The 112,973-nt window shown below is 40.0% G+C and overlaps 1 protein-coding gene, 1 non-coding gene and 1 pseudogene across 3 annotated transcripts; 1 reads left to right on the forward strand and 2 right to left on the reverse strand.

The window, feature by feature from the left end:
- Positions 1-3,672: 3,672 nt before the first annotated feature.
- LOC115896178 lies at positions 3,673-3,734 on the reverse strand. The gene has a single exon (XR_004056117.1). It is a non-coding gene; the product is annotated as a U7 small nuclear RNA (small nuclear RNA).
- Positions 3,735-31,142: 27,408 nt separating this feature from the next.
- METAP1 (methionyl aminopeptidase 1) lies at positions 31,143-105,743 on the forward strand. 2 transcript variants are annotated; one of them, XM_010365529.2, is made up of 11 exons: positions 31,143-31,384; positions 65,824-65,875; positions 71,481-71,593; positions 72,644-72,704; positions 76,591-76,682; positions 78,283-78,366; positions 80,460-80,598; positions 83,034-83,165; positions 86,572-86,715; positions 101,571-101,636; positions 104,107-105,743. In XM_010365529.2, exons 1-11 carry the CDS (start codon positions 31,271-31,273, stop codon positions 104,268-104,270), a joined length of 1,161 nt encoding a protein of 386 aa, XP_010363831.1. In that variant the 5' UTR covers positions 31,143-31,270; the 3' UTR covers positions 104,271-105,743. The 2 variants fall into 2 exon arrangements, with proteins under 2 accessions (XP_010363831.1, XP_030770611.1); XM_030914751.1 differs by lacking the exon at positions 86,572-86,715.
- Positions 57,839-58,662, reverse strand: LOC104664095 (annotated as a pseudogene).
- Positions 105,744-112,973: the final 7,230 nt, after the last annotated feature.

Genomic DNA, 112,973 nt, shown 5'->3' on the forward strand with positions numbered 1-112,973 from the left:
AGTGGCAGAGACAGCATATGTATTTGTGCATTACTTGAAGATCTTTCCACCAGATGAAACTGGGAAAGGACAATGTGCTAAATAGTATCCAAGCCCAGAAGGGAATCTCAATTTGAAGTTAGGTGAATTCCAAACATGAACAGGGATGTCTGGCAAACTGGTAGTGTGGGCCCAATAGGAATCACTTTTATAAGGAAAAATTTCCCTCTTGGGAGAAATCACGTTGAAGAAAAGCTGAGTCAGAAACAATAAACTTGAGTTTGTAAGAGAGCCTTCGTAGGAGGAAAGTAGTGCTCTGGAGGCAGGCTGGTGGCTCTCATTCAGTTTCTTATCATATACAAGTCCCCTGAGTGGGTGTCTGGGACCTAGAGAAAGAGTGGTCTGTAAGTAAAAATTGAAAGTGCTGTTTCACTGAAGGTTGTAAAACACTGATGCCACTGGTTTGAATTCCTCCTGCAGAATTGAATCCTGGAGGAAGAGAAGCATCCTTCCTTCAGTGCCTTTTTGGTGGTGCTTGGTGAGAGATAGTGGTGAAGGCATTGCCTAAAGAGAGAGGCACTAACAGGCAGAGGAGTGGTTGAGACCAGTAAGAACTGCCCTGCCTGGTGGAGCAGAGGCAGAAGCTGATGTCCAGGCTCTGCAGCATCTGTAGGGAATTTGGTGCCTACAGTGCTCATCAAATGATCCAGAGGCCTCCCTGAACACTGCAAAACCCAGAAGAAATTACCATGTCAACAGAGCAGAACCAGATCCTCTGGGGAAGCACAGTGCCGGTGGAAGAACTATAGCTCCAGTAAGCAAATGTGGTGCCTGGTGGGTGGTTGCTGAATCAGTGTGTGTTTGTTAGCATATGTGAGACACCCACTGAAGATGCCTAAAATCACCTCTAGAAACTGACATTTTAAAAGGAGACTGAAGTCCTGCATTATGCAGGTGCTGTGAGCCTGTGACTACTGGGTTATTCCACTGAATGTGACTTATTTGTATCTACAAGCTAGTGGAAGCTGGGTGCTATAGTTTAGATATTTGTCCCCCCAAACCTCATGTTGAAATTTGATCCCCAATGTTGGAGATGGAGCCTAATGGAAAATATCTGGGTCATGGAGGTGGATGCTTTACGAATGGATTAACCTCCTCACTGTGGAGGTGGTAAGTGAGTTCTCACTCTCTTAGTTCCCATGAAAGCTGGTTGTTAAAGAGAGCCTTGCTGGGCGCAGTGGCTTATGCCTGTAATCCCAGCACTTTGGGAGGCCAAGGTGGGCAGATCACCTGAGGTCAGGAGTTCAAGACCAGCCTGGCCAATATGGTGAAACCCCCATCTCTACTAAAAGTACAAAAATTAGCCAGTTGTGGTGATGCATGCCTATAATCCCAGCTACTTGGGAGGCTGAGGCAGGAGAATCACTTGAACCCAGGAGGTGAGGATTTCAGTGAGCTGAGATCATGCCACTGCACTCCAGGCTGGGCGACAGAGAGAGACTCCATCTAAAAAAAAAAAGAGCCTGGCACTTCCTCTCTCTGTCTCTATTCCTCTCTCACTGTGTCTCCACACATACCAGCTTCCCTTTGCCTTCTGCCATGAGTGAAAGCAGCCTGAGGCCCTCACTAGATGCCCAGTTTTGAATGTTCCAGCCAGCAGAGTTGTGTGCTAAATAAACCTCTTTTCTTTATAAAATACTCAGTCTCAAGTATTCCTTTATAGCAACACTAAACAGGCCAGGCGCAGTGGCTCATGCCTATAATCCCAGCACTTTAGGAGGCAGGGGTGAGCCCATGTGTTCAACACCAGCCTGGGCAACATAGTGAGACCCTGCCTCTACAAAAAAATTTTAAAAATTAGCTGGGTATGGTGATATGTGCCTGTAGTCCTACCTACTCAGAAGGCTGAGGCCAGAGGATCACTTGAGTCCAGGAATTCAAGGTTACAGTGAGCTATGATCATACCACTGCATTCCAGCCTGGACAACAAAGTGAGATCCTATCTCAAAAAAAGATAAAATAAAATAAAATAAAATATAACAACACTAAACAGACTAAGACATTGAGCAAATGGATCTACAAAATAATCTAGAGATTAGAAGTTGTCATCAGAAATGTTGGGAATATTTAGGGGGCCGCTGGGCAACTTACATTATAATAACTTAGGTACAAATAGAAAGTGGAATTTCATTCTGTAGTCACAGGTTACAGTGTTGTATAAGTTCTTATTTAAGACTAAATAACCCAGATTGTGAGAATGTACCAATTTACACTTTGGTCATTTTCTCATAGAAGTCGTAGGACCAAACAATGTCTTCATGAGTTGGGGTGGGATTTTATTCCCAAAGAAGAAGGATATATTTATACTATCCTGAGAGTAATATTTGCCTTATGCATCATACTTTTTTTTTTTTTTGTTTTGTTTTGTTTTTTTTTGTTTTTTTTTTTGAGGCGGAGTCTCGCTCTGTCGCCCGGACTGGAGTGCAGTGGCCGGATCTCAGCTCACTGCAAGCTCCGCCTCTCGGGTTTACGCCATTCTCCTGCCTCAGCCTCCCGAGTAGCTGGGACTACAGGAGCCCGCCACCTCGCCCGGCTAGTTTTTGTATTTTTAGTAGAGACGGGGTTTCACTGTGTTAGCCAGGATGGTCTCGATCTCCTGACCTTGTGATCCGCCCGTCTCGGCCTCCCAAAGTGCTGGGATTACAGGCTTGAGCCACCGCGCCCGGCCATGCATCATACTTTTAACAGCAATACTGAACAAGCTAAGCCTTAAGATAGCTGTCTGCTTACAGTCCCTTAGAAAGGATTTTCCCTATAGTCTTCTTCTAGAATATCACTTCTGTGTGTAGTTCTTTTCTTGTACAAGACGACCCTGTCACCTTAACCACAATTGATGTGAATGAGAGCAGTTATCTAATCCAAGGAAAAGCAACCCATCATTCAGTCAAAAACCTATGATTTGTCTGATCATGAAGACTGTTCAACGGAGATAATTGTAGCTAACTAGACTGAAGAATATCACCTTTCTTTGAAAGGAGTTCAACTGTTAGCAAAGGCAAAAACTGAAAGAAAAAGAGAAATGTAATTAGTAGAGCCTACAAGCAGGAGAAGCCAAGAAGGAGAAGCTAATACAACAGAGGCCATTATGTTGAGAAAAAGAAGAGGGTACACGTATTGGTGACTTATTGGAAGGACAATCAGACTCAGAATAATTGTCTCCATTATAGTGGAGCATACAATGGAGCCATTAGAAGCTACCCAGTTACCAGAACAGCTGGACATCAAGAAGGAATTTTCAATTCTCAAATCATGTTCTGTCCCCTTGAGTCCTGCAGGATAGCTTCAGCATGTCTTAATTCCTGTAACCTACTAAACTCTAGCTACTCTCACATGGCTGCAATGAATTTTACCAGTTTTTAAAAAATCAGTACTGATTTAAATAAGTAGGAAAGCATATTAGTAGGCATTAGTAACAAAGTGAAACAAGACTGACAGAAATCAAAATTTAAGAAAAATAAACTAATAAATATCATTTTTTCCTTTTCTTTCTTTCTTTATTGTGAAGATGAGGTTTTGCTTTACTGCCCAGATGGTCTCAAATTCCTGGGCTCAAGCTATCCTTCTGCCTTGGCCTCCCAAAGTGCTGGGATTACGGGTGTGAGCCACCATGCTCAGCCTTCTTTTTTTACTTCTTTTTTCCCCCCGGTGAAAACTGGAAAAGCTGCTAGACAAATTCTAAAAGAGATGTAACACTGGTAAATATTCTTACTCTGTGGGTTCTGAGCATGAAATTCCAATCTTGGCTTCCAAGTATCTAAGGCAAAAAGAAAAAAAAAATGAGAACAAAAATATTTTAAAATATTTAACTTTTATCTTCATTTATTTTTCCCTTTCCTTCCTCTCATGTTAGCCAGATCTGTGCTTTCTTCTTCAAGGGGAAGTCTGTTGTAAGGATGGATGTTGAACTTGCCTGGAAAACTGTCTGGTTTTATTTCAAAAGGCTAAGCCTCAGTAAAGGAGAGAAATAGCGGGAAAAGATAAAATGACTTGCAGAAAGCTGAAGTAAAGAACTTTGCTCAGTTGATAAAACAATATCCCACACACTCGATAATACCAGAGGAATTTGCATTTTGGACATGAGGACCCTGATCCAGATTTGTGGTAGTATTGCTAGGGAGAGAGCAAGAGACCCCAAAGTATGAAATTCTCAGCCCTGGCAAAAAATACCCACGCTGCAAACCTGGTGTGGAAGCAGCTAAGTGCTACTGGACCTGAAGGGATGATGCAGAAAGAGCATGGACAGGTCTATGAAGAGATGACCAATGACTAGTGGGCCTTTCTGTTACCTCCTTGATGCCCTGGTACTGCATAAGATTCCAGAACCATGAACAGCCATGGGGAGACTGGCATCAAGCTTAAAGAATGAACAAAGTTAAATTTCTACATGCTGGGTAGAATTGTGGGTGGGGGAGTATTACTCAGAATCAGAAAGTATCTTGATGTACAAAATTTTTTGCACATCTATACCTGAGAACTGATATTCCCCCCTCCCCACTATACCTGAGTTATCAGAAAAGACAAGAATCAAGCTCACTTCTGAGTTTCAATGGATCACAGTGGTTGTAAGGACAGTTAGGCTCTTTCTAATCACAAAACAAAACGACATGCTCAGGGAATCTTAGGTAATGGGACGTTAAAGTAAAGAAGACAAATTTCTGTCTTACAGCCAGTCCTTTCACCCGTGTTGGAATGAATCTGGAAAGTCGTTTGGGATATTACCAGTTCTTGCCATTGTGTTCTCATGCTGCTGTAGATTCCTGTTGCAGTCCTATGCCATTCTGGTGACTCAGCTAATCTCTGTAGCTGCTATTCCTGCTACTGAGCAATGAACTGACTTCTCTCCATTGTCTTTCTTAGCTTTTGCCATTCATGGTTTCTGACTACTCTTGGCTTTTATTGTCTCATGGCTTCTGATCATTGCCTTTTCTCTGGGTGAGAAAAGGTTGGCTTTGTTCTTTTCTTTTTTTGAATTCTACCCCCATGATAAACTGCTGACTTACTCTGTGTGTTGTACACTCAGCTTTGTAAGAGAGAATATTGATCTATTCATTCAGTCACGGCCACCTCTGTTGGGCAAGGCTATCACTCCTGAATCATTTGCTTATGCCTGGTCCAAGCTGCAGCCAGGGATAGGAGTTCTCAAGCTTTTCTTTCTTTTTTTTAAATTCTTTTTCTTTTTCTTTTTTTTTTTTTTGAGCTGGCTTCCTCTCTTGCCCAGGCTAGAGTGCAGTGGTACGATCTCAGCTCACCGCAACCTCTGCCTCCTGGGTTCAAGTGATTCTCCTGCCTCAGCCTCCCAAGTAGATGGGTTACGGGCTTGTGCCACCGAGCCAGGCTTATTTTTATATTTTTAGTAGAGATGGGGTTTCACCATGTTGGCCAGGCTGGTCTTGAACTCCTGACCTCAAGTGATCCGCCTGCCTCTGCCTCCCAAAGTGCTGGGATTGCAGGTGTGAGCCACCACGCCTGGCCAGTTCTCAAGCTTTTCTGAGCTTACCTCACAAGGAGTTTTAATTGTGGCAGACCCTGTGAGAAAAAGAATAAAAGCGAACACTTACGTATTGCTAACCGTGGGCCAGACATTGTTCTAAATGCTGTATAGTCTGTTCACCCTTCCAAATAATATACCCATTTTACAGATAAGGAAGCTAAGATGGTTAAAGTTGACAATATTTCAAAGATCACATAGCCAGTAAGCAGCAGAGCTAGGATTCTAGCCAGGCAGTCTAGCTTTTTTAGAAGCAGTGCTCTCTGCTTGTATTCTGTGAAATATCTTTATGTTAGGATCTGTTCCTTTATTTTCTGAACTGAGACCGATAATCCAGCTTTTCAATTAAGCCAAGAATATTCTTACTAAACCGTTGATTGCATTTCAATCTTTGAGTATCACTAACAGTATTAGTAAGGAAGATTCTTTCAACAATCCCAGAAATTCATCAAATGCTTGCTTCCTAAGTGAAAAAGAAAAAAGAAATGTTATTAGGGTAAATATTTTCTTTTAATGTTATTCAGCATTCCAAACTATCAGGAGCATAACATAATTCTGTTCAGGGACCTGTACTGTTGTTTATTTTCAAAGAGGACAGAAGCCTTAAAAGAGCAGCTTCATTAATATCAGATTTTTCAGAGTCCTCCAAAAATGTTTTATGGCATGTCCTATTCAGCTTTTCTAAATTATAGACTCAAGTATTTATAGACAATAGCATTGCTTTAAGTAAGATGAAATGATGTTAGGAATTGAAAGCCTATCCTGTTCATCTTTGTAAAAAATATCAGAATAGTGGGAGCTTAAAAAATTAAGACAATTGAACTCACGGAGACAGACAGTAGAATGATGGCTACCAGAGGCTGGGAAAGATAGTTGAAGAGAGAGTGGTTAACAGGTACAAAAATGTAGTTAGAATGAATTAGCACAACAGGATGACTACAGTACAACAATAATCGTACATTTTAACATAACTAAAATAATATAATTGGATTGTTTGTAGCACAAAGAAAGGATAAATGCTTGATGTGATAGACACTCCATTTACCCTGATGTGATTACTACGCAATATATGTCTGTAGAAAAAATCTCATGTGCCCCATAAATATATACACCTAGTACGTACCCACAAATTTATTTAAAAAATTAAAAAATATCAGAATGCATGTAATAAACAGTAATGAATATAAAATTACTTGAGAATCCCTAAAGACACATTACTTGTATTCTTGTAGTAAAGACTATTATTGGGAAAAAACTTGCCTAACTGCAGCAAGTGTTTTGAGAAGAAATATGATTTAACAGTAAGATATGGAAGGAGACTGAAATGCATTATTCAATTGCATTATTCATTTTGATGCTGATAAGACTGAGATAAAGCAAAGTGGATGGTTTATGCAATCCCAGGTTGCATATTGCCACTTTTTGAATTACCAAGAGACATTTAATTAAATAGCATCACACAGTCATGGTGGTCATTCTCACAACAGCAGCTGGACTCACAGCTGGGTGTAGTGGCATTCTTACAAAGGCATTTTGACCTTGGTAGCATGTCTGACCTCTCCTTTGAGACTTCTCTGCTAGCCACTGTGGATCTCACCTCTTGCACTGCTTTCAGACATGCCCAGAATAGAGCTGAAATGGAGTCCTGCCATAAATCAAAATCTGTGAATGGATACTATAAAATTCCTAATTTATATGCTATGTGGTGTGTGTTCCTTTGAGAGACATGAAGATATGTAAATAGAGTAACCAGAAAGGACTGATGTAAAAGTACTATTTTGATAAGAAAAGAAGCAACAGAAATCAGTAAACTCACTTCATGTGAGTGTACCACTAAGCAGTGTGGAATGGCAGCTGGAGAGGGGCTTGTAAGAAGCTGATAAATGTCTGTCAAACAGAGGCTTTTCTTTCATTTGCAAGCTGGTTTGGTGTGATGTAGTTGTCTTTCCTGCTGCCTACTTGGAAGACATGACAAATTATATTGTGTAATTTGAGCCCAAACTGCAAGGTAGGAAAGAATTCCTCTTTCTGGGCCTCTTTCTGCTGAAAGGGTTATTATGAACTCAAGCAGAATAGAAAAGGTTATTTCCTAACACATGTTCCTGGAGAATCAAGTTTTTAGATCCTACTAGCCTGTATGATGTATTACTTTTGCAGTTCAAATGAGAAATAAAGTTTTGCAATGAGGCTTTGGTGTTAATGTACATATCCAATATTCCACAATTTATGGATATTTGTCTTAAGTTTAATTAGTCATTTTCCACTTATTTTAAATTTGTCACAAGCACTCAAGACAAATCAGAATGGTGCTTATTTTATACCACAGCTCTAGACTCACTTTGTAAAAAATTACTTTTAGTTCAACTTGCCTCTATAATCAATCTTAGAACAGTTTTGTAATACATTGTATAATACGTCAGCAGAAATCAATTTGAGCAACCCTTCAGCATCTCCTGCTAACCTCAAAGGAATAGCAGATGACACCACTTGCCATTTTAATTTGTTAAATGGTATTGAGGGAAACCAGATATGCAACACATATTTCCAATTAAACTTTGTAATGCTTGGTTGATATTTATCTGAGGCATTGTATTTTAGATGGTAGAATGGTAGTACAAAATTTTAGTCAACTAATTTTGAGGCTGAATTGTAGAACGAAACATGTTGTTTTCTGTGAAAAGTAGAAAGGATAGTACCTGAAGTGTGTTAGGCTTGTGAGTCCAGAACTCTTTCTCACGCTACTTTTTAGAAATGCTGATGTAGAATTCTCCATTGTTATATCTGAACTGAAATCTAGACCTTGTAATAAATTAAAAAGAAATAGAAAATTTTGGACAAATGATGTGGGCATTACATTATTGTAAATAGCATATTATACGAGTTTAAAAATAATGTTCCTTCTTTTAATAGCTTTTCCCCTTCTTTTAAAATTATTTTTAATTAACACATAATTGTATGTACTTATGATGTTCAGTGTGATATTTCAATTCATGTAGACAATGTGTAATGATCAAATCAATCCCTTAATTTATATAAAAAAATTTTTTTTGAGAAAGAGCCACACTCTGACACCCAGGGTGGAGTGCAGGGATGCGATCACAGCTCATTTTAGCCTCAACTTTCTAGGCTCAACCAATCCTCCTACCTCAGCCTCATGTAGCTGGAACCACAGGTGTGTGCCACCACACCCAGCTAATGTTTGTATTTTTTGTAGAGACAGGAGTCTCACCACATTGCCTAGGCTGGTCATGACTCCTAACCTCAAGCGACCCTCCCACCAACACCTCCCAAAGTGCTAGGATTACAGATGTGAGCCACTGCACCTGGCCTCAACCCCTTAATTTTAAGAAAGTACATATTCATTAATTGATACTAGAAAATTTGGAAAAGTATAAAGAAAAAAACTGTCGTTGTCCAACTAAAGATAGGTATTATCTATATTTAGGCATGGTTCCTCTATATTTTTTTTTTTTTCTTGAGATAGAGTCTTGCTGTGTTGCCCAAGTGGCAGTGCAGTGGCACAATCTTGGCTCACTGCAACCTCCACCTCCTGTGTTCAAGTGATTCTCCTGTCTCAGCCTCCCAAGTAACTGGGATTATAGGTGTGCGCCGCCACGCCTGGCTAATTTTGTATTTTTAGTAGAGATGGGGTTTTGCCATGTTGGCCAGGCTGGTCTCAAACTCCTGACTTCAAGTGATGCCCCTACCTCGGTCTCCCAAAGTACTGGGATTACAGGAGTGAGCCACCATGCCTGGCCATTTCCTCTATACTTATTCTTTTGTTTTGGGTTGTGTGTTTCATTTATTTTATTATATTATTATTATTGTTTTAGAACTGGAATTTCACCGTGTTACCTAGGCTGCACTCTAGCTCCTGGGATCAAGTGATATTCCTGCTTCAGCTGCCTGAGTATCTGGAATTACATGTGCATGTTCCACTGTGCCTGGCTCTGGTTGTGTTTATTTTTAGAAAATTTTTTAATTCTTGCCTTTTCAGTTAACAATATATAATAGCATTTCTCTATGAATGCTAATATATACCTTTACAAAGAAATTTATAGTACAGTTTTACATTACATGCAGTTTCCATAATTTATTTATCTAGTCTCAGATCTTTTTAGGTTGACCTAAGTTTTCACTTTCATAAAGTATGCTATTATATCTTTATGTATGGAAAGTACTCTTAATTTTGAATTTTAGATTTTATATTTAGGTTTTTTTCTCAGAAAGGAAATGAAATTTAAAGATTCATTCAAAAAATGTGTTATCATCAGAAATCTATGACAATGCTTTGGTTTGTGGCAGGCTTACCAGGATTGAATAGCATCATGGATGCATATATATGACTTCCTATTAAACATGGTAAAATGACCATATACATTTATTTTCTCCTCTACTCAAAATTTCATTAAAGAGGCAGCAAAATATATGTACAGACCCATAAGATCAAAGAAAATGAGAGTGAAAATAGGAGATCTGGAGCACAGAAAGCTGTGACTTCAGGAGCTGAGTAGGAGAATAAAAGGAAAATAGATAAACTCTTCTGAGTCTCCTAGCCTCAAACACAGACAGTCAGACATATGACTTTTTGGCATGAAATAGGAGAGTTTTTTTTTCTTTTTTGAATTACAATATTAGGAGAAAGGACAACCAAATAACAATATTCTGGGCTCCCAGTACAATTTCCAGCTTTTTGTCCAAAATATTCAAACAAAAAGTTGGAGAAAACAAAGGATAGAAATAGAAAAGAGCTTAGAAACCATATGGCACATGAAGAAGTAATAGAATATATGTGTAATTAAAATTTATTTTTAAAATTTCAGTATAAATTGATAATTGTATATATTTGTGGGGTACAAAATGATGTTACAATTTATAAATATGATGTGGAAAAATTAAACCAAGTTAATTAACATATTTATCACTTCAAAAACTTATTATCTTTTGTGGTGAGAACATTTGAAATTTGCTCTGTTAGCAATTTTGAAATATACAATACACAATTATTAACTATGCTCACCACCCTGTGCAATAGATTTTTTAAAAACCACCTTATTCCTCTTGTCTAACTGAGACTTGTAGCCCTTTGACCATCATCTCCCCATGTCCCCCACCCTCCAGCATCTCATTACCATTCTACTCTCTACTTCTATGAATTTCATCGTTTTAGATTTCATATCTAAGTAAGAACAAACAGTAATTTGTCTTTCTCTGGCAGACTTATTTTACTTAGCATAATGCCCTCTAATTCCATCTAAGTGGTTGAAAATAACTGAAAGCTGAATGGTATTCCACTGTGTGTATGTGCCACATTTTCTTTATTCATTCATCTGTTGGTAGACACTTAGATTGATTCCATAATATTACTGCTGTGAATAACACTGCAATGGTCATGGAAGTACGGATATTTCTTTGACACATTGATTTCAAAATTTTTGAGTCAACACCCAGAATTAGGATTACTGGATCATATCGAATTCTATTTTTAATTTTTGAGAAACCTCTACACAGTTTTCCATAATGGCTGCATTAATTTACACTCCCACCAACAATTGTACAGGGCTGCCTTTTTTCCACATCCTTGCCAACATTTATCTTTTGTCTTTTTGAGACTAGCCATTCTGACAGACGTGAGGTGATTTGTAGTTTTAATGTGCATTTCTCTAATGATTAGTGAAGTAGAACATTTTTTCACCTATCTACTGGCCATTTGTACATCTTCTTTTTTTGAGAAATGTCTATTCAAGGTCCTTGTCCCCACCAACCTTTTTTTGAGACAGGATCTTTCTCCTAGGCTGGAGTGCAGTGGCACCATCATAGTTCATTGTAGCATCAAACTCCTGGATTCAAGCAATTCTCCCTCATCCTCCAGAGTAGCTAGGACTACAGGTACGAACCACTGTGCCTGACCTTTTTGCCTATTTTTAAATTGAATTTTTTTGTTTTCTTACTATTGAGTGGTTTGAGTTCCTTATATATTTTGAATACTACCTCCTTTTGGATGTAGCGCTTTGGCTTACAAATGTTTTCTTCCAATCTGTAGGTTGAGTCTTCACACTATTCATTGTTTCTTTTTTTTTTTTTTTTTTTTTTTTTTTTTTTTTGAGACGGAGTCTCGCTCTGTCGCCCAGGCTGGAGTGCAGTGGCCGGATCTCAGCTCACTGCAAGCTCCGCCTCCCGGGTTTACGCCATTCTCCTGCCTCAGCCTCCCGAGTAACTGGGACTACAGGCGCCTGCCACCTCGCCCGGCTAGTTTTTTGTATTTTTTTTTAGTAGAGACGGGGTGTCACCGTGTTCGCCAGGATGGTCTCGATCTCCTGACCTCGTGATCCGCCCGTCTCGGCCTCCCAAAGTGCTGGGATTACAGGCTTGAGCCACCGCGCCCGGCCACTATTCATTGTTTCTTTTGCTGTGCAGAAGTTTTTTAGTTTGATGATATCACATTTGTCTACTTTTGTTTTTATTTCATGTGCTTTGGGAACCAACTCAAAAAAAAAAAAAAATCATGTCCGGAAAAATGTTATAAAGTTTCTCTTCTATGTTTTCTTTCAGTAGTTTTACAGTTTCTGACCTTTAACCCACTTTGGGTTGATTTTGTACACAGCGTGAGGTAAGGGTCCATTTTCATTCTTCTGCACACAGATATCCAGTTTTCTCAGCACAATTTCTTGAAGAGACTATCCTTTTTCCATTGTGCATTTTTGGCAGTTTTGTTGAAAATCAATTGACTGTACGTGTGTGAGTTCATTTCTGGGATCTCTGTCCTGGTCCATTGATTAATGCATCTATTTTTTTTATTCCCAATACTACGCTGCTTGGGTTATAATTGTTGTATAGTATATTTTGAAGTCAGGTTACTGTGGTGCCTCCAGCTTTGTTCTTTTTACTCATCATTGCCTTGGCTATTCTGTTTGTTTGTTTTTTAATGGTTCCATATGAATTTTAGGATTATATTTTCTAAAATGACATTGGAATTTTGATAAAGATTGCATTACATCTGTAGATTGATTTGACAAGTATGGACATTTTAACAGTATTAATTCTTCTAATCCATGAACATGGGTATTTTTCCATTTATTTGTACCTTTTAAATTTCTTTCCTCAACTTTTTTTTTCATGAAAATCAAACTATCTTGTGCACCCAAAGACACTATCAACAAAGTAAAAGGCAACTCACAGTATGGGAGAAAACATTTATGAGTCATAGAGCTGATAAGGGATTAATATCCAGAAAATATAGTAAATTCCTAAAACTCAACAATAACAACAACAACAAAAACAACATGTTTAATGCCACTTGACTATTTAAAAATGGTTAAAGTAGTAAATTTTATAATTTTACCATAATAAAAAATTGGAAAAAAACTTATAGGATATCCAAGGTTTCAACTATATTCTCAACACTTATACTACTGTATCTGCTGACTCCCTTTCCCAGCCCAAGTGTGTGTAAAAAAAAAAAAAAAAAAACAGGATGAAAACACTAAAGAATGCTGCAACTTCTTAAATGAGTTAACATATTTAAAGTCTCTCATACATAGTAAGCGTTCATAAAATGTTAGTTATTATTCTATAGATACTAATTTTTTAGGAACAGGTAGAGGCATTTTTTCAAATTCATTAATTTTTTTTTTTTTTTGAGATGGAGTCTCGCTTTGTCACCCAGGCTGGAGTGCAGTGGTGGCATCTTGGCTCACTACAACCTCCGCCTCCCAGGTTCATGCAATTTTTGTGCCTCAGCCTCCCAAGTAGCTGGGATTACAGTCATGCGCCACCATGCTTGGCTAATTTTGTATTTTTAGTAGAGACAGGGTTTCGCCATGTTGCCCAGGCAGGTCTCTAACTCCTGACCTCAAGTGATCCACCCTCCTTGGCCTCCCCAAGTGCTGGGATTACAGGTATGAGCCACCGTGCCAGGCCATTTTTTCAAATTTAAAAATAAGCTGCAATCTCATTATAGAAAAGTATATTATAATCCAAGAGAAAGTGTAACAAATACGATAGAGCAATCTTCTATTTTTTACACACTTTGACAAAAAGGTTTTCAGTAAACAATGTTTCCTGTGGAGAATAGAGAACATGAAAATCAGCCTCCAGCCATTAGCAGCTGCTCTGCTCAGGGCCTAGGATCCCCTTGCTGAATCCGTGAGGTGGAGAGGTATGCTTCCTTTCCTTTACTAGCTTGTTCTGCTGCTTCTGGATGGTACTCACACATCTCATTGTTTCCTGCCAAAACAAACACTGTGAAATCATCAGATTTTGTCTTGTACTCTTTCTCTGCCTGGATACTATGGATTCCTTATGCACATTCTTTCCATTCTATTTCAAGCCCATGGCATTGAGCAGGAATCTTGTAGGGCTGTTCAGCACTTTGGATTGTCATCCATCAGTCTATGTTAAGGCCAGACCTTTTTTGCACGTCCAAGAAAGGCGTGGGCTGGGCATGGTGGATCATACCTGTAATCCTAGCACTTTGGGAGGTGGAGAAAGGAGGATCACTTGAGTCCAGGAGTTCGAGAACAGCCTGGGCAACATAGTGAGTCCTCGTCTCTACGAAAAGTAAACAAAATTGGCCAGGTGTGGTGATACGCACCTGCAGTCCCAGTTACTTGGGAGGCTGAGGTGGGAAGATGGCTTGAGCCCAGGAGATTGAGGTTGCAGTGAGCTGAGATTACACCGCTGCACTCCAGCCTGGGTGATACAGTGAGACCCTGTTGGAGGAGGAGCAGGAGAGGGAGAAAGTTTGTGGAATTTAGTGGAATTTATTTTTATTTATTTATGTTACTATTATTTTTTGAGACAGAGTCTCGCTCTGTCACCCAGACTGGAGTGCAATGGCACGATCACAGCTCACTGCAACCTCCACCTCCTGGGTTCAAGCAATTATCCTGCCTCAGCCTCCCAAGTAGCCAGGAATACAGGCACCTGCAACCATGCCCAGCTACTGTTTTCTTGTATTTTTAGTAGAGATGGGTTTTCGCCATGTTTGCCAGGCTGGTCTCAAACTCCTGACCTCAAGTGATCCACCCACCTCGGCCTCCCAAAGTGCTGGGATTACAGGCATGAGCCACTGTGCCCGGCCAGGAAGTTATTTTTAACATGTGTTGTAATGGGAGATATTGGCTAAGAATTTTCAAAATCTGGCGAGAGACATTCATCCAAAGCATTCATAAGCTCTAGACTCCAAGTGGTACAAATACAAAGAAAATCACATCTATGTACAAATATAGCAAAACTACTGAAAACCAAAAACAAAGAGAGAAATCTTAAAACCATTTGGAAGAAAAAAAAATTACTTTTGAATAAGCAGTAAGACTAACATCAAGCTTTTAAACAAGAAGTATGAAAAAAAAAAAAGACAGAAAAAGTGTGAAAATGAAGAGACATTGGAATAATAATGGTAAAGTCCTTTTCAGGAGGGAGCACTTCCAGGAGTCAGCATTTATATCTTTATTTTTCTTTTCACTTTGCTTCAAAGTTATTTTTTAAATCATGAAACCACAGGACACAGAGCAAAGTAAATTTTTAAAATTGAAATATAATTAATCTACCATAAAATACAGCATTTTGCAGTATACAATTCAATGACCTTTAGCGTATTTACAAAGCTGTATAACTATCATCACTATCTAACTCTAGAATATTTTTATCACCCAAAAAGAAACCCTCAGTCACTCCCCATTTTCTCCTCCCCTAAACCCCTAGAAATCACTGATTTATTTTTTATGGATTTGCCTATTCTGGATATTTCATAGAAATGGAATCATAAAATATGTGGTTTTTTAAATGTTTGGTTTCTTTCACTTATTATAATGTTTTTCAGATTTATCTGAGTTGTAGCATGTATTCATTTCTTCATATGGCTGAATGATATAAATTATAGGGATATAGCACTTGTTTAAAAAAGTCCACTCATGGGTGGGAGGAGGGTGAGGATTGAAAAACCACCTATCAGGTAGAATGCTGATGACCTGGGTGACAAAATTAACTCTACACCAAACCTCCATGACACACAATTTACTCATGTAACAAACCTGCACGTGTACCCCCTGAACCTAAAATAAAAGTTGGAAAGGCAAATAAAATAAAATGTTCTTAATCTCTAGGAAAAAGCAAAGTCCATTCATCACTGGATGAATATTTGGTTTGTGTCTTAGTCTTTTTAGGCTTCTGTAACAAAAGACTTTAAACTCAGTAATTTATAAACAACAGAAGTTTATCACTCACAGTTCTGGAGGTGAGAAAGCCCAAGCTCAAGGTGCCAACTGATTCAGTGTCTGGTGAGGGCCCACTAGTCATTGATGGTGCCTTCTATGTATCCTCACATGGTGGAAGGGGTAAAGAAACTCCTTTAGGTCTCTTTTCTTTTGTTTTCTTTCTTTTTTTTTTTTTTTTTTGAGACAGAGTCTCACTCTGTCACCCAGGCTGGAGTGCAGTGGCGAGATCTTGGCTCACTGCAACCTCCGCCTCCTGGGTTCAAGCGGTTCTCCTGCCTCAGCCTCCCAAGTAGCTGGGATTACAGGTGTGCACCACCACACCTAATTTTTGTATTTTTAGTAGAAACAAGTTTTCACCATGTTGGCCAGGCTGGTCTTAAGCTCCCGGCTTTGGGTCTCTATTATAAGAGTACTAATCCCTTTTATGTGGGTGAAGCCCTCATGACCTAATCACTTCCCAAAGGCACTACTTCTTAATACTATCACATTAGGGATTAAGTTTCAGCAGATGAATTTTGTGGAGACACAAACATTTAGACCATAGCAGATTATTTTCATGCTTTGAAAAATAAATGTATGAGTTTATTTCTGAACTCTCAATTATATCCCACTGATTCATGTCTATTTATAAGCCTGTATGTTCTTTTTCTTGATAGTAGTTATCTACTCCTGATATTTGATTATTGTCTGAACCTTCAAAAACATAAATTCTATGTTGTCTACTGCTCATTGGTGTATCTCGAGAACCTAGAACAGTGCTTGGAATGTTGTAGGTGCTCAATAAATACATGATAAAGTTGAATTTTGGACATATTCTTCCATTTTTAATAATTTTTAAATATAATTTTAGAAAATTCTAAATATCCAATTGTATTTCTTCTAGTTATTCTTTGGCTAATCTTGTTATCTTTAATTTTTTACTTTTGCTCTTCGATTCATCATTTAAGATTTTTTCCAAATTGTTAACTAATTTTTCTAAAATTATTTAGAATTTATCATTCTTAGAATTAATCATTCTTCCCTTTTACATGAATTTGTAATATTTTCATTAGACATCATATATGAAGAAATCATCATATATAGGAGAGGATAAGGAGAAACTAACTGCAAAGTAGATGAATTATAACCTGAACTATGGCCAAGCATGGTGACTCACACCTGTAATCTCAGCACTTTGAGAGACTGAGACGAGAAGATAGCCTGAGCCCAGGAGTTTGAGACCAGGTTTGGCAACAAAGCAGGATCTCTTCTCTACAAAAAAGAAAAAAAAAAAAAGGAAAAAAAGACAGAGAGAGAAGAACTTGAACTCTTGAACTCAGATATTCTTATTTTTCCCACTCTGCTTTCTAGACTGTTTTGTCCTTTGGGACTATATTATTATTATGTAGTATCTCTATATGATAGAATTAGGCTTTTCATTTAATTTATGTCTCTTCCATAATTTTGTGGCTATCCTTGCCTTCTTCAAAAAATTATTTAAATCATTTCAATACAATTAACAAAACAATATCTCTCACTGGTTTTGTAGTTGTAACTAACCTATATATTAAGTTGGGACAAACCGATAACTTTTTTTCTTTTTTTTTTTCTGAGATAGAGTCTCTCTCTGTCACCCAGGCTGGAGTGCAGCAGCATGATCTCGGCTCACTGCAACCTCCGCCTCCGGGGTTCAAGCGATTCTCCTGCCTCAGCCTCCAGAGTAGCTGGGACTACAGGCTGACGCCACCATACCCAGTCAATTTTTGTATTTTTAGTAGAGATGGGGTTTTGCCGTGTCGGCCAGGTTGATCTCAAACTCCTGACGTCAGGTGATCCACCTGCCCCAGCCTCCCAAAGTGCTGGGATTACAGGCGTAGCCACTGTGCCCAGTCTCAAACCGACATTTTTCGAAAAATTTGTCTTCCTGTATATAAATATGTGTCCTTCCATTTATTTAAGTCTCTCAATAAAGTTTTCTAAATGTTTTCATTTTGACATTAATCCATTTCTCAACAAGCTACTTGTTGGTATTTTAAAAATTGCTATTATAAAAGACATATTGGCCGGGTGTGGTGGCTCACGCTTGTAATCCTAGTACTTTGGGAAGCTGAGTAGAGTGAATCGTTTGAGCCCAGGAGTCCAGGACCAGCCTGGGCAACATGGTGAAACCCCCATCTCTACAAAAACTACAAAAAATTAGCCGGGTGTGAGGATGTGTGGCTGTAGTCCCAGCTAGTTGAGAGGCTTAGGTGGGAGGATCACCTGAGCCTGGGGAGGTCGAGGTCTCAGTGAGCCATGATTGTCCTACTGTGCTCCAGCCTGGGCACAACACAGTGAGACCCCATCTCAAAAGAGAAAAGAAAAGAAAAGAAAAGAAAAGAAGTATTCTTTGTTATTTTTCTTAGTTTGTTGTATCTACTAGATGTTCTTTACAAAGTGAGAAAATCATCCTCTTAAAAGCACTAATAAGGCGGGGGGTGGTAGCTCACACCTGTCTGACCTCAGGAGTTTGAGACAACCCTGAGCAACATGGTGAAATCTCGTCTCCATTAAAATACAAAAAAATTAGCTGGGGTGGTGGGTGCACCAGTAGACCCAGCTACGCAGGACAGGAGGCTGAGTCATGAGAATTGCTAGAACTCAGGAGGCGGAGGTTGCAGTGAGCTGAGATCACTCCATTGCACTCCAGCCTGGGCAACAGAGAAAGACTCTGTCTCCAAAAAAACAGCACTAACAAATGTTTATCAGCTGATATTTATTGAAAATCCATTTCTGATATGGTTTTAAATGCAAATTTCATATTTTAAATATTTTAAGAACCTGTGTTATGTAGAAGGCACATCATCATCCCTGATGATGATTCCACATACACATTGGTAATTTAAGACTAATAGAAATTTTGTTATTCATATAATTTAATCAAAACAACTATTAAAAGGCATTTAGTTCTTTATAATTTAATAAGAACAAGATGCCTTTGTTTGGAATTATAAACAACCTGTCATAATCTTTTTTTTATAGAAAATTTAAAACATATTCTGGAAAGGCACTCTATGACAATACAGTAAAGGAAATGCTGACTTTTAGAGGATCTTCAGCAAAACATGCTAATTCTATTGCAATTCCTTGGTAGGAACCACTATTGGAGATGCAATTTACCATGTCCATTGTCTAATGATCCCATGGATATTGAGTATAGGCACACAGAGATATATTTTGTGTAGCTCACGGCTGAAATGTGCATTTGTGTGACTCTGTTCTTCTGTTATTTTGTTACTCTGTACACATAGACATCCAAGAATGAATGTACAAGTATATAACATTTGTTTGTTAATTGTAAAAACTATTTCTCAGTAGAATTAATATATGTATATGCTAAAATTAAAGCATTTCAATCAAGGTCAAGCTATCTCCTCAGAATAGGTCAGACAATTTTCACAACATCTGTGGGTCAGGCATTGGCTCTGACCATAATTTAAAAAATAGTCTATTGTACTATACATTAGAAAAATGCATTAAGTTAGCATACATAAAGCATTATTTTATAAATATCTTGCATTGGGTAGGCAACATTTCTTGAAACAATCTGAAACTTACAGAAAAGTTGTAAATATAGTAGAAAAATTACTTTTTCTTAAACCGTTTGAGAGTAAATTGCCAGCCTGATGCCCCATCAGTTCCTCATAGTTCAGAGTATATTTTCCACAACTGGGACATTCTCCTACATAGCTAAACACTACTAAAAAAATCAGGAAATTACCACTGGTACTTTACTACCATCTAATCCTCAGACCTCGTTCAACTTTCACCAAATGTTGGAATAATGTCCTTTAGAGCAAAAGGATCGATTTCAGAACCGTGTCTTAATTGTAAATATCACGTCTCATTAGTGTCCTTCAGCCCTGTCTTAGTTCAGACGGAATGGCTTAAACAATCAGCATTTATTTCTTACAATTCTGGAGGCTGAGAAATCCAAAATCAAGGCAACCACAGATCTGATGTCTGATGAGGACATCTTTCCTGGTTTACTGGGTGCTTTCTTGCTATAGCTTCATATGGGGTGGCGGGGAGAGAGAGACAGAGAGGAAGCAAGCCTTCCTGTCTCTTTTTTATGAAGGCACAAATCTCATTCATCCAGAAGTTCACCTTGACAACTTAATTACCTCCCAAAGGTCTCACCTCCTAATAGCATCTCACTGGGAGTTAGAATTTCAACATGTGAATTTGGGGAGGAAGTCATAAAACATTCAGTCCGTAACAAATTCAAAAACATTTCCTTAATCTTTCCATTATTTTCATGACCTTAACTCTTTTGAAAATTATAAGGCATGTTTGTATAATGTTCCTCAATTTGAGTTTGTCTGATGTTTTCTCATAATTAGATTCAGGTTATGCATTTTTGGGAGGGGCATCACAGAAGTCATGCTACATTCATTTTATTGGAACCTATCATGTGGAGAGCACAATTTCAATTTGTCCCATTGCTGATATTGTTTACTTTGATTACTTGATTAAGGTGGTGTCTGCCTGGCTTATCAACTCAAATTACTTTTCACCTTATAATTAATAAGCATTTTCTGGGGAAGTACTTCGGGATTATGTAAATACTCTATTTCTCATTAAACTGTCAGTTTATTCATTTATCATTTTATATCAGTATGCCTCATCGTTTACCGTTAGTATGAAATCATAGCCTATTTCAACAGGCTGTAACCTATTGTTATCATTATTTATTTTGGTGCTAATATTCTCTGTGATTTTGACTGTGGGAACTTCATCAAGCATACTTTTCTGGTTCTTTTGTATACTTGTTTGTTTTACATGTCCCCACAATTATCTGATCACTTTTGCTTTCTGGCATAGGATATTTCAGATTTTGTGCTTTCTTGCCCCAGCTGAGAGATCGGTCATTTCTTTAGAGTGCCCTGGGTCCTTGAAGCAGAGTCTAATATTTAGAAGCTGAGATTGGGGTACTAGGTATAATCCTGGCTATTGGGATGTTTTAGGCCTCAGAATTGCTCAATGGACAGAGCTGGTGAATGTGTATATTTATATACACACATACAAATATATATTCACATCTATATTTAGTTCTATAACCATCTATATATATTGAAAACTGTTGTTCACACTGATTCCTCCAAATCCAGTTCAACACTACACAGTTTATTTTCATTTTCTCCCTTTCCATATTTGTGACTTCCTTCTCTGAGAGTGAGAAACTGACCTAAATTATCCTTAGCATGTTCATTTGCTTCATTGATATCCCTGTATAAAACCAATCTCCATAGCTGCTCCTGCACCCCTCTTCTTACCATCTTTGGGCTCCAACATCCCATATCAATCTTCCCTTTCTTTTCTTTTTCTTTTTTTTTTTGGAGACTGGGTCTCACTCTGTTACTCAGGCTGGAGTGCAGTGGCGTGATCTTGGCTCACTGCAACCTCCACCTCCCAGGCTCAAGCAATCCTCACACTCCAGCCTCCCAAGTAGTTGCGACCATCAGCCTCACAAAATGCTGGGATTACAGGTGTGAGCCACCATGCCTGGTCTACGGTCTCTCCTTTCTAAGCGATGACTTCCTCATATGGCTTAGGCTCCGACACCCTATGCCTGCCCCTTTCCCCATGGACTCCTCCTCACCACACTAGGATTCTGACTCCCCATGCTGGTTCACCCCTGGAGGACACCCTCCTGACCCCACCAGGTTCTGACTTTTCATCCTGAGCCTCCTCCTGTGTGGGCACCCTCCTCATCACACTTAGCAGATGACTCCCCTTGCCAGGCTGTTCCTCTGTGGTAATGCTCTTCTCACCATACCCAGGTTATAACATCCCAGCCTGGACCTTACACTGCAGAGACACTCTCATCATTGTTCTGGGGTTCTGACATCCTACTCCAGGCCATTCCCTTCAGGGAGATACCCTCTTGATACTGAGTATTAAAGCCTGACCAAGATGAAAAGGGAATTCCCAAAGAGAGGACGTCTAGAGTGGGAGTCAGAACCTGAGCAAGGTGAGGTGTGTGTCAGGCTCTGGCAGTCAGTCTCAGTGCTGAGCTGTTTCCTTGCATGGAGCCCCTCCACATCTTGTGTAGGTTCTGACAGTCTATTCTGAGCCGCGTGGATCCCACCCCTGCACGTACCCTTTCCTCTTGAGCTCTTGTACTCTCAGCCTCCCTTGGTGTTAAGGACTGCGACAATCTTGAAAAAAGAACTAAATGTGAGGGTTTGCTCTTTCAGATATCAAAAGTTATTATAAAGCTACAGTAAATAAGGCCGTATTGTACAGAGGCAAGGGATAGTCAAATAGAATAATATAGAATGTTAAGACATGACTGTGCTCACATATGGTCACTTGATAGAAGACAAAGATGGTCCGCAGAGCACGGGGGGGAAAGGGTGGGCTTCAATAAGTGAAGTTTTCCTGTCCTCTTTAAGGAATCATTGCCTTCCATAAGGTTGTGAGGATACTGTCCAGTGTTATCATCTAGAAGCTATATTGCTTACCTTTCTTACTTATGTCTCCAATCCCCCCAAAATCAAATTTTTAGGCAGCTATCCATATAAGACAAAGAAAAGAAATGCGACCTCTACACAAAAGTCTTATATGGTTGTTGGGTACCTACTGAGAAAGAGTGTTATAAGAGGGTTAAGGTTGAGGCTGCAGATCTCTGAAGGCCTGACTTCAGAAGTTTTAACATTCACTTGATCCAGGGCTGCCCACCTGTGAAGAAGATTGAGGGAGTAGAAGCAAATCCTCAAGTGGTGCCGTTTTTGCTTCAGAATGGAATAGAAAAAGGTTAGTTTATTGGCCAACAGAAACATATTATGAACCATCCAAGTGAGATTTTGGAAGCAAAATTTCAAGAAAAAGAACTTTTGACTCTGCCTCTTAAGGAAGGTAGATGCTGTCACAACATTATCAGAGAATGGGTCTAGTCCGTGAGGCCCATACTAGAGAATGGACCTCCTAATGAGAAAACAGCAGTAGTTGGTGACAAATTTCTCCAAATTCATCTCTGGGAAATGGAACTTTTTTTTTTTTTTTCATAGTTCACTGCAGCCTCAACCTCCTGAGTTCAAGTAATCCTCCTGATTCAGCCTCACCTGTATCTGGGACTACAGGCATGTGCCACTATGCCTGGCTAATTTTAAAAATTATTTGTAAAAATGGAGGTCTCCCTATTTTGACTGGGCTGGTCTTGAACTCTTGGACTTCAGCCATCTTCCTGCCTAGGCCTCCCAAAGTGCTGGGATTACAGGGATGAGCCACCACACCCAGCCGGAAATGGGACTTTTGGGAAACTACTATTCTCTCAGTGGGGCCTTAACAGCAAACAGAGAAAATGCTTTATGCGTTTTAGCTGATGCAAATTCAACTTTAAGGCGTTATTGAGAAGCTAAAAAACCAAACCAAACCAAAAGGAATATAAGCTACATTTAGATATGTATATTTCATTGATTGATTGATGTATTTATTCTATAAATATTTATCAATTGTTGTAGCAAAGACTGGCCAGATGTTGATCAAACCAATTTTGTTTCATGCCTAAGGCCACAGCTGAACTACATTTTCTAGCAATCCTCAGAATAAGATGTGGTCATTGACTGAATTCTGGATGATGGAATGGAGTAGAGTGAAATACATCACTCCCAGGTTTGGCCTGTCAAATCTCATGCACAATTCTGTACGTTCATGTGCCAGCCTCTCCTCAGGTGGGGACTCCAAGCACTTTGGAGTTGGTGGAGCCAAAAGATGGATCTGAGATCTTTGCTAAGATAGGGTTTCCCTGGTTGGCCTATAGCTGACGATGACATAAGAGAGAAATAAATTTTGATTTTCTTAAGCTCCCAAAAGTTTTGAGATTGTTTGTTACAGTCGTTAGTCTTCCCTGATTAATACATATGCAATGCCTATTCTGTGCCAGCCTTATTCTGGGTACTAGGGATGCCATGGGAAACAAATAATAGAGACATGGTTCCTCCTCTCACAGGAGATACCTTATAAAAGGGGTGGCACCCAATAAACAGCGACAACTTACATTTGCATGGTGCTTTACTGTTTACAAAGTGCTTTCATGGGCACCAACTCATTTAATTTTTTTTTTTTTGAGATGGAGACTTGCTCTGTTGCTCAGGCTGGAGTGCAGCGGCGCAATCTCGGCTCACTGCAACCTCCGCCTCCCAGGTTCAAGCGATTCTCCTGCCTCACCCTCCCAAGTAGCTGGGATTACAGGTGCATGCCACCACACCTGGCTAATTTTTTTGTCTTCAGTAGAGACGGGGTTTCTCCATGTTGCCCAGGGTGATCTCAAACTCTCAACCTCAGGTGATCCACCTGCCTCGGCCTCCCAAAATTCTGGGATTACAGGCGTGAGCCACTGTGCCTGGCCTGATTTTTATAACAATATTTTACAGATAAGGAAACAAAAGCTCAAAGATTTTAAGGATCTTGTATGAGACAAGGAATTAGGAACTAGACACATGAATCAGTTTTCTGGCTCCCAACCCATTATTCACAATGATTCTAAGTATGAAGATATGACAGACCAAGGAAAGTGCTAATCCTTGTCAGAAAATTCCATTATTCAATTTTATGTCTTAAAATAATGTATTCTACAGAAGTGTAAGACTATTCATGGCAGCATTGATTGTAAGGGCAAAATACGGAAAACAGACATTTAAATATCCGTTGGCAAGAGAATACACATATTGCGATATAGTCAGAGAATAGAAAATCATATGGTAGGGAAAATAAATAAATTAGGGATTCAAGTATCCCTAATTTCAAGGTGAATCTCACAATCGTGATGAAGAATAATGAAGGCAAGATGACGACTACAGAGTATAATGCCGTTACAAAGGTTAAGGTGTTCCTGGGAATGATAAACACCAAATTTAGGATAGTGACTCTGCAGAAGAGGAGGAAGGCAGATGCAATCGGAGAGGGTTACGCTGAGGAGATCAACTGTATTTGCCACATTTCACTTCTTAAGCTGGGTGGTGAATACAACATTATTCTGGATTATCTTTTGTTCGTCTGAATCCATTTTCCACCTTCTCATTTCTGCCCTCTGTCCTGAGAGGCTGACTTGTGTGGTCTTCTGTAGGATCAGTGGGCTCCCTGTCCCAGCTTTCAGAAGATCGTAAGGTGGAAGAGAATGAAGTCTCAGTTTCCTGACCTTTTAGGATGACCTTGGGCTGGCCAGGTCTCTTAAGCAGAGGTCACATCTCCTGTTTGGCGGCCCTCTCTACCCAACCCACTGTGAGTTTTGGTAATTGCCCAGTCCCCTTGTGCCCGCAAGGCCAGAAATGGAAATGTCCTACTGTTAACACTCAGTTACTGCACCATTCCTTACAGTTTTCCAAAACCCTGCCACCTAAGCTGGAGTGTGGTGGCTGGATCATAGCTCACTGCAGCCTTAAACTCCTGGGCTCAAGCAATCCCAGGGAGCTGAAGCTAAAGGCATATGCTACCACATGTGACTAATTTTAATTTTTTGTTTTTATTTTTTTAATTTTAATTTTTAATTTTTTTTTGAGATGGAATCTCGCTCTGTTGCCCGGGTTGGAGTGCAATTGTGCGATCTCAGCTCACTGCAACCTCTGCCTCCAGGGTTCAAACGATTCTCCCATCTCAGCCTCCCCAGTAGCTGGGATTACAGGCACCCGCTATCATGCCTGGATAATTTTTGTATTTTTGTAGACATGGGGTTTCACCATGTTGTCTGGCCTGGTCTCGAACATCTGCCCACCTCGGCCTCCCTAAGTGCTGGGATTACAGGTGTGAGCCACTGCACCCCGCCTTTTATTTTTTAAAGAGATGAGGGTCTTGCTATATCGCCCAGGCTGGTCTGGAACTCCTGGCCTCAAGCCATCCTCCTGCCTCAACCTCCCAAAGTACTGGGATTACAGGTAATTTGAAAAGAATGAAGAGTTTAATCGAGACTATAGCCATCTTGAATTAAGGACCAGAGGAGGGGGCAAAGAAAAAGATGAGACTATAGTTGGACATGGTGGCTTGCACCTGTAATCCCAACACTTTGGGAAGCTGAGGTGGGAGGATGGCTTGAGGCCAGGAGTTGGAGACCAGTCTGGGCAACATTTGGAGACACTGTCTCTATAAAAATTAAAAACAGCCGGGCGCCGTGGCTCAAGCCTGTAATCCCAGCACTTTGGGAGGCCAAGATGGACGGATCACGAGGTCAGGAGATCGAGACCATCCTGGCTAACACGGTGAAACCCTGTCTCTACTAAAAAATACAAAAAACTAGCCGGGCGTGGTGGCGGGCCCTTGTAGTCCCAGCTACTCGGGAGGCCGAGGCAGGAGAAGGGCGTAAACCCGGGAGGCGGAGCTTGCAGTGAGCTGAGATCCGGCCACTGCACTCCAGCCTGGGCGACAGAGCAAGACTCCGTCTCAAAAAAAAAAAAAAAAAAAAAAAAGAAAAAAAAAAAATTAAAAACAAAATAGCTCGGAGTGGTGGTAAGTACTTATAGTACTTATAGTGTGAGACACTCTTATTTGAGGCCAGAAGCTCAAGGTTACTTTGAGTCATGACTGAGCCACGGCACTCCAGCCTAGGGGACAGAGTGAGACCCTGACTCTAAAATAGATGAACAGAAATACCATTTTATTCATTTGGTATTACCCAGCTTGAGAGTGCCATATGTTTTTTTGCTGGGTTGCTGAGTTCTGACTGATAGAATAGATATTCTCTCTCTTTTTCTCTCTCCAGACACACGAATCTTTTTTTTTGCATATTTGACATAATGTGCTAACAAGTTGAGAAGAAAAAACTTTTATTTTTAATTTTTGATACAAGGACTTGTTCTGTAGCCCAGGCTGCAGGGCAGTGGTATGATCATAGCTCACTGCAACCTCAATCTCCCAGGCTCAGGCGATCCTTCTGCCTCAGCCTCCTAAGTAGCTGGGATGACAGGTGTCCACTACGATGTCCAGCTAATTTTTAAAATTTTAATTTTAGGCTGGGCATGGTGGCTCACGCCTGTAATCCCAGCACTTTGGGAGGCCGAGGCGGGTGGATCACCTGAGGTCAGGGGTTTGAGACCAGCCTGACCAACATGGAGAAACCCCATCTCTACTAAAAATACAAAATTAGCAGGGCGTGGTGGCACATGCCTGTAATCCCAGCTACTCGGGAGGGAGGCTGAGGCAGGAGAATTGCTTGAACCTGGGTTGCAGTGAGCCAAGACTGCACCATTGCACTCCAGTCTGGGCAACAAGAGTGAAACTCTGTCTCAAAAAAAAAAAAAAAAAAATTTACTTTTAGCAGAAATGAGGTCTCACTATGTTGCCCAGGATGGTCCCAAACACCTGAGCTCAAGTGATCCTCCTGTTTTGGCCTCTCAAAGTGCTGAGATTGTAGGTGAGAGCCGCCATGCCCAGCCAAACACTTATTGAGCACCTACTATATATCAAGCATTGTGCTAGGGTTAAGGTTTGGAGATAGAGAGAAAAATAAATTTCTTGTTACAAGGAAGTCACTGTCTAGTAGGAGACATAGGTGAAAAATCAAAGGTAATGAAGTATAGTGGCTAAAAACATGGGATTTGTAGTCTGAGAAACCTGAGCTCAATTCTAGGCTCTGTTACCTATTGGCTATGCGACCTTGGGCTACAGAAACAAAAATGGGATTACTACTGGTACCTTCCTTATAGGGTAGTTGTGAGGATTAAAAGTAAAAGCACTAGTATCTATACTTTTACATCTCACTAGTATGTGTTGCTTAACCATGGGGATACGCTCTGAGAAATGCATTGTTAGGTGATTTTGTGGTTGTGTGAATATCATAAAGTGTCCTTACACAAACCTAGGTGGTATAGCCTACTACATGGCTGGCTGTATGGTGCACAGGCAGTCTATTGCTTTGAGGTTACAAACCTGTACAGCATGTTATTGCACTGAATACTGTAGGCAATTATAACACAGTAGTATGTGTGTATCTAAACCTATCTCAACATACAAAGGTCCAGTAAAAATATGGTATAATAATCTTATGAGACCATTGTTGTTGTATATGTGGTCTGTCATTGACCCAAGTGTTACAATGTCATACACATGTTATGTATATGCCTAGGATATATTAAGTCCTTAATAAATATTACCTAAAATTATTGTCAATTGTAGCAATAGCACTTTATACTTGGTTTAGAGGTAGCACAGAGGAGGCACTGATTAAGTAGAGCTAAGGAGGTCAGCAAAAGTTTAATGGGTAAAGTGATGTCAGAGCTGGATCTTAAGGAAATAGTACTTTCACCAAGAGATCAAATGGGGAAAGGCAATCCAGATAGAGGAAACAACATGTATAAGAACATGGAAGAATGAAATAGCACTATGTATTCAGGAAAACATGAGCATATTGCTATTGCTAAATAGTCAAGACCTAGGCATGAAAAATAATGAGATGAGGCTGAGTTAAGTGGAGGTATATACAAAGAGCCTGGATTGGACTTGATCCTGCAGTTGAGCATCTAGGAAGAATTTTTAATTCTAATTTTTAATTTTTAGCACCATTTACTTGCTTTTGAGAGGAAGAATTTCTAAAACTTTATTTTATTTTAAAATAATTTCAAAGCTGTAGAAAAGTAGCAAATAGAAAAAATAAAGAACTCTGGTATACCCAGGTTCTCCAATTTTTAACGTTCTCTCACATTTGTCTTATCATTCATTTCTCTTTCTGACTCCCACTATGTGTAACTGTCAAAAATCAGGGAATTCATAAGGATACAATGCAACCTAATTTCCTTTATAGCAAAAACATTTCTTTCTTTTGATCCAAAAATCCAACCCATGATCATGTGTTGCATTTAGCTGTCACGTCTCTTCAGTCTCTTTGAATCTGGAAGAGTTCTTCAAATCTTTGTCTTTTGGGACATTGGCATTTTGAAGAGTATAGGTCAATTATATTGCAGAATGTGTTCAGCTTGGGTTTGTCTGATATTTCCTCATGATTACAGTCATTTATGCATTTTTTTCAAGAACACTACAAAAGATAATGCTGTATTCTCCTCAACGGTGCATATAGAGAGGTGTACAATGTCTATTTGTCACATTATTGGTGATTTTCACTTTGATCACAGTAAAGAGAGTATCTCCCAGGTCTCTCCACTTTAAGGTTACTATTTTTCCTTTTTAAATGATAAATGCTTTGTAGAGAGTTACACTGAGATATGTAACAGTATGGCAAACTACATAAAGAGCAAAAGACAGTGAAAACTCTTAACGTGGCAGTTCCACTTTTAAGACTGTATCTGAAGGCCTCCTCATCTCACGCCTGCATGCTGGCTGCATGCCTGCTCATCCCAGCACTTTGGGAGGCCAAGGTGGGTGGATGGCTTGAGACCAGGAGTTTGAGACCACCCTGGGCAACATAGGGAGACCCTGTCGCTATTAAAAAAAAATAAAGAATATATCCTAAGTAAATAAGGATGTATGTAAAGTTTTAGCTAAATGGATAGTCACTGAAACCTTGTTTATAATAGATAACAATTTAAAATAACCTATATATCTATTATTAGTGGATTTGGTTCAGTAAATTACCCATACAATAGAGTATTATACAGACATTAAAATTATGTGGTAAAAGTATAATTGATGGCAATAAAGAATGTGTGCGGTGGCTTATGCCAGTAATCCCAGCACTTTGGGAGGTGGGGGGTGACAGGATCACTTCAGCTTAGGAGTTCAAGACCAGCCTGGGCAACATAGCGAGACCCCCGTCTCTACAAAAAAGCGAAAAAATTAGCTGGGCAAGGTGGTGTGTACCTGTAGTCCTAGCTACTCCAGAGGCTGAGGCAGAAACATCACTTGAGCTCAGGATGTTGAGGCTGCAGTTAGCTGTGAACACCACTGCACTCCATCCTGGCTGACAGAATGAGATGCTGTCTCAAAGAAAAACCAAACAACAAACAAAAAGTTCACATCATAGTAACTGAATAAATCAGGTAAGTAAATTACTTTACATGGTATGGTACAGTTTTTATTTAAAAAATATTTTATATATACATATATACTTATAATACCGATTTTTCTGTTTTCTTGTATACAAAAGTGTATGTATGCATGTAAACATTTCTATTACTTGATTTTATTACATCATTCGTACTGCTTATATTGCAAAACTAAGTTTTTTTTTTGAGACATAGTCTTGCTCTGTCCTCTGGGCTGGAGTGCAGTGGCGGGATCATAGCTCACCATATCCTTGACTTCTCAGGTTCAACGGATCCTCCTGGCTCAGCCTCCTCAGTAGCTGGGACTACAGGCGCCCACCACTACGCCCAGCTAATTTTTTAGTTTTTAGTTTTAGTTTTCGTAGAGATGGGGTTCTGCCATGTTTCCACGCTGGTCTCGAACTCCTGGCCTCAAAGAATCCGCTGGCCTTGGTGCCCTGGATGCCCTGGCCTCTCAAAGTGCTGGGATTGATTACAGGCGTGAGCCACTGCTCCTAGCCAAAACAAAGTTCTTAAAAATAAAAGTAATATGAGCTTTTCTGGTGTATTAAGTACGGAGAAGCTAAAAAAATACAGTAAGATAACAAAGTTCACAGCCTTTGGGATCAGTAAATGCTAGTTTTTCGCTCCTCCCTAGTGACAGGGAGGCACTGAAACATGAGTTACAACACGGCAGACCTGGAATACAGATGAAAAGATTGAGGCAACAGGTTCGCAGCGGAACGCCTCTACAGCTTCTTTCGACTGACATTTCAGGATCAGCACAATTCTCCCCTATTTACCGCGGAAGCAATCAACTGGGATTATACAAAAAATTATTTGTATTGAATACCTGATAGTTGTGTTACTATTACTAGCGCTATCGTTTTTGAAGGGGGGTTGGTGGTGTGGAAAAAAAAATCGGACAGGAGGGAGGGCAGATGTGAAGCCCAGCCCACCTTCTCGTTGACAGTTCTATGGCTCTCCTTTCTGTGAATGAGCGGTGGTCTTTAGGCCTCAGACCTGACAATGTCAGTGAGAAATAGAACTTAACCCAGGGGATTGTTCTCCAAGGAGCGTCCGGGGGGAACCAACGCAGAGGAGCGCAGCACCCTCTCCAGCCGCCTGCGGGTGTCGGGGATGATCAGGGCTCTTGGGTGTTTGTCAGTGAGGACAACTGCCTTATCTGACTGTAGGCATAGAGAGTGCGCCGCGAGAGGGCGGCTCCTAACAGCCAGGCGCCGGCAGGTCGCGCTCTGCGCTGGCCGACGCCCGAAGGCGCCGAATGGGAGGGGCCCTGCCGAGCTCCCTTACAGCCCCAACGTGCGCGCCGCTAGGAGGCTTGGGCACCCAGCCACCGCGGGCGTGGGGCGGGGCGAAGGTGGCGGGCGGGGGCACCAGCTGCGCGCGCGGGGCGGGGGCGTGGCGCGCTGCGTGGTCCCGGTCGGCCCTGGGCTCCTCCCCCTTCCGCGCCCAGGCCCGCGGCAGGCCTTGCTCCTCCCCCGACTCGATTTCTCTCCCCTCCCCTCCGCCCGGCCGTTCTTCCCTCCCGCCGCCTCCTTTTCCTCGGTGAGGCGCTCTTCCAGCGGGCAGGCAGCATGGCGGCCGTGGAGACGCGGGTGTGCGAGACAGACGGCTGCAGCAGTGAGGCCAAGCTCCAGTGTCCCACCTGCATCAAGCTAGGCATCCAGGGCTCGTACTTCTGCTCGCAGGTAGACGCCCGCTGCCCCGCGGATCTGCCGCCACCGCGGGACCCCTCTTCGCCTCTCCCTTGCTGGCTCCTCCTGCTCTTGCGGCGAGTCGGGACGCGCTCCTCCTCTCCCCCCGGCCGCGTTTCCTCCTCCCCCACCCGCGTCGCCACCGCCCCCTCCTGCCTCCTGGGGTCCCCGGGTCCTCTGGAGCCACGCGCGGCTCACGCGGGGGCGGGGGCGCAGCCCGCCGCGGCCATGTGGGCTGGGGCGGAAGCAGGCTTGTGCGGGGTGGCTCGGCCGCGCTAGACCTCCACGTTCTGGAGCTGGTTCCCCGCGCTGGGGCTGGGGCAGCCAGGTGTGCGGGCTGCCGGGGGCAGGTAGTGGCGCCGTGAAAAAGGGCAGCCCGAGCGTCGCAAGCCTCCACACCCGCGGCACCGGCGGGGCTCGGGTCTGGGCGCTGGAGGCTGCCTGGCCGTCCATCGGGTCCCTGCGGGGTGGGGGGTGGAAGCGACCCGCCGGTCTCTGAGAGATGGGTGGCCGGAGGACGGTCGGAGTAGCAGAGAGGAGGAACAGAGGGGAGAAACGCTAGGTAGGTCCAGCCCCACTTCTTTGTGCTTTACTACCGTGCGTTGACACTTAAGCAACTTTGGGGGTGGGGAAGGGAGAGGTCTGTGTAATTCGTTCTTTTCCTTCGGTATATAAAATTATTAATTTACAAAACTGTAAGCTAACGGGATGAGTCACCTGTGACTGAATTTCCCAGAGTGAAAAGGACAGTTCCATTGAGGGTTAGGCGTGAAGGCTGTAGTGTGTTTTAGTAAGTTTTGTGCAATAGAGCAAACCCAGCGTTGAATGGGGTCCTGACTGAAGCGCGTGCTCGTGTTTCTGTTTACTGAAAAGTGACTAGTGTTGCTCCTGCATTTCGAGACCCAGGGTGAGGGCTGGGCGCCAATAGTATGGCTCTTACTTACAGTCCAGGTTTACTGAAGAGAGGCACGTGAATATTCAAATATTAAATTGGTAGTGTCCTGTGGGGAGGAGAGCAGGAATAAAGAGAAGGCCTGATTGGGGCCCTGCTCTTGCCAATTACTGTGCGATCTTGAATTAGTAAAGTTACTTAATCTTTCTGAGTTCCAGTGTTACCCTGTACAGAGGTGATGATTATAGCTTTCTTTGTAAGTTTCACAAGCTTCTTCTGAAACCCAAATTATCCAAGGAACGTGAAATGCTGTTAAATGTAAGGCCTTTTATTTTTTAAAGGATTCTAGTACGATTTAACTCTGCCATAAATAAAAATATGAATAAGAGTGAAGGCAGATATATGAACACAATACAAACAATAAAAATATTTTCCAACATAAAACATATAAAAACGTGAAGATATAAATGACAATTTTTACGTCACAATACTTGTAGATAAGCCATTGCAAGAGGTCTTAGCTGTGTTATATTGTCTTGTTTTTAGATAGGATATGATCCTTGACCTTGTTAGTATCATTTGGAAAAACTTGCACGTGGAGGAGTGTTGCTTGATCTAAAAATAGCATTACTCAACAATCTAAAGGATCTGTGCTAGGTTTAACATGTTGAGCATTACTCATGTTAAACCTAGTAAAGTTCCTTTAGATTCATTAAAATTTCCAAATTCTATCCTTTTGTGGCCTGTGTGGGACCTGAACTTAAGAAACAGTGTTTGCTTTTGACATTTGTGTACCATCTGAGTAGAATTACTTTAAAAGTAGGTGGCATTTTGAGTTAATACCTATGACCCTCTTCTGTTAAGATTTTAAAAAGGTAGCATGAAACACACATTCATGAAACAGGTAGAAAGAAGGTTGAATCATTGGGGTTTGTGGGAAAATGCTAGACACATTTGCGAAAACAAAACATTCAGGGTTTATTCTGTGTATTAGGATTTGAGGTATTTACATGTTGGATTCTGCAGGTATATTTCTGGTATCACTGTTAGACATGCACTAAAATATTCCCAGAGTGGCTGTCCCAACTGTCTCTTTTTCTTCTTTTCTCTTAACACCTCCTAGGGTCAGCTTTTAAAATTTCCCGCCAAATCAGTTGTCGTAGTCTCTTAATTTATTTCTCTACTGTAATTCCTCCCCTTGCAAACAAACACCCACAAAAAACCCTATCAAACAAAACCTTTTGTACAGAAGTTGTTTTTCCCGCAGTCTGATTATGCATATCCCTCATTGCTTTCAGGATTCCAGTCCCCACATTCAGGGTCCCTCTTCTGAGTCTCTTGCTCTAGCCAAAAGCTGTGTTTATATTCTTTCCTTTCCAAAATGTCACCTGTCTTCTGAAATCACAGCTATTTCCTCAATCCCATCTTGAGAACTTGATCAAGTCACTGTAACTTATCTTAAGCCACTTTATACATCTGTGATGAAATATGGGCTTGGCCGGGCATGGTGGCTCACGCCTGTAATCTCAGCGCTTTGGGAGGCCTAGGCGGGTGGATCACCTGAGGTCAGGAGTTTGAGACCAGCCTGGGCAACATGTCAAAACCGTGCCTTTACTAAAAATACAAAAATTAGCCGGGCGTGGTGGCACACGCCTGTAGTCCCAGCTACTCAGGAGGCTGAGACACAAGAATCACTTGAACCTCCGTGCTGGAGGTTGCAGTGAGCCGAGATTGCACCACTGCACTGCACTCCATCCTGGGCAACAGAGCAAGACTCTGTCTCAAGAAAAAAAAAAAAAAAAACAAAACACCAAAAAGAAGAAATTAGGGATTTTCCTTAACACTTCTCTGATCACTAGGATGATCTTTCTTCTTTCTACTGCTCTGGTCCCTGGCCTGGCTGTCTGGCCAGCTTGTCTTTGGGAACAAACAGAACAAAACTGCAAGAGGCCTTTCTGATGCACCAATAACAGAAGTAAGGCATTCCCAGTTACTCTGTCACACCACCATGTTTATTCCTCTGTGACCTTTTGTACAATCTATGATTACCTCACTTGTTAGAAAAATGAGGATATCTTTTTTTTTTTTGAGATGGAGTCTCACTCTGTCGCCCAGGCTGGAGTGCAGTGGTGTGATCTCGGCTCACTGCAACCTCTGCCTCCCGGGTTCAAGTGATTCTCCTGCCTCAGCCTCCCGAGTAGCTGAGATTACAGGTGCGCACCACCACGCCCGGCTGATTTTTTTGTTTTTAGTAGAGATGGGGTTTCACCGTGTTAGCTAGGATGGTCTCTAACTCTTGACTTTGTGATCCGCCTGCCTCGGCCTCCCGAAGTGCTGGGATTACAGGCATGAGCCACCGCACCCAGCCTAGGATGTTTAATTTTAAGGAAAGCTTTCGTTCTTTGGAGGAGTACAACCAGTTTTACTTGAAAATTGAGTTTTCCAAGAGTTCTTGATGTTTGATTGTATTTATTGATAGCAGTGTTCCTTCCTATTTAATAGTTTGTGTATGTCTTTTTCATTTGTGTGTAGGAATTTTTTGAGGACAGAGGGTGTGTTTTACTTATTTTTGTATTTTCCGAAGTGCCTTGCCCACAGTAGACCTCCCTCATTTCCTTAAATGAAAGAAAAGAGATCAGTGGGCTTGCAGTGGAAAACAAAGAAATTCTGTATTTACATTATCCTTTGTAAACACTGAATAGTATGCTATATTGTGGATATACTGTCATTATTTGCTTATGGTTGAATTTAGTAACTTTTCAGTTTTTTAGCTGATGTTTAACTTTGTGAATAGCATAGGGCAGTTGCTGTCTCCTCTGGTTAGAGGATCAGCTGGAAGGGACCTGAGTGATATGTAACTATTTATATTTATAACACATAAAAGGTAGTAAGCATAGTGTAAGTGGAAGGAGACCTGGATTTTGCTGCCATGTGCTTGGATAAGTCCCTCTTATGCCTAATGAAGCATCCTCTTCAATGGAGTTGAGTGGAAGGTGACTTAAGAGAGCATCCAGAGTGCCTAGTAGAGCGTATAGTAAATTTGGGCCTTATTTTGCATGTAACCTCATATGTAATGTTATTAAAATCAGTACCAAGGAGGGCTTAAAAATCTTTGAGGAGAAATGTTACTTGTTTGTGAACATTTTTGACAAATACAATAATAGGTTCTTTCAGAGAAGTGGCAGGAAACATGATTAACTGAATCCAGGAAGAAAGTCTCTCTCTCTTTTTTTTTTTTTTTTTTGAAATAACAAGACAGTTATTCTTCTCTCTCTTTTTTTTTTTTTTTTTGAGTTGGGGTCTTACTCTGTCAACCCAGCTTGAAGTGCAGTGGCGCAATCTTGGCTCACTGCAGCCTTCACCTCCCAGGCTCAAGTGATCCTCCCACCTCAACCTCCCAGGTAGCTGGGAACACCAGTTTGAGCCACCACACCTAGCTAATTTTTTGTGTTTTTGGTAGAGATGGGGTTTCACCATGTTGCCCAGGCTGGGCTTGAATTCCTGAGTTCCACTTTGCCTCGGCCTCCCAAAGTGCTGGGATTACAGGCGTGAGCCACTGCACCCAGCTGGAATAAAGTCTTGTTGAGCATCTTGTAGGTTGGAGTTAGAAGGTAGGGAAGAAATTGCCATTATAACATGCAGTATCTTTGAAATGCAACCCTGCCCTCTGAAACTTTCTCCTTCAGTAACAACGTTCCCACCAGTGCAGTGTTTCTGGAATTCATCTTCATTAAAGGAGATATTATCATGTTCTGCTTTTTTATTTATAGGGATTTTCTTTAAATTCCTCATATCACTTCAGACCACCCTTAAACACTACTGTAAGTTAGCTGAGTTTAGGTACAAATGTCATAGCTTCTTATAAGCAAAAAGATAGGATGGAGGTAAAGAGAAATTATGAGTCTTTTTAAAACAAATATAATCCATGAATTATTTATTGTAGAAAAATAGAAAATATACGTGAAGATAATCAGTTACCCAGAGATGATTTCTATGAAATTTTGGTGTGTATTCTTAAGAACATATTTGCGTATTTATTCATATGCATATAGTTGTGTATGTTTTTACAAAAATAGCAACCATAATACATATAATGTCATATAATTTTCTCATCCTTATGTCTTAACCAGTGTTTTGGTAGTGTCATGTCGTGGCTACATTTACATGATCCTTTATAAAGACTGTTATGGGTGTATTGTCATTTATTTATTCACTTATAGTTGAATTTAATTTCTTTTCCATTTTTTAGCTGCTGTTTACTCTTCAATCAATGTTCCTCGAAAATTTAAATCATCTTGACTTAAGAACATATAATGATGGTACATGATTTGGTGCATGAACCCAGAATTGAACCATCCTAAGCTAATTCTGCATCCTTGTCCAGAACAGTGGTTCTCACAGTGTTGTTAGTGGATTATTGTTGGTTTGAGGGCCTTCTGGTCATCTATGAAGTTTTGGCATGAAATATACCTATGTTGCAGTAGAATTTGTAAAACAACAACAACAAAAAACAAGCATCGTTTGGCTGGTAGGCAATCAAAAGTTATACAAGTCTTTTGTTACCTTTTTGGAAATTGAAGTGCTATAGGAAATGTGATCTTACATTGCTCATTTGGTTTGTGGGTTGAAATCAAGTTTTAGTCATGTTTTTTAAGGTGAATCTTTATCATGTTTAGCATATCTGCAAAATTTTAGTTAAGTTTTAGTAAATTTGGTAGGGGTGACAGACATAAGTGCATAGCTAAGCTCGTTCCAGCTCTAGATATTCGGAAGAAAAGCAGTGGCATGGTAACTGCTTCTGTAATTGTCTTTGGTATTACTGCAATAGCAAACCCTTTTAGATAGATATTAAATAGGCAGAAATACTTTATAAAGCAACCATTGAGCTTCATTCTGTATTAAATGTTTAATGTAATGGAATATAAATGTAATTACAACCCTTTCTGCTTGATCCTGAACTTCACCTGACCTCACAGTTTTAACATGAAGCATTCTTTTATTCATGCTTGGGCAGGTAGTGCTCCCAGCTCAACAATTATAAGTCTTTTACTTTGATTTCCTTGATTGGTATCAGTCTTGTCTCTGGCTTTGAATAAAGAGCAATTCAAAACACTCTGTAAACCAGGCCTGCCTTTTTCACTATGTGTGTGTGTATGTGTGTGTGTGTGTGTGTGTGTGTGTGTGGCACCTTATGGATGAAACTAGGATAGGGACACCGTGGAACTTCTTATGCTTTATAAGTTCTCTCCTGTTTTTATCTCCAGTAACCTGACTTATTGCAAGGCTTAGTAAAGATTTCTTCCTGATACACCAGAGCTGTGCCATGTCTGTTGGAAAGCATTTCTAAAATCCCTGTTAAGGCCAGGCGTGGAGGCTTATTCCTGTAATCCCAGCACTTTGGGAGGCTGAGGCAGGCAGATCTCTTGCTATGAAATCAGCCTGGTCAACATGGCGAAACCCCGTCCCTACTAAAAATACAAAAATTACCTGGGTGATGATGATGCATGCCTGTAATCCCAGCTGCTACTCTGGAGGCTGAGGCACAAGAATCTCTTGAACCCAAGAGGTAGAGGTTGCAGTGAACTGAGATTATGCCACTGCCCTCCAGCCTGGGCAACAGAGTGAGACTCTGTATCAAAAAAAAAAAAAAAAAAAAAAAAAAACCAAGAAAAGCCCCTGTTAATTGGGGTCTGCTATCTGCTAATGTGGTATTTATCTGGGTCACAGGCTCAAGCCTCTAAGGAGTGGTTAGGATATAAATGATAAGTGAAATTATAACTTTAGCAATTTCCCTTGCAACAGAGACTTCTCCGTGTTTTGATGTGTGTTTAATGATTCTGCCGTGATTTAAGTGCAAAACGCAAACCAATCTTTGCATCACATTCTGAAGGTTAACCCTGTCTTATCCAGCAAGTTACAGGCTTAATCATTCAATAAAATAGGTAAATGTAAGTTCCGTTAGGTTTTAGAAATGTCATAGCTTTTTTTTGTCTTCTGAGTGGGGATTTATGTTATTACTGATTATTTCACTAACTGGTAATAGGGATGGGATTGACTGTTCGAATACTGATAGCTTCTTTACTAAACAAATGATAGAGAAAAATGTAAATGTTGTTATATGAATAATTTAATATTGCTTTTGAATTAAAGTTTTAAGGACCATAAAGTCAGGATCTATAGATGTTTGTTTTCTAAATTGTTTTTGATACTGAGTAGAATAAAATATGAGTAAATGTTTGGGAAAAACTCAAACTTTTTTCCCTCTGTTCTCATACCACAACAGTCATCAACACAGAAGACTTCTGAAACCCAAACGTATGGGGGTTTCTCCTTACCACCAAGCGAGCAATCATTTCTGCAGTGGACACCAACTGGGTGTCCTTTAGTTCATTTCCTACCCTGTTTGACTGGATATAATGTCAGATCCCACAGATTGAGGGCTTAGTCCTCAAAACTGCCCCTTTCTCACCCTGTTCAGACACCAGTCACGAGTTTTGGCTTCTGGAACTTAAAACTTGACTGGCCTCAAGTTGGGGTTCCCATGGCCCCCCCTTTGGGTTTGGTTAATTTGATAGAGCAGCTCACAGAACTCAGGAAAATATTTATTTTACTAGTTTATTATAAAGGATATTGCAGAGGATACAGATGAAGAGATGTATAGGACGAGGTATTGGGGAAGGGATGCCGAGCTTCCACGAGTTCAGTGTTCAGCTAGCTATTTGGAAGCTCTCTGAACCCATTCCTCTTGGGTTTTTATGGAAGCTTCGTTCCTTCAGGGTATGGGGTGGAACCTTCTCTGGAATGAGAGTCTTATGACCCACATCAGAAAGGTGGGGGGTGGGGGTTAGAGACCTGCCTTCAGGTAGGGTGAAAGGAAGAGAGAAGGAGAAGGCTGGAGAGAGTCTGTTTCCTGAGGCCTAAAGCACCCAACGTTATAACGAGACTGCAACAAGGCTAGGGGAGTTATTAGCCAAGGAACTGTGGACGTACACACACACACACACACACACACACACACACACAAAATAACACAGCAAATCATCCACGGGATCTAAAGAAGCATGATACAGTAAATGCCTATATACCTACCATCTAACTTACTAAAAAGAATATTACCAGGAAAATGAGTGGAAACAGAAGACTCCTTTGTCTTTGTCCCTCATCCAAGAGGTATTCCATATCCTGAATTTTTTTGTGAACAAAATGATTACATGTATTCTTCTACAACATGTCTTTTTTTGTCATTATGTTCCTGAGATTTATCCATGTTTCATTGTAGCTCTGGTTTGTTCATTTTCATTGTTTTCACTGCTATGTGATATTCCAATCAATTAATATATCATAACTTTCTCATTCTTCTGTCAGTGGAAATTTGGGTTGTTATAGGTTTTTCTATTATAAATAGCACTGCTCTAGACATTCTTGTGCCTGATTCTTGGTGCCTGTTTGCAAGAATTTCTCTTGGGTATGCCCCTAAGGAGAAAATTTTTTGGGTTATAGGATATGTGTTTAGCTTTACTTTGATGATACCAGATTGTTTTCCAAAGTAGTTGTACTTCGAAATAAATAAATAGGACATAATTAAACTAAAAAGCTTCTGCACAGCAAATAATAATAATCATCATCACAGTAAACAGACAGCCTGTAGGGAAAAAATATTTGCAAATGATGCATCTGACAAAGGACTAATAGCCAGAATCTACAAGGAACTCAAACAAATCAGCAAGAAAAAAAATCAATCTATCAAAAAGTGGGTAAATGACCTGAATAGAATTTTCTCAAAAGAAGAAATGGCCAACAAACATATGAAAAAATGCTCAGTATCAGTAATCATCAGGGAAATGCAAATTAAAATAGCAATGAGATACCACCTTACTCCATCTAGAATGGCCATTACTAAAAAGTCAAAGAACAATAGATGTTGGCATGGATGTGATGAAAAGGGAATACTTAAACACTGCTGGTGGGAATGTGAATTAGTACAACCACTATAGAAACCACTGGGGGCCGGGCGCGATGGCTCAAACATGTAATCCCAGCACTTTGGGAGGCTGAGACGGGTGGATCACGAGGTCAGGAGATCGAGACCATCTTGGCTAACACGGTGAAACCCCGTCTCTACTAAAAGATACAAAAAACTAGCCGGGCGAGGTGGCGGGCGCCTGTAGTCCCAGCTACTCGGGAGGCTGAGGCAGGAGAAGGGCGTAAACCCGGGAGGCGGAGCTTGCAGTGAGCTGAGATCCGGCCACTGCACTCCAGCCTGGGCGACAGAGTGAGACTCCATCTCAATAAAAAAGAAACCACTGGGTATCTATCCAAAGGAAGAGAAGTCATTGTATAAAAAGACACCTGTATATGTATGTTTATTGCAGCACAGTTCACAATTGCAAAGATATGGAACCAACCTAAGTGTCAGCTGATGAGTGGGTAAAGAAAATCTGATATATATACATCATGGAATACTACCCAGCCATTAAGAAAAGAATGAAATGATGTCTTTTGCCGCAATTTGGAAGGAACCAGAGGCCATTCTAAGTGAAGTAACTCAGGAATGGAAAACCAAGTACCATGTGGTCTCACTTATAAGTAGGAGCCAAACTGTGGGTACTCAAAGACATTCAGAGTGTTATAATGGACTTTGGAGACTCAGAAAAGGGGAGGGCAGGCTGGGGGTGAGGGATAAGAAACTTCGTATTTAATACAATGTACATACTCGGATGACTGCACTAAAATCTCAGACTTTAGCATTAAACAAAAGACAAAAGTGGTTGTACTTATAGAGAGTTTGTGTTGTTTCATATGCTAGCTAGGACTTGTTGTTAAACAGACTTTCTTTTTGCCAGTCCGGAGTTGTGTATTACTCATGAACAGCAGTGTTCACTGGGCTGTTTGCATCAGCACACTTGCAAAAATTTAAAAGAGTTTAACTGTCTTCAAGGGGCTTATGTTATTCTTATGTAGACCGGAAGTACTGGAAAAAAGGTAACAGTGAAGTGCTAGTGAAAGTTATAGACAAGGAACTATGTTTTCCTTGAATTTTTTATAATTTTACTGAGTTTCTCTAGCTTTTTATTGTGAAGAAATTCAAACAAATAGAAAAGTTTAAAGAAGAATATAGTATAATTGCAGTATACTCATCACCTAAGTTAACATATTGCTGTATTTGTTTTATTTATGTGTGCTTGTATGTGTATTGGGTGTGTGTGTATATGTGTATTTGTTGAAACATTTTGAAAATAAGACACATAAAACACGACACTGAATCTGTTAAATATTCAACAAGCATTTTCTAATGACAAGGGCATTCTTAACTGTAATACCATTATTATACCTAAGAAGATTAACAGGAATTCTCTGATTTCATCTAATAGGCCAATGTTACTTAAATTTCTCAATTATCTCCCAAATGTCATCCATAAAAGCTTTTTTGTTTGTTTTGCTTTTTGATTGTAGAATCAGGAACCTATCAAAGCACAAATACAGCATTTGGCTGTCATGTCTCTTAATTTAGAGTAATCCTCATCTTATTTTCATGATACTAACTTTTTGAAGAGGCTAGTCAATTGTCTTGTAGAATGTTACACATTTTTGATTAACTGATTGTTTCCTCAGAGTGTCTTTAAGTTGTTCTTTTGTCCCCTGTAGTTTCTGTAAGCCAGAAACCTGACTGCTTTGTTAGATTTGTGAAACACTTTTTTTTTTTTTTTAGACAGGTTCTAAAAAAAAAAAAACCTACCCAGGCTACAGTGCAGTGATGTGATCATGGCTCACTACAGCCTCCGGGGCGCAAGTGATGCTCCTGCTTTGGCCTCCAGAGTAGCTGGGACCACAGGCATGCCACCATGCCTGGCTAATTTTTGTACTTTTTGTAGAGATCTCCCTATGTTTCCCGGGCTGCTGTCTAACTCCTGGGCTCAAGTGATCTGCCTGCCTCGGCCTCCCAAAGTACTGGGATTACGGGTGTGAGCCACTGTGCCTGACCGTGAAACGCTGTTGACAGGACTCACAGGTGATGTTGCCCGCTTCACATTTCGTCACATCAGGAGGCACAGAGTGGCTGGTGGTTCTATTCCTGTCAGATCACCATTGATTGCACAGGTGCTTCTTTTTAACCTCACAATTGGCATTTAATCTGTGGGATGTTATTCTGGCACTTGGAGAATATGCATTTTCTTAACAATCTTTCTCTGAGTGGTTTTAGCATCGCGATGATCGTTACCTGATAATTATTTCAGTGGAGGTTGCACATGGTGATTTTCTCCCTAAATCTGTCATTTAATAGCTGATTTTTTTTTTTTCCTGTAAAGAAGAGTTTTCCCTCATCAACTGATGAATGAACCACGTTCCACCATTCCTACCAAGAAGATAGAAATGGTTGTGTATTGGGCACTTCCCAGTAGTTGCAAATGTTTGTTGTTTTCAATTAGTACCTTTGTATTGTTTTCTTTTTCATGTTCAGATTGTCTCAAATTTGATTAGTGTTATCACCTTTAAAGTTGCTTCTATATCCTTTTGAGTCTCCTCCATTACTCTGATTGCTTTCTAGCTCTCTGGTATATGATAAAACACATTCCCTTATACTTTCCCAACCCCAGATCTGCAGTCAGTCTTGTTTCTAAGCAGCCCTGGTTTCTGGGAGGAATGTTTTTAGAAATCTAGATCTGAGTGCTAGGTATGCTTCCTCCTGTAATGTCCTCGCCTTTAGAAGAAGGGGTAGTGACATCTTCAAGGAACATTGCTGATGTGGAGCACACAGATAAAACAGCTAAAGAACAATTTTTAAAAGCAGTACACTAAGTAGCTGAACAATGGACTAGGTAAAGACAGGCTCTGAAAGGCCTCATGAAGGAATTAAGAACTGAATTTTGATAAATAAAATAGGTGAAAATCAAATAGATGAGTAGGTAAATAAAATGGTATACATTAAGGTGGAGAGGACATTCTCTTCAGGGAAAGGATGTGTTTATGGAAGTAGGAGCAAGCTGAGGCGTGTGGGTAGTAGCAAGTAGATTAGCAGCTTTAAGGAAGAGTCCAAGAAATACAAGGAAATGAAATGATTGTTAGTAGGGATAGAGGCCTTGCTGTTCAGTTGAATATTTTTTTCCAAAATGTAAATATTTCCTTTTAAATATTTTGTTATAAAAAGGAGTACATAATCATTGCAGAAATTTAAAACAGAGGTGTGTTAAGTGAAAACTATCATAATTCTAGCATCCTAAAACCAAAGCATTGTTTGGTTTCTTATCTTTCCAGACTTTTATATATGTATGATATACAGGTTAAGAACATGGATGCTGTCTTAAGAGGGCCTGCATTCAAACCTGTACTTGCCGTTAATTACCTCTGTGTTTTTTGGACATGTTAATCTGTTCCTCAGCTCTCTCTGTAAAATGAGGTATCTGTGATAATAGTACCTACCTCTTGATGGTGTTGTGAGGATTAATTCTCTGCCTAATCAGTGCTTGGTATATAGTAAAATCTCAAATGTTAGCTGTTGTTTTTTTCTTTCAAAATAAAATAGAATTTTTGCTCCGCATTATATACACCTATACGGTTTTGTAATTTACCATTTTTTACATATGTTTTAAAAATTTGTTACAAAAAACACATTTAACTTTACTGTCTTAATTATTTTTATGTGTGTAGTTCAGTAGTGTTAAGCATATTTACATTGTGAAACAGAGCTCTAGAACATTTTCATTTTGCAGAACTGAACTCCATACCCCTGAAACAGCACCTCTCGTTTTTCCTGTTTCCCAAACCCCTGGTAACTACTATTCTACTTTTTGTATGAATTTGACTACTTTAGATAACTCTTATAAGTCGAATTATACAATATTTTTTCTTTAGTGACTGGCTGATTTCACTTAATGCCCTCAGAGTTCCTTCATGTTGTAGCCTGTAACAGGGTTTCCTTTGTAAGGCTGCATAGTATTTCATTTTATGTGTACTGCACGTTGTATTTATCCATTCTTCTCTTGATGGACATTTGGGTTGTCTCTACCTGTTGATTGTTGTAAATAGTGCTTATGAACATGAGAGTGCAAATATCTCCTTGAGACCATGCTTTCAGTTCTTTTAAACATATACCCAGAAGTGGGATTGCTGAATCACACGATTATTTGTTTTAGTTTTTTGAGGAGCAGTCATTCTGTTTTCTGTAGTAGTTGGATTGTTTTACAATTCCAACACAATGTGCAAGGGTTCTGATTTCTCCACATCCCCACCAACATTTGTTCTTTTCTGTTTTGCTTTTTTCATAGTAATCATTCTAGTGGGTATGAGCTGATATTTCATAGGGGTTTTGATTTGCATTTTTCTGATGATTAGTGATGCTGAGCACCTTTCGTATGCCTGTTGGCTAGTATATATCATTTTTGGAGAAATGTCTAAGTCCTTTGCCCATTTTTAAAATTGGTTTAATTCATTTTTTGATGTTACGTTGAAGGAGTTTTAAAGTATAACCTAGATATCAACCCATTACCAGATATGTTATTTGCAAATCTTTTCTCCTATTCCATCGGTTTGCCTTTTACTCTGTTGATTGTGTCCTTTGATGAACAAAAGTGTTTGAGTAATCTCATCTGTCTGTTTTTACTTTAATTGCCTGTGCTTTTGCTGTCATATCCAAACAGTCATTGCCTAGTCCATTCTTATAAAGTATTTTCCCATTTCCCTTACGTTTTCATCTAGGAGTTTTATAGTTTTGGGTCTCATGTTCAGGTCTTTACTGCATTTTTAGTTAATTTTTATATATGGTTAAGACAAGGGCACAACTTTATTCTTTGGCACTTGGATCCAGTTTTCCCAATAGTGTTTATTGAAGACACTACTCTTTGTCTATTGGCACTCTTGTCAAAAATGATCTAAGGCCAGGTGTGGTGCCTCACACCTGTAATCCCTGCACTTTGGGAGGCTGAAGCTGGAGGATTGCTTGAGCCCAGGAATTCAAGACCAGTTTGGGCAAGATGATGAAATCCTGTCTCTACAAAGAATACAAAAATTAGCCAGGCGTGTTGGCATGTGCCTGTAGTACCAACTACTTGGGAGGCTGAGGCAGGAGGACCCCTTGAGCCCCAAGAGTTTGGGGCAGCAGTGAGCTATGATTGTGCCACTGCACTCCAGCTTAGGTGACAAGGTGAGACCCCATCTCTAAAAAACAAACAAACAAAAACCCCCCAAAAACACATATGACCAAATACACAAGGATTAATTTCTGGATTCTGTTCCATTTGTCTGTGTATCTGTTTTTATGCCAGTATTACACCGTTTTCATTACTGCAGCTCTGTAGTATGTTTGATATCAGGAAGTGTGAGTCTTCCAAATTTGCTCTTTTTCTGAATTGTTTTGGCTATTTGGGTCCCTTGAGAGTTCATATGAATTTTAGATTTTTTTTCAATTTCTGCAAAATATGCCTTTGGGATTTTGGTAAGGATTGCTTTGAATCTGTAAACTGCTTTGGGTAATATTGACATCTTAACCATATCAAGTTTTCAGATCCATGAACATGGGATGTCTCTCTATTTGTGTTGTCTTTACTTTCTTTTGGCGATGTACTGTAGTTTGCAGTGTACAAGTCTTTTAACCTCCTTAGTTTAGGTTTATTTCTAGGTATTTTATTTTTAATGCTATTGTAAGTGGAATTGTTCCTTAATTTATCTTAAAATCATTCATTGTTAGTGTATAGAATTGCAACTGATTTTGTGTGTTGATTATCCTGCAACTTTATTAGCTCTAACAGTTTTTTTTTTTTAATGAAATCTTTAAGGTTTTCTACATGTATAAGATCATGTCATCTGTGAACAGAGATAATTTTACTATTCCCTTTTTAATTCGGATGCCTTTTATTTCTTTTTCTTGGCTAATTGCTGTGGCTAGGACTTCCAATACAATATCGAGTAGAAGTGATGAGAGCTGGCATCTTTATCTTGTTCCTGGACTTAGATGAAAAGCTTTCAGTTTTTCACCATTGAGTTTGATGTTAGTTATGGGCATCTTGTATATGAGCTTTGTTATGTTGAGGTAGTTTTCGTGTATTCCTAGTTTGTTGAGTGTCTTTATTTTGAAGGAGTATCAGATCTTGTCAGATGGTTTTTCTGAATCAATTGAGATGATTATGTGATTTTTATCCTTCATTCTGTTAATGTGATGTATTAAATTGATTTTTGTTTTAGAATATTCTTGCATTCCCGGAATAAATTCCACTTGGTCATGGTGTATAGTCCTTTCAGTGTGCTGTTGAATTCATTTGTTAGTGTTGTTCAAGATTTTGCATCAATATTTATAAGGGATACTGGTCTTTAATCTGTATCTGGCTTTGGTATGAGGGTAATGCTGGTTTCAAAGAATGAACTTGGGCCAGGTGTGGTGGCTGATGCCTGTAATCCCAGCACTTTGGGAGGCTGAGACAGGTGGATCACCTGAGATTGGGAGTTCGAGACCAGCCTGACCAACATGGAGAAACTCTATCTCTACTAAAAATACAAAATTAGCCAGGCGTGGTGGCGCATGCCTGTAATCCCAGCTACTCGGGAGGCTGAGGCAGGAGAACCGCTTGAACCCAGGAGGCAGAGGTTGTGGTGACCAGAGATTGCTCCGTTGCACTCCAGTCTGAGCAACAAGAGTGAAACTCCATCTCAAAAAAAAAAAAAAAAAGAATGAGCTTGGAAGTTTTCTCTCCTCCTTTTTAGTTATTGAGTCGTATCTCTTTTTTTCTTCGGTAATCTAGCTGAGGGTTGGCCACTTTTTTTCTTTTCATTGTTTTTGTTTTTTTGGGTAAAGATGGGGTCTTGTTATGTTGTCCAGGCGGGTCTTGCATTCCTGGCCTCAGGCAGTCCTTCCACCTCAGTCTTCCTTATTGCCTATTAGTTTCTAATATTATTTTGTTAGCCTTAGGTTTTATCTTTTTTTTCTTTTTCTAGTTCTTGAGGTAAAAGTTGGGTTGTTAATGTGAATTTTTTTTTTTTAAAGACAGAGTCTTGCTTTGTCACCCAGGCTGGAGTGCAGTGGCACGATCTTGGCTTACTGCAAACTTTGCCTCCTGGATTCAAGCAATTCTTCTGCCTCAGCCTCTCGAGTAGCTGGGCTTACAGGCGCCTGCCCCCACGCCCGGCTAATTTTTGTATTTTTTGTAGAGTCAGGGTTTCACCATGTTGGCTAGGCTAGTCTCGAACTCCTGACCTCAGGTGATCCGCCCTGCCTTGGCCTCCCAAAGTGCTGGGATTACAGGCATGAGCCACCACACCCGGCTGAGGTGTTTCTTTTTTAGTGTATATGTTTACAGCTGTAGACCTTCCTTTTCAAACATCTTTGGCTGTATCCCATAAGTTTTTTTTTTTTTTTTAAAGATTTAAAGAAGTTTATTCTGAACCAAATAAGAGTGACCAAGGTCTGTGACGCAGCCCCAGGATTTCTTGAAAACGTGTACCCAAGGTGGTTGGGTTACAGCTTGATTTTATACATTTTAGGGGTACAGAAGTTACAGGCAGACATTAATCAGTACATGAAAGATGTGCACGAGTTTGGTCCACAAAGGTGGGACAACTTGAAGTGGGGGCTTACAGGTCATAGGTGGGTGCAGAAAGATTTTCTGATTAGCAGTTGGTTGAAAGAGGCAAGTTATTATCTAGGGGCCTGGAATTAATAGAAAGGAGTGTCTGGATTAACATAAGGGATTGTGAAGACCAAGGTTCTTACTATGTATTCCATAAGGTTTGGTATGCAAAACTTATGGGATATGTTTTTGTTTTTATTTGTGTAGAAGTTCCCTTGCGACTTTTTCTTTGACCCATTGGATTGAGAGTATGTTTCATTTCCACATATTTGTGGATTTTTCACTTTTCTAACTTACCTATTTTTTTTTAAAACCTAAGACATTGTAGACTTCTTTGCATGTGTAAGATTAATTTCATTACTTCTTTTTTTATAAAAATATTTTTATTTTCTATACATACATTTGGAAGAAATTATTTCTTCCCAACCGAGTCCACCCCATTAACTGTCAATTTTTTCTACATAAAAAAGATGCTAATACCACCCTCACCTGTGACTGCTAAACAGAAAAAGATTACCTAGACTAGGCATTATTCCCCTAGTTGGAAAAAAGGCTGTTGGGCACGGGAGTTTGATCTTGTAAAGAAATCAATACTGACAAAGGATCTCAGCAAGGCTAGTTTACTTTCTGCAGAAAGGGTGCACTCGCCAGCAGTCCAGCCACGAGAACACACTGGACAAAGGAGACGGGGACATTTATAACCTTTACATCCTGATGCAATCCCTGATGGCTGTGCCCCATTCCCATTGGCTGGGATGGGACCTCACACTCTAAACTTAACTCGGTTGGCTAATAATTTAAAACTTTCCTAAATAGGAAGAAGGGAAAGAGGACAAAGAAAAGAGGAAGTTAGTGATGAGAAGTCAGAGGGGTTCCCAAATAAGGAATGGCATGTATCCTGATCTGGGACTCATTTAGCCTTGTGTCAACCTTCCAGAACAAGTTGGAGCAGCCTTGGAATATACACATACAGACATTTAACTGGGGAATCATAAATCCCTTATGGATTTAAGAAACTTTGAAGAATTTCTCCATTCCTTACAATTCTCTCCTCTTTTTGTTTTACAATTCTTCAAACTTGTCTAGCAAGTCTCTACTTTGTTATTTGGCTTGATCCCCTAATAAAGGCAGCCTTTCCAAATAGGGTTGGGGAGAGGCAGAGGATAGATTAAGGGTTGTACTGATGAGCCTTTGTATAAGCCCTCAAATACAGGGTATGACACAATGTCCCCCAAGCAGAAGTATACCTAACACAGTTATTGAGGAAGTGAGGATTGAGGTTGGGGTATATTTCCAATTTCCAAACCAGTTTTCTAGCCAGCTAGAGACGGGTTATTTATGCCAGAGTTTTTAGCTAGCTCGTTTGATAAAGCAGCAAGTCCCTCTAGGGCTCTTGTTATACTTCTGTCTGGGGCCGTGTTATTCAGAATGAACGTGCAGCACTGGGTTTTCTGTTTTCCTGTGTCATTTGGCTGGTAGGTCTTAATTGATCTGTAGTTCCCCTAACCACGTCTTTGTTGTAGTTAACTTATCATTGTTGATTATAGTAAATATAGCTTATCCAGTCTACATTTTTGTTTATCCTGACCCACCAAAATAATGTTGACTCGAATCTAGTACTTATCTGATCTCTGACCTTAAATTCATCAGGAACCCCCCTTGGAACACCTGTTGTGTCTAGGTAGCTATGAGGATCAAAGGATCCGTAAGGAGCTCTTCTAGCATGTTGGTGGTGGGGCATTTCCTTTTTTTGTCGGTGAAATGCCAGGGTAAAAGGGATAGGCAATTGGACTGGAGTGCAAGTACCACTCCAGTTATAGGGTGGAGTATCCAGTAAGTGCCCTCCCACAGTGCCACCATATGTCCCACTCGAGGATGGCTGATGGAGGCCTGATGGGTTAGCTCTTAGAAGTGCCTTACCTCCCTGCATTCCTGTGAAATTTCCGAGGAATATTGAGTTCTCCTGCTGTGAGAGGCATGAGGCAAACTTTACCCTGGAAGATGGAGGCTGAATGGCCCTCAGGGGCTGACGTGCAGGGTGTTGTACTTCAGGATATAGCAGAGAGAGAGCTTGGCAAGATTCATCATTCCAGGCTGTAGAATCTTAAAAGAGAGCTACCACACACTCCAAATCCGTCACATGTGAAGACCACTTAAGTGGAAAGGGGACAGTCTGGGCCTCTGGCCTACTGTGTGTACAAGTTTAACAGTCGCTTTTGTTTAGAGTGCGGACAGAATATTTAATCCATTCTAACCAGGCATTTGCATCTTGATACCCTGTCTCAATAGCTAAAGTCTGCTTTAAGTCGTTTACTTGTACTACTGATGCTTTTGTCTTATCATTTAGTAAGGGACTAATCGGGATAATAGAAGTTTGATTTAAAGCCAAGACTACTGGGGTTGGAGAAGGGAAAGGAGGAGGAGGGAGAAGGCTTATTTCAAACATGCCTATAGGATCCTTCCTGTTGACATTTGCCCCAATACCATAGAGATGGCTGATTATCAATATTAGTTGAATCAGTAATAGAAATAAGAATAGGGTTACACTGACAAAGCTTGCAATCAGGGGAAGTGCTTCCTTTGGTAAAATAAAGATTAGGCCTAAGCTCAGTACAAACGCCGCCTGTAGAGGTCCAGCCTCTGTATTGAGTGGTCTGTAGAACATCATTCCAACTGCTGCAAGGCTGCCATTCGGTGGGAATGAAGAAGTGGTGTCTTGGCTGTAATTGATCGCATCTATGGGAGTGAGAGACTGTTAGATTAATTGGGGGACCAGGACATAAATATTTTTCTGAGGAGGCTAGTTGTTTTTGGTTAATTAGGTCCCCGCATACTGTCACTAGACAAGTGTCAAAGGGTATCACTTGAGGCGATTCCAATCTAGTTATGTTAATAATAAAATGAGAGAGAGTGAGAGGAAAGAAAGAAAAATAGAAACAAAGGTGTATTAGGTTCTTCTTAATTTTAACTTGGTGGGACTTGGCCCGGGGACCACAGCCCACAATGCTGAGAGTGTCGACCCTTTCTTGACTCAAGTGTGATGGGTCTACCCCTTCTGGGCAGTGCGAACTGCGGTTTTGGTGGTCAATAACACGAGGTAGGGTCCTTCCCAGGTTAGCTCGAGCCTTCCTTACTTCCATCCCTTTATGAAGACGTGGTCTCCAGGCTAATGTGAGTGTACTGGGAATTCCAAGGGTGGTGCTTGTGCTAAAAGACCTTTGGTTTTAAGGGAAGAAAAAGTAGAGAGTCCAAATATGTATTTTCTTTTTTTTTTTTTTTGAGACGGAGTCTCGCTCTGTCGCCCAGGCTGGAGTGCAGTAGCCGGATCTCAGCTCACTGCAAGCTCCGCCTCCCGGGTTTATGCCATTCTCCTGCCTCAGCCTCCCGAGTAGCTGGGACTACAGGCGCCCGCCACCTCACCCGGCTAGTTTTTTGTATTTTTTTTAGTAGAGACGGGGTTTCACTGTGTTAGCCAGGATGGTCTTGATCTACTGACCTCGTGATCTGCCCGTCTCGGCCTCCCAAAGTGCTGGGATTACAGGCTTGAGCCACCGCGCCCGGCCCAAATATGTATTTTCTAAGGAACTGATCTTTGGTTTCAAAGGTAGGCACATCAGCTGAGGAATACAAACAAGGCAATCCATATAACATTTCACAGGGGGATGAATGTATATCTCTTCGGGGAGCTGTCCCAATTCTGAATAAAGCAATAGGGAGGCATTTGGTCCATGGTAGGTGAGTCTCTAAAATTTAGTTAGATGACTTTTAAGAGTCTGATTCATTCTTTCTACTCTCTCGGAGGAGGAGGGGTGCCAATGAATATGGTATTCCCATTCTGTGTCCAGCACTTGGGCCAGTTTTGTAATAATGTGTGCCGTAAAGTGGGTCCTATTATCTGAGTCAACGTTTTCTATTATCCAAACTATGGTATAATATGTTCAATTAAAGCCTTCATTATATTAGTGGCAGTGGACTTTGAGAAAAGAGTGGCCTCTACCCAATGAGTGGGATGGTCTACTATCACTAATACGTATTTTAGTCAGCCTACTGGCAGTATTTCGGTATAATCAACTTGAACACTTTGGAATGGTCTTAGCCTAGGTGTTCTTCCTCCTAGAGGTAGTTTCTTTAGGGCCTGCTTATTAGTTTTCTTACAGATAATGCAGCTGTCAGTGACCTGTCTGGCCAGGGTATAGATCCGAGTACATCCATAGACTGAGGACAGCCTCACATAGGGCCTGAGGGCCCCAGTGTGTTCCTTGGTGTGAGTGGGACAGAACTTCTCTCATAAGGAGTTTGGAGAGCATCTCTCTCTGATCTGGGAAAATCCATTTCCCTTCTGTATTTTCTTTAGCCCACATTTCGCTCAGTTTTTCCTTTTAGGCAGAAGAGAAAGTAGCTAATTTGGGGGAGAGGAGGCAGGGAGTTAGATGAAATATTTGTTTCACAGCCCTTGCTGCTCTTTTGGCTACCTGATCTGCAGGATTATTACCTCTATTTTCAAATGAAAAGTCATGCTGGTGTCCAGGGACATGCACAATAGCTGTTTCTCCTGGTAGCTGGAGATTATTTAAAACACAAGTTACTAATGACTCATGAGCAAGCTCTCGACCTTGGCTGTTCATCAGGCCTCTTTCTGTCCCAATTTTTCCAAATGTATGCGCTACCCCAAGAGCGTACTTAGCGTCTGTGTAAGTGATTCCTATCTCATTTTCTGGATATTTAAGGGCCTGACTGAGAGCAAATAGTTCACAGCCTTGGGTGGAATAGCTATCAGGTAATTGCCCTGATTCAATTTCCTCAAGAGTTTCTGCATCCACCACAGCATATCCACTGTGCCTGTTTCCATCAAACATCCGAGAGGATCCATCTAGGAACAAATGTTTTCTTGTTTTATAAGGGGTTTCAGATAGGTCTGGTCGAACCTTGGTATGATAATTAAATCTGGACACAAATGCTCTGTCTGCAGCAATGGATTCCCTGTTAAGAATCCGGCAGGGTTGAGTGAACTGTCAGTAGTTATGGTTAGATCATCTCTTTCTAATAGGATAGCCTCATACTTTAAAATCCTAGAATCAGTCAGCTAGCTTTCCGCTTTTTGATTTAGGATGACTTTGACCTCAAGGGGTGTATTTACTGTTAAGTATCCCCCAAAGGTAATCTTTCTGCTTTCTTCCACTAATATGGCAGTGGCTGCCACAGACTGGATGCACTGGGGACACCCACTGGCAACCGGATCTAAGACTTTGGACAGAAAGGCAACTGGTTGCTGGTGGCCTCCATGTTCTTGAGTGAGTACTCCAAGGGCCACTCCATTGTCTGTGTTAACAAGAAGATGAAAGGGTTTTTCTAAAGAAGGCAGGGCTAAGACAGGGGCGGATATCAATCATGCTTTTCATTCATTTGTTTGGTCTACTTCATCAGAAGTCCTTATAAGCGGGTCTGGCCCATTTTTAGTTAATTTCTCATATAGCGATTTACTTCTTAATGCATAAGAATCAGTCCATAATCTACAGTATCTAATCAATCCCAGAAATTTTGTAAGTTCCTGTTTTGTTTGAGGCAGGGGCAAGGAGACATTTCCCTTGACCTGTTCAGGTCCTATTCTCCTTTTGCTTGTGCTAATTAGATGACCTAAATATCTAACTTCTGGTTCTACATATTGGAGCTTTTCTTTGGAGACCTTGCAGTCCCTTAGAGTATAAGTGATTCAGGAAATACACAGAGTATTGACTTTCTTTTTCTATATCTTCTCCAGATATAAGTATGTCATCCATATATAGAATTAAATGTAAATGTGGTGGAGTGTCTGTCTCTCTAATAATGCCGTCTAGAGCATGAGTAAAAATATTTGGTGAATCCACAAATCCTGGGGCAGTACTATCCACTGGTACTACTGCTGTCCTGTATGGGGGTCCTCCCATTTGAATGTGAATAGATCTCGGCTGTCCTCAGCCAAAGGACATGCCCAGAAAGCATCCTTTAAGTCTGTTACAGTAAACCATTGATGACTTTACGGAATTTTACTAAGGTTAGTATATGGATTTGGCATAGCAGGGTGAGTGGTTTGAACTATTTCATTTATAGCTCTGAGATCTTGTACTAATCGGTAGGATCCATCAGACTTCCTGATAGGTAGGATAAGGGTATTATACGGAGACATGCAAGGCTCTAAAAGTTCATCTTTAATAAGGCCTTCAGTCACAGGTTTTAGTCCTACCCGGCCTTCCAAGGAAATCAGGTATTGCTTCCTCTGGGGTACTCCCCCTTGGAACCTTTAAATGTATTTATGTCGGGGGAATCTGTAACCTCCCTTGGTTTCCTTCTCTTGACCATAAGTCCGGATGGATTTTCCTTTCCTCAGTGATAGTTAGCAGGTGGAGAGAGGGAAGGAACCCCTTTGGCCCTACTTGCAATCCAAGATCTAACTTTAGCATTAAGTCTCCTCCTAACAAATTAGTGCCTGCTTCAGGAAATAATAGAAATTGAATATTAGCTGCCCGATTTTTGTATCTGACTTCTGTATCTTCTAGGATTTTGGCCTTAAACCTCTCTCCTTCCACCCCAGATACTAGTAGCTCCTCTGGAGAACAGCTTAGGCCACTTGGAGAAAAGCATAAGGGAGAACAAGTTGCTCCAGAAGCAGTGAGGAATGTTACTAGTTCATGGTTTGGTTCCACCTCTAAATTTATCAAGGGCTCTTGGTGGGAATCAAGGTGGAAAAGAAAGAGCCCCCGACTTCCCTGTTCTTCCTCTCCGAAGGTTGGCATGGAATTTCGTCTGTGGACTTTAGCTCAGGGCATTCTCTCTTAAAATGACCTGTTTTTCCACATTTACCTGTCCTGTCCCCCTTCTCATTCTCTTCTGGAGCTCTTTTGCTTTGATTTCTCTTCATCTGCTCTACGTCTCCAACTTTTATGACACATGCTATGGTCTTCCCATGTTCCATTTCGACTTTGCCCCCTAACTGTGTGCGATGGCCCCCGTGGGCACTGGTCAGAATCTCATCCCAGGTATATTTGGTCTTGGTGAACTCTGCCAAAAAATTTTTGTCTTTTGTTTGTATCTGTCTTCATCCCTTCTCACGTATGCTTTCTGTGCTGCTTCTAAAAGTTCTTCAGTTGACCGAGTTTTCCACCTCTCTATCTTTTGTAGCTTCCTTGCAATATCTGGCCAACTATTGGTAACAAAATGTAATTTTAACATACCTTGTCCTAGTGGACTGTCAGGATCTATATCAGTGTACCTTCTCATCTGCTCCCTTAGTCCGTCTAGTACATAGATTCCTCATCTTTCTCTTGTTCATCAAAGACCTTAGTGAGGTTTTGGGGTCTGGGTGCAGACTCCTTGATACCTTTTATAATTAATTCTTGTAGATCCCTCTTATTCTCCTGGTGAACAGCATTATTATTATTCCATTGTGCGTCCACAGCAGAAAATGTAACATTCGCTGCTGGAATATTTTGACCGGCAGGGTTATCACGTTCCCAGGTCCTCATAGCAGCTCTACGGATCATGTTCCACTCTTCCTTTGAAAAGAGTATACCAGCCAGGTGCAGTGGCTCACGCCTGTAATCCCAGCACTTTGGGAGGCCGAGGCAGGCGGATCATGAGGTCAGGAGATCGAGACCATCCTGGCTAACATGGTGAAACCCTGTCTCTACTAAAAATACAAAAAATGAGCCGGGCGTGGTGGCGGGCGCCTGTAGTCCCAGCTACTTGGGAGGCTGAGGCAGGAGAATGACGTGAACCCGAGAGGTGGAGCTTGCAGTGAGCCGAGATTATGCCACTGCACTCCAGCCTGGGCCACAGAGCGAGACTCCGTCTCAAAGGAAAAAAAAAAGGAAAAGAGGATACCCAGGATTGACATTAATTCAGTCCAAGTATATAGTTTGAGACCTAAAAACTGGTCAATTTGCTCTACTGCTCTCTCTGGGTCATCTAGCAAAGGCTTAAGCCCTTTCTTTAGACCTGGGACTTCAGAGGGGGTTAAGGGGCTTTCAGGAATCCAATTGTGTCCCTACCCTGTGGCACCTCCTTTAGAGGGAAGAGCTGAAAAGCTGGGTCTTTGGAGGCACAGGGAAAGGGAAATTTTTGGATATTCTTTCTACGTTGTTCTCTCTCTCTCAAGCCCTCTTTTTAAGGAGAGATCAGAGGCTTCTGCCTATGGAGCCTGAGGAGGAGGAGGTGGGACTACCGTTGCCTGAGGAGGAGGAGGCGGGACTAGAAATGGAGGAAGATGGTTTAGGGGATCCCACTGGATATTCTCTTTTTACCCTCCTCCATCCCTTTCGTCAGATCCCTTAGGGGATAAAGAGAAACTGGCCCCTGCTGCCAGCACATGGCATAGTCTGTCTCTTCTGATGACATAGGACTCTTGCAATTAACATACAGTTTTAGAAGCTGGCAGACGCAGTCTTCATTTGAGCCATGCTTTGGCCAGAAAACAGCAGGATTTAAAATTGGTTCTTGGGTCCACAGAAAGCAACAATACTTGATCATTAGTTGCTTTTTCTTATGTTTAGTCCTTTCATTTTCTTTCCAGTGTGTAGGCATTAAGTCCTAAAGGACTATCAGGAGGGATTCAGTCTTTCTTGCCTCCTTCATCTCTGACCTGGTTTCCAGTTCCAGGCCTACTAGAAGTATTCCGCATATTGGGTGAGACTTTTTCCCAGCAGACTCAATCCCCCAGATCCTCCAGCTCAGAGGTATCTTGTCTGCTCAAATGTGTTTCCTCCTTTTCCCCTGGGATTAGCCTTCCCCTTTTTAGTCTTAGTTTCTTATTGCCTGTATTCTCAGTTCCCTGGAGATAACTTTCTCCCCTCTGTTCTCTGTCCTGAAGATAATCCACACTCGCCTTACAGTCACTTTCTCTCAACCGCAATCGTTCACTCACATGCATCACACATATTCCCTCAAGGAAGGACCACTAAAGAAGTAGTTTGCTGCCCTCTAACAGTTTTTCCTACCTTGGCTCACGCATGAGGTCTCCTGGTCCCGCGATTTTAAAAGTTTCTCCTTGTCCCCTGCATTGCTGAGAATCCAAATGTATTCCTCGCAGCAGGTAAGCCCCGGGTATCTCCCTGGGGTTGCTGCAACAGGACGGTTGGGCGCCTCCCCACAAGAGAGGACCAAGGACCCGGAGGGGAAACAGTGTCCCTCTACGGGCCATGAAATTTATGGGCACAGGAGTTCGATGTAAAGACATAAACTCTGAGACAAAGTATCTCTCAGCAAGGCTAGTTTACTTTCTGCAGAAAGGGTGCACTCCCCAGCAGTCCAGCCACGAAAGCACACTGGACAAAGGAGATGGGGACATTTATAACTTTTACATCCTGGTGCAATCCCTGATGGCTGTGCCCCATTCCCATCGGCTGGGATGGGACCTCACACTCTAAACTTAACTCGTTTGGCTAATAATTTAAAACTTTCTTAAATGGGAAGGGAAAGGACAAAGAAAAGAGGAAGTTAGTGATGAGAAGTCAGAGGGGTTCCCAAATAAGGAATGGCATGTATCCTGATCTGGGACTCATTTAGCCTTGTGTCAACCTTCTGGAACAAGTTGGAGCAGCCTTGGACTATACACATACAAACATTTAACCGGGGAATGATAAATCCTTTATGGATTTAAGAAACTTTGTAGAACTTCTCCTTCCCTTACAAGGCCCTTCCTGGGGGCAGGAAGTGGGATTTTAAGAGGACCCTATAGCAGCAGGCAGCCAAGAGTCAAACAAAACAAGCATATGCAATAGTCATAGTCATGCTATTGTGACAGTATGAATTAGCCAGGCGTGTACAGGAGTTCAGATGGGGGAATAGTGGAAGCCCACAAAACTTCCACGTTTGGGCCCTCACCAAAGCAGTGAGACTGGGCCCTCACCAGTGCAGAGACACTGGTCTGAGAAACACAATAAAATGTCTACCTGGGTAGTCATGATCATTCTATTATGAGGTAGACAGGAAGCAGAGTGAGGCCAGGAGATGGAAGGGGCCTCCTCGCCCTCAGGAGTCCCAGACTAGGGAAGGTACTTCGACGCTCTCTGAGGGTGGCGGGGTTCCAAAGATCCTGGCCAGGAGCGCTTTGTTGGAGCAGGTCTTGTACTGGGCAGTTGCCAGGTGAGCCCATTCATGCCTCCCTGGCTGTGCTGCTTTCTGGGCCGTCAGTTCCTGCTCAATAGGCTGCTGGGCAAACGTCCAGGAGCCATCTGGGTGAACAAGGTCTCCATCAGCAGCAAAAAAGCGTTGTCCCCGTTCCACACTTTGAAGATAGAAGACGGTCTCACACTTGGCCTGAGGGACCTCCGCTCTCAGGCGCTGTCTGCCTGTGCACCTGGTGCTCAAAGGCAAGGTGCTCGCTCTGGTGGGACCAGGTGAAATGGTGCAAGTACTTGAGATTCCATAGGTCATAATGGAAGGGGCTGCACCTGCAGGCACCCATAGGCGTGTTGTGTAGACTGGCCGCCACGCTCTTGGCTCTGTGCTTGTCACGGAACTCCACCCATCCCTCATTGTAGTCCTTGCTGTAGGACTGCTTTTTTTCCCTCCCACGGCTGCTACTGCCTTCTTCTTGCATCTCATGAACCAGTCCTCAGCCTGAAAGAAAACGTGTCTGACCTCACCACAGGTGCTAAGAAGGTTGCGGATGTGCAGGGGCCGGAAGTGTGGTGAGATATGGCCCAGGTACACAATACCTGGCACTACCTGCTGCTTGTTGCCACAGGCCTTTTCTTTGGATTCCTCCTGTTCCTTCTCTGCATCTAGTGTCTGGTCTGTCCCTTCCAGTGCCTTTGTTCTGTTGCGGCCTTCTCCGATTCTTCTGCCTCCATGTTGACTGACAAGAGCAGCACGAGCTAATTTCATTACTTCTAATGACTGCATAGATTCATTTGCATGATTAAATCATAACTTAACCTATTTTATATTGATGTATATCTGAATTCTCTCTAATTTTTCACAATTATAAGTAATGCTATAGTGAGCATTAAGTTGCATATGTTTTGCTCGTTTGTCAGATTATTTCCTTTGGTTAACTATTTGGAATTGAGCTACTGGGTCAAAGTATTTTTTTGTCTTTGTATATGTGTTTACATATTAAGTATTTGTATTTATATATATGTTATATCTTGATAAATGCAAATCCTTGTAGTTACCAGGTGACTACTCAGCTTTCTTGCTAACATTGTATGGTGTGCTTATTTGCTCACACTCTCATCAACATGAATTGATGTTAGATTTGAGATGGTGGAAAAGAGATAATACAGGATTTTAAGGTAATAGGACACATTATGGGTGGTCACAGTATGAAAACCATTTAATGTTAATTCTAGCCACTACTTTAGGATAGTTTGGAATAGGAAAGAATTTGAGAAAGTTTCAAGATGGGGAGATACATTGTGAAGCTGTTGTAGTTTGCAAGTCAGTGGGGCCTAAAATAAGGTGGGAGTTAGTTGCACAGGTTAATTTGATAGATGCTAAAGTAGTGTAACCATACAGTGGGTTCACCTTGCTCGCTGCCTAGACAGAGCTGATTTATCAAGACAAGGCAATTGCAGTAGAGAAAGAGTTACTCATGCAGAGCCAGCTGTGTGGGAGATGGGAGTTTTAGTACTCAAATCAGTCTCCCCGAGCATTTGGGTAAGGAAGGAGACCACCCCTTATATTGTCCTATGCCCAATTTCTGCCTCCAAAGAAAGAAGTAAAAACTTAAAGGCAGAAATGAAATCCACGAGCAGACAGCCTGCCGCTGTGTCCTGGGCCTGGTAGTTAAAGATCGACCCCTGACCTAACCAGTTATGTTATCTATAGATTCCAGACATTGTATGGAAAAGCATTGTAAAAATCCCTGTCCTGTTCTGTTCTGTTCTGATTACCGTTGCATGCAGCCCCCAGTCACCTATCCCCTGCTTGCTCAATCGATCACGACACTCTCACGTGGACTCCCTTAGAGTTGTGAGCCCTTAAAACGGACAGGAATTGCTCACTCGGAGAATTGGCTCTTGAGACAGGAGTCTTGTCAATGCTCCTGTCCAAATAAACCCCTTCCTTCTTTAACTCGGTGTCTGAGGGGTTTTGTCTGCGGCTCTTCCTGCTACATGGGGATCAGCGTTTTTACAGATAATTTGGTTGGGGGGGGTGGGCAGTGAGTCGGGAGTACTGATTAGTTGGGTCAGAGATGAAATCAGAGTCAAAGCTATCCTCTTGTGTCTGGAATTGGTGGGTTCTTGGTCTCGCTGACTTCAAGAATGAAGCCGTGGACCCTCACGGTGAGTGTTACAGTTCTTAAAGATGGTGTGTTTGGAGTTTCTTCCTTCTGATGTTTGGATGTGTCGAGTTTCTTCCTTCTGATGGGTTCGTGGTCTCGCTGACTTCAGGAGTGAAGCTACAGGCCTTTGTGGTGAGAGTTACAGCTCATAAAGGCGGTGCGTCTGGAGTTGTTCGTTCCTCCTGGTGGGTTCGTGGTCTCACTGGCTTCACGAGTGAAGTTGCAAACCTTCACAGTGAGTGTTACAGCTTATAAAGGCAACACGGACCCAAAGAGTGAGTAACAGCAAGATTTATTGGGAAGAGTGAAAGAACAAAGCTTCCACAGTGTGGAAGCCGGCCAAAGTGAGTTGCTGCTAGCTGGCTCAGGCAGCCTGCTTTTATTACATTATCTGGCCCCACCCACATCCTGCTGATTGCTCCATTTTTCTGAGAACTGATTGGTCTATTTTACAGAGAGCTGATTGGTCCGTTTTGACAGGGTGCTGATTGGTGCGTTTGCAATCCCTGAGCTAGACACAGTGCTGATTGGTGCATTTACAATCCGTTGGCTAGACACAAAAGTTTTCCAAGTCCCGATGTGCTAGACACAGAGTACTGATTTTGGTGCGTTTACAAACCTTGAACTAGTCGCAGGGTGCTGACTGGTGCATTTACAATCCTTTAGCTAGACCTAAAGGTTCTCCAAGTCCCCACCAGATTAGCTAGATACAGAGTGCTGATTGGTGGATCCACGAACCCGGAGCTAGACACAGAGTGCTGATTGGTGCATATACAATCCTTTCGTTTAGACATAAAAGTTTTCCAAGTCCCCACCTGACTCAGGAGCCCAACTGGTTTCTCCTAGTGGATCCTGCACCAGGGCCGTGGGCGGAGCTACCGGCCAGTGCCACGCCACGTGCTTGCACTCGTCAGCCCGTGGGCGGTTGATGGGATCGGCCACCGTGGCACAGGGGGTGGCACTCGTCAGGGAGGCTTGGGCTGCCTGGGAGTCCACTGCCTGGGGGCTCAGGCATGGTGGGCTGCAGGTCCCGAGCCCTGCCCTGTGGGGAGGTGGCTGAGGCCCAGCGAGAATTTAAGCGTGATGCGGGTGGGCTGGCAGTGCTGGGGGACCCTCCACAGCTGCTGGCCCGGGTGCTAAGCTCCTCACTGCCTGGGGCCGGCAGCACCAGCTGGCTGCTCAGAGTGCGGGGCCCACGGAGCCTGTGCCCACCCGGAGCTTTAGGTCGCCCTTGAGCACTGTGTGCAGCCCCAGTTCTCACTGGTGCCTCGCCCTCCACACCTGCCCACAAGCAGAGGGAGCCGGTTCTGGCCTCAGCCAGCCCAGAGAGGGGCTCCCACAGTGCAGTGGTGGGCTGAAGGGCTCCTCAAGCTTGGTCAGAGCGGACGCTGAGGCTGAGGCGGCGCTGAGAGAGGGGACTGCTAGCACATTGTCACCTCTCTCTTGTGCCGAGTCAGTTCCTGGGTAGGGGCCACAAGACCACATAAGCCAGTTTACTCATCTGGATGATGGCATCTGATCCATCAAGTGAAGGGTCTGCAAAATATTTCAAGCACTGATCTTAGGTTTTACAATAGTGTTGTTATCCCCAGGGGTGATTTGGGGAGGGTCAGAATCTTGTAGCCTCCAGCTGCATGACTCCTGAAACATAATTTCTAATCTTTTGGCCAATTTGTTAGTCCTACAAAGGCAGTCTGGTTTCTAGGAAGAAGAATTTGGTTTGGGAAAGGGCTGTTATTGTCTTTAAGTTGTTCCCAACCTGTTTGGCACCAGGGAAAAGTTTTGTGGAAGTCAATTTTTCTATGGACTTGGGGGTGGTGGGGATATGTTTTCAGGATGAAACTGTTCCACCTCAGATCTTCAAGCATTAGATTCTCATAAGGAGCGTACAACCTGGATACTTGCATTTGCAGTTCACAATAGAGTTTGTGCGCTTTTTTAAGAGTCTAATGCTACTGCTGATCTGACAGGAGGTGGAGCTCAGGATCCACCTGGTAATGTGGTAATGCCAGCCTATCTGTTGCTCGCCTTGTGCTGTGCGGCCTGCTTCCTAACAGGCCACTGACCAGTAGCAGTCTGTGGCCTGGGGTTTGGGGACCCTTGTTTTAAACTATAAACTAAGTTTCTCCCAAAGTTAGTTTGGCCTCTGCCTAGGAATGAACAAGTTTGGCCTATGCCCAGGAATGAACAAGGACAGATTGGAGGTTAGAAGCAAGACAGAATTGGTTAGGTCAGATCTCTTTCACTGTTTGAGTTATAATTTTGTAGTGGCGGTTTCAGTAGGAAATGACTTGTTCTGGAAGTGAAATGAGAGCACCTTCTCTTAACTCTGACTTTTTTCCTCTTCAGTGATTCACAAAATAAGAATTATCTACGTAGCAAATTCCCAGAGATTCTGATTGAATTTGAAGTGGGGAATAACATGGCTATTTATTTGTAAAGAAAAGCATTCCATAGGATTTTAATGAGGAGCCAGAGCTGAGAACCACATATCCCATTTTAGCTTATAAACCAAAAAAAATAAAATTTGAACTGCCGTCCTACCCTGGCCCCCAGCAACTATCTGAATGGACTCTCCCTTCTTGGCCAGGGCACTCTAACCTGAAAGACTGGTTCAGGCCGTGACTGGAAGTGGAAGTTGGATGTGCCCTTCCAGCTTTAGCATCAACACAGACCTTGAGTCTGATAAGAAATATTTGCAATCTCTTTTCTCTGAAGCCTGTTATGTTACCTGGAGGCTTCATCTGCATGGTAAAAACCTTGATCTCCATAACCCCTTGTCTTAACCCAGACATTCCTTTCTACAGGTAATAACACTTTCAACCAATTGTCAGTCAGAATATGTTTAAATCTGTCACCTGGAAGGCTTCTTCCCCACTTTGAATTGTCCCACCCTTCCAGATGGAACCAGTGTAAGTCTTACATGTATTGATTGATGTGTAAAAGCAAACAGTACCCTGACCACCTTGGGCACATGTCATCAGTACCTCATGAGGCTGTCACTGGTGCATCCTTAACTTTGGCAAAATAAACTTTCTAAAGTGACTGAGGCCTGTCTTAGATATTTTGGGTTCATAAGCTCCTAAATTTAGTAAATTATTGTTGGTGCTAAAGAAAAAGCATGTTGTCTTGGGTTGAAAACTGAAGTTTTACTTACTGGTTATAATAATGCCTTGGTGTTATTAAATAAGTGGAGAATAAAGAGTAAGACAAAGTGCTCTTCAGCGAGTATTGAATAAGTACATGTGACATGTTAAGCTTGTGGGTGGAGTGAAGTGTGGACATTTTTTAGAGAAAGTAGTATTTGAAACAGACCTAATGGAATGGGTAAAGCTTCTGAGGACACAGTTATAACGGTGAGTGTTTGGTGAGTGTTAGGATTAGGTAGGTCAGGTTGTACAAAGGGAAGAGATTGGGAAGTGTGGTGTTTGCCTGGGGAACTCTAAATCTAGGTTAGTTAGGTCTTTGGTTCATTTGTTAGAGATGAGGAGGGAAAGATTGCCCAGTTAAGGAGTCAGAAATTAACTCTTCAGAGAATGGATAGTCTTTCAGGATTTTGAGTATTCCTCTTCTACTGGTGAATAAGAGGAAGAAAAAGAGTGAAGTTGTGATTTAGGGAAGGAATATTATTTAGGTTTAGAGAGTTCTTAGGAGATGTGGGAATGTTTTGACACCATTAATGATGTTGAAGACCATGACTTGGTTGCCTCATGGCCCCAGTAAGGAAGAGAAAGATCGCTGTCCTTACGGAGGTGAGAGGTGTTTATTATGAATATTTTGGTTACTTTATGCTCATATATTTTGAAATATAAGCCCTTAGCTAATGAATCTGTTTTGTGAGACAAGTCCTTATTTAATGAGAATAATTCTATCAGCCCTCTTGTTAAAAAGCTAGAATTTGATGGATGTTTCATGAACCAAGTATAAAGCATTCTGAAATCCTCTGAGGAGAATACATGGCTGTTTGAGTAGCTACTTTTCAATGTATATGCTGAATTTCAAAATATTAGTTAATGATGGCTGTGAAGACCCAAGGGAAAATTTCCCCTTTGCCCTCTGAAGGTTCACCGAAAAATCAGCTTACAAAAAGCAGATTAATAGGAGAAATGGTATACAAATTTATTAGTGTGCATAGGGGAGAATCACAGAATGTCTAATAACCCACTGGGGTACAGATGCTTATACCCTAGTTCTTAGGGGAAAAGGAGATGGGGAAATGTGGATGTTTTTATGGGGATTGTAAATGATTTTTAGGGGAACTCAGTGGGCTTGAAGAACAAGTGGCCTGGGACAGTCTTTTAGGCCTGCAGAACACACACGGTTTGTGAAGAGTCCTTCCAGGTGTGTTGACAAACTTTAGTCTTTCTTCCTGCAGTATGAGTTCAGTTAATGAAAACTCAGAGAAGGGACAAGAGGTCAACCCCCCACCTTTTGTCATATAACCTAACATACTTACACATTCTTTGGGTTCTGAGGAGTATTACATGGATATCTTTGAGGTGCCATTGTTCTGCTTTCCAGACTAACCCAATCTCCCCAAAAGACTGAGCTCGGTTTTAGCTTCAAAACTGAAAAATCTCTAATGTTGTAGATACCTTTTAATACATTTGGAATCTGTTTAGGTTGTAGGCTGTAGAGATAGGGATGACCTGGATTTTCTTCACTTAACTGTTGCCGGCTGTGGAGGCTACAGGAAGAATAAAGAGAAAGTAGTGAAGATTCTAGTCAAGGATGGGGAAACTGATCTTTCAGAGTCCCTTGGGCAAGCCTTTACAGAAGGCAGCTTTAGTGTAATATGATTTGATTAACTACATAGTCCTGGGGATTTTTTTTTCCCATGTTTTTTTTTTTTTTTCTTCTTAGCTTTCTTCTTGTCCGTGTCTTACTAGTTTTATGTCTACAAAGATAAAACATTTGTAGGACTTTATGAATTTTCTTAGCATTTTTAATAATTTATTTGCGTAACTTTGAACTCTTTGAAGGAGAAGCCATCAACGTCAAAACATAAAGTCTATGTCTGGTCGAATTATTCTTTTCCTTTATTACTTGAGTTCCTTACTTGAATTCAATTAATTACTTGAATTCATTTTCCTAGTTTGTCACTTCTTACTAGTGTCTGAAATATGTTACATGAACATTTTTTCCTAAATGAAAAGTCTTTCTAGTTATTAATTCTGATCATTCAGTCAAGCATTTACTGAAACCCTAGCAGAGCCAGGCACTCTGCTTGGCTCTGGGCAATAGTGGTAAACTTTGATACCATCCCTTCCCTCACACAGCTTATGGCCTCAGGGCTGTGTCACATAGTAACTACTCACATGGGTGATTTTAGTGTGTGTGTATGACTGATTTGCAACCTAACTACGTAAATAAAAGAATCTGCAAAAATTTTCTTCCAATTTTTTTCAGTGTATGATTGGTTGTCTAATGATTCTTTTGAAATACTTCAGAATAATTTGTTGACATAAAATCGAAATATAACTATGACTACTATATAACATTTAGCTTAATGTTCCTTGCTTATTTGAAGTAAAGTTTAGGTTGCTTTTTGAAGTGAATATTGAACAGGTGTCATTTCTTAATTTTTTCCAAATATTTAATTTGCAAAGTTACAGGTCTTGATTTTTGCAAATAGTTTATAGTAACTCTTGCTTATATACAATATTCCTTAAAACGTTTCTCATTAAGGAAGGCCTGACACTAATTTCCTTTTTTCTTCTTTTAGGAATGTTTTAAAGGAAGTTGGGCTACTCACAAGTTACTACATAAGAAAGCAAGTAAGTACAATCACAAATTTTTATACCATTTGTCTTAGAAGTGGCATTTGTGCCAGAAAACAAGAATTCTTTCAGTTCTGAAGGTGTATATTTGAAAGTTCTGAAAGTATAATCCTGAATACTAGAATTATGACATATTTTAAATTCTTTGTGATATGTAATGCAAATAAAATATGTCTGAATAATATCTTAATCTTGTTTTACATATTTAACATGAAAATATGAGATAGTTGTTAGTATAGATGGATCTTACTTGAGCCATACCTGATGATACTCTAATCTTTTGACACCTTCTTGTGTTGCTGAAAGTGTTTGCATATAGTAGTCAGGGCTTATGTGAGTGATTTGGCTTCATTTAACCAGATCCCTTTTGGTTTCTTTTAGTTTCAATTTGTATTGCTTTTTCTACTCAAAACTATATTACTTTGTTTTTTGGTGTTTTAATGTTACTACCTGCAGTCTAATGTTTAATTTTCTTTTTTGAAGTTTTGTGTGTGACACCACAAAGTAAAACTATTAGCAGCTTCTTTTTTTTTTTTTTTTTTTAAGCAGCTTCTTAGCTATTACTGTCAGCCACAGTGATGTAGCTGAAATTCACGTAGCCTTTTTTGCTCCAGCTAATTTATCTTGTAAATTCACGTCATTAGTGTGGCTGGTCTAAGAAAACCTGTCACAGTTGCCTGAAAGTTGACAAGGGCTTTCTGTTCTGTATAGCATTGCCATTCTGATGGATCAAAGCTTGATTTAATTTGAAGTGGGAAATAACATGGCTATTTATTTACATGGTTCTTGGTATAAGGTTTCTGTTTCTACATATGTAATCTTGGTGTCTTATATTCATCTACTTGTGTATTCTTTTTTTTTTTTTTTTGGAGTTAGCTGATTTAATGAAGTTTGAATGTAGTTTGTTTTTACCAAAACAAATCTAATTGAGGTCAGCCAAACCACCATTTGAAGGAACAGGGAAATACAGATTTTAAAAAGATAAATTTTCTGTGGTTGTATAAAGCAACGTCTACATTTAATGGACATGCTAGGTTGTTGTGGGAGAAATGTGGTTAGAGATGAGGAAAAATGATGTGACTCAGTGTAAGTTTATCAACACATAAAAGATAGGACTTGTTGATTTGTTACCTCTGTCAAAGTTTAGAGATGGATTTGAGTAATCTCACTTAACTTTATTCATTCATGCATTACATACATCCTGTATTTCTAATGTGTTAGGTATTTTGCAGAACTCTTTGAGCCAGTTATTAGCATTTTGTATCCAGGAAGTTAAAGCATTGGTAAGTAATAAAGGGTTGAGGTTAAACAGTATGTTAGTAAAAAAGCCTAAAATGGGCCTCTCAGATTTGCTAACTCATTGATGTGTGCCTATTTCTTCAATACTGGATATTTAAGGGCAGGGCTATTTCCTTTTGATTTACACTACAAGGGAATAAACAGCAGGTGTTCCCTATATAAAAAGAAGGTAATTATTACAACACTGGATGTAGGCTATTTACATTTTATTTATACCTCTAGTGTTTAGTATGGTGCCGTCTTGTAGCTGTTGCTCTCTTGGATCTTTTGGGATAACTTTTTTCGGTGGATGAGCCTGCTGTATTTAATCTCTTTGGCTATGGTGGATAGAGATCATCCTCAGGTGGCCAGCTCTGTATCTTTCATACCCTAATAAGTTGACTACAGTAAATGTTGAATGACAGTCCTAGAGGAGGGAATGGTGTGGGGAAGGGTGATCTCCAGAGACAAGAAGAGTATCGAGAAAAGCATTGGGGAAACACAATGTTGCGCTAGAAAGGAACCAATGCATCTTTAAAGTTAGCACTTCAGTCCAAGAAACGATAGTGAGATAACACATAGCAAGCATTTCTTGTCATGAAGATGATGTAGTTAGGTTTTTTTTTTTTTAAGTGTAGTGTCTACTGATCTCTGATTAATATTCATATGGGATATATTGATCTATAATTTGCTTTTAATATATTTGGTTTTGGTATTGGAGCAATTCTGGACTCATGAAATAAAATGGGATATATTTCCCACTTCTATTTTCTGGAAGAGATTATGTAGAATTGGTATTATTTCTTCTTTAAATGTTTGATAGAATTCACCACTGAAACATCTGGATCTGGAGTTTGCTTAGTCATAGAAGCTTAATTTTTTAATGCAGGCGTTAGGAAATTTTCAAGCGAGTTAAATGACTCAGGTAGATTTTTTTTTTTTTTTTCTTGTCATAGTAAAGAAGACCATTCAGATGGTAAAGTCCTTAATTAAAAGCACATAATGCTGATTCTTGGGTGCATGTTTTTTATATTGTATCTTCTGTCACAGTGTACCTTAAGCACCATTTACTTTTAGTATGATCTGTAGAAGTTGTAGCATTTCACATCTCAAGACTGTATTACTGTATACTTTTTAATGTATCACTGGCATATTCAGTTTGTTTGTTTCTCATTTTCCTGAAGTGAAGGTGGAAGAATTTGACAAGTATCTTGAATAGCCAAAATTAAGGTATAAAAACCTCATTTGGGCCAGGCACGGTGGCTTACACTTGTAATCCTACACTTTGGGAGGCCGAGGCGGGCGGATCACGAGGTCAGCAGATGAGATCATCCTGGCTAACACGGTGAAACCCCGTCTCTACTAAAAATGCAACCCGGGCGTGGTGGCAGGCGCCTGTAGTCCCAGCTACTCGGAAGGCTGAGGCAGGAGAATGGCCTGAACCAGGGAGGCGGAGCTTGCAGTGAGCCGAGATCACACAACTGCACTCCAGCCTGGGTGACAGAGCGAGACCCCGTCTGAATACAAAAAATAAAAAAGAAAAAACAGAACAAAACAAAAAAATCCGCAATTAATAAAATAACTCAAAGTGATACTTTTTCTTCCACTCCCCTACCCATTCACACTAGTGGGCCTGATTTTTGGATTACAGAGAGAAGGTGTTATGTAATGTCTTAAACTGGCTCCACCAAATTTTGCGACCATGGGTTACTCTAAGTCTCACCTACAAGATGCTGGAATCACAGGTTTGTGTGAGGATTAAATAAGCAAATCCATGAGAAGTGTTTAGCATGTGTACCATGCGTAGTAAATACTCAAAAACTAATTATCATATCTGGAAGACTTGAGTCAGAATTTTGATTAGAAAATCCTGTCCCATGCAAAGCTTAGACATGTGTAGTTATTTTGTGTCAGCTGACCAGAGGAAGCAGCCTGCATACAACATTTTAAAGAACAAAGCCTGACTGTGATGAACTTTGGGCCAGACCTTGCATGTATCACATACATATGACACTACCTGCATTTTACGTGGGACTGTTGCATTGTAATGTTTGAAAGACAGCTTACAAATGTTTATTTATACTGTCCTGTTGTACAGTCTTTTCAAAAAGATTAGTTATTATACAGTTGTGCTACCATCATCAGCTCAATTCAGATTTATTAATGGTCTATTATGTGGTTAGCACCTAAGGCTGAGATCAAATTGATCCTAAAATGTAAATGAATTTTCTTTTCAAGCATGAATTTCTGTTAAGTAAATTATACCTAGAGATGAGAGAAGAACTTGCGATATTCAACTTTAGTTGTCGTGGTAGTTTTGGGTTATACTATTTGTTTGCTTTACTTTTTTTTTTGAGACAATGTTCCTCTGTTGCCCAGGCTGGAGTGCAGTGGTGCAATCACAGCTTACTGCAGCCTTAACCTCCTGGGCTCGAGCAATCCTTCTACCTCACCTCAGCCTTCTGAGTAGTTGGGACTACAGGCATGTGCCACCATGCCCAGCTAAGTTTCATATATTTTGTGGAGACGGGTTTTTCCATGTTGTCCAAGCTGGTCTTGAATTTCTGAGCTCCAGCAGTCCACCCACCTTGAACTCCCAAAGTGTTGGGATTACAGGCCTGAGCTGCTGCTCCTGGACCTAAATTCTCTTTTGAATATAGACTGTGGAAGGGTAAAATCCAGATCAACAGGAAGCTTTAAAAGATTTTTACACCCTCACCTTCTCCCTGTTCCCTCCCCAGGAGTATGCTAGTGCAAAAAGCCTGCGTCTTGATTGCTATTCTCTCCTGGGTTTTGGGAGAAAATTATTTTTGAGGTTCATGTTTCAGACAAAATCACTTGATGCACTTCATAGCTGAAGCAGGCTCAGTTGGCCCCCATTTCGAACTGTTTTCTGTCATGTTTGACCCAAGTAGCAATGGATGAAGTTTGTTTTTGTCCTGTGATGAGAAAGTTTTCCTATTGATATTAACATACACAGTGACTTTCTAGAATTCCAGAGGGGAGAAAGATATTTTAAAATTCAGTAGCATGGTATCTTTCTATTCCTTTATATGTAATAGTATAAATATATTCTCTTCCAAAGTAATATGAATGGATTTTCTGTATTTTTGCATTCTTGTCAATTGTACCTTAAGGGCCTTTCCACAGTTAGCCACATGCTCTTAAAGAGTACTGGACTGGGGCTGGCATTCTTGTCACAGCTATGTGAACCACACAGTCTCTGTTTCCTCATATATACAATAAAGAAACAACACTAGATTGTCTTTAAGATCTTCTCTAACTTTAACATTTTATGATTACATCTAGTTTCCTTCATTTTGTATTTTAAATAGATTTTTTAAGAGGGGAGTTTTATTTTTATTTCTTTCAGACACTTCTAAAATCAGTTTGAGGTTTGACTTTTAAAACCTATGGTAGAATGACAATAATCAGGAAAAGGTCTGAGTGCACTGGGAGGTGTTTAGGCCAATACTTGGTCCACGAGGGATTTGTATTCCCGCTATTTAAAGTCTTAGGTTTGTAGTTTTATTTTACTATGTGGATAAGAGGTGCAGCCAGTGTGTTGACATCACAGGCACCAAAGAGTGTCTTCTGTGTGAGTAGAATTCTTGCGTATATTTCAGTCAGCACACGTAGATTAATAACTGACACTATTGTGTGTATGGATGTGATTCTTAATTTTTCTGCTGAACTTTCAACAGATTGTTCCCTCCCTTGTCTTTGCCTTTTTCCTGCCTCTTTCCTTTACCCCATTTCTGAAAAGAGGCAAACGATGATCATAAAGTTTTCAAAGTGAATTGAAATATTGACTTGAAAGCCATTGATCAGCTTTGTGAGAAATAATTATTTTTTATTTTAAAGTTGCTTTGGGATTACTTAGGATCTGTTCTTTTAGTAAGAGCATAATTCATTTGTAACATCTGATCTCACTTGGGTAGGTTTTATTAGGGCTTATGTTTCATATTTTAAAATGGGCTTTCTATAAATTGATGTGGCAAGAATGCATTTAGAAAAGCTGTGTATGAGCTGTTCCTGTTCGATATTATGTAAAAACGTAGTATATGTTTACATGGAGTTTTTTTCTTCTAAGACCTTAGATCTTCGAAAAGGAGTTATACGGGTTTTTGAATATAGCAGTAAAGCAGTTGCTTTGGTGATTTAGGTTAGGGTAGTAGTTTGGTGGATTTTTGTGCCTGGGCTTGTTGTCTTGGTTTTAAACAAGAGATATTCAAAGTATGCTGCTGCTCACTAGCTTGACAACTGAAACATTCCTTTCCCTCCTTCTCTTCTTTCCTCTCACAACTATTCTTCCATCTCCCAGAGGATGAAAAGGCAAAGCGAGAAGTGTCTTCCTGGACTGTGGAAGGTGATATTAATACTGACCCATGGGCAGGTTATCGATATACTGGTAAACTCAGACCACATTATCCACTGGTGAGTAAATAAGGTAATAAAATCTTAACATTCCAATTTTGAATTTTCCAAAAATGATACTATAGTGAATCATATAATCAGGATTGAGTTTACAAAGAAACTTGCATTTTAGCTCTAGAGCTCTTATGGTATATCGTTTGGGAGCTGTTAGTTTGGCAATCATGGAAGAAGTGGAAAAAAAATTAGATGAAATAGGTAAAACTTTTAAAAAGAAGCATGGGCTAAGGTGGAATAGATATTTTGTTGCTGGCATGATGGTAGTGTGTATAGTCGTCCCTTGATATCCATGGATGATTGGTTCTAGGGCATCCTCACTCCCCACACAGTTTCCAAAATCCACTGATGCTCAAGTCCCTTAAAGTCAGCCTTCCGTATCACGGATAGTGCATCAACAGGTGCGGAACCAGGAGGTATGGAGGACTGACTGTATTACACTTTTCTAAAATTATTTTATTATGATATATTTCTCCCTTAATTTAGATACGGCTTTTCTGCCACTCTTTTCGCTTCCTCTATTATTGGCGGATAAGAGTCGGAGTTTTAATGTAAGAATTCATTCAAGTTGAAATCTATTTGTCACCCTTAAATATTTAAATTCTCTTTACTGATGATTTTCTTTTTATAAAAGGAATACATCTTCAATCTTTAAAATTTGGAAAAATAGGAAAAGCATAACAAAATCTCCTTAATTCTGCCTCCCAGAGATAATGACTAGAAACATGTTGGTATATATTTACTTGGAGACATGATTTTATTGTTGTCAGCTTGCCAATTTCTTTGGAATTACATGGGTGTCTTGTTATTAGTCTCTGTCTAATTTAAAATCCTTAATGGCCTTGACCACTTTCCCCCTTTCTAAAATGCCCTGCGAAAGGGGTGACATTACCACTAGGAAAAGTAAAGCGTAATCTTAATGAAATATATATCTGTTATAATATTTAAGGTGCCATTTAAAACTTTTAAAAACTTTTGAATGGACTTTTTTTCTCCCCAGTTTTATTTATTTTTTGTTGGTAAATCAGTTTTAACTAACGTCTTTGATGTTTTTAGATGCCAACAAGGCCAGTGCCAAGTTATATTCAAAGACCAGATTATGCTGATCATCCCTTAGGTAAGCTCTGCTATGTTGATGACTACTGCAAAGGGAAGGAATGCTTTTCTTGTAGAAATTTTTCAGTGCTGGACTTCTAATAAATGTGTTTTCAAGCAGCATTAGAACATTAAAGATAATTAAAGATTCTTGCCCCCCCATTAGAAATCTACCTACCTCTGAAAGCACTGTGTAGCTGTTGAAGACTATATTTAAAATAATACTGTATTTTATGTTGTTATGACAACTTCTAGACTTACTAAAAAAGTTTTAATTTTAATATTCCCTCCTATCTAAATTAAACAATATCTATTTAGGTAAAAGCGGATGGTAGAGACCTGAGTGAATGCGTAACTAAAGACTTTGGACTGTAACATTAACAGAAGTAGTAATGGTGGTGATAGTGATAGTAGTGATGAGAATGATATGATGATGGTTCTCTAATAATAACTGATGTTTATTTTTGCTTAACTGTGTGTCAGGCACTGTGCTAAGTTCTTTGCACGTGTTACTACATTTAACACTTTCAACACTGCTGAGGTAGGTTCTGTTGTCTTCTCCATTTTTATAGATAATGATACTGAGACACCCAGCGAAGATAGGTAGTTTGCAACACAGGTCACTGGAACAGTCTCTGACCTTAGGGCCTGTACACATAATTATTTTAGACTTTGTAAAATTACTGATTTTGCATGTCAGAGAGGATCAACTCTCAGCAATTTTGTGTGGTTTTATCTAGCAAGTTAAGCTATCTTTGCTTTGTTCTCTAAGAAGTGGGGAACTGTATTACATACATTCTTATGATTATCATTTTAAAATTTTAGTTAAACCCTACTATTTCAGAAAAATTTAAGGGAAAGATAGTCTAAATGATAGCATACTGTTGAGGATGTATAATTTCACTATTTTTCTATTTAATCTTAAATGTAGTATTAGCTTGTATTTAAGAAAAACAAGCATAGACAAGGTAAATTCTAACAAATGTTATGCAGTGAAAGTAAGTTCTAGTCCTTAGAGGTAACTGCTATTCCCCTTTATATACAGAACTTTTCAGAACTATTCTGTATGTGTAAGCACATTAGGACCCCATCCCTGCCATCTATACACAAATGGAAAAAACTATATATACCTTTTCACTTTGCTGTATTCGCTTAATATGTCTTACAAATGTGTCATATAAAGCCACGTCCTTTTTAGTGAATGAAGTATTCGGTTATGTGGATGTATCATATTTCGTGAGCGAGGCTCCTACTAATGAATGTTTAGATCATTTCAAGGTTTTTGCTTATTGCAATTTGACTGCAATTTTTTTGCAATTTGACGGCAGTAACTACTCTTACATTTATATCTTTGTCCATGTGTCAAGAGTATTTCTATAGGTTGATAATCTAAAATAGTGGGATCAAAGGATATATACATTTTTGATTTTTAGAGATATTACAAATTTCAGAGATTTTTTTCCAGTTGTTACTTCCATTAAAAATACATGGATGTCTCTTTTCTGCTATATTTTTCCCCAGCATAGTGTTATAAAGCTTTATGATCTTTGCTAATCTGAAAGATGAAAAATGTTATTTTGCTATTATTTTAATCTGCATTTTAAAATTATGAGTAAGGTTGAGCATCTTTTCATATATTAAGGTCATTTATATTTTCTTCCCTTTTGTAATGTTTATTCATATCCTTAAGCTTTTTTCCCTGTTAGAGTACTAGTTTTTTCCATATTGATTTATAAATGTTCTTGGTATATTAACAAAAATAACCTTTTGATGTATGTTTTTAAAACTTTTTTTCCAATTGACCGTTTATGTTTTGTCATAACATTTATTACAGACTTTGAGTATCCTAACATAGTAAAATTTATCAGTGTTTTATTTTACAGTGTGTATGGCTTTATGACCTAGAAAGACCTTTCGGTGCAGAAGTTATAAAAAATATATTCCTATGTTTTCTTCCAGCATTTTTATGGTTTCAGTCTTTTTTATGTATGATAAAAATCATTTATAGATCTGAAACTTACTTGGTATAAGGAGTTAAATAGGGATGCAACTTAATTTTTTTTCTCGGAAGAATACCTGGTTATTATTTAAAACCAATTATTTAAAAAATCAGCCTTCCCTTACTGATTTGAAGTGCAACCTATATCGTTGTGTTATGTTCTCACATGTCTTTGGGTCTGTTTCTTGATTCTATTCTGTTTCACTAACCATTTGTCTAATCGTGTACCACTGCCAAACTCTTAATTATCCTAGCTATATAATGTTTAAAATTTGGTAGGCCTTGTTGCCCCTACCTTTCCTCTTTTTCAGAATTTTCCTGACTATTCTTGCATGTTTGTTTTTCCATGTGAAATTTAGAATCAGCTTGTCTGGTTCTCAAAATTATCCTGTTGACTTTTTTTTGTTGGGATAGTATTAAATTTATAGATTAATTTTGGAAGAATTGACATCTGTACAATATTGAGTCTTCCTGTCCAGGAACAGGGTATGTTTTAAAAATTTTACTTGACTCCTTTTATGTCTTTCAGTGGTGTTTTCAGATTTTCTTTATGTAGGGATTTTATTGTTAAATTTATTCCTGGGTACTTTATCTTTTTAGTTGTTTTTGTACATAGTAGCTTCTGTATTTTTTAGCTCATTATTTGTATGTGGGAAAGTTATTGATTTTGATAAATTTATCGTACAATATGCCTACTTGCTGAATTCTTATTTCTGGTCATTTACCAGGTGATTCTTCTGTTCTAGAGATATTTAATCATACCTGAAATTGATAAGAATTTTGTCCTTTCCTTTCTAGTTTTATATATCTTATTTCTTTCTCTTGTTAATTTCATTTGCTAGTATTGCCAGGTGTTAAATAATAGTGCCGATAGCGGGCATTCTGTGATGTTGGTTCTCAGTTTGAGATTTATATTTATCATGTCAAGGTGGTAGCTGGCCATGTTATCAGAATTAACTTTCCTTCTAGATTATTATTTACTTTTACTTTCTTAATTTATGAATGATGAATTGGATTAATAGATTTGCCAGTATTGAACTATCCCTGGCTTCTGGTACGAATCTCACTTGCATCCTGATGTATTGTGTTTTTTTTGAATTCTGTTTGTTAATATTTTATTTGGAATTTTTCCATTAGTACTTGTAAATAAGATTAGTTGATGATACTATTTTTGTTAGATTTTGAGTTAATTGCTACGCTGACTTTATTACTTTTCATGTATGTAAAACTTTAAGCTAACAAATTTTATTTGTGAAGATTTTTAGGGCAATATTTTTAAAACTTTTTGAAGTTGGAAATGACTCTTATAGCATCATCTTTGTATGTGTATATAAATTAACAAAGATTTAATGGCAGCACTTATTTCTACTCCTTATAATACAAGTATAATACTTTGTTATGACGTTCTAATATTTTGTATCCCATTTATTTACTTTTAAAAAATGTTAAGTGTAGCCCAATAAAAGGTCACAAACTGGAATTTGAAAAACGCTTACTTTGGTTCCTATTTCAGAAAATAGTGTAATTAATTCATCAGTTGTTGATGTATAGTTGCTTCATGAAATGATTATGAAAGCTATTTGTAAATTCTATGGTACTTTTGAAATGTGTATCATTTACTGAGTTTGATTATCACACTGCCTGGCATATAATAAGTACTCCATAAGTATTGGCTGATTTCTAATAGGTCTGAAAATTTATCCTTTAATTTTTTCTTTAATTGGTTTAGCACGTTTCCCTTTGATGTTGAAAATGTTTTTTTTAAAAAATCTAACCTAGACCATCTGAAATTATGAATTACTGTTGTATGAAACAGACTACTGTTTTTATGCCACAGGTATATAATTATGCAAATAAATATTACATTTTTGCATTCATTTTGGTTTTACTTACCGGTTTTTCATTCCAGGAATGTCAGAATCCGAACAGGCTCTTAAAGGTACTTCTCAGATTAAATTACTCTCATCTGAAGATATAGAAGGGATGCGACTTGTATGTAGGGTAAGAGTTATTTTTTTGCCATGGGGTAGGAAATGTTTTAAGCAGTACTTAGACATGAAGTCAGTGGTTTGCTGATTTATAAAGATAGCAAATGTTATATTGTTAGACTGACTAACACATGCTGGTTTTTTTTTTTTTTTTAACTTTTTTTGAGACTGAGTTTTGCTCTTTCGCCCAGACTGGAGTGCTGTGGCGCGATCTCTGCTGACTGCAACCTCCACCTTCCGGTTTCAAGAGATTTTCCTGCCTCAGCCTCCCGAGTAGCTGGAATTACAGGTGCCCGCCACCACACCTGGCTGATTTTTGTAATTTTAGTAGAGATCGGGTTTCACCATGTTGCCCAGGCTGGTCTCAAACTCCTGACCTCGTGATACGCCTGCCACGGCCTCCCAAAATGCTGGAATTACAGGCGTGAGCCACCATGCCTGACCTTTTTTTGTATTTTTAGTAGAGATGGGGTTTCACCATGTTGGCCAGGCTGTTCTCTAACTCTTGACCTCAGGTGATCTGCCTGCCTTGGCCTCCCACAGTGCTGGGATTACAGGCATGAGCCTCTGGCTGGTTTAGCCACGCTTTTCATTAAACTATTGTTAGTATATAATTTTAGTCAACAGTTGTTTTCTTCTTAAAAGCCTGTTTCGGAATTAATCTGATGGATAGTCTATAGATGACAATCCTTTTCATTTATTTTCTGTATTCTTTTTTAAAAGAAACAAATTTTTTATGATATTTAAAAACATCTTGTCATTTTATTTTCACAAGTCATCATAACATAGGACAAAGTTTAAGGCTCAGAGGGTTACGCTATTGGCCTTTTTGTGAAATACCTATGATGAGTGATAGTAGTGGTTGGTACTTATCAGGTGAAATCACATATTTATTCTGAAGAAAAATATAATACATTGATATTATTTATTTAGATAAGATTCTTAAGGTTTCTATTCAGTGCTTTAAAGTGATTTGATTCTAATTTTGTTTGATATTCTGGAGAACTTTCTATTCCTATGACTTGCTGTGATTCTTTGAGGAATTCATTTATCTTTTTTTTTTTTTTTTGAGACGGTCTTGCTGTCACTCAGGCTAGAGAGTACAGTGGCATAATCATAGATTATATAGATCATAGCTCATAGCTTACTGTAACCCCAAACTCCTGGGCTCAAGCTGTCCTTCCACCTCAGCCTCCTGAGTAACTGGGATCACAGGCATGTGCCCACTACACCTGACTACTTTTTTTTTTTTTTAAGAGACAGGATTTCACTATGTTGCCCAGGCCCATCTGTTCCTTTTTCTTTTCCTCTATTTTTCCCCATTATAGAAATGAGAGAAGACTACCTCTATCAGTTGATGATTGTTTAGATTACTTAGGATATATATTTTCACATAGAAATCAGCCAAGCTTACTGCTGCTTGCTCGTTAGCCCAATTTTTATATAAAATTTGTCTGTTTTTATGTATTTACATATTATATATTTATATATTTTCTATAAAATTATAATATTCAAGGGGAGATTAATTTTTACTAATCTTCCACAAACAGTAGAAGGGGTATAGATTTCTATTTCTGTGTCTTTTTTTAATGTATTTTGTTCCTTTTTTACAGCTTGCTAGAGAAGTTTTAGATATTGCTGCTGGCATGATTAAACCAGGTGTAACTACTGAAGAAATAGATCACGCTGTACACTTAGTAAGAACTTCACTTTTTTACTTTGAGAAATTTTGTTACATTACTCGATGCTTTGAACTTAAACATTAAGTAGACAAGTTCTGAGTGTCTAAGGTAACATAGGTAAGTTCATTTGAAAGCAAATTTTTGCTTTGTTTCAAATATGGAAAACATTCAACAGTCATTATTCCCATCTTTAAGAATCTATAATATTAAGGTCTGAGGTAGGCTTGAAAAATACCTTGTTTCTGAAACAAGATATTCATAATAAGCATTTCAGTTGAGCTTTTATAAAATGATTGATTTTATCTGCTTTAAATAAATCCTGCCACTACAGACATCTAATATTCTGAAATAAAAAAAAGAATATAACTTCTGATGGTAGATTAGTTAAATGTTTCCTTTTATATCTATAGTGTCAAGGCAATGAACAGTCCAGATAAATGTTTGTAGTAAGTATAGGGATTAAAAATAAATAAATAAAGATTGCCTGTCTATCAGAGAGAGACCTTAAGACTTTAGTAGATGAGTGTACACATTATATGAATTAAAAAGAAATGAGTGATAAGTAGTTAATATGTGGAAAGCAGATCAAACATGTTCTAGTAAACAAATGCAAATTATAAAGGCCTAGTAAATTTGTATTTTTAAAGATGTTTCTATCCGTTGCTTGTGTGGAGTGATGAAACTGGTCCTCTCTTCTGCTTGGTGATGGTATTGTAAATTGGAAGAACCCTTTTGGAAGGATTTGACCATGTATCTTGAGCTATGAAAATGTTTATAGATTTTTTATTCAGAATCTTATTAATCCTGACTTTTGGGTGTTGTTTCATATATTAGTATAAGATATATCATATGCAATAATAGCATTTTGAGTATGTTCTGTGGGCCAGGTGCTCAGGTGCTTCTTTTACGTTAACGTTCGTCTTACCAACAACCCCTTGAGGGTAGGTACTATTGTAATCTCCATTTTATAGGTAAGGAAACTGAGGAGGAGAGAGGTTCATTAAATTGTCAAAAGTTACATGACTTTTAAGTGATGGAATTGGCATTTTCAATCTAGAAAGTCTAATTCTATATGCTCTAAACTATTATTTGTAATGCTATGAGAAGCAGAGAAGTATATTCCTAAATGAGGGAAAAGCCACAAATGTAGTTATTGGTTGTAAGATTTTTTTTTTTCTGTAATTGAGGAAACTTCATATTAATTTAAATTTCCAGTAAGAATGAAATAAATGGTGTATTGTGCAACCATTAAAAAATATTAGCCTGAAGACTAGAGCAGGATGGAAACAGAAATTATGTATGCTGTGATTACTACTGTGTAAAAGCATACAGTAAAGTAAGACTCGTTATGGAGAGCAGACCATGTTTTTCTGTAAGAGTTCTTTTGTTGTTCCACTGGATGTGATTATTAAAATGTCTGGAAGTACTTTACCATTTCTTAATTATGCTAGTAGTAGTCATTTTTGGGGCATAGTGATACAGGCTTATTTCAAAGTAAGAATTATAATTACATCAAAAATGCTTGTTAAAATTTACTTAAAATATTATATTTTTACTATGATATATTTTTCACAAGGACTAGTTAATTCTAAAGTAAAATCTTCATATGTGGTAATATTTATATATATATTTGTAATAGAGGTTGAGTATCCCTTATCTGAAATGCTTTGGACCAGAAGTGTTTTGGATTTTGAATTTTTTTGGATTTTGGAATATTTATATTATACATAACTGGTTAAGCATCTGTAATTTCAAAATTTGAAATTCTGAATTCTCCAATGGGCATTCCTTTGAGTGTCCTGTTGGTGTTCAAAAAGTTTCATATTTTGGAGGATTTCAGATTTTTAGATTAGGAATACTTAACCTGTATGTCATTTTAGTTTTCCTTTGTGCAGTTACCAGTAAACTGGTTTGTATATGTGTACCTGACTGGCACAAACCCTGTTGTATATTGTTTAAGATAATATCCACTACTATTACTAAAATAAAATATTAAGTTCTTTATAATGACACGTGTCCAGCTTTTTTCACATTTTTCAAATTTTTAAATCTGTAATTTCATACAGATTTTTCTTTATATATTCCAAATTATTTTTTCTGTATTCTAGGCATGTATTGCAAGAAATTGCTACCCTTCTCCCTTGAATTATTACAATTTCCCAAAGTCTTGTTGTACATCAGTGAATGAAGTCATTTGCCATGGAATACCAGACAGACGGCCCTTGCAAGAAGGTGACATTGTTAATGGTAAGAAAAATATGTTACTTTCATCACCATGGGCAAAGAAGCAACAAAGCTTGGGGGAATCTGACAGTGACTTGTGTTTTCTTGACTTGGTTCCTGTACTTACTCGTTTTCCTTTTTAAAATTCAGACTCTTTTTCCTTTTTAAAATTCAGTATCACTAACTCTTAAATCTATGGAAAACTTTCTCGTGGTTTTGTGCATTTTGCTTTTAATATACTTCTGGTGTGATATGTTTGGTGCAGTGTATATTTCTTTAATGCTTACCTCATATGTGATTGATTAGGTCAAAGATGTCAGTGAAATGTGGAGTCTAGTTTTTTTACCCCAGAAGTTCATTAATGGTTTTGAAGAGACCAGGGCAGGCTTTGTTTTAGATACAGGAAAACCCTTCATAATATATGAAGACCTAAAGGAAAGCTGAAAATCTTGCAGAAGCGCCTTACTTGAGTGGAAGTAGCTTTTTTTTTTTTTTTTTTTTGAGGCGGAGTCTTGCTCTGTCGCCCAGGCTGGAGTGCAGTGGCCGGATCTCAGCTCACTGCAAGCTCCGCCTCCTGGGTTCCCGCCATTCTCCTGCCTCAGCCTCCCAAGTAGCTGGGACTACAGGTGCCCGCCACCTCCCCCGTCTAGTTTTTTGTATTTTTAGTAGAGACGGGGTTTCACTGTGTTCGCCAGGATGGTCTCGATCTCCTGACCTTGTGATCTGCCCGTCTTGGCCTCCCAAAGTGCTGGGATTACAGGCTTGAGCCACCGTGCCTGGCCGGAAGTAGCTTTAAAGACCCCTATGTTAAGCTACCTTGGGAAGCTACAAGTATAGAGAGTAGAGGAAGTAGCTTAAAAGACATTATTCCTTTTCTTTTTTTTTGAGACGGAGTCTCGCTCTGTCACCCAGGCTGGAGTGCAGTGGCGTGATCTCGGCTCACTGCAAGCTCTGCCTCCCGGGTTTTCGCCATTCTCCTGCCTCACCCTCCCGAGTAGCTGGGACTACAGGCGCCCGCCACCACGCCCGGCTCATTTTTTGTATTTTTAGTAGAGACAGGGTTTCACTGTGTTAGCCAGGATGGTCTCGATCTCCTGACCTCGTGATCCGCCCGTCTTGGCCTCCCAAAGTGTGGGATTACAGGCGTGAGCCACCGCACCTGACCAGAAGACATTAATGAAGGCTTTCCTAGATGGTATTTGTTTTTGTTTTGTGTATCATTTTATTTTTTGGAGACAGGGTCTGTCACCCAGGCTCGAGTGCAGTGGCGCCATCATGGCTCACTGCTGCCTCGACTTCCCTCGCTCAGGTGATCCTCCCACCTCAGAAGTAGACAAGACTACAGGCTCATTGCTACCATGCTCAACTCATTTTTTGTACTTTTTGTAGAAGTAGGGTTTTGGCATGTTGTCCAGGCTGGTCTCAAACTCCTGGACTCAAGCAGTCTGCCCGCCTTGGCCTCCCAGAGTCTTGGGATTACAGGCGTGAGTTACTGTGCCTGGCCTAGATGGTATTTTAATATTGATGAAATTAAACTCTTTGTTAATAGGGTATCTTAAAGGAACTACCTATCAAATGAGAAAGCATGAGCCCAAGTGTTAGAGGCTGCAGATAATTGACTGACTGTGATGCTAGCTGTGAATGATAGCCAAAATTTAACTATGACACTATTTTTATTAGAATTGCTACTGCTTTAGTTAGGGTATCTGTTCATAAAGTTCTATAGGTTTTGAGGCCAACCCTGTTTTTCATATAAACCCTGTTATTTTTATTACATGCAGAATGTGTGAGGTTTTTCAGGAGTATATGTGTTGTGCTAGAACCAAAATATCTATATTGTGATGTTATAGGTTGATTGAAATACATGGTTTAAAAATACTCAGTGTGCTCTCTAGATACATCATAATGGTATAATAGTATATAGTGTAATGGTAAAATAGTAATCTGTATTCTTAAACATGGGGACAAAGAGGAGAATGAATATTCACAAATAAGTGAAAAGCAAATGAGTTTTTAAAAAACAGGTGTAGAGCAGTGTAAATTTTTCTATTATTCCCTAGCAGGAGTAAGGAACTTGTAAAAGATAAATGAAAATGGTGGTTTGTAGCAGTGTAGCAAAGTCTTCAATTTAATGTTACTAACTCTGGTAATTTATCTTGCATGATTGTATGCCACATACATTTTTCTTTTGCCACAAGTGATACAATTTCTGTAAGAGTATAAAAACCCACTATCTGGCTTATGTTACCATGGCCATATTCCTGCTCTTCACAGTGAGTTCAGTTACATTACACTCAGGGAGCTTCTGTTCGGCAATAACTATCTATCTATTGGTGTCTAATTTGAGAATGCAGAAGTTATCTTTTTCATTAAGTTGCTAGATGCTGTCATGTTGGAAAAGCACTTGAATTTTGAAATGAAAATAAGTGTGGTCTTTATATTTGCACATTCTCTTGCAGTGGACATCACTCTTTATCGCAATGGTTATCATGGGGACCTGAATGAGACATTTTTTGTTGGAGATGTGGATGATGGAGCACGGAAACTTGTTCAGACTACATATGAGTGCCTGATGCAAGCCATCGATGCAGGTCAGCCTCAGTGTTGAGCACTTATTGGCAGTCCTGTGCGCTGATGGGCTAGGAATGACTGGGCACTGCAATTCTGTGCCTTCCTTGTAGTTTTGCCCCTGTTCTACCTGAGTTAGCTTTGGGTGTTAGCAGTAATGGGTGAAAGGATGATTTGGGAATCCCTTGGTGGTGATAGACCAGATGATTGGTTAGCATCCTTTGTTTCTTCTGTGATTTATCTTCCTTTTCTTTGCCTGATAAATGAAGAGGAGTGTGCAGATGGTTTTTTAGTGCAACTTTTATTCTATTTTTCAAATTCTTTCCACTACGTAAATATTATGTTCTCCTTATAAAAAATTAAAACTGAAGATTATGAGTGAAAATATGTGTGATCGTCCTTTATACTTGCCTCCCCTCTTTTCTTCTGTCTCTCTTCTCTCTAGAGATATCCCCTGTTACCATTCAGTTTTTTTCTCTCTCCTGTGCATTAATGCACACACGTATGTGTATGTGTTAAATTAGGTTAAATGGAATCATAATATTTTAATGTGTAACTGGGCTGTTTTTTCAACTGTCATAGAGATCTTTTCAAGTTAGCATATGTACTTACAGATATATATTTATCTCATTCTTTTAATGGCTATGTATTATATTTTATAGTATTACAATTTGTGTAACTATTCTGTTGGATTTTGGTGATTTCCAGATTTCTTGCTATTGTAGTAATGGGTAGGGGTGTATTTCTGGAGGATTTTTCTCAGGCTGTCTTTGTATGTAATAAACAACTTATCGAGGCTTTTTTGTTTAATCAATATCTTATGGGGATAAGAGAAGGAAAGGGGCTGGGCATGGTGACTCACTCCTGTAATCCCAGCACCTTGGGAGGCTGAGGTTGGTGGATCTCCTGAGGTTAGGAGGTCGAGACCAGCCTGGCCAACATGGTGAAACCCTGTCTCTAATAAAAATGGAAAAATTAGCCAGATGTGGTGGCAGGCGCCTGTAATCCCAACTACTCGGGAGGCTAAGGCAGGAGAGTTGCTGGACCTGGAAAGTGGATCGTGCCACTGCATTCCAGCTTGGGCAACAGAGCGAGACTCCATTTCAAAAAAAGAAAAAAAAAAAGAAGGAAAGGAAAGCTATTAACAGCATCTTGTTGGAGTTGTTAATAAATGGGCAAACAGCCTTCAAGTTAAATCTTTACCATTTCAACTTTATTATCCAGTGTACTATCTGCAACCCTCCCCAGTCTCCCCAAATCTTGATGTCATCAACGGAATAGTGAACAGGACAGAGTTCTTAGACAAATATACAGTTATCTCTAATAACATTGATCCAGTATTTTTATTGTTTTTAGTGCCTTCTTTAATGGGTATGGGAGATGAAATTTTTACTCAAGTTGGAGGAATGGAAATGATGGAATATGACATTTTTGTGTATCAGGTGAAATTTTGAAAACTTATTATTCATTGTTGGTTATTTTAAAATGTTAATACAGGAGGTAGAATTGAAGAAATTTAATGTTTAGTTTGTAATTTGTGAAAGCTTAAGTTTGAAATAATTTTTAGAGTTTCTGCCAGATAATATAGTCAATGTTTCTGTTCTTTTTGCTTCTCTGTGAATCAACTGAAGAAACAAAAAAAAAAAGGAAAAAGAAGAAAACGAGATAGTTAGAATGCTGTTTTATATGACGTATGACTGGAAGGTGCCAGTAGTTTTCATAACAGTAGCCAGGAAAAACGAAAGTGGCTTGATCTTTTTTGGACAGTGCTATGAATTCCTTTGTATAAGTCATTTTTGCCCCCCTTTTTGCCCCTCATTTTGCACCTCTCTCATTCCCCCAGGTAGAGGGTTTGAAAAGCTGTTGAAATTAGGCTTCTTAAGTAGGGTTTCTTCGTCCATGCACTTAGTGGCTTTTGGGCCTGATAATTTTTTGTTGTAGAGGCCTGTTCTGTACATGTAAGATGCTTCACAAGCATTCCTGGTCTCTACCCAGTAAATGCCAGTTATACCACACCCTGTGTTTGACAACCAGAAATATTAATATCTCTAGATACTACTCTTTGGGGCCACAGTTGGAGCAGTTTGAAAATCAGGGAAGACTTCCCCTGTCACTCTGTGCAACATGGATTACAATTTTGTTCCCCCTCCCACCCCAGGCTGATAGGAAGTCCTGGATAGGAATGAAAGAAAATCATTATGAAAGTCAGCATGATTTTTCGAAACCAGAAACCTCCTTCCTTCTCCCCCCAGAATCAAGCTGGAAGGTACAGTTAAGAGCAAGTAAAAATGTTAATTGAAGTGATTCTTTGAGCTATTTACCCTGAAATGGATGGGAAAGATACATTATATCTGAACCTCAGTCTGGGAATCAGATAGCTGAGTAGGAGAGTGTAGAGAGTTAAGGATCCCCAGAGCCATCTTGAGGTTCTCTAGGAGTCTGACAGTGCCCAGCTCCTAAGTCTTAGTGTGAGGGAGAACCTTAATAGTGATGAGAACCACTTGTTTTGTTTTGTGTTTTATTGAAACACCAGTAAAAGTCATAAAAGCTAAACAGAGCAGAAAGTGTATATAGTGAGAAGTATCTTTCCTATACTGTACCTCTAGAATTGTCTGTAGAGGCAGCCGTGGAAAGTTTGAGAATGTTTTTATGGGGATAAAGAAACCCAGGGGAAGCAAGTCTTTCAGAAGTTGTCCAGGCTGAAACTCAGGACAATTCGTTACTTTTTGAACATTCCTTTTACTCCTAGTGCATTTTCTTATCTCTTCTGCTCACATAAATAGAATGGAACACTTGGCCTTAGGGAGGGATGCGAAAAGAAGTTATTTTCTTCTCTATTGTTCTCTATTGTTAAAGAAAGCAAAAGGTACCTACTTCCAACCCTTTAGTACTGTTATGAGTCTAACGTTTTTGGCATGAAAGGAGGAACTACAAATGCCCTTGGTTTGAATTAGAATTCTACCAATTACTGGCTGTTTGGCCTCTCTGTGCTTCATCTGTAAGTTGAGGCATGGATGCATAAAAGTGTTTCAAAAGCTTCCTAGCACAAAGATAGTAATTAACTTTTTTTTTTTTTTTTCTATTTTGAGACAAGGTCTGTCTCTTTTGCCCAGGCCAGAGTACAGTGGCAGGAACACTGCATCCTCGACCTCCTGGGTTCCAGTGATCCTCCTACCACAGCCTCCCAAGTGTAACTGGGACTATAGGCATGCACCACTATGCGGGGCTAATTTTTGTATTTTTTGCAGAGAGAGGGCTTTGCCATGTAGCCCAGGCTGGTCTTGAACTCCTGAGCTCAGGCGATCTTCCTGCTTTGACCTCTCAAAGTGCTGGGATTATAGGCATGAGCCACTGCACCCGGTTGATAGTAATTGCTTAGTACATGTTAGTTATTATTAGTGTATCATAAATTTTCTCTTTTCCTTTCAGTGAAGCCTGGTGTTCGGTACAGGGAACTGGGAAACATTATCCAGAAGCATGCCCAAGCAAATGGGTTTTCAGTTGTTCGAAGCTATTGTGGGCATGGAATCCACAAGCTTTTTCATACAGCTCCCAATGTACCCCACTATGCCAGTAAGTACTATCTGGAGATTTGGTATAAGCTCACCATTTATTCAACAAATACGTATTCATACATTTAATAGTACCATTATTTTGTATTCACTAGAGTAATCTCTTAGCTGTAGATAGAGTCCCAAAATGTGTATTTGCTGAAACACAGTGCAAATTCATGTCTTACCCACATAATAGTCCAAGGCAGGTGTGTTTGGTCACTGTGGGGGCAGGGCAGTTACTGTGTGACACAGGCTGTGTCATCTTCGACCTATGGCTTTCAAAGTCACTTTGGGAGTTGCCCTCCTGGTTAGTAGATAGTAGGGGTGTTGGGGGTTGAAGCTTGGAGGGGTATACTTGGGAGTTTTTAACAGTCAGCTGGAATTGGCATAAATCAAATTTATTTTCCATTGGCAGGAATTCAGTCACATGGCTGCATCTAAATGCAAGGGAGGTGGGAAAACATAATTTAATTGTGTGTTATGGAAGAAAAGTAACTTTATTTTGGTGATCAATCAACAGTCTGCCACAGGCCTAGCCTTTACTATTCTGATTCCTTAGGTGAAGTCAGTTCGTCTTGCTTGGTTTTAGTGCTTAATGTATGTCAGATCCTGTAATATTTGTTCATATAAATAGAGGGGAATAAACAAAGTACCCTTCCTCAGGTTGAGTGCCATATGATACAATAACAAAGAAAGTGTAAGATAGATAATGTGTTACAGAAATATTTTCTGTAGAGAGAGAAGACATGTGCAGGAATGAATCTGTTGTTTAGTGTTGGAAATGAAAGCTGTCCACAGTAAGTGACCTAGGAAGGAACTTAGCACATATATATTGAGCCACTGCTAGATGAATACTTTCATCTCCTTGTGCTTAATTTTTTTCATCTGTACAATAGTAGGGAATGGTATTTACTGTAGAATTGTTATGAGGGTTAAGTGAGATGATACATGGAAAGCACTTAGAACTCTGCATGAAAACAGTACACAAAAGCATTTAATCAATGACAGTAATATGTAATATCTCATTCGATCATCGCAACTCTGTGGATAATTTCTTAGCCCAATTTTTTTAAAGCAACTCTGTGCTTACAGAGGTAATTGGCTTGCTCAAGGTCACACAAACTAGTAATTAAATGCCAGACTAGCATTGATACCTGGGTTCTGTCTTGCTTTCTGGAGTCAGTCTTTTCTCCTATACATCATGCTGATGAGTAAGGACTGAAGAAATTTGGAGCTGGGTACGGTGGGAGAACTAAAGAGTGGTTGAGGTTTTGGTTGGGTGGAGAGGAGAAAAAGCTTTCCAGTTGGTGGGTGAACATGGGTGCTTCAAATAGAGATGAACAGAGAAAATATAAGGTTGGCTGAGTTATATGTTAAGGACTAGCAGCAGGCAGTCCAGGTGTGCTGAATGCCAGACTGATGAAATGTGACTTCTGTGTTGGAATCTTCAGAATTATTTTTTGAGCAAAAGAATGGCATAATGAAGCTGATATTTTGAGAAGGCTAATTTGGCAGTGGTGACTAAGATGGATTGCAGGTGCGAGTTCTGAAGATAGTTGACCTGATGGGCAGTTGTTGTAGTTGAAGTGTGACATGGTAAAATCCTAGACATGGATAGTTGTGAAGAGAAAGTGAAATGAGTGAGCAGCCTTTCTAAAGGAGAAGCTGGAGCAGTCATTCAGGGCAGGGGTCCCCAACCCCTGGGCCATAGACAGGTACCGATCCATGGCTTGTTAGGAGCTGGGCTGCACAGCAGGAGGTGAGTGGCAAGCAAGGGAGCTTTACCACCTGAGCTCCGCCTCCTGTCAGATCAGCAGAGACTGAAGACAATAATATTTATGGGAGAAGGGGATTTTGGTCAGTGGTTATAGTGTCAGCAAAATATGTTGCCACTGTTATACAAAAGATGTCATGTGAGTTTCCTATTAAAGCATTTAATTAGACATAAGAAACAATTATGAAAAGAGGAGAAAGGACCCAGGTGTACTTTATATAGTCGTTTTGGGACAGGATCTCACGGTGTCGCCTAGGCTAAAGTGTAGTGGTGCAATCACGGCTCACTGGAGCCTTGACCTCCAAGAGCTCAAGCAGTCCTCCTACCTCAGCCTCCTGAGTAGCTGGTACTACAGGTGTGGGCGACCATCCCTGGCTGATTTTTATATTTTTATAGAGACAGGGTTTCTCCATGTTGCCCAGGCTGATATCAAACTCCTGGGCTCAAGCAGTCTGCTCACCTCAGCCTCCCAATGAGCTGGGGTTTCAAGCATGAGCTACCACACCCAGTCTTATATGTTATGTTTATGAGGAGTCACATTTATATAAAACAAAATACGCTGTGATCACTCTAGGGAAGTATTAAACAATTGAAGGGTTTTTTTTTTTTTTTTGTATAGCAGAGATATCTTTTGAAATGTAAATCTCTGCTTTCGTTTGTAACTTTATATTCCTAACCCAAATGAGGGAAGAACCAGGAAATCGTTGTATAAGATTCCTGCACTGCTTCTATGTAGGAGAAATCCTTGTTAGGTGAGAGTTTATTTGCTTCTATGTTTGAATCAATGGGTGGGAAGTAATGATGATAATATTTTACATTTAAACTGTACAGGCATAACTCTGAGATAACTGTTTGGTTCCAGACCCTTGCAATATAGTGAATATCGCAATAAAGCAAGTCATACAGATTTTTTGGTTTCCCAGTGCATAAAAAAGTTACGTTTATACTGTAGTCTATCGTGTGTGTAGTCTTTTTTTTTTTAATTTAATTTTATTTTTTTTATTATAGTTTAAGTTCTAGGGTACATGTGCATAACGTGCAGGTTTGTTACATATGTATACTTGTGCCATGTTGGTGTGCTGCACCCATCAACTCGTCAGCACCCCTCAATTCATCATTTATATCAGGTATGACTCCCAATGCAATCCCTCCCCCCTCCCCCCTCCCCATGATAGGCCCCGGTGTGTGATGTTACCCTTCCCGAGTCCAAGTGATCTCATTGGTCAGTTCCCACCTATGAGTGAGAACATGCGGTGTTTGGTTTTCTCTTCTTGTGATAGATTGCTAAGAATGATGGTTTCCAGCTGCATCCATGTCCCTACAAAGGACGCAAACTCATCCTTTTTTATGGCTGCGTAATATTCCATGGTGTATATGTGCCACATTTTCATAATCCAGTCTGTCACAGATGGACATTTGGGTTGATTCCAAGTCTTTGCTATTGTGAATAGTGCCGCAATAAACATACGTGTGCATGTGTCTTTATAGCAGCATGATTTATAATCCTTTGGGTATATACCCAGTAGTGGGATGGCTGGGTCATATGGTACATCTAGTTCTAGATCCTTGAGGAATCGCCATACTGTTTTCCATAATGGTTGAACTAGTTTACAATCCCACCAACAGTGTAAAAGTGTTCCTATTTCTCCACATCCTCTCCAGCACCTGTTGTTTTCTGACTTTTTAATGATTGCCATTCTAACTGGTGTAAGATGGTATCTCATTGTGGTTTTGATTTGCATTTCTCTGATGGCCAGTGATGATGAGCATTTTTTCATGTGTCTGTTGGCTGTATGAATGTCTTCTTTTGAGAAATGTCTGTTCATATCCTTTGCCCACTTTTTGATGGGGTTGTTTTTTTCTTGTAAATTTGTTTGAGTTCTTTGTAGATTCTGGATATTAGCCCTTTGTCAGATGAGTAGATTGCAAAAATTTTCTCCCATTCTGTAGGTTGTCCGTTCACTCTGATTGTAGTTTCTTTTGCTGTGCAGAAGCTCTTTAGTTTAATCATATCCCATTTGTCAATTTTGGCTTTTGTTGCCATTGCTTTTGGTGTTTTAGACGTGAAGTCCTTGCCCATGCCTATGTCCTGAATGGTACTACTTAGGTTTTCTTGTAGGGTTTTTATGGTATTAGGTCTAACATTTAAGTCTCTAATCCATCTTGAATTAATCTTCGTATAAGGAGTAAGGAAAGGATCCAGTTTCAGCTTTCTACTTATGGCTAGCCAATTTTCCCAGCACCATTTATTAAATAGGGAGTCCTTTCCCCATTTCTTGTTTCTCTCAGGTTTGTCAAAGATCAGATGGCTGTAGATGTGTGGTATTATTTCTGGGGACTCTGTTCTGTTCCATTGGTCTATATCTCTGTTTTGGTACCAGTACCATGCTGTTTTGGTTACTGTGGCCTTGTAGTATAGTTTGAAGTCAGGTAGCGTGATGCCTCCAGCTTTGTTCTTTTGACTTAGAATTGTCTTGGCAATGCAGGCTCTTTTTTGGTTCCATATGAACTTTAAAGCCGTTTTTTCCAGTTCTGTGAAGAAACTCATTGGTAGCTTGATGGGGATGGCATTGAATCTATAAATAACCTTGGGCAGTATGGCCATTTTCACAATATTGATTCTTCCTATCCATGAGCATGGTATGTTCTTCCATTTGTTAGTGTCCTCTTTTATTTCACTGAGCAGTGGTTTGTAGTTCTCCTTGAAGAGGTCCTTTACATCCCTTGTAAGTTGGATTCCTAGGTATTTTATTCTCTTTGAAGCATTTGTGAATGGAAGTTCATTCATGATTTGGCTCTCTGTTTGTTACTGGTGTATAAGAATGCTTGTGATTTTTGCACATTGATTTTGTATCCTGAGACTTTGCTGAAGTTGCTTATCAGCTTAAGGAGATTTTGGGCTGAGACAGTGAGGTTTTCTAAATATACAATCATGTCATCTGCAAACAGGGACAATTTGACTTCTTCTTTTCCTAACTGAATACCCTTGATTTCTTTCTCTTGCCTGATTGCCCTAGCCAGAACTTCCAACACTATGTTGAATAGGAGTGGTGAGAGAGGGCATCCCTGTCTTGTGCCAGTTTTCAAAGGGAATTTTTCCAGTTTTTGCCCATTCAGTATGATATTGGCTGTGGGTTTGTCATAAATAGCTCTTATTATTTTGAGGTACGTTCCATCAATACCGAATTTATTGAGCGTTTTTAGCATGAAGGGCTGTTGAATTTTGTCAAAAGCCTTTTCTGCATCTATTGAGATAATCATGTGGTTCTTGTCTTTGGTTCTGTTTATATGCTGGATTACGTTTATTGATTTGCGAATGTTGAACCAGCCTTGCATCTCCGGGATGAAGCCCACTTGATCATGGTGGATAAGCTTTTTGCTGTGCTGCTGAATCTGGTTTGCCAGTATTTTATTGAGGATTTTTGCATTGATGTTCATCAGGGATATTGGTCTAAAATTTTCTTTTTTTGTTGTGTCTCTGCCAGGCTTTGGTATCAGGATGATGTTGGCTTCATAAAATGAGTTAGGGAGGATTCCCTCTTTTTCAGTTGATTGGAATAGTTTCAGAAGGAATGGTACCAGCTCCTCTTTGTACCTCTGGTAGAATTCAGCTGTGAATCCATCTGGTCCTGGACTTTTTTTGATTGGTAGGCTATTAATTATTGCCTCAATTTCAGAGCCTGCTATTGGTCTATTCAGGGATTCAACTTCTTCCTGGTTTAGTCTTGGAAGAGTGTAAGTGTCCAGGAAATTATCCATTTCTTCTAGATTTTCTAGTTGATTTGCGTAGAGGTGTTTATAGTATTCTCTGATGGTAGTTTGTATTTCTGTGGGGTCGGTGGTGATATCCCCTTTATCATTTTTTATTGCGTCTATTTGATTCTTCTCTCTTTTCTTTTTTATTAGTCTTGCTAGCAGTCTGTCAATGTTGTTGATTTTTTCAAAAAACCAACTCCTGGATTCATTGATTTTTTGGAGGGTTTTTTGTGTCTCTATCTCCTTCAGTTCTGCTCTGATTTTAGTTATATCTTGCTTTCTGCTAGCTTTTGAATGTGTTTGCTCTTCCTTCTCCAGGTCTTTTAATTGTGATGTTAGAGTGTCCATTTTAGATCTTTCCAGGTTTCTCTTGTGGGCATTTAGTGCTATAAATTTCCCTCTACACACTGCTTTAAATGTGTCCCAGAGATTCTGATATGTTGTATCTTTGTTCTCATTGGTTTCAAAGAACATCTTTATTTCTGCCTTCATTTCGTTATGTACCCAGTAGTCATTCAGGAACAGGTTGTTCAGTTTCCATGTAGTTGAGCGGTTTTGATTGAGTTTCTTAGTCCTGAGTTCTAGTTTGATTGCACTGTGGTCTGAGAGACAGTTTGTTATAATTTCTGTTCTTTTACATTTGCTAAGGAGTGCTTTACTTCCAATTATGTGGTCAGTTTTGGAATAAGTGTGATGTGGTGCTGAGAAGAATGTATATTCTGTTGATTTGGGGTGGAGAGTTCTATAGATGTCTATTAGGTCCACTTGGTGCAGAGATGAGTTGAATTCCTGGATATCCTTGTTAACTTTCTGTCTTGTTGATCTGTCTAATGTTGACAGTGGAGTGTTGAAGTCTCCCATTATTATTGTATGGGAGTCTAAGTCTCTTTGTAAGTCTCTAAGGACTTGCTTTTTGAATCTGGGTGCTCCTGTATTGGGTGCATATATATTTAGGAGAGTTAGCTCTTCCTGTTGAATTGATCCCTTTACCATTATGTAATGGCCTTCTTTGTCTCTTTTGATCTTTGATGGTTTAAAGTCTATTTTATCAGAGACTAGGATTGCAACCCCTGGTTTTTTTTGTTCTCCATTTGCTTGGTAGATCTTCCTCCATCCCTTTATTTTGAGCCTATGTATGTCTCTGCATGTGAGATGGGTCTCCTGAATACAGCAGACTGATGGGTCCTGACTCTTTATCCAGTTTGCCAGTCTGTGTCTTTTAATTGGAGCATTTAGTCCAGTAACATTTAAGGTTAATATTGTTATGTGTGAACTTGATCCTGCCATTATGATATTAACTGGTTATTTTGCTCGTTATTTGATGCAGTTTCTTCCTAGCCTCGATGGTCTTTACATTTTGGCATGTTTTTGCAATGGCTGGTACCGGTTGTTCCTTTCCATGTTTAGGGCTTCCTTCAGGGTCTCTTGTAAGGCAGGCCTTGTGGTGACAAAATCTCTAAGCATTTGCTTATCTGTAAAGGATTTTATTTCTCCTTCACTTATGAAACTTAGTTTGGCTGGATATGAAATTCTGGGTTTAAAATTCTTTTCTTTAAGAATGTTGAATATTCGCCCCCACTCTCTTCTGGCTTGGAGAGTCTCTGCCGAGAGGTCTGCTGTTAGTCTGATGGGCTTCCCTTTGTGGGTAACCCGACCTTTGTCTCTGGCTGCCCTTAAGATTTTTTCCTTCATTTCAACTTTGGTGAATCTGGCAATTATGTGTCTTGGAGTTGCTCTTCTGGAGGAGTATCTTTGTGGTGTTCTCTGTATTTCCTGAATTTGAATGTTGGCCTGCTCTACTAGGTTGGGGAAGTTCTCCTGGATGATATCCTGAAGAGTGTTTTCCAAGTTGGTTCCATTTTCCCCCTCACTTTCAGGCACCCCAATCAGACGTAGATTTGGTCTTTTTACATAATCCCATACTTCTTGCAGGCTTTGTTCATTTCTTTTTCTTCTTTTTTCTTTTGGTTTCTCTTCTCGCTTCATTTCATTCATTTGATCCTCAATCGCTGATACTCTTTCTTCCAGTTGATCAAGTCGGTTACTGAAGCCTCTGGATTTGTCACATATTTCTTGTGTCATGGTTTTCATCTCTGTCATTTCATTTATGACCTTCTCTGCATTAATTATTCTAGCTATCAATTCTTCCACTCTTTTTTCAAGATTTTTAGTTTCTTTGCGCTGGGTACGTAATTCTTCCTTTAGCTCTGAGAAGTTTGATGGACTGAAGCCTTCTTCTCTCATCTCGTCAAAGTCATTCTCTGACCAGCTTTGATCCGTTGCCGGCGATGAGCTGCACTCCTTTGCAGGGGGAGATGTGCTCTTATTTTTTGAATTTCCAGCTTTTCTGCCCTGCTTCTTCCCCATCTTTGTGGTTTTATCTGCCTCTGGTCTTTGATGATGGTGATGTACTGATGGGGTTTTGGTATAGGTGTTCTTCCTGTTTGATAGTTTTCCTTCTAATAGTCAGGACCCTCAGCTGTAGGTTTGTTGGAGATTGCTTGAGGTCCACTCCAGACCCTGTTTGCCTGGGTATCAGCAGCAGAGGTTGCAGAAGATAGAATATTTCTGAACAGCGAGTGTACCTGTCTGATTCTTACTTTGGAAGCTTCCTCTCAGGGGTGTACTCCACCCTGTGAGGTGTGGGGTGTCAGACTGCCCCTAGTGGGGGATGTCTCCCAGTTAGGCTACTCAGGGGTCAGGGACCCACTTAAGCAGGCAGTCTGTCCGTTCTCAGATCTCAACTTCCGTGTTGGGAGATCCACTGCTCTCTTCAAAGCTCTCAGACAGAGTCGTTCGGGTCTGTACAGGCCTCTGCTGCTTTCCCTGTTGTTTTTTTAGCTGCGCCCTGTCCCCAGAGGTGGAGTCTACAGAGACAGGCAGGTTTCCTTGAGCTGCTGTGAGCTCCACCCAGTTGGAGCTTCCCAGCGGCTTTGTTTACCTACTTAAGCCTCAGCAATGGCGGGCGCCCCTCCCCCAGTCTCGCTGCTGCCTTGCAGTTAGATTGCAGACTGCTGTGCTAGCAATGAGGGAGGCTCCGTGGCCGTGGGACCCTCCCGGCCAGGTGTGGGTATAATCTCCTGGTGTGCCCGTTTGCTTAAAGCATAGTATTGGGGTGGGAATTACCCGATTTTCCAGGTGTTGTGTGTCTCAGTTCGTCTGGCTAGGAAAAGGGATTCCCTTCCCCCTTGCGCTTCCCAGGTGAGGCAATGCCTCGCCCTGCTTCAGCTCTCGCTGGTCGGGCTGCAGTAGCTGACCAGCACCGATTGTTCGGCACTCCCCAGTGAGATGACCCTAGTACCTCAGTTGAAAATGCAGAAATCACCGGTCTTCTGTGTCGCTCGCGCGGGAGTTTGAGACTGGAGTTGTTCCTATTCGGCCATCTTGCTCCGCCCCCGTGTGTGTAGTCTTAACAATGCACAAACCTTGATTTAAAAATACTCTATTGCTTAAAAATGCCAACAGTCATCTGAGTCTTCAGCGAGTTGTAATCCTCCTGCTGGTGAAAGGTCTTCCCTTGATGTTGATGGCTACTGACTGATTAGGGTGGTGGTTGCTGAAGGCTGAGGTTTGTATTACATTCTCACATTGTTAGAAATTCCTGAACCTGGGTAATTTATAAAGAAAAGAGGCTTAATTGGCTCATGGTTCTGCAGGCTATACAGGAAGCATGGCAGCATCAGCTTTCAGAGAGGCCTCAGGGAACTTAAAATCATGGCGGAAGGCAAAGAGGGAATGAGTGTCTCAACATGGTGGGAGCAGGAGCAAGAGAGAGAGCACGTGGGAGGAGAAACAACCAGATCTCATGACAACTCATTCACTATACAGTACCAAGAGAGGTGGTGCTAAACCATTCATGGGAACTCTGCCCCCATGATCCAGTCACTTTCCACCAGGCCTCTCCTCCAACACTGGGCATTACATTTCAACATGAGGTTTGGGTGGGAACACAGATCCAAACCATATCAGGGTGGTCGTGGCAATTTCTTGAAATAAGACAACAAAGTTTGTCACATTGATTGACTCTTCCTTTCACGAAGATTGTTCTGTAGCTTGCGATGCTGTTTAGTAGCATTTTATCCACAGAACTTCTTTCAAAATTGGAGTCAGTTCTCTCAAACCCTGCTTCTGTTTTATCAACTAAGGTTAAGTAATATTCCAGATCTTTTGTTATCATCTCAACAATGCGAACTATGGGTAGATTCCATCTCAAGAAACTACTTTCTTTGTTTATCCATAAGAAGCAGCTACTCAGCTGTTCAAGTTTCATCATGAGATTGAAGCAATCCACTCACATCCTCAGGCTCCATTACTAATTCTAGTTCTCTTGCTCTTTCCACATCTGTAGTTACTTCCTCCACTAAGTTTCAAACCCCTCATAGTCATCCAAAAGGGTTGAAATGACCTTCTGCCCAGCTCATGTTAATATTGATATTTGATTTCCTCTCATGCATCACATAATTTCCTCCCATGAATCACAATTTTTTGGTTTTGTTTTTGTTTGTTTTGAGACAGAGTCTCTCACTCTGGTTGCGCAGGCTGGAGTGCAGTGGCTCGATCTCAGCTCACGGCAGCCTCCACCTCCTGGGCTTAGGTGATTCCTCCACCTCAGCCTCCTGAGTAACTGGGATTACAGGCACGCACCACCATACCCCGCCTTTTTTTTTTTTTTTTTTTTGTATTTTTAGTAGAAATGGGATTTCACTGTGTTGCCCAGGCTGGTCTTGAACTCCTGGACTCATACATTCCACTCGCCTCGGCCTCCCAGAGTGCTGGGATTACAGGCATGTGCCACCGTGCCCAGCCTACAGATGTTTTTAATGGCATCCAGAATGGTGAATCCTTTCAAGAAGTTTTCCAGTTTACTTTTGTCTGGATTCATCAGAGGAATCACTATCTATGGCAGCCTTAGAAAATGTATTTCTTAAATAATAAGACTTGAAAGTCAAAATTCCTTCTTGATCCATGAGCTACAGAATAGATGCCATGTTAGCAGGCATGAAACCAACATTTGTCTCCTAATACATCTCTGTTAGAGCTCTTGGGCGACCAGTGCATTGTCAGTGAGCAGTAATATTTTGAAAGGAATCTTTTTCTTTGAGCAGTAGGTTTCAGCATTAATATTATTAATTATATTAGCTATATTATATATTAAGTATATTATATATTAATTATATATTAATATTATTAAAATATTCAGTAAACCATGCTATAAATTGAGGTGTTGTCATCCAGGCTTTGTTGTTCCGTTTCTAGAGCACAGGCACAGTAGATTTCGCTTCATTCTTAAGGAATCTTAAGGAATGGTAGATGAGCATTGGCTTCAACTTAAAGTCACAGGCAGCAGGATCCCCTAGCAAGAAAGTCAGACTGTCCTTTGAAGCCAGTTATTGACCTCTCTCTAGTTAGAAAGTCCTAGGTGGCATTTTCTTCCATGAGAAGGCTGTTTTGGTCTGCGTTGAAATTCTGTTTGTTAGTATAACCACCTTCATCATAGCTATATCTTCTGGCAAATTTGCTGCAGTTTCTACATGAGCACTTGCCGCTTCACCGTGCACTTTTATGTAATGGAGACGGATTGTTTAAACTTCGTGAACCAACCTCTGCTTTCAACTTTTCTTCTGCTGCTTTGTCACCTCACTCAGCCTTTGTAGAATTGAAGAAAGGTAGTGCCTTGCTCTGGATTGGGCTTTGGCTTAAGGGAATGTTGTGGGTTGTGTGATCTTCTGTCCAGACCATTCAAACTTCCTCCATAACAGCAGTAGGACTGTTTTACTTTCTTTGCATTTGTGGGTTCAGTGAAGTAGCGCTTTCAGTTTGCTTCAAGAACTTTCCCTCTGCATTCACAACGTGGCTAACTCTTTGGCACAAGAGACCTAGCTTTTGGCCTATCTAGGCTATTGACATGCCTTCCTCATTAAGTTTAATCATTTCTAGCTTTTGATTCAAAGTGAGAGACATGTGACTCTTCCTTTCAGTTAAACACTTAGAGGCCATTGTAGGCTATTAAGTGGCCTAATTTCAGTATTATGTTTCAGGGAATAGGGAGGCCTGAGGAGAGGGAGAGAGAAGTGGGGCAGGCTGATGGAGCCGTCAGACCGACCACACACAAACATTTGTTTGCTGTCTTACATGGGCACAGTTTGTGGTGCTGCAAAACAATTAAAATTTTAACATCAAAGATCATTGATCATAGATCACTATAATTGATACAATAATAATGAACATGTTTGAAAGATTGTGAAAATTACCAAATTGTGATACAGAGACATGAAGTGAACATGCACTATGGGAAAAATGACATTGTTAGACTTGCTCAGTGTAGGGTTGCCACAAATCTTCAATTTATTTTTTTTAAAAAAAAAGACTGTATCTGGTCAGATGCGGTGGCTTATGCCTGTAATTCCAGCACCTTGGGAGGCTGAAGCAGGCAGATCACTTGAGGTCAGGAGTTCTAGACCAGCCTGGCCAAAATGGTGAAACCATGCTTCTACTAAAAATACAAAAATTAGCTGGCCATGGTGTGTGTGCCTGTAGTCCCCAACTACTCAGGAAGCTGAGGTGGGAGGATCACTTGAACCTGGAAGGTGGAGGTTGCAGTGAGCCGAGATCGTGCCACTACACTCCAGCCTGGGCAACAGAGCAAGAGTCCGTCTCAAGAAAGAAAGGAAGGAAGGAAGGAAGGGAGGAAGGGAGGAAGGGAGGAAGGAAGGGGAAAGGAAAGGAAAGGAAAGGGCAGTATCTGTGAAGCATAATACAGTGAAGTGCAATAAAACAAGGTATGCCTCCATATTACAGTCATTCTATGAGAGACTATAGATTAGGTGCAAATTTTTTAAAAAGTGCCTAACAGTGCCTGCAGTATTATAGTGACTCAGATAATGTATATTTGTTGAGTGAGGTATGTTGGAAACTGAAACTTTAATCAGTGTAAAAATTATTGAGAGATACGTTACATGTTGTTTTAGTCTTTGAAATCCAAATTGCTTTTGCACTTATAGCCTTCGTTCTGATTAGCCACTTTTCAAGTACTTCCTAGCTATGGGAGTAGCATGGCCAATGCTGCTATATTGGACATGAGAGTTCAAGATCCTTTCATCCTTTTTACTTTCGGTGACACCACACTGACATTCTTGACATTTTCTTTTTGGTTTCTCCAAGGAAATATAGACCAATTCTGTATATGTATTAATAAGCATGTCCTTTTGAAGGTTTATGAGTTTAGAAATTAAAAGTCAAATGTTTCTTTTTTTTTTAATGACCTTAGGATTTTATATCAGTTTAGAAGCTCCAGATTTGAAATCTGCAGTAAGTGTAATTTGGCAATACCTAAGATAGTGGAAAGCAGCACGATAGCTATTCATCTGGAAAGTTGTGCAGCAATATAAACGTGTAGGGGAGATTAGACCATTCCTGGAAAGAGGAGAGTTTAGTCGAGTCAGCCTCAAAGGGCGGTCAAATTTGCCATTGAAAACAAAGTTGGCCGGGCGCGGTGGCTCAAGCCTGTAATCCCAGTACTTTGGGAGGCCGAGACGGGCGGATCACGAGGTCAGGAGATCGAGACCATCCTGGCTAACACAGTGAAACCCCGTCTTTACTAAAAAATACAAAAAACTAGCCGGGCGAGGTGGCAGGCGCCTGTAGTCCCAGCTACTCCAGAGGCTGAGGCAGAATGGTGTAAACCCGGGAGGCGGAGCTTGCAGTGAGCTAAGATCCGGCCACTGCACTCCAGCAGTGAGACTCCGTCTCAAAAAAAAAAAAAAAAAAAACAAAAAACAAACCAAAAAAAAAACAAAGTTGCAGATCAGAACAGCCTCACACAGGAACCCTGAAAAGCTGATGTATTAGCCATCTGGTGGTCAGGTTGGGCATTGCAGTCATTCGCTTAGCTGATACTCTTATTAGGTTTTGTTTAACTTGAAATTTAAATTAGTTCTCCATTTTTGTCTAAAAAAGCCTATTCCTAGTTTTAACATTTTTGGCCTTTTTGAGGGATATGGCAGGTCTGGTCACTGTAATTTATTGTTATATTTCTCATGATGATCCTGAAAAAAGCATTATTAGTAAACTTGGACAATGGAGTTTGCTTTTTCGCTTTGAATTAAAAAATAGTGGTTTCCTCAGTGTTTTTTTTGTTTTTTTGTTTTTGTTTTTGTTTGTTTTTTGAGACAGAGTCTTGCTCTGTCGCCCAGGCTGGAGCAGTGGCAGGATCTCGGCTCACTGCAAGTTCCGCCTCCCGGGTTCATGCCATTCTCCTGCCTCAGCCTCCCAAGTAGCTGGGACTACAGGCGTGTGGCACCACACCCAGCTAATTTTTTGTATTTTTTAGTAGAGACGGGGTTTCACCGGGTTAGCCAGGTTGGTCTCGATCTCCTGACCTCGTGATCTGCCCACCTCGGATTCCCAAAGTGCTGAGATTACAGGCGTGAGCCACCGCGCCCGGCCTTGTTTTTGTTTTTGAGAGAGTCTCGCTCAGTCGCCCAGGCTGGAGTGCAGTGGCATGATCGATCTTGGCTCACTTCAACCTCTGTCTCCTGGGCTTCAGTGATTCCCTGCCTCGGCCTCTTGAGTAGCTGAGATTTCAGGTGCACGCCACCACGCCTGGCTAATTTTTGTATTTTTAGTAGAGACACAGTTTTGCCGTGTTGGCCGGGCTGGTCTCAGACTCCTGACCTGCCTCAGATGATCCACCTGCCTCGGCTTCCCAAAGTGCTGGGATTATAGGCATGAGCCACCGTGCTTGGCCTATTTTTTAAAAAGTAGGTTAATGTGCATAGACTTAGTTCTTCTTTGAAGATGAAAAAAAGACAACAGCTTGTGAAACGTCATGAAAATCATGTAGTTTCTATGGGCTGTGCCCCTGTGTACAAATACATACTTTCCCCTCAAAGCGGTGGGAGATTTCTGGCATAATCTAAAACATCTGTCATTCTCCTTTAAACTTCTCTACCCGGATGAGTAGTGGAACTCTTGGTTCTGTGATTGCCATTCTAATCATGAGGTAATAGAAATCAAGGTACTTCTCTTTTATTCTTTATTTTTATTTGCCACTTTTCTTTTTATAGAAGTGATACTCATATCTGAAATACAGCCTACAAATACCTCTGTCTTCCTAGAATACATAAGCATAATGAAATGTGCCTAGGACAATATGTGCACCATATTAGATGGCTACCGGTGTAATACCTGTTTGTTGAACTTAAAGAAAGGGAATCAGGAGGGGAGAAGGTAATTGATTTAATAATCACTGATAGGAATTTGAGTTGTGTACTCTTTCTAGTTACCTGTTCAACAGTACACTGTTGGTTTTGCTACCTTTTGAGACTTTTTTTCTTTAATTTCAGAAAATAAAGCAGTTGGAGTGATGAAGTCGGGCCATGTATTTACAATTGAGCCAATGATTTGTGAAGGTGAGAAAAAAGGATGCCATGATATTCTTCAGTTGAATTTGTGTGTATTTTAGTCTATTCATCGTGTCAGTGGTTTTTTCTACCTGCTTGCTTTTTGCTTCCTACTCATTCCCTGTCCCACCTCAAACTTGATTCAGTATCGTGGAGAACTGAAAATTGAGAGGTTTGGCAAGAAGACATGGTTTCTACGTGGTAATCTTCTGTCAGGAGATGCTGAAGTGATCTTCTGACAGATCTGTCAGGAGATGCTAAAGTCCCTTTATATAAAGCTCATGTCAGAGGGTGCACTGTAATAATGAGGCGCCCAGGTCAAGTCTGTGCGGATGTTCCTGCTTGACGTAGGAGAGGGAAGAGGAGGGAACAAAGTAGAGCATTTGATGAGCCACCCAGTTTGAGGCAGATATGATTATATGGTTTAATTCTTCACAATTTATAAGGTGGTGTTATCCCCATTATACAAAGGAGGAAACTGGTCCTTGAAGAGGGTGAGTAGCTTGCCTGTAACTTTTAGCTGGCAGAATTTGTCAGACTCAGCTCATGAGCTGCTATGACGCTTCATGGTCTGCACTCATGTCATCACATGGCATCGTATCGCTGTTGTGGGGAAAGCACACCAAGGACACACTTGGCTCTGGCAGCCTCCCCACTGTTGTCATTCCTTCCAGACAGGCTTGTAGCAGTGATAGGAGACTTGGAGTCACAATTAGGGCTCCTCACTGAGATGTTCAGAGTGATTCTAGTAATGGAGCTTCCTGGTTAGGCAATGTAAAGTGAGGCAGTAGCAGTAGAGCTTGTGTGTCCTGAGCCCTGTATTAAAGGATACTCCCTCTCTGGATCCTTCCAGTCTTTTTATAACCCAGTCTTGGGAGCGACTTCTATATTCTCTTTCTTAGAAGTGATTCACTGAATCTAGCCCGCACTCAAGGGGAGCAGAAGCTCACACAAGGGCGTGCATGCCAGGAGGGTGAGGATCACTGAAGTCACTTTAAAGGCTGCCTTCTAAAGCTGATTCCTTATTGCATTTTCTGTAAAATGAAAATTAGAATCCCTATCTTGCCAACACCCAGGGCTGCTAGACTGAGATGATTTATATTAACATAAAGTACTTTATATACTTTAAAAGACTGTACAGATGTGCAGTAAAGTTTTTGTTATCCTCTTGTAATAAGGATAAAGTTCTGATCATGTGCAACCAGTTGTAAAGATGGTAAGTATTTAGCAGTGAAAAGAAAGATAGTGGGAGGAAAGTGTTATTTTGGCTACATATTTCCATTAACTAGGTTGGTGAGCCGTGATGTAGTATTTTCAGTAAGCAAATAACTTTCTATACAGCCAGCACAGATAATTAATCATCAAATTATATCAGATATACTTTAGTGTAACTCAGCTAGGTTAAATCCCTGGAATAGAAAGTCTCAAATCTGCAGGAGAATTTCCTCAGCCAAATAAATTTGACTTGACATTACTAAAAATCCTGTTTTATCAGATTACAATAAAATCATAGTAGTAGTGTTTTAAATCCATTTGTGTAAAGGCCATTACATTGGAAAACATCGATTTACTCATCTTTAGTTGCTTGATGAGGCATGAGTTAACTTTTTTAGGCTGCCTCATATTTTCTTTTTAGCCTGGGATTTAATATTGCAAAAGTAGTTTACTTCACTACAGAGTTTATGTTCTGGGATTTGTCTGTCTGAGTCAGTGAGTCCTAGAGGTTAATATGTTTCACCTAAAAATTACTAAAAATGAAGAAAGTATTGATTTTTTTTAACATCTAATTTTGGAAGAAGAAAGCTCGCAAATACATCTTTTACAGTAGTATCTAGAATTGCCTTTCTCATTCCACCTCTGCTTCACATTCTCTTGGGCCTTTGCTTTCTGCTTTCCCTCATTATGCCCTCTTCACCCCCATTCCCTCTCCCTGAGTTTTCTTTCATGGCCTCCCAGGTTCACTGTCCCTTCGCTTCCCTTCTCTGGTTTCAACTCCTATCCAGACCATTCTGCCTCATATTTTTCTTATCCTCTTACACACACCAGTCTTTCTTTTGCCCCCCTTTCTGGTTCCAGGACTGTAGTTCACAAAAACTTTATGGTATAATCTGTTCTCACCATCTGTTTGTGTGCCTACCATTTTGAAATTATATCAGGAATTGAATGCTGTAATAAAACTGTAAACATTTACATGATTTCCTTCACTATATATGCTGACTATAGTTTTGTCAGATGCCAAAATTAAACTAGGAAAGAGCTAAATTCACTAATTCAAGTTTTTTTTCTTTCTGATTTTTAAATTGTAAAATACTTCAAACATCAAACATACTGAAGACCAAAATGAAGTTGGAAGGGCATTAGCTAAAACAATTGGCATGTAAATAAGGATCTTAGTAGTGAATTTTCTACTTGGCTTTCTTCTTGATAGAGTTCATTTAGAAAACTGAGTGATTGAACTAAGAAATTGTTTTTGTTGAAGGCGGATGGCAGGATGAAACCTGGCCAGATGGTTGGACTGCGGTGACAAGAGACGGAAAGCGGTCTGCTCAGTTTGAGCACACCCTCCTGGTCACAGACACTGGCTGCGAAATCCTAACCCGGCGACTTGACAGTGCACGGCCTCACTTCATGTCTCAATTTTAATTTCTCCCAAGATGGCACATCTCAGTGATACCTTCTTACTGTACTATGCATTTTATTGATAGTACAGAAAGGAAGAGGAACCTTTTTTAAATCACTTGTTTTGTTTTGACTATACATAAGACAGGACTGCAGCATTTGATGTGTGTCCTCAAGAACTTGTCTCGGGTCTGAAAAAGCTGAGAAGAATAGAGGAGACATTGCCCAACTCTTCAGCCCTCCCCCTGCACACCTGTTTTCTCATTTGCCCTTTGAGCACTTTTACTTAAACTTGCTTCTGGTTGCTTTTATCACTGCCACAAAACAGCCATCAAGAGCCAGCTGCTTTCCAGGTGAACATTGGAAATGAGAATCTTTGAAACTTTAGCAATATATGTTGCACCAGATTTTAAAAATTATATATATGGAAATATATATGTATACATTTTAAATTCCATATACATAATTACCAAACACCATGTGACCCGGGGTTTGTGTTGGTTCTGCTCTGACAGGTTTATATGCTCTTACAAATGGATCCATAGTTTGCAGTGATTTAATTCCTGGTTGGGATTTGGCTTCCCCTCTCCCCCATGCTGATTATTTATCCTTGTAATTGTGCATAGAGAAGCACTCACCCAATGAGACTTTCTCCAATGTGGACTGTGTGTGTGTCAGTGAATGAATGTAGTAAAATTCATTTTGGAAGGTTATCAGGCTTTTAAAAAGCTAGTTTATGGCAAAAATAGCCATTTTCCAAGTGGTGGCTGACAGTTGCAGGGCGTGAGAATTTCATAATACATTTGGTCAGAAATGGAAAAGAAAAAGCCCCCTTTCTTCCCGTTTCTGTTTTACTTCAAGGGCATACTTTGGAGGTGCTCAGAGAAGGGTGAAGGTTGCACTCCGGTGGAGGATGGGGAAAGAGTTCTAAACTGTCTCCAGCTGTGAGCCCAGGAGGTCAAGTGGGCTATTAAAATCTAACATTGAGTAAACGTGATAGTGATGAGGAAGGAATTTTGTGTACTGTAACCTTGCAGTAGAGATGCAGCTGTCCTTGGTGTGCTGAAACACACCTCTCCTTTACATAGTTGGGAACCTCATTAGAAATGACCTCAGCTGCCCAATATCTCCGTTCCTTTCAGCAGTTGTCCAAGTAGGAGTGTATCCAATGAAGACATATCAGATCACAAAGTCATTGTCCTTAGAGTGTACTTGATTACTGGGCATCCTTGTAATATAATTTCATACCACTGACACATTATACTTATAAGAGAACATCTTTCCCAGAGTGCCTCAGACCTTATTGCTTTAAAATATAATAATGTTTTCATTACTTTTATTATTTGAATGATTTAGTAAAGTTGACTGAATCTGGTATAGACTTTGGGAGTATGTGAAGTTTTTATCAAACTGTAATATTTGTGAATGGAATGCCTTGCAATATGAATGTTAATATAATGTGTAAAGGGAGATTAAAAAGTTTGAATGATTATTCTACCATGTAGTCATTAACTTGGCTGCATTTCTTTGGGATTTCAGAGGGAAATGGTGGGAATGGGGAGGCTGTTTGATAATCTAAAATAAATTCACGACCATTTGAGTAGAAATCCTTTTTCAGGTACAGTGACTGTACATAAACTCAATAGAGTGCCAGCAGCATTTGAGATGTAACCATATTTTTGAGAGCTTTTAAGACAGAATGCTGAATATTAGGGGAGCATTTTATGTACTGATTGTGGAATTAACAGTGTGGGCTTACTCAGTGTCTGTCATTAGAAGATAAGCTCAAGGAAAAAAGATCTTGGTGGAATAGTTTTTTGGTTAAAAGATAAAACACACTGGTGATAATGCTTTTCTTAGTTTGGGAGATTTTAAAACAACATGGGCTCTAGTCCAATTGCATATAACTAATTACAAGTGTTCATTGGATTTAGGTGACAAAACACCTAGTTTCATCATTCTGCCACCTTTTTACGAAATCACTAGCTACTCGTGAGACTGAGGTGGGAGGATCGCTTGAGCCCAGGAGTTCAAGGTTACAGTGAGCTATGATTGTGCCCCTACACTCCAGCCTGGGTAAGAGAGTGAGACCTCATTTCAACCAAAAAAAAAAAAAAAAAAAAAAAAGTATTAACTTTTTTTACATTAACTTTTAGAATACTTTTTTTTCCCTCCCTGCCAGTCTTCCAACTCCTTTGGAATTATAACTTAGAAGAAGGGAAACATGAAGTTCATTTTATGTCTTTTGTTGATAAAATGGATTAACCAGTCTTTATACCACTCGCGCCCACATATCTAAATTAATAGGCAGGAGTTGGTGAGGAGGTTTAGGAATTTGTTTGCCTGATTCCTCAGTTTGTTCTCTAACGACTTCTGGGTTTTCATTGGATTTGGTTAAATCTGAGAGCAGGATGCTCTACTTTGCTTAAGCTCTACCCTCATGGTATCTGTAAGCGATTTCCTTCTTGTTTTTCCCTTCCTTTAAAATTTTTATCTATCTCCAACTTTTTATATTGAAAATTTTCAAATTATAGGAAAGTTGAAAGTATAGTACAGTGAAATAATCATATATCCTTTACCTTTAACAATTGTCATTTTGTCACCTTTATCTCTGTATAAGCACTTTTCTTTTGAAAGAAGCAACATCGTACTTCACCCTACTACATCAGCATGTATCTCTTAACCTAATGACATTCTTTTACATGATCATAATACAATTAGAAATTTAATATTAATACAGAATTATATAATATATAGTACATACTTTAATTTTCCCCCAAAATGTTATTTAAAGCTTCCAAATTCATGGCATTTAGTTGTCATGTATCTGTAGTCTCTTTTGTGTGTGTGTGTGTGTGTGTGTGTGTGTGTGTGATGGAGTTTCATTCTTGTTCAGCCTGGAGTGCAGTGGCAGTCTTGGCTCACTGCAACCTCCACCTCCTGGGTTCAAGTGATTCTCCTGCCTCAGCCTCCCAAGTAGCTGGGATTACAGGCCCCCACCATGATGCTGGCTAATTTTTGTATTTTTAGTAGAGACAGGGTTTCACTATGTTGATGCCAGGCTGGTCTCGAACTCCTGACCTCTGGTGATCCATCTGACTCGGCCTCCCAAAGTGCTGTGATTACAGGAGGGAGCCACCGTACCTGGTCTTAGTCTCCTTAACTCTAGCAGCCGTGTCTAATCCTTTGCAAGGATCTTTTGTTAATCTGTGGTGGCGGATATCACGAAAATTATGCATGGGCCTTTGAGCTCATCAGCTATCGTTAGCATATTTTATGTGTGGCCCAAGACAATTACTCTTCCACTGTGGCCCAGGGAAGCCAAAAGGTTGGACACCCATGCTAGAATAACCTTCACACCTTTTTTGATGTCTTAAGAAATGGACACTTGAAAAATCCGGTTAGTTTACAAAAGTCCATTTGTCTGATTGTTCCTCATGAGGATAGATTCAGGATAAACATCTTGGTGGAAGACTCCAGAGATGGCAGTTGTATGCCCCAATTCATTGTACAACATGAGGCACATAATGTCACCTTATTGCTGATGCAACGTTTGATCACTTGGTGTTTGTCAGACCTTTTCACTGTAAAAATACCTTTTTCCTAAACAAGTAATCTGGGAGATTAATATTTGCCTATTTGCTTGATGCTACCAGACAGATGTAAAATTGTTTCAAAATTACTACACCAAAATCACTGCTAACAATAAAGTACACAATTTCTTTGTGATTCTTTTTTTTCTCAGAACATATTGAAGTAATTTAGATCTTATTGTATTCTGAATTTCATAAACCATGGGCTACTTTTTAACAATGAATGCAGCGAATCTCCAGGGGGAAAAAATAGAGTAGAGGTGGGGAGGATATATTAGTGGTCTGGAAGTTAGAAATACTGCATCTGTTTGAGACAGTGTAGTAAGATTCTGTCTAAATCTGATGGCGTTTAACTTTTACCAAGCTCTCTAGCTACAAGAGGCGCAAATTATACCACTTGTAAATTATACCACACTTGCAGCAGTGTGGCTCATTTTCCAACTCCTTTATATTAGAACATAACATCTAGACATTCATGTTTTAGGAACAAACTCTTTCATAACATAGGCTGCATTAGGCTAAAACCTATAAAAGTTATGTTTTGTTCTATTTTAAAAATGGACACCTAAGGCAAGGTTAGCTTAGCACAGAGTCTATGGAAACTCTCTGGCCCTCCTGTGGCAGCCTTCTCTTGTCTTCCTTTTGGTGCTAAGTAGGAAAAAGAGAAAAATAGTTTGCATTTATTTGGGTGTTTTGCAAGATGAAGCAGGAATAAGGTGACCCTGGCTATGTGTTACCTGCTGTGTTTTCATTTTGGGTACTGTGGGTGAGCAACAACAGAACTGTCTGTGTATGGCGATTCTGGTTAATTTTGAAAAAAGGTCGACACTGGTATTTTACTAGAATACTCCAAAAAGTTAATATGGAGCACTCAAGAAGGACTTCCTATAAAAATTTTCACTTATCACTATTGTGCTGTTAGTCGTTCACAGTATTTCAGTAGTTTTTTGTTGTTGTTCCCCAGGCTGGAGGCAGTGGCATGATCATGGCTAACTGCAGCCTTGACCTCCTGGGCTCAAGCAGTCTTCTCACCTCAGCTTGTCAAGTAACTAGGACTACAAGCATGTTCCAACACACCCGATTATTATTATTATTCTATAGAGACAGGGTCTCACTGTGTTGCCCAGGCTGATCTTAAACTTCTGGCCTCAAGTGATCCTCCCACTTCAGCCTCCCAAAGTGCTTGGATTACAGGCGTGAACCACCATACCCGGCCAATTTTTATAATTTTTAAATTGATTCTGTGGCTAGGAGAACAAATCACCACATTTCTCTGTGGCAGTCTCCTATTTGTGCAGTGATATGACAACTACCAACTGTTTTATTCTTTATAGAATGTGACTGGCTATCAAACAAATTTGCTTTTTTTTTTTCAGTAGTTGGGTCAGAGATCACAAGACAATTCAGGGTAGAATTTTTAAAACTTAAATCTGAGTTTGAGCCCTGGATGATTCTGAGGAAACAATGCTAAGGATAAGAAGGTTTAGTATTAACATGTAGATTAGAGAAAGAGATCAACATATTTTAAAGCATGTTCTGCTGTTTTATCTTAACATATCTCGATATTTTTGGCAGTCAAGAGTACATGTTTAAACTGGAGGTAATTTAATGGTGGGTTATCATTCCTTTCTTGAAAGGAGCATTTGCATATTTCTCTGACACATAAGGAATTCTGATATGATGTCCAGTTTGATAAAAATCAATCTGCTTAAGAGCCCATTACGCTGCTTTGTCACCGTAACGTTCCACCAAAGGAAATCTTGTATAATAGAGGACTTTGCACATCCTTGTTCACTTGGTAGTTGTTCCTTAAAGACACAATTACCTTGGTATAGTTCTATGCAATTATTATCTAAATAGCTGTTTACACAGTACTTAATAAAATGTTTTCCAAATGTGTTTGTAGTATACTTTTTCTAAAAGGTATTTGCTGACAAAGAAATTGATCTTGTGTGTGAACTGAAAAGAATGGGCTGAAACCAGTTAGTCAACAGAGTGTCCCTGTAGGCCCAAAGAACTAACTGTACTTTAGGACTTTGATCATCAGCCTACTTGGCAGATTGGTAGCTGAGCAGAAAAGTTCTGAAGCATTTTGTGCATGTAAAATATGTTTCCCCCTCCCCGAGTCAACAAAACATTTTGAGAATTACCAGCTAAGTAAAATCTTCCATTCAGATGGGATGAACAGAAATAGTGCTATGTATACTTTTTGGAGCCATTTTTGTTAGGTGTTAAGTTGTACACATGTTGACTGGCTCCACTGTAGTAAAGTTTTGGACATAATGCAGTTTTTTCCATACCTCCATCCCAAACGACCTCATCATCCCATACATTCTACTCTATATGTTAGTTGTGTGAATAAAGAACTTGTTCCATGTCAGACATGCCTGTAGATGAATATCACTAGGTAGGTTAAATAGCAGAATAGTCAAACATGCTAAAAATGGCAATGCAGGAAATACTTGAAGAGAAATTTTTATATTGGGATTATAAAAATTTTCCAATTAAACAATAAAGATGCTTAAGTTCCTTATATGGCAAAATTTTAGATCTTTTAACTAAAGAAATTTTACCAGCTTTAATGAAATATACAGTGGAAGTTAATATCCATCTGTATTGCAGTTATATACCTCTTGTCCAAAAAAGCAGCTTAAAGATAACTTTCAAAAGTTTTCCAACAATGATTTATGTATATTTCAAAACAGCTAAAAGAGCAGCTTTGGAATGTTCTTTCAGAAATTATTGTTTGAGGTGACGGATATTCCAGTTACTCTAATGTGATCATTTACATCGTATGCACATATCAATATTACATGCCCCCTAAGTATGTACAACTATTGTGTATCAATTTAAAAAATTTCTACCAATACTTCCAAAGGAGTTGAATCCCAATTTTGGACAACCAGGGTAGATTTGCTAACATGCACATAGTGAATGGTTATTTATTTTTTGGGGGACTGACTGAGTCTCTATCGATCAGGCTGTACTGCAGTGGTGCGATCTCGGCTCACTGCAACCTCTGCTTCCCGGGTTTCAAGCGATTCTCCTGCCTCAGCCTGCAGAGTAGCTGGGATTACAGGTGTTGTGTGCCACCACACCCAGCTAATTTTTGTATTTTTAGTGGAAACAGGGTTTCACCATGTTGGCCAGGCTGGTCTCAAACTTCTGACCTCAAGTGATCCACCTGCCTCGGCCTCCCAACGTGCTGGGATTACAGTGTGAACCACCACGCCCAGCAGTTTTTGGCATATATAACATATATGTTTATATATGTTTAGCAATTCCTCAGTTCCATTTAAGACGATGTATTAAAATGACCTTAAAAGGAAAGACTTGGCCAGGAGCGGTGGCTCACGCCTGTAATCCCAGCACTTTGGGAGGCTGAGGTGGGCAGATCACCTGAGGTCAGGAGTTCAAGACCAACCTGGCCAACATGATGAAACCCCGTCTCTACAAAAAATACAAAAATTAACCAGGTGTGGTGGCGGGCACCTGTAATCCCAGCTACTTGGGAAGCAAGGTAGGAGAATCGCTCAAACCCGGGAGGTGGAGATTGCAGTGAGGTGAGATCATGCCATTGCACTCCAGTCTGGGCAGCACAGTGAGACTGTCTTTAAAAAAAAAAAAAAAAAAAAAGCAACTATAGCCAAGTCTCATGAACCAGGAATTCTAATTGTAAAATTATTTTTATTGTTTTTGTGACAGGGTTTCACTCTGCCACCCAGGCTGGAGTGCAGTGGTGTGATCAAAGCTCACTGCAGCCTCGACCTGGTCTCAAGCACAGATTTTATACAACTGATTCTTTAGAGATAGTTGTGCTTTCAGCCAGGAAATGCTAATACTAAACTTAATCAGCTGGCTCAAGAGTATGTACTTTGCCAGAAATGAAAAGTAAATTCAATAATAGGCTAGCTATAAGAATTGGAGTAGTAGTTTTTTTTTTTTTTTTTTTTTTTTTTTAAACAGGGTCTCTGTTGCCCAGGCTGTGCAGTGTTGTGATTATGGCTCACTACAGTCTCAACCTCCTGGGCTCAAGCCATCTTTCTAACTCAGCCTCCTTAGTAGCTAGGGCCACAGGCACATGCCACCCTGCCTGGCCAATTAAAAAAAAAATTTTTTTTTTTTCTAGAGATGAGGTCTGTGTTGCCCAGGTTGGTCTTGAACTCCTGAGGCCAAGTGATCCTCCTACCTTGGGCTCTCAAAGTGCTGGGATTACAGTTGTGGGCCACTGCACTTGGCCTATTTTAATATCTTAAAACTGCTTTACATTTTCATATTGGCAAACCTAAATATGTTTGCCATTGCAATTCATGTATATCTCATGTTTAAGAAGAAAAGTCAAAGGACAAGACCTTTAGGAGTTAATTGGCTTTCCTCCATACTCTCCATAACTGTTTTGTTATTGCAGTTGCCAACTTAGGTTACTTTTGTTCCTAGAAGGCTGGGCTACACCAAAGATTAGAAACACATCTCTTACAAGTGGAGTAGAAGCTAGTTTTAATTTCTCCTTCCTTTCAGTTCACTTAAGATAATACTTGGGGCCCATTTAGGTCCTCAAATCTCCAGCCCTCTAGGTAAAACAGGAGGGAAGCTGGACTACATTGTCAGGCACTTCAAATGCACCAAAGTTCTGAAAAGGGGAAGTCCTGACCCTAACTACCAGTTGCCCACTTTTCGATCAATGACATGTTGCTCTCTCACACATAATTCTGTGGGAGCCTTTAAACCATATCAATAAATTGAAAAAGTACATATAGCATCAATCCAACCAAAAGATATTTGCATGGTAAATGTGATGCACTGATACAGACTCTAAAATAACGCTAACGTGGAGAAAAAAGGGCACAGAATAGTGTTGATAGTATTCCTTTTGTGTAATTTTAAAGGATATGTATGCTATTGTGCGCATAGAAACTCCTGAGAAGATACATAAGAAACTTAACAGTAATCACCCAGTTTTTGTAGGTTAGTGTATAACTTTTCTTTCTCATTATATAATTTCCTGACAATATGTATTTTCTAACCCTTAGGTATGTTGCATTCATTTATTTATTTTTGTGTCAAGGATTATCAGGATGGTAAGATCCTGGACCATTTGTGTTTGCTTCTTTATACTTCTCAGGATAAAATAACT

This window comes from Rhinopithecus roxellana, chromosome 2 (assembly GCF_007565055.1).
Source record: "Rhinopithecus roxellana isolate Shanxi Qingling chromosome 2, ASM756505v1, whole genome shotgun sequence".
In the NCBI taxonomy this organism is placed as follows: Eukaryota; Metazoa; Chordata; class Mammalia; order Primates; family Cercopithecidae; genus Rhinopithecus; species Rhinopithecus roxellana.

What these genes read in the sequence shown, in the direction of transcription:
- METAP1 (XM_010365529.2), top strand. Translation starts at nt 31,271, where the DNA reads ATGGCGGCCGTGGAGACGCGGGTGTGCGAGACAGACGGCTGCAGCAGT. An exon ending in GCTCGTACTTCTGCTCGCAG is followed by an intron (nt 31,385 to 65,823) that starts GTAGACGCCCGC and finishes TTCTTCTTTTAG; the next exon opens with GAATGTTTTAAAGGAAGTTG. An exon ending in GATGCAAGCCATCGATGCAG is followed by an intron (nt 83,166 to 86,571) that starts GTCAGCCTCAGT and finishes TTTTCCTTTCAG; the next exon opens with TGAAGCCTGGTGTTCGGTAC.